Raw genomic sequence first — 144,179 nt, 5'->3', positions numbered from 1 at the left:
TGCTTCATTTTAAAATTGTGGATACAAATTTGAGGTGAATTGCAGTTGTAAGAGGAACACAAAGATGTTCAGTTGAAAAATATGAAACTGCTTTATGGATACTGAAAGTTCTGTTGTGATTATCCCAGATACTATTTCAGTTGGAACACTCTTCAATGATTGGTTTCGGGCTCAAAATCAGGACAAACTAGAAGAATGCCAGCATTACATCTACTCAGGTCATACCAAATACTGTAATGGATGTTGTGATGGAGTCCTTATGTGCAGACTGCATTCTGTGCAGCTGACCTGTTGGGTGCTATGACTTTGGATTCAATATGTGTTTTTTTTTTGAGACAGACTCTGATTTGAAAATGAAACTAAAGACTTCAGGCTCTGGGAGGTCAAAACCAAGTTAACAGAACAAGCAGGTTTTTTACCGGAGACATGTGATTGGAGCTTAGGTTTCAGTTTTACAAGAAGACTCAGTTGGGTGGGGAGAGGGGTGGGGGGGCAGGTGGTTGAAGCCAATTGAAAAGCTCGGGAGTTGTTGTTTAAAGAGCCCAGCTGAGAGCTGCAGATTTTGGGTGTTTCCAGAGAAGCTGCCTGGGGAAGAAGCAGCAGGCTGGAATAGTTGCGTTGACTGCAGGTAGAGAAACCTTGATTGAGAACTGACCCTTGGAAAATACAAGTTGCCACCATTGTTTTCAGTGCTTTAAAGAGTTGCATAAGGAGTGACTCATGCAGCTATACTAGAAGGACAGTTGTGAGAAAATCCACAGAAGTTCTAGAAGCATGTGCAGTTTTGGTAGAGAAGGTATCTGTTGAGTTCAGATTGCAGAAAAAACTGTCATCAAATGGAAACTGGCATTTGCATCTTGGGAGATGGGAGATGGAGATCTACTTGAAAAGTTCGAAGACCTGAAGGAATTTGCGATGGTTCAGCATACTCCTGCTGGTAGGACTGCCAAAGGACTTGTGAGATACATCCTAGTGGCATCTGATAATTAACATGTAACCTTTAAGATAGAGTCATAGAGTTATACAGCACAGAAACAGGCCCTTCGGCCCAACGTGTCTATGCCGACCATCAAGCACCTAACTATTCTAATCCCATTTTCCAGCACTTGGCCCGTAGCCTTGTATGCTATGGCATTTCAAGTGCTCATCTAAATACTTCTTGAATGTTGTGAGGCTTCCTGCCTCTACCACCTCTTCAGGCCACGTGTTCCAGATTCCAATCACCCTCTGAGTGAATTTTATTTCCTCAAATCCCCTCTAAACCTCCTGCCCCTTACCTTAAATCAATGCCCCCTGGTTATTGACCCCTCCGCAAAGGGAAAATGTTTCTTCCTATCTAAACTATCAATGCCCCTCACAATTTTGTATACCTCAATCATGTCCCCCCTCAGCCTTCTCTGCTCTAAGGAAAGCAACCCTAGCTTTTTCAGTCTCTCTTCATAGCTGAAATGCTCCAGCCCAGGCAACATCCTGGTGAATCTCCTCTGCACTGTCTCCAGTGCAATCACATCCTTCCTATAGTGTGGTGCCCAGAACTGTACACAGTACTCCAGCTGTGGCCTAATTAGCATTTTATACAGCTCCATCATAACCTCCCTGCTCTTATATTCTATGCCTCGACTAATAAAGGCAAGTATCCCATATGCCATCCTAACCACCTTATCTACCTGTGCTGCTGCCTTCAGTGATCTATGGACAAGTACACTAAGGTCCCTCTGACCCTCTGTACTTCCTAGGGTCCTACCATCTATTGTATATTCCCTTGCCTTGTTAGTCCTCCCAAAATGCATCACCTCACACTTCTCAGGATTAAATTCCATTTGCCACTGCTCCGTCCATCTTACCAGCCCATCTATATCACCCTGTAATCTAAGGCTTTCCTCCTCACTATTTATGCCACCACCAATTTTCATGTCATCTGCGAACTTACTGATCATATCTCCTATATTCACATCTAAATCATTAATGTACACTACAAGCAGCAAGGGTCCCAGCACCGATCCATGTGGTACACCACTGGTCACAGGCTTCCACTCGCAAAAACAATCCTCGACCATCACCCTCTGCCTCCTGCTACTAAGCCAATTTGCCAAATTGCCCTGGATCCCATGGGCTCTTACCTTCTTAACCAATTTCCCATGCGGGACCTTGTCAAAAGCCTTATTGAAGTCCATGTAGACTACATCAACTGCTTTACCCTCATGTCTCCATCTAGTCACCTCCTTGAAAAATTCAATCAAATTTGTTAGACATGATCTCCTCCTGACAAAGCCATGCTGACTATCCCTGATTAATCCTGTCCCTCAGAATTTTTTCTAATAGTTTCCCAACCACTGATGTTAGACTCACTGGCCTGTAATTACCTGGTTTATCCCTGCTACCCTTCTTGAATAATGGTACCACATTCGCTGAACTCCAATCCATGATATTTCCATCGACCGTGATTTAACTGTTAGCTCATGTTTAATTTATGCTGGTTTTGGTTTGAGTGCTAAAGTAAAATTTATATAAGTGAAATCTTGTCCATTTGATTTTTGTTTCCTAAATTGGGGTCAGTTGGTGGATTTGATTCTTTTGGTTTGTTGGTGGTCTCCATGGGCACCATAACAATGCAAAATAGAAAATATTCCATTCCTCAGCAATGTCACCTCACAATGTTATAAATTCAGCCATGCAATACTGTGCCCACGCTCACACACGAATATACAAACACAGCAACCAAGCTTCATTATTCAAATTAAAATGCCACTAAAAATAGTGTCTTGTAATGCTCTGTCATTTTTCAATGTCATATGAACTCTATCATATTTGAAAACCAATGCTCCTTTCATTAAGCCAAAAAGTAAGCTTGTGAGGTTTAAATCTCTGTGACTAAATGGGTTTTATAGTTGATAAAATTGAATCCAATGCAATGTATTGCAAAAGGTTGCTGGTAATTGTTCTGCATATGGAAAAGTGGGATTATATTACTCAAAATAAAAGGAACTAACAGTTGGTAGAATCATAACTAGAAGTAAAATACACTACTTCAATTATTTTAACTTTCAAATATCTTTGGAAAAAAATCACTAATTCTTAATACTACATTGGAAAGTCTTTGCAAAATAAATAACAATTTGAATTACAGATTAGAGCCGGGAAGTTTGATAAGGCCTGAAAATGGGCATGTACATTGCGATGTCCGATAAACCTGTGCCCGTTGCTTCTGTGGCTGTCTGTCTGCTCATTTACATGATTTCAGCAAGCAGCCAGTGCTAAACGTAATGTTGACTGGCTACATGCCTGAGCAGGTGACACAAGATCATTGACAGGCTAGCATGAGTTAATTTAACCTGCACTACTGAAAGTCAGACTGCAGCTCTTTAAGGGGAACTGCATTTTGACTGGCGCAGATGCTGGAAGTCATACTGGAGTGGGGGCTGACCTGGCAAAGATACCAGAATGGCATAACGTGGCAGAGAGTGGACTCCAAAGTTCTCCGACGTAGCACTGGAGGCCTTGACGCAGGCGGTGGACAAGAGGAGAGAAGTTGTTTACCCACAGGGGACCAACAGGCCCCCAAACCCACACTGTGAAGGCCAAAGGGAGCAGATTGCTGTGGTGGTCACTGTTGCAGGAGTGTAGGCTGAGGACTGGATGCGGTGGTACAAGAAGTTCAATGACCTCGCACGAGTGGCCAAAGTCAGTAAATGTACCATTAGCCTCACACTCTGCTCAATAGCACCCCCATCACCCACCTATCAAAAACAGGGGATTGTCAGCATGGAATTGTTAGAGGTAGGTCATGTCTTACTAACTTAATTGAGTATTTTGAGGAAGTAACAAGGAGGATTGATGAGGGTAGTGCAGTGGATGTGATTTACATGGATTTTAGTAAGGCATTTGACAAGGTCCCACATGGCAGACTGACCACTAAAATGAAAGTCCAGGGGATAAAGGGGAATGTGTCAGCCTGGATCCAGAATTGACTCAGTGACAGGAAACAAAGGGTAGTAGTCGACGGATGTTTTTGTAAATTGAAAGCTGTTTCCAGTGCCGTTCCACAGGGCTCAGTGTTGGGTCCCTTGCTGTTTGTGGTATATATTAATGATTTGGACTTAAATGTGGGAGACATGATTGGGAAATTTACTGATGACACAAAAATTGGTCGCGTAGTTGATAGTGAATAGGATAGCCGTAGACTCCAGAATGATATCAATGGTTTGGTTGAGTGGGCGGAAAAGTGGCAAATGGAATTCAATCCAGAGAGGCGTGAGGTAATTCATTCCTTTATTGGCCGAGGTATAGAATACAAAAGCAGGGATGTAATGCTGGAACTGTATAAAACGCTGGTTAGGCCACAGCTGAAGTATTACGTACCATTCTGGTCACCACATTACAGGAAGGACATAATTGTTCTGGAGAGAGTACAGAGGAGATTTACAAGAGTGTTTCCAGGGCTTGAAAGTTGCAGCTATGAGGAAATATTGGATAAGCTAGGGTTGTTTTCCTTAGGACAGAGGGGTGACTTAATTGACGTGTACAAAATTATGCGGGGCCTAGATAAAGTAGACAGGAAGGGCCTGTTTCCCCTAGCGGAGAGGTCAATTACCAGGGGGCACAGATTTAAGGTGATTAGTAGAAGGATTAGAGGGGACATGAGGAGAAACCTTTTCACCCAGAGAGTGGTGGGTGTGTGGAATTCATTGCCAGGAATGGTGGTGGAGGCAGAAACCCTCAATTCTTTTAAAAGGTACCTGGACCTGCACCTGAAGTGCTGTAACCGGCAAGACTATGGACCAGGTGCTGGAAGGTGGGATTAGATTAGGCAGCTAGTTTTTTCGGCTGGCACGAACACGACAGGCTGAATGGCCTCCTTCTTTGCTGTATTTATTCTATGGTTCTAGTCTCTTTCAATCACAATTCATATTTAAAATTTATATCTTCACCTCACCCTCACGCACTTAACATTGCTGCAGGCCTCATGCCCACATCTCACAGCTTGTATCCACTGCCAGCTATTCAACCATGACAGCCACATCACCTGCTTTTATATTGCTCCAGAGTCACCGACACACTTCCCTCTCTCTTGCGTGACAGGATGTTGTCCAGGTCTTGCTGCATTTCTACACGGACTGCTTCAGTATCTGAGGAGTTGCGAATGGTGCTGAACATTGTGCAAACATCAGTGAACATCCCCACTTCTGACCTTATAATGGAGGGAAGGTCATGGATGAAGCAGCTGAAGATTGTTTGGCCTAGGACACTACCCTGAGGAACTCCTGCAGTGATGTCCTGGAGCTCAGATGACTGACCTCCAACAACGACAATCATCTTCCTTTGTGCTAGGTATGACTCCAACCAGTGGAGAGTTTTCCCCCTGATTCCCATTGACTCCAGTTTTGCTCAGGCTCCTTGATGCTATACTCAGTCAAACACTGCCTTGATATCAAGGGCAGTCTCTCACTTCACCTGTGGAGTTCAACTCTTTTGTCCATGTTTGGATCAAGGCTGTAATGAAGTCAGGAGCTGACTGGCCCTGGCAGAACCTAAACCAAGCGTCAGGGAGCAGGTTATTGCTGAGCAAGTGCCACTTGATAGCACTGCCGACAACACCTTCCATCACTTTGCTGATGATCGAGAGTAGACTGATAAGGTGGTAATTGGCTGGGTTGTATTTGTCCTGCTTTTTCTGTAGAGGACATACCTAGGCAATTTTCCACATTGCTGGTAGCTGCCAGTGTTGTAACTGTACTGGAACAGGTTGGCTAGGGGCATGGCTAGTTCCGGAGCACAAGTCTTCAATACTCTTGCCGGAATGTTTTCAGGACCCATAGCCTTTGCAGTATCCAGTGCCTTCAGCCGTTTCTTGATATCATGTGGAGTGAATTGGATAGGCTGAAGACAGGCATCTGCGATGCTGGAGATCTCAGGTGGAGGCCGAGATGGATCCTTCACTTGTCACTTCTGGCTGAAGATTGTTGCAAATCCTTCAGCCTTGTCTTTTGCACTGATGTGCTGGGCTCCCCCATCATTGAGGATGGGGATATTTGTGGAGTGTCCTCCTCCTATCAGTTGTTTAATTTTCCACCATCATTCACGACTGGATGTGGCAGGACTGCAGAGCTTAGATCTGATCCCTTGGTTGTGGGAGCACCTAGCCCTGTCTATTGCATGCTGCTTCCGCTGTTTGGCATGTAAGTAGTCTCAGCTTCCATTCCAGCACAAGCAGACACCACCCAACATCTGGGTATTGCACTGGAACCTCAGAATGTGGTCATGCAAGCTCAGCTTGCTGCTTTACAGGCTCAGACTGCTGCCACCATGACTGCAGATACCAGTGCTCAAAGGGGCTTGCTGGATCCCACAGCAGTCCAGCAATCTGTCCTCCAACAGATTACTAGCATTGCTGAGGCACTGCCCAAGAGAGTGGAAGTGGTTCTGTAGAGCACAAACCTGTTAACTTGTCTCGGGATAACAGCATTTGTGCTCCCACCCTGCCATTCCGACAGTGCCCTTGCTGTTGCCTGTCAGCCATCAAACCCAGACTACTGATGCCCATTCTGAGATGGGCCTAGAACTGTGTGATGTCGTCCTGCAAGGCCATGTGCAGACTCCTGCACTGTAAATCAGCAGCCTTCCACCAGTCATGCTGCAGCCACTGGGGTAGCACTGTGTGGAAGCAGGAGGACAGGCAAAGGTACACAGACGACAGGCAGCAAGGGAATCCACAAGGGTGATTAAGTTAAATTTATAGGCAATACGTGATTTCATTTATAAATTTGGTTTGGAATGTTTATTTTGTGCTGATGTTTAACTTGTATTATGTTACGATCAGGTGAAGAGGGGTCAAAGGGCTCCCTTCTTTTTCCCTCTCCTTGTATGACCACAATAGGGTTTATCTATTTTTTAATTGCCAATTCAGTGAGTGTTTAACAATTTATGTGCTATGATCAAAGAAGAGCCAATTGGCTTTCTTGAGTTTAACAAAGAAAGAGGTTAGTTTTATTGTACCTAAACTGATCTAAGTAAATTAATAAACTGCACTCCAACTTTCACACACACATATGCACACACACTCAAGGGTCTCATACACGCACACACACACAAATAGTTTACAGAGTTGGGAAGGACAGATTGGTCATTTTAGAGGCCAGAGCCATGAAAAGGGGTATACTGTCTGTGGAGTTTGGTGACTCAGTTGTCTTCCAGATGACCTCGGTGGTTCTGAGGCTTCCAGCTTGTGGATGAGGCCAGCAGATTCGGTGGTCCTCCTGGAAAATGATGTGGATGAGTTCCTTCATGGGATCTCTGTCTGCTGCAGTGATGCTCGGTTGGTTACGGCCAGCAGGCAGGGTTTGAATCTTGCCAGGTAGACTGGGGGAAGAGAGAGAGAGAGAGACCCCCACTTGGGTCTATTCTGATCAGTGTCAGTTGCTTGTCTGCTGCAGAGAGAAAAAAAGCCAACTTAAAACACACAGATGGTTGGCCTGTCACTTGATGGCTCAATGTGTATTTCTTCTTGCAACTAAGCTAGTTCTGGTCCAAGCGATTACCTTTGAGTGGTCCATCTCTACCAATTTAATGTCCCAAGATTGCCTTTAATATCTTGTTAATAGGGACTGGCCTGATGAGGCACTCCAAACTTCTCAAGTCATTGTTCTGGAGGGGACTGGCCAGACAATTCAACTCTATCTCAATGCAGTGGAATGCAAGGGATTTTTATGTAAATTTCAGTGGCCATTTTAGCTGCTAGCAATCACCTTTTTAAAAAATTCAGTTTTCTAGCCAAGGGATTAAAAAAATCAACATTCAGCACAGCACGTGTTCATGACAGAAAAACAAGAAATGCTGGAAATACTCAGCAGGTCTGGCAGCATCTGTGAAGAGAGAAGCAGAGTTAACGTTTCAGGTCAGTGACCCTTCATCAGAATTGGCAAATATTAGAAATGTAAAAGGTTTTAAGCAAGTAAAGCGGGGGTGGGGCAAGAGATAACAAAGGAGAAGGTATTGATAGGACAAGGTCACAGAGAATAACTGTCCAGTAGGTCATGGAGCAAAGGCAAACGGTATGTTAACGGTGTGGTTGAAAGACAAAGCGTTAGCACAGAGTGAGTGTTAATTGACAGAAAAATGAACAACCTTGGCCCCAAGCACAAACATGAAAGAAAAAACTGGATAGGCACAGTAGAAACAAACTAAACATTTCAGAGCATGACGGGCCCCCCTTTTTATTTTTATTTTTAGTGGATAGCACATATAGAGAGGTGGTCACACCGCAGCTGAAGGGACTTGAGGAAGGAAGGGAATGGGTGACCACCAGGCAGTCCAAGAGAAACAGGCAGGTAGTTGAGGAGTGCCCTGGGGTCCCGCTTGCAAATCGGTATTCCATTTTGGAGACTCATGAGGCTGGTTCCTCCAGGGAGTGCGGACAGAGCCAAGCTTCTGGCACCGCAAGCAGCCTGTCTGTACAGGAAGGGGGAAAGAGAGGAAGAGCAATAGTAATAGGGGATTCTATAGTCAGGGGAACAGATAGGCGCTACTGTGGCCATCAACGTGACTCCAGGATGGTTGTTGCCTCCCTGGTGCCAGGGTCTGGGATGTCACTGAACGGCTGCAGGGCATCCTGAAGGGGGAGGGTGAGAAGGCAGAGGGCATGGTACATCTTGGTACCAATGACATAGGTAGAAAGAGGGATGAGGTCTTGCATCAAGAATTCAGGGTGTTAGGCAGTGGACTAAAAAGCAGGACCTCTCTGGTTGTAATCTCTGGATTACTCCCAGTGCCACGTGCTGGCGAGTATAGAAATAGGAGAGTAGCACAGATGAATGCGTGGCTTAAGGGTTAATGCAGGAGGGAGGGTTTTAGATTCCTGGACCACTGGGACCGTTTCTGGGGAAGGTGGGACCTGTACAAGCGGGATGGTCTACATCTGAACCAGAGGGGGACTAACATCCTTGCTGGTGGGTTTGCTAGTGCTGTTGGGAAGAGTTTAAACTAATTTGGCAGGGGGAAGGGATGCAGACTCCTAGCAGAATAGGGACACAGCTAAACTCAGGAAAGCGAACAAGTCAGAGGGAATACAGCGGAAGTAAGTTTCAAGGGAGTAAGACCAGGATGGAAGGCCTCTACTTTAATGCCAGAAGTATTGCAGGTAAAACGGATGAGTTAAGGGCAAGGATTGACACGTGGAATTGTGATATAGTAGCCATCACGGAGACATGGTTGAGGGAGGGGCAGGATTGGCAGCTCAATATCCCGGGATATAGAATCTTCAGGCGAGACAGAGGAGGAGGTAAAAGAGGAGGGGGCATTGCAATATTAGTTAAGAAGTCAGTTACTGCAGTAAGGAAAGATGATATCTTGGAGGGGGCCTCCAATGAAGCTTTATGGGTAGAATTTAGGAATAAAAAAGGGACAGCCACATTGCTAAGTGTTTATTATAGACCCACAGATAGTCAGCAGGAAATTGAGGAGCAAATATGTGCGCAATTTGCAGAGGTGTGTAAAAATAATAGGGTAATTATATTCGGTGATTTCAACTTTCCCAACATTAATTGGGATAGTCATCGTGTTAAGGGCTTAGATGGAGCGGAGTTTTTAAAATGTATACAGGAGAACTTTTTAGCTCAATATGTAGAGGATCCAACAAGGGAGGGTGCAGTGCTGGACCTAATTCTGGGGAATGAAGCCGGCAGGTGGTTGATGTGTTGGTGGGGGAGCATTTTGGTGATAGCGACCACAACATGGTACAATTTAAGCTTGTTATGGAGAAAGAAATAGACAAGTTGCATAAAAAGCTTTTGGATTGGGGAAGAGTGAATTTTAGTAAAATAAGGCAAGGTAGACTGGAAAGAGTTATTTGTGGGGCAATCTACAGAAGAGCAGTGGGGGGTATTCAAAAAGGAAATGGGGAGGGTACAGGCCCAATATGTTCCCTCTAGGGTAATAGGAAGGAGCAACAAGCCCAGAGAAACCTGGATGACCAGAAACATTCAGGGTACGATGAGAAGGAAAAGAGAGGCTTTTAGCAAATACAAGGCTAGCAAATCAACGGAAGCATTAGTGGAGTACAGAAAGTGTAGGATGGAGCTTAAGAAAGCAATTAGGAGAGCAAAGTGGGGATATGAGACAGCTCTGGCTGGTAAAAGTAAGGACAATCCCAAGATATTCTATAAGTATATCAATGGGAAGAGGATAACCAGGGAAAGAGTAGAACCCATTAGGGACCAAGGGGGAAATTTGTGGGTGGAGCCAGAGGACATTGGGAGGGTGTTGAACAAATACTTCACATCTGTCTTCACCCAAGAGAATGACGATGTAGATATGGAACTTAGAGAGAGACTTTGAGGTTCTTGAGCAAATTGTCATAGGGAGTGACAAGGTATTGGAGGTTTTGGAAGGCTTAAAAGTGGACAAATCTCCAGGTCCGGACGATTTGTGTCCCAGGATGCTGTGGGAGGCGAGGGTGGAGATTGCAGGGGCTCTGACCCAAATTTTTAATTCCTCTCTGGCCACGGGGAATGTGCCAGAGGACTGGAGAACAGCTAATGTGGTCCCACTATTTAAGAAAGGTTGTAGAGATAAGCCAGGGAACTACAGACCAGTGAGTCTCACGTCAGTGGTAGGGAAACTATTGGAGAAAATTCTGAAGGAGAGAATCTATCTCCACTTGGAGAGGCAAAATTTGATTAGGAATAGTCAGCATGGCTTTGTCAGAGGGAGGTCATGCCTAACAAATTTGATTGAATTTTTTGAGTATGTGACCAGGTGTGTAGATGAGGGTAGTGCAGCTGATGTAGTTTACATGGATTTCAGCAAAGCCTCTGACAAGGTCCCACATGGGAGACTTATCAAGAAAGCAAATGCACATGGGATACAGGGTAACTTGATAAGTGGCGCAGTGGTTAGCACCGCAGCCTCACAGCTCCAGGGACCCGGGTTCGATTCCGGGTACTGCCTGTGTGGAGTTTGCAAGTTCTCCCTGTGTCTACGTGGGTTTTCTCCGGGTGCTCCGGTTTCCTCCCACAAGCCAAAAGACTTGCAGGTTGATAGGTAAATTGGCCATAATAAATTGTCACTAGTATAGGTAGGTGGTAGGGAAATATAGGGACAGGTGGGGATGTTTGGTCGGAATATGGGATTAGTGTAGGATTAGTATAAATGGGTGGCTAATGTTCGGCACAGACTCGGTGGGCCGAAGGGCCTGTTTCAGTGCTGTATCTCTAATCTAATCTAATCTAAAATTGGCTTAGCTGTAGGAGACAGAGAGTGATGACAGACGGCTGTTTTAGTGACTGGAAGCCAGTGTCCAGTGGCGTACCACATGGATCTGTGCTGGGTCCCCTATGGTTTGTCAATTATATAAACGAGATAGATGACTACGTGGGGGGTAGGATCAGTAAGTTCGCGGATGTCGCAAAGATTGGTTAACAGTGAGGTGAAGTGTCTTAGGGTACAGGAAGATATAGACGGTATGGTCAAATGGGCAGAAAAGTGGCAGATAGAATTTATCACTGAAAAGTGTGAGGTGATACACTTTGGAAGGGGTAATGTGACACAGAAGTATTCAATGAATGGCCTGACACTGGGAATTTCTGAGGAACAAAGGGACCTTGGCGTGTTTGTCCATAGATCTCTGAAGGCAGAAGGGCAGGTTAATAGGGTGGTGAAAAAGGCATATGGGACACTTGCCTTTATCAATCAAGGCATAGATTACAAAAGTAGGGAGGTCATGTTGGAGTTGTACAGAACTTTGGGAAGGCCACAGCTGGAGTACTGTGTGCCATTCTGGTCGCCACATTATAGGAAGGATGTGATTGCACTGGAGGGGGTGCAGAGGCGATTCACCAGGATGTTGGCTGGGATGGAACATTTAAGCTATGAAGAGAGGTTGGATAGGCTTGGGTTGTTTTCGCTGGAGCAGAGAAGACTGAGGGGTGACCTGATCGAGGTGTACAAGATTGAGGGGCATGGACAGGGTGGATAGGGAGCAGCTGTTCCCCTTAGTTGAAGGGTCAGTTACGAGGGGTCACAAGTTTAAGGTGAGGGGCGGGAGGTTTAAGGGGGATTTGAGGAAGAACTTTTTTACCCAGAGGGTGGTGACAGTCTGGAATGTACTGCCTGGGAGGGTGGTAGAGGCGGGTTGCCTCACATCCTTTAAAAAGTACCTGGCTGAGCACTTGGCACGTCATAACATTCAAGGCTATGGGCCAAGTGCTGGCAAATGGGATTAGGTAGACAGGTCAGGTGTCTTTAATGCATCGGTGCAGACTCGATGGGCTGAAGGGCCTCTTCTGCACTGTATTATTCTGTGATTCTATTAAGGTCATTAATATGGGCATTGCTGAAAGCCACAGTACTGCCTGAGTGCAGGCCATTTTTTCTAAATTTCATTAAAAGAATACTGTCCAGATAAATTTGGAATTTAAGGCCAGAATTTTACGTTGGGCGGGAGGTCCCGCCCACCAGCCAAAAAGTCGGGGGCGAACCCGCCTCCGCTGGGCCTGGGGGTCACATTATGATTTTACATGGTCCAGGCCCTTAATTGGTCTCGGGCGGGACTTCCACCCTCTGAGGCAGGAAGTCCTGCCTCTAAGAGCTACTGGCCAATCAGCGGGCCAACAGCTCTCAGTCCCAGCAGCGCCAATGGGAGTGTTGGTCACTGTTGGAACTGCAGCCAGGAAGAGGAGCAAGAGGGACACCGGCCTGGAAAAAAGGTATGTTTGTGGGCCTCACCAGGGACAATTGACCACGCTCTGGCAAAGTAAGGTTGGGGGGGGTGGTCAGTTGGAGCGGGGAGGGGTGGTAATGTATTTCATTGGGGGCAGTTGGGCCATGGGGGTGTCCTGTGTGGGGCACAGGGTGCCCAATCAGGAGGGCCCCCCTCAGCCCACAAGAAGGTCACCAGGTTTTACTGGGCGGTTGCCTGGGGGGCCTGAGCCGCCGTGCCAACTGCTGGCAAAATACCAGCGTCGGCAAGAGGAGGCCCTTAAGTGGAAGTTAATTGGCCACATAAGGGCCTTAATTAGCCTGGGGTGGGTGGGTTGTTTCTCACCATCGCCACCCCTCGTAAAATTGCAGCGGGGGCGAGAAGGCGACAGGATGGCACCCCCCACCTCCCACTGAATTTTATAACCCCTCTACCTCCAGCCCGCTCCTGCGGGTGGAGGGGGGACCGGTGTAAAATTCCAGCCGAAAAGTCTATAATGCATATGTCACTTCAATTATAAAGCTACACTGTTATCCATTTAGATTTCCAGCACCTGCAGGATTTTCCTTTTTGTTTTACACTATTATCTATCTCTTCTAATTTCTTTTACAATCATTGTCTTCCAACTCTGGTATAGAGGAGAGTTCAGACAAAGGCAAGTGCAAAAATCACTGACTAGATTTTACCAGTGAATCAGTGAGGGCCATGTAACAATAGTTAATATAGTCATAGATTATTATCTCTGTGTTCTTCTTATTCTGGCTGCAAAAAGGCTTGGTTAAAGAGGTAGGTTTTAAGGAGCAACTTGAAGGAGAAGGGAGACATGAAGAGGTGGAGAGGCTTAGGAAGGAATTCCAGAGCTTAGGGCCCAGACAGCTGCAGGCACGGCCACCGATGGTGGGGCAATGAAAATAGGGGATGCACAGGGGGCCAGAATTGGAGGAGCGCAGAGATCTGTAGGGCTCGAGGAAGGATTTATTTTATAAAACAAACAAATCAAACAATGTGGATAGGCTCAGGGAAGAATAAGGATTCTTACCGCCCAGGAGCATTATAGTGTTGAAACTTTGGGAAGATTACATCACTCACTGTCTCCATTACTGAATGAAAAGAGTCCCTGGAAATGATTTATTCTTTACAAGTATTGGTATAGACTTTCAGGGAAATGGCAGATTGAAGATCAAAAGGCACAGGAGTGAGGTAAGGAGATGGTGATTCAAAATGACAAGCAGAAATAGTCCTTTAGAGAAAAGAATATAAGTGTCTAGCTGAAATTACCCAGCAGCATAGTTCATTACATTGAAGACAAAGTACAAAAGGGAAGAAAGGCCCACAACTGAGCACTTAAGCTTAATAATCAGTCCAGCAATGGCCAGAGCATTTGTCAAAGAGCTGAATAGAAATCCTAGAAATAAAGCCAAGGAAATTGCCCCAAATTAATAAAAGCAAGATGTCAAAAAACATGCAGAAAGAACAGAATACTCAACAAAAGTAGAGACAATACAATGGCAGAGAGGCAATGATAAAAAGCACAACTGAGGATGATGAATGAAAAAAATGCAGGTATTTATTATCGATCAAAGAGGAGAAATCATCTCAATCCTAAATAAAAACAAGAAATGCTGGAACCACTCAGCAGGTCTGTCAGCATCTGTGGAAAGAGAAGCAGAGGTAACGTTTCGAGTCAGTGACCCTTCATCGGAATTTTTATTTTAATCATCTCAATCCTGTTGGAATTAAATGTTAAATCAATTTTCCCAGTCAGAAAAATTACAGTTACAAATATAACAAAATTTTCATATTTTGATGTAAAAATGCTTAACATTCCAGGAATATACTCTCCTCTATTCACTAACTTATGCAAAAAAAAAGCATATGTGAGCATAGAACATAGAACATAGAACATTACAATGCAGTACAGGCCCTTCGGCCCTCGATGTTGCGCCGACCTGTGAAACCATCTGACCTACACTATTCCATTTTCATCCATATGTCTATCCAATGACCACTTAAATGCCCTTAAAGTTGGCGAGTCTACTACTGTTGCAGGCAGGGCGTTCCACGCCCCTACTACTCTCTGAGTAAAGAAACTATCTCTGACATCTGTCCTATATCTATCACCCCTCAACTTAAAGCTATGTCCCCTCGTGTTTGCCATCACCATCCGAGGAAAAAGACTCTCACTATCCACACTATCTAACCCTCTGATTATCTTATATGTCTCTATTAAGTCACCTCTCCTCCTCCTTCTCTCTAACGAAAACAACCTCAAGTCCCTCAGCCTTTCCTCGTAAGACCTTCCCTCCATACCAGGCAACATCCTAGTAAATCTCCTCTGCACCCTTTCCAAAGCTTCCACATCCTTCCTATAATGCGGTGACCAGAACTGCATGCAATACTCAAGGTGCGGCCTCACCAGAGTTTTGTACAGCTGCATCATGACCTCGTGGCTCCGAAACTCGATCCCCCTACTAATAAAAGCTAACACACCATATGCCTTCTTAACAGCCCTATTAACCTGGGTGGCAACTTTCAGGGATTTATGTACCTGGACACCAAGATCTCTCTGCTCATCTACACTACCAAGAATCTTCCCATTAGCCCAGTACTCTGCATTCCTGTTACTCCTTCCAAAGTGAATCACCTCACACTTTTCCGCATTAAACTCCATTTGCCATCTCTCAGCCCAGCTCTGCAGCCTATCTATGTCCCTCTGTAACCTACAACATCCTTCGGCACTATCCACAACTCCACCGACCTTCGTGTCATCCGCAAATTTACTAACCCACCCTTCTGCACCCTCATCCAGCATAATTGAATCTGCTTCCACCACTTTATCATGCAATGCATTAAAGCCTGGCAACTTGACCCGAACCCGACCAAACCCAACTACATGTGTCGGGGTCGGGTCGGGTCTATATTCTGCGTCCAGCATTCGGGTCGGGTTGGATCGAGTCAGGCTGGACTGTACTATTTTATTTTGTACTGTTTTCCTTTTAATCTATGTTTTGATGCAATTTTTCTCTTTACTAATAACGTGTTTGATATTTTCGGGTTGGGTCGGGCATGAAAAAAAAAATTAAAGGACTCGGGCCCAGGTCGGGTTCAGGTTGGCTGTGGTTGGGTCGGGTTTTAATTTTATACCCGAGCCAGGCTTTACAGTGCATTCCAGATCATAACAACTTGCTGCATGAAACAAATTCTCTTCAACTCTCCCCTGGTTCTTTTGCTAATTATCTTAAATATGGTTACCTAACCCTTCCGCCAACGGTAACAGTTCCTCCTTATCTACTCTATCAAAACTCTTCAGTAATCTCTCCCTGCATTACTCATGTCTGGGGAGGAAAATACATCCATGTGACTGTACTTTCTTTGCCATTATTGCACAGACAGCAATAAACAGTCAGTGAGGGAGTACTGCAAATGTTGGTTTGAGGCCACTTATCAATTTTTAAAATATTATTTCTTAATTTATCACTGACTTATTTAGACATACAGGATACATCTTCCCTCAATTCTGTTGATGTACAGTAGCTGACAGCACCTAAATGTGAGACAACTGATTTAACATGGAGGCTGTTGGCAATACTGAAACATGGGCTTCTGATGTAGCAATGGCAAGTGTGCAATGTGTATCTGATGGAAATGCATAATTGCAGAAATATAATCTGTACAGTTTAACAATCAAATGTGTAGTTTGGGAATATTTCCTGAAGGCTACAATGACGGTGGATCCTTGCCAGATTGAGATTTATGTCAGCCCCTTGCTGGTGTTCTGACTCCAATCCATTTGCTGGAGTCAGGGTCAGGGTCACTGGCATATTGAGGCTGGCACACCTGTCTCAGTGGAGAGATAGGTAATTGCTCTGGCACTTTGCTGCAGTTTAGGCGGAAGATTGAAACAGTGTGAAAGGTTTTTAAAAATTGTTTCTTTGTGTAATGCAACTGTGATCAAAAGACAAGTGACAGTGACTCAAGGATTGAACATTTTTTTCATCATAATGTAACTGGACTTAGTAACACTGGTTGTATTTCCTAATCAGAATACAGGACAGGATCCAATGGGTTATATATTGTAGTAAGTTTTGAAATGAAGCTTGAAATCAGAAGGAAACCAGACGTTTAATTTTGCTCCCCCCCCCTCCCAGCCTATAACAACACTGGATGGGCTCACAGACATCTCTTCAGTCCACTGTTTGCACTGGTGCAAATGATGGGGAATATGCTGTGGTGGCATCGTTCTATTATTTGTCCCCATGACAACACATCCATTTCTGTTTGATGGGATAGTAATACATGCTCGTTGTCACTCCTGGCAGACAGTCCTGGAAGTGGAATGCGGCAGTAAGGAATTAGTAGAATGACTCCCCAACCAATTTCTCTCTCTTGACTATACAAGTTATGTCAGTTTTAGTCCAATGATCTTTTGTAAATGAATAGGATAGATTACTTGATAAAGGAACTGATTATATAGACGAATAGCTGGGAGTGAATTGAAAGCCTAAAATTCAAGTGAGAGATTTTTATGATCTGATAAACTATCAATGAAACCTCCAGACTGACTTATTGAAAAAGAAAAATTTACATTTATAATAGCACTTTTCACAATCCCAGGATGTTCCAAGGCACTTGGTAGCCTTTGAAGCATAGCCATTATTGTCATGTAGGAAACACAGCAGCCAACCTGCACACTGCAAGATCCCAAAATCAACAATAGTAATGACTAGATAATGTGATTTTAGTGATGATAGTTCACAGGTAAAAACTAGCCAGGACACTAGGATAAATACCCAGCTCCTCTTCAAAATGGTGTCATGCGATCTTTTACATCCAACTTAGAGAACCAGGGGTAAATTGGTTTAGTATCTCTTCTCCAACGGTGCAGCACACCCCCATAATTTCAGCCTAGATTTTGTGCTCACGTTTCTGCATGGGGATTTGAACCCACAACCTTTCAAACTCAGAGCTAATAGTGCTACCACTGAGCCACAGCTGAAACCCGGACTAAATAGAGTTGAGCACAATAAAAACAGAAAATGCTGGAAATACTCAGCAGATCTGACATCATTCTGTGGAGAGAGAAACAGAGTGAATGTTTCACCAGGATTTACTTGTATGTCTTTCAATTTAGTATACAGTATTCGCTGCTCACGATGTGGTCTCCTCTACATTGGGGATGCAGATTGGGTGACCGCTTTGTGGAGCACCTTGATTTAGTTCACAAGTGCGACACTGAGCTTCCCATCATCTGTCACATTAATTCTCTGCCCCACTCCCATTCTGACCTTCCTATCTTCGGCCTCGAACACTGTAAGCTCGAGGAACAGCATCGCCTCTTTCGACTTATGACTTTGCAGCCTTCTGGACTCAACATTGATTTTAACAATTTCAGACCATAACATCAGCCCCCATTTTTTCATTGCACAACAGCTGTTGGTGGTAATTTGGCTTTTCACATTAACACCTCTTTAAGACTCGTCCCATGCCCATGTCTTTTTACCTTGCAACATCATCCGTTTTGTCCTTTAATCTCCTGCCTTCCACCCTATCACAGAATTTGCCTTTTGTTCTTTTCACCCCCCCTCCCCTGCCTTAAAACCTGTTACATCTCTAAGTACAGCCAGTTCTGATGAAGGGTCATCAAGCGAAACATTGGGCAGAATTTTAACTGGCAAGGGGAGGTGTGGGGGGTGGGGGGGAGGGGGTGGGTTAAATCTGCCAAAAATGTTGTGTCGGAAACCCAACATGATGCTGCTCACTTCCACCTTTAACTGGCACGTCTTTGGAGATGCGTGGGAAACCCCAGTAGAAATGTTGGATCTGTCATTTAAATATGTGAACAGGCAATTACTTATGAATTCTACCCTGCATTCTGGCTTTAACTGCTAGCACACGGGTTTCCCAAACTGTGCGACGTTCGCCAGGGTCAACAAGGCAAGAGCACAGCAGAATTTATGAAATGGACAGACTGGAAGGCTTTTAAATACCGAAACAGCACAGCTGCTTCCTTGCCGAGGTTAAAAGCTTTTGCTCACAGGATTTGTTCTGAGAGTGTGCTTTCACTGCTCTAGATGTGATTTCCAACATTTTGGAAGTCAGTTCATCTGTATTGGACTTCATTCATCTTGATCTGTAGATCCCAGCTGTCAGCCTTCACTGCAATGTGGCAGCAGCTTATGCAGCTCTACCTTGGGCCTCTGATGAGGAACAGTTACACCAACAACAGCTGGAGCAGCAAAAGCAACACCAACTGCAGCTGCCTTATTCTCAGCGGTGTAACACTCCACAGGGTTGGACACAGAGCTCCATCTCGAAGGTGGTGCCCCCCTATACAGGGAATACAGGCAGAGGATCAGCTTTCTCGATATAACTGGGCAGCAGTGCCTCAGGAGGCTCAGGCTCTCACGTCAGGCCATTGCTGGCATGTGCTAAAGATGTGATTCAGGTGCCTGGACAGATATGAGGGCACCCTTCAGTATGTACCAGCAAGGGTGTTGGGAATGGTAGTGGTCTGCTGTGCCTTACAGCAGAGAGGGCTGGAGCTGCAGGAGGAGGATGGTGATGACTGCTCTGCATCCTCAGAGGAGGGGGAGGAGCAGTACGAGGAGGAGCCTGATGTAGTCAGGGTGCCTGCAGCTGCTCACCCTGCTACCAGGCACGGTTCAGATAACTTGTGTTTGTGAAGCCTCATGGCACAACAATACTGAACCCAACTCCAACTCCATTGCCAACAAAAATCATTCCCACAGTTAAAAACTCCTCCATCTCATTCAATCCTTTTGCTCATCTTCCACTCTCGTGTTACCATTCTCCCCAAGGCTAATGGCTATTTGGAGGCAACAATGGAGACTTCAAATAAAGTTCATAATTCAATAACATTTTCAAATACATTAAGTCAGTGCCATTGTTATAATTGCCCAACTCAATCCCTTGTGCAACTAAAATTCTTTTTCTTCCTTTTACTTCTACGTGGTGCTACCTCTGTAGCTTCAGCAGGGCTGGAGGCAGGCTGCTAGATTCCCTGCTCTAACAGCTGAGTTGCCTGTGACGGACATCCTCTGGGTTTTGGGGATCATGAGGGGCCCACCAAAAACTGCCCCACCTGCACCCGTACAGGGGCAGACTCCATCATCAGGTCATGTGGGACTCTGACAGGGGGAGGAGGAGCAAGAGATGAGACGTGTGAGCACCTTGAGTCCCCACTTCAATGTGCTCTTTCTCCATCTTCCCTCTCATGGCCCAGAGCCGCAGGGCACTTTGCTGCATTTCAATGAGGAGCTGTACAGCCAAGGTGAGGCTTTCCTCCATCTTGGTAAGCTGGAAGAATGAGTGTGCAGGCCATTGGCCAGGCCAGCTTGCACTCGGTTGACTGCCGCTTCTGATTCTCCATGCAGGTGTTCACTCTTTCCATGGAGGTGGACATCTGCGCAAATACCTGAGACATCGTGTCACTCATGGTAGAGATGGATTCCTCCAATTTTCCCTAATGGTGCGCACTGCCTCTGGAAATGCTGACAAAAGCACACACATTTCCCGTTGCTGTTCCAGAGTAGGCCTCTTCATCAACAAGACCCGAAGCTCAGCATCTGTGTCCAGCTGAGCAGAGCTTGGAGAGTTCTGATGAAAGGTCACTGACCTGAAACGCTAACTCTGTTTCTCTCTCCACAGATGCTGCCTGACCTGCTGAATATTTCCAGCACTTTGTTTTTATTTCAGATTTACAGCATCTGCAGTATTTTGCTGTTATTTGAGAGCTTGTCCTCTGACAGAGACTCTCCACAGCTGTCCCTGTCTTCAGCGGCTGTTCTTGCTCGCTTGTGATATACACCTCACCATGTGACAACCTAGCTAACTGCCTTAAAATCCCAACAGAGGTGTGTGTATCTGCGCTGGTGGAGGGAGTGCTGAGTCGTGTGGTGGTGCTTCTTCAGAGGTCTCGCCCTCCTCTGATGACCAATGCTACTCCAATTCCTCAATCATGCTTGAAGGACCTGTTGGAGATGAAAGACATGAATTAGAACCGACATGGGGAAAGGCAAAGACATCATTGTGCAGATGTTCACATTTCAGTTAGTGGTGACAGCAAATCAATATTAGTGATTGCTGTGTGCCAAGTGGCTAGTCTACTATTTAATTCTGTCACCAGGTATCTGGGAGACCCCCATCTCTCCATCAACGGCCATGCACTCAACCACCCTGCCGATCTCCAAGGCCTCTGCCTCTGCTGTGGTCAGTGTGGCTCTGATTGAAGGGCCACCCCCACCCAGTTCACTGTCTCTCTCTGCACTTTCTTCTCCTGCAAGGAGAGAAAGCAGAGAGTTCTGATTGTGGGAAATTAATTACCTGAGGAGCAGGGAATGATCCCAGAGGGTCAGTGTAAAGGATGGGTGTGAAATGCCAATACGATGAGGGTAAATGTTGGCTGTTCAGATAGAGATACAAGGAGGTACCTTGAAAAAGGAATGAGTACGGCTACAAGGTGTGTTGGTCTGTGGAATGCTGTGCAGGAAGGCAGTGTTAGTTGTACATTAATTGGGTGTTTGTATTCAGGTGATGGGCATTTACTGGGGAGTTGTCTGTGCTCGTATATCTAGGAGCAGACTGAAATTGTGGTTGTTGAATTGAAGGTGCATGATATGTAATGTGTTTCTGTAAATAAAAGCTTATAAATGTATTAAGACTCTGTTCCAGTTCTATCCTTCACTGTGTTGCTATCTGAGTTCTAACAGGCAGACTGTGGGGGTTGACACCTGAAAGTTGGATGCCACTCACCTTTCATGCCTTTGTGAGGTCATTGAGCTGCTTGCAGTACTGAATCCAGCTGCGAGGGACCACATCTGCAGCTCACATCCTCAGCCACTTCCTCCCATGCCTGTTTGGTTTGAGAGGCTAGTCTCTTCCTCCCATCTGTGGGGAACAATACTTCTCTGTGGGCCCTTTCAGCCCATAGCCAGACCTCCAGGGAAGAGTCAGAGAATGTGGGGTGGGGGGGGGGGGGGGGGGGGTGAGGGGGGAGGTGCAGCCTTTCCATGTTGAGTTTCCATTCTTGTGGTTGATAACGCCTCAGGAATCAATCTGCAATGGAGCCATTCTGACCCCTATCGGGCCCATTTAAATGGAATCCTCTCATTGACTGGTGTAGATCAACATCCCGCCTATACTCTGTGATTGGTTGGGAAACCCAGAAGCGGGATGCTAATGCCATGGCTGTGAAAGTGTCGGGTTTGTTAAAATTCTGCTGATGAACTGTTTCTCTCTCCACTGATGCTGCCAGACCTGCTGAATCTTTCCAGCATTTTCAGTTTTGATTTCAAATTTGCACCATCTGCAGTATTTTGCTCTTATGTTAGAGTTGATTACAAGCTAATTCCTGTATATAATGAAACTGTTGGTTATTGTTTTTCTCTCCCCTATATTTAAGACAGCGGCAGAAAAATGTGGGTAAAGCTAGCTGCAAACAAATCTGTGCTTCCTCAGGTCAAGAATAAAACAGAATGCCCATCAAGTTTAATCACAGCAAATTGGAAACCACAGTGCATTCAATGAGATAGTAAACAATGAACTGGATCAGCGGGTAGCAATGTACTGGTTACGTGCTGTGCAATATGAGTCATCCTACTCACTTGTGGTGAGGACAGGAATCTGATGCATTCAATTGGCTTGGAAACAATGTTCACATTTTTGGGTTTAACCTACATTACAAAATTCATCTTTCAGGTGGGGAATGATAATTACCACATTTCATTTTGTTAATTATATAGTTAATCAGATGTTTCCACACTGCATATAATTTTAGATCATGAAAACTTACATAAAATAAAATCATTTGCTTTTTTGAGTTTGTCCTGAAATGAAACAAATGTTAGAATTTTATGAAGGAAAAAAGTGACTGATTCAAAGTTGTTTGAGATTACTTACACATGAATAAAATTGTGATGGGTTCCCTGCTCGGCAAACAGAATTGAGGACATTGAAAGCTAAACTGGAAAACAGCAAATGAAAATTTCACAAGATATTCTCCTGGAAATCACTGACAGACAGTAATAACATGGATTTCACAGCAGCACATTCTCAGGTAATAAATTAAACCTCACTGACTTAAATTACTGTGTAGGAAGTTGGCAAGCAACAACATTAATGCTTTGTTACAAAATAAAAGAAAAAATCAATAGTGCATGAAAAATACATTAACATCATGATTAGTCATTTGCATTGGGACCAATGTAAAACATTAGATTCCTGGCAGGATTTTCTACTGAATGTTAATAACTATAATGGTTTCTAATGTCTTTTGGTGCAATACATGGGTCTCAGGGATACTTTCTAAATATTTGTCCATTTGGAAATGACAGCATTGAATAAGGAACGGTACAAAATAAACTGACCAAATTATTGAACTCATTTTATAACTGAGTAGCTGGGAGCCATAATTTCTCATTCATAATCTTTATTGTTCCACTTAAATTGGAATTAAAACTGTTAAGCAGACTTTTGCTTGATTGTCTTCATTTTTGCCCCTTTCCATCTTGGCTGCTCATCTCTGTGCATCTTCCGTCAACTGGGAGAACACCCAAACTCTTTTATTTATTTAGAGATACAGCACTGAAACAGGCCCTTCGGCCCACCGAGTCTGTGCCGACCATCAACCACCCATTTATACTAATCCTACATTAATCCCATGTTCCTACCACATCCCCAACTTCCCTACCACCTACCTATACTAGGGGCAATTTATAATGGCCAATTTACCTATCAACCTGCAAGTCTTTGGCTGTGGGAGGAAACTGGAACACCCGGCGAAAACCCACGCAGACACAGGGAGAACTTGCAAACTCCACACAGGCAGTACCCAGAATTGAACCCGGGTCGCTGGAACTGTGAGGCTGCGGTGCTAACCACTGCGCCACTGTGCCGCCTCTCTTCTCTACTTTTGTCCACTGACATTTAACATGGCCTGATACTTCTACCCATAAATGAGGAGTGCAACAGAATTGTAAGAGTTTGTTATTCCATTGAGTCTATAGGAAATTAGAAGGTCAAAGGGTAATGCAAACAAAATGACAGTTTCCGCAAAGGCAAGACCCATGAGACATCCCCACTAATGGCTCAGCTAGAAACTGACAAAGTATATTAGATACATTTGAGTGTCTGTTATACACAAAAAAGACAAGAAGAAGGCTATCAAAACCCACATTTGATAAGGAAGAGAGGAAGGATTGCAGTTGTTGATGATTACCAAATGTGAAGCTCTGTCATTTTCTTTACCCAGCAAACTAAATCAATTTTTTTTTAAATTGCTCTTGGGATGTTGGCGTTGCTGGCAAGGCCAGCATTTAATGCCCATCCCTAGCTGCCCTCGAAGGTGGTACAGGGCCTTCTTCTTGAACCGCTGCTAAACATTTGGTGAAGCTACTCCCACAATGCTATTAGCTCGGGTGCTCCAGGATTTTGATCCAGGGACAATAAAGGAACTGCAGTGGATGGTGTGTGACTGGAGGGTAAGTTGGGGGTGATGGTATTCCCATGCAGATGTCCTTCAAGATGGTAGAGGTGCTGTCAAAAATTGGATCTTAATTCTGCAATGTCGGGTTTTGATTGAGTTCATGACTAGCCACCCAAAAAATGTCAATAATGCCATTGAGAATATGTCCATAAGCTTATTGCATTAGCTCCAATTTAATCCGAAAGCCATTTCCTATAGTTATTGATAAAGTACTGACTCGGGCATTGTATGTTTTCATACTGCAACTAACATCAAATAATGATTAAGATCCTTTTGTAGTGGATTACAATCCTAGCCTCTTTTTGAAAAAATGTAATTCAATAATAGAAAGGCAAGCCTCACACATTATCATTTCTTCTTTTTTTCTTTTTTTTCTTTTTGGGCCTCCTTATCTCGAGAGACAATGGATACGCGCCTGGAGGTGGTCAGTGGTTTGTGAAGCAGCGCCTAGAGTGGCTATAAAGGCCAATTCTGGAGTGACAGGCTCTTCCACAGGTGCTGCAGAGAAATTTGTTTGTCGGGGCTGTTGCACAGTTGGCTCTCCCCTTGCGCCTCTGTCTTTTTTCCTGCCAACTACTAAGTCTCTTCGACTCGCCACAATTTAGCCCTGTCTTTATGGCTGCCCCCGCCAGCTCTGGTGAATGCTGGCAACTGACTCCCACGACTTGTGATCAATGTCACACGATTTCATGTCGCGTTTGCAGACGTCTTTATAGCGGAGACATGGACGGCCGGTGGGTCTGATACCAGTGGCGAGCTCGCTGTACAATGTGTCTTTGGGGATCCTGCCATCTTCCATGCGGCTCACATGGCCAAGCCATCTCAAGCGCCGCTGACTCAGTAGAGTGTATAAGCTGGGGGTTTTGGCCGCTTCAAGGACTTCTGTGTTGGAGATATAGTCCTGCCACCTGATGCCAAGTATTCTCCGAAGGCAGCGAAGATGGAATGAATTGAGACGTCGCTCTTGGCTGGCATACGTTGTCCAGGCCTCGCTGCCGTAGAGCAAGGTACTGAAGACACAGGCCTGATACACTCGGACTTTTGTGTTCCGTGTCAGTGCGCCATTTTCCCACACTCTCTTGGCCAGTCTGGACATAGCAGTGGAAGCCTTACCCATGCGCTTGTTGATTTCTGCATCTAGAGACAGGTTACTGGTGATAGTTGAGCCTAGGTAGGTGAACTCTTGAACCACTTCCAGAGCGTGGTCGCCAATATTGATGGATGGAGCATTTCTGACGTCCTGCCCCATGATGTTCGTTTTCTTGAGGCTGATGGTTAGGCCAAATTCATTGCAGGCAGCCGCAAACCTGTCGATGAGACTCTGCAGGCACTCTTCAGTGTGAGATGTTAAAGCAGCATCGTCAGCAAAGAGGAGTTCTCTGATGAGGACTTTCCGTACTTTGGACTTCGCTCTTAGACGGGCAAGGTTGAACAACCTGCCCCCTGATCTTGTGTGGAGGAAAATTCCTTCTTCAGAGGATTTGAACGCATGTGAAAGCAGCAGGGAGAAGAAAATCCCAAAAAGTGTGGGTGCGAGAACACAGCCCTGTTTCACACCACTCAGGATAGGAAAGGGCTCTGATGAGGAGCCACCATGTTGAATTGTGCCTTTCATATTGTCATGGAATGAGGTGATGATACTTAGTAGCTTTGGTGGACATCCGATCTTTTCTAGTAGTCTGAAGAGACTACGTCTGCTGACGAGGTCAAAGGCTTTGGTGAGATCAATGAAAGCAATGTAGAGGGGCATCTGTTGTTCACGGCATTTCTCCTGTATCTGACGAAGGGAGAACAGCATGTCAATGGTCGATCTCTCTGCACGAAAGCCACACTGTGCCTCAGGGTAGACGCGCTCGGCCAGCTTCTGGAGCCTGTTCAGAGCGACTCGAGCAAAGACTTTCCCCACTATGCTGAGCAGGGAGATTCCACGGTAGTTGTTGCAGTCACCGCGGTCACCTTTGTTTTTATAGAGGGTGATGATATTGGCATCGCGCATGTCCTGGGGTACTGCTCCCTCGTCCCAGCACAGGCATAGCAGTTCATGTAGTGCTGAGAGTATAGCAGGCTTGGCACTCTTGATTATTTCAGGGGTAATGCTGTCCTTCCCAGGGGCTTTTCCGCTGGCTAGAGAATCAATGGCATCACTGAGTTCCGATTTGGTTGGCTGTATGTCCAGCTCATCCATGACTGGTAGAGGCTGGACTGCATTGAGGGCAGTCTCAGTGACAGCATTCTCCCTGGAGTACAGTTCTAGGTAGTGCTCAACCCAGCGGTCCATCTGTTTGCGTTGGTCAGTGATTATGTCCCCCGATTTAGATTTGAGGGGGGCGATCTTCTTGATGGTTGGCCCAAGAGCTCTCTTCATGCCATCATACATTCCTCTGATGTTTCCGGTGTCTGAGGCCAGCTGAATATGACTGCATAAGTGCTGCCAGTAGTCGTTTGCGCAACGCCTAGCTGTTCTTTGTGCAGTACTTCTGGCTGCTTTAAGTGCTGCGGATGTTAAATCGCTGGGGGCTTTCTTGTAGTTCAACAGTGCAATGCGCTTAGCGGCTATGACAGGTTCCAGCTCTTCATTATGAAATTGAAACCCCCCCTCCCCCCACTTTACCCCCCTTCCACCCCCCCCCCCCGTCCCCTTCCCTGCTCCACCCTCTCAGCTCACCCCCTCACAACCCCGTCCCAGCCCGCCCCCCCCTCGCACCATACTGTCCATCCGACTGCTCACCACCTCTGGTCCAGTACACCTACTCAGCATCTATGCTCCAACACTCTGCTCCCCACCTGAAGCTAAAGACCAGTTCTATGAACAACTCCATAACATCATTAGCAGCATCCCCAACACCGAACACCTATTCCTGCTGGGGGACTTTAATGCCAGGGTTGGGGCCGACCATGACTCATGGCCCTCCTGCCTTGGGCGCTATGGCATTGGAAGGATGAATGAGAACGGGCAGAGACTGCTTGAGTTGTGTACCTATCATAACCTCTGCATCACCAACTCGTTCTTTCACACTAAACCCTGTCACCAGGTTTCATGGAGGCACCCAAGATCGCGTCGTTGGCACCAGCTAGACCTCATTGTCACAAGGCGAGCCGCCTTAAACAGTGTTCAAATCACACGCAGCTTCCACAGTGCGGACTGCGACACCGACCACTCCCTGGTGTGCAGCAAGGTTAGACTCAGACCAAAGAAGTTGCATCATTCCAAGCAGAAGGGCCACCCGCGCATCAACACGAGCAGAATTTCTCACCCACAGCGGTTACAAAAATTTCTAAATTCACTTGTAACAGCCCTTCAAAACACTCCCACAGGGGATGCCGAGACCAAGTGGGCCCACATCAGAGACGCCATCTATGAGTCAGCTTTGACCACCTACGGCAAAAGTGCGAAGAGAAATGCAGACTGGTTTCAATCTCATAATGAAGAGCTGGAACCTGTCATAGCCGCTAAGCACATTGCACTGTTGAACTACAAGAAAGCACCCAGCGATTTAACATCCGCAGCACTTAAAGCAGCCAGAAGTACTGCACAAAGAACAGCTAGGCGTTGCGCAAACGACTACTGGCAACACCTATGCAGTCATTATCACTTCAGTAACACAATAAATTGGCAAGCCAACTGGTTCTAATCCTCTGACTGTAATGAAAAAATATCGATTTTATTTCAAATATATTCCAAATCAAGAAATCTACCTACAACTCCTTAAAAATTGTAATTTTAATTGCTGTTTTCTGTCAGTAGAAATTTTCAACAATATCCTGTTCTAATTGAGACTGACAGTTGGAAGAACTATTAACTTAAGCTAAATAGAAAGCACAGACTTTGCTAGTTTTACAAATACTATAGTTACATTTCAAGTGAGTTACTTATTTGCAAATGTTTATACTTCATTTTGATATCATCACCGTTGCAGGCAAATCAAGCTCAGAGGCTGCTTTAATAACAATTTATGTAGTACTACAGAATGCCCAATTTTGATCTTTCTTGCTATTACAATTTTAAGATATTGTTACGACCAGGTAAGAAAGGGGTCTAGGGTTCCCTCTCAGCCTTCACCTGGTCTTACCGTAACAGGGTTTAATTTTAAACACACCATTTTTCTTTAGCTCCCCCTTAGTGAATCCTTGTTCACCACTTTCCAATTATAAGGCAAAGAAACCAACACAAGCAGGTTTTCTTAGGTTTAAAGAAGAAAGATTGAAATTTATTAAACTTAAACTCTAATTCGGTTAACGCTTATGGATACACGACACACCCATGCTAGCATGCATACGCGATACACACATGCAGATAGAGACAGAAAAGAGCAGAAGAAAATAAAGTGGAAAGGTTTGAGGCAATGTCTGAAGAGGTTTCTTGTTATGGTTCTTCGATCTCACAGTAGAGTCCTTGAATGTAGGTAGATCTTGCTCTTTGTTGGGGCCCAGTATTCTTCTTAAACCTTGTTCACTGTAGGATACCTTTCTCTCTTGGGGTTCGTGTGTCTTCATTGGATTTGGAGTTCCGTGAGAAAGAGAAGAGAGCCAGACAGGAGAGGTCTTCTTCAGTCCAGGAACATACTGCAGTCTCTCAAGCTCTTTGTACAATTCAGAAAAACCAGGTTGCCAAGCAGGCTAGTCATGTGACCAGATGGTCTGACCACGTCTGTTTGTCATCCTGAAATTTGAGCTCCCTCACCTTCAGTGTCTTGTTCTCAAAGTCCATTGTGGATTAAATTGGCTCAGGGAAGTAACCCCTTTGTCTCCACAAGCACTGTCTGGTAATATGCAAATGTATTTCCAGCCAGGGGCCTGGTGATTTCTTTTTTAAACAAGTCTTTTCTTCACTTCAGCAACAGTTTTCAAATCAATGTTCATGACAAAATTAATGTGCCTCATGCTTGGCAGGTGGGGGGTGGGGGTGAAGGTAGAGCAATCTCTGCTGGAAATGTGAACATTATAACGTCCTAAAAACTGTACATACTAAATGGATTAATGAGCAATATATAAGAGATCTGGGGATGACTCAGAACAAGGTCCTTTCAAACTATTTGACAGGTAGTAAAGTTACATCCACCATAAGTAAAGTGAGTACATCATGTGTAGTAATGAATTATAAACCTGTAAAATAATCAATGCTGCCAATATTTTCAACCTTGTAATAATAATTAATGGAAATAAGCTTTGATTGTTTGATTATGAAATGAGGAGAGTTTGTTTGAAAATGCTTTATAATGTCAATCAATTTTGAAGTTTAAGAATTGCTCAATTGTAAAGTTTTCTTAATGCCTTTTTATTATAGAATAAATATAGAACTAATACCAATTAAGTGAAAATATCAGTAAATGTGTAACTGTAAGTGTGAAGTAAAAATATATAATTTAGTGACAGCTTGAAAATGCTGCATTCCAACCGGCTGAATATGATATGTTGACATTCCTTTAAGAAGCCCCCACTGAGATACCTTAATATGTAATTTGAGTCAACTTGATCATCCCCCCCCCCCCCCCCCCCCAGTGCTTATGGAGACTTTCTACTACAATTTCAATACAAGTAGAAATTCTGAAATACTATGCAGGGAATTTTAGCCAAAAAAACAGGCAGGTTTGGGCCAGATGGGGGAGGGTTAAAGTCTTAATCAAATTCCCATTTAACTCTGCCAGGTTTTCCGATCCTACACCCTATCCCACCCCGAGGATTCAGATTTCCACCTCCTCCAAGGCCTCCAATCATGCCCCCAGGCTTCCAATGCCCCCGCACCCCACCAAGGCCTCCAATCTCCCCCTCGCCCCCACAAACACAAGTCTCTGATCCCCACCCCCCCAACATCAACCACCCCGGCCCCTGACCCCTGCCCCTGTCCTCCAATCTCCCTCAGGCCTCCAATTCACAGCCAGGATCAGCAGATCGCCCAGGATTTCTGCCCCCACCCCCCCCCCCAATCGAGCTCCCTTCACTCCGGGACTGTCTTCCCTTCCCTCCACCATGGAATTGCCATCCCTTCCTCCCTGAGATCGATGCCCACCTACCCCCAAGATCTCGCCACCTCCATGTCACTCCATAAGTGCATTTCACACAATAAATGACTTTGAAGTGCCAGGACTGTTATATAGAGAAACGGAGTAGCCAATCTGTATCAGCAGTGTCCCACAAGCTGCATTGAAATGAATGACCAGTTTGTTTGTTGTTTTCTTTTTGGTTTAGTGTCTGAGGGAAGAATGTTATCCAGTGAATCATAAGAATTTCCTGTTCTACAAATAGTGCTGTGCGATTTTAAACTGAAATACTAATGAGTGGTTCAGATTATTATATGTCCTATCTATGAGACATCAGTTCTGACAATACAGCACTTCTGGAGTCTCAGGCTAGATTATGAACTCAAAACTGAGTGTGAGATTGGAATCCTCAACTTTCTGCCCCATAAATAGGAGCATTATCAATGAATTCTATTAAGACAAGTGTAGTAAAGTTTCCGATTCTAACAATTTATAGCTAATGAATCCTCTAACTGTTTATATATGCCACTCTATAAATGGAATGTTCTCTCAGAATTGATCACAAGTCGTGGGAGTCAGTTGCCAGCATTCGCCAGAGCTGGCGGGCAGCCATAAAGTCAGGGCTAAATTGTGGCGAGTCGAAGAGACTTAGTAGTTGGCAGGAAAAAAGACAGAGGCGCAAGGGGAGAGCCAACTGTGCAACAGCCCCGACAAACAAATTTCTCTGCAGCACCTGTGGAAGAGCCTGTCACTCCAGAATTGGCCTTTATAGCCACTCCAGGCGTTGCTTCACAAACCACTGACCACCTCCAGGCGCGTATCCATTGTCTCTCGAGATAAGGAGGCCCAAAAGAATAAATGGAATGTTCTCTCAGAATTTCAGGAGACCATAGCTGAACTAAATGAACTTTTCTGGAATAATCAGTATTGACGATTATTGATTATTCTTAGCTATCATTTCAACATTTAAATAATTTTCATCTAATTGCTAATCTAGGTCACTTAATATCACATTTATTTCAATATCTTGTCAAATTATTATTCAATCACAGCTTTCATCAAAATTGGCATGAATGTGCAAATTAGATTGTAACATAATGGAACAACAAATTCATCAAAAACCACACATTTTATCTCACCTCGCGTAAATAACGATATTGCTATTTTTACATTGTCTCAGTTATTATAACACCCACATCAAATTTTGCAATAATATTATTCTCCATTGCTAATTGTCACATTTTTACAAAACAATATGATAATTTAGTGATCATTTCCCAGTCACGTCCTTGTGCTGCAAATGTTTGGTACTCCCTCAAAAACAATCAGTGTTAATTAAAGACAAATGGGATTGACATACCTGCCATCAAGTTAATACAAAATGGTTCATTGCGAATGGACTTCTGTGGTGAACAGCATGTGATTGGAGCATAAAATATTACATCATTATTTAGCCTTTAATATGTATACATATTAAACTACACTATAATGTTCACTTAGACTTTGAGACAAATTAGATGTACCATGATCTTCGTATAAAATTTGTTTCTCTGAAGTATTTTCTGTTTTTGTGTAAATTGGATTTGCAAATGATTGGTTGAATAAGCTGTCCAAAGATTCAATTGGTCAACACGGTGCACATCTAAAATAAGCAACAGTGATCACACTTCAAAAATAGTTCATTGGCTGAAAAGCATTTTGAAACATCGTGATAACATAAATATGTTATATAAATGCAGAGTCTTTCTTTTCTCTTTGCTGTGACATTTTTTATTTTTTTATGGGATGTGGGTGTCACTGGCTATGCCAGCATTTATTGCCAATCCCTAACTACCCTTGAGAAGGTGGTGGTGAGCTGCCTTCTTGAACCGCTGCAGTCCACGTGGGGTAGGTACACCCACAGTGCTGTTAGGAAGGGAGTTCCAGGATCTTGACCCAGCGACAGTAAAGGAACAGCGATATAGTTCCAAGTCAGGATGACTTGACACAGAATTCCCAAATAAAAACAAGAAATGCTGGAATCACTCAGCAGGTCTGGCAGCATCTGTGGAAAGAGAAGCAGAGTTAACGTTTCGGGTCAGTGACCCTTCTTCGGAACAGAATTCCCAGCCTCTGACCTGCTCTTGTAACCACCGTATTTATATGGCCGGTCAAGTAAAGTTTTTGGTCAATGGTAACCCCCAGGATGTTGATGGTGGGTGGCTCAGTGATGATAATGCTGTCGAATGTCAAGGGGAGATGGTTAGATTCTCTCTTGTTGGAGATGGTCTTTGCCTGGCACTTGTGTGGCGCGAATGTTACTTGCCACTTATCAGCCCAAGCCTGAATGTTGTCCAGGTCTTGCTGCACGCAGGCATGGACTGCTTCAGTATCTGAAGAGTCACAAATGGTGCTGAACATTGTGCATTCATCAGCGAGCATCCCCACTTCTGACCTTATGACGGAGGGAAAGTCATTGATGAAGCAGCTGAAGATGGTTGGGCCTCGGACACTACCCTGAGGAACTCTTGCAGTGATGTCCTGGGACTGATGTTTGGCGTCAAACAATCACAACCATCCTCCTTTGAGATAGGTAAGACTCCAACCAGTGGAGAGTTTCCCCCCGATTCCCATTGACATCAATTTTCCTAGGACTCCTTGATGTCACACCTAGTCAAATAAAAAGAAAAAAAGACTTGCATTTATACAGCATCTTTCACGACCACCAGACATTTCAAAGTGACTTACAGCCAATGAAGTACTTTTGAAGTGTCATCACTGATGTAATGTAGGAAAGGTGACAGCCAGTATGCGCACAGCAAGCTCCCACGAACAGCAATTTGATAATGATCAGATAGTCTGTTCTGGTGATGTTGATTAGAGGATAAATATTGGCCAGGACACAGGGGAACAACTCCACTTCTCTTTTTCAAAATTGTGTCACGGGTTCTTTTACATTCACCCAAGCAGGCAGATGGGGCCTCCAAAAGATGGCACCTCTGACAGTACAGCCCTCCCTCAGTACTGCATTGGAGCGTCAGCCTCGATCTTTGCACTCTAGCTCTGGAGTGGGTCTTGAACCCATAACCTTGTGATTTAGAGGCATGAGCGCTGCCAACTGAGTCACAGCTGACACAAATATTGCCTCTTGAATTCAGTTCTTTTGTCCATATTTGGACCAAGACTGTAATGAGGTCTGGAACCAAATGACCCTTGTGGAACTCAAATGGAACATCGCTAAGCAGGTCATTGCTGTGTAAGTGCCACTTGATAGCACTGTCATTGACACCTTCTATCAATTTGCCGATGATCAAGGGTAGACTGATGGGGCGGTAATTGGCCGGATTGGATTTGTCCTGCTTTTTGTGGACTGGGCATACCTGAGCAATTTTCCACATTGTCAGGTGGATGCCTGTGTTGTAGCTGTACTGGAACAGCTTGGCTAGGGGTTGCAGCTAATTCTGGAGCACAAGTCTTCAGATCTACTGTCGGGATGTTGTCAGGGCCCATAGCCTTTGCTGTATCCGATGCCTTCAGGGGTTTCTTGATATCATGTGGAGTGAATCAAATTGTCTCTAGACTGGCATCTGTGATGCTGGGGACCTCTGGAGGAGGCCAGTACATAGGAAGCTGAATTGTCTCCCAGCACTACGCTCACCTGTGAATAATAACCTGAGGTGACCACATGAAATGAGGCTCCTGCACTCATTTAAGACCCAGACTTCTAAATTTGTTTGCACTAGTCAGAACTTGCCTTGTCTGAGCCTTGAGCAGTCTAACCAGTGGTCCTTTTAGGGACACCTGGATGGCTCTCAAAAAAAGGCTCAGAACGTCCAAAATGTTGTGTTTATGGGAGTTGGAAGGAGCTCGTGTGCACCCTTGGCTCCATAAAACAACTGCGGGTAGCTACCTTCCTGCCATCGCAGACATTCAGATAGGCATAGGCTAATTAATATGCCTTTGGGTTTTGGTTTATGTCAAACCAAGTTGGTTTTAATAAGCTAATGTTGATTGAATACAGAGGCATTGGGTTGTATCTGTTTTACGATATCTCTGATGGTTTGATGGACAAAGTGTTAAGTTCCAATTATCACAAAAATTTCAAACTGTTGGGAAAACAATCTGAGTAATGAGAAAGATTGGTTCATCGGTTAATTTGATTAGGAGGAATGCATTGTTTTGTGAATGAGCTTTGTTTGTGTACACCTTCAAAGGATTCTAATACTTTTGTGGGCGTGTTTACCTCAGAAGTTAGTTTACAATCTGTAGCCAGCGGAGGATCTGGTCTATCAATGCATGGCCATGTCACCATGTAGGAAGTGAACACCCAGTTTTGAGATTCAAAGTATGCATATTGAAAGATAGCTCAAAGGAAGTGTCTTCATTATTTTTATATATGATGAAGGATAGCAAAGTTGATAAATTACTGTAAATAAACTGATTTGCATTGATTTCTGTTGTTATCAGTTCTGTACATTAAGTAACTAGACTGTTGCTTCTGAGCCTCACTCTGATAGCCTGGGTTTCCAATCCACCTTACAAAGAGAGGAAAATCACTTGACAGCATGTGTTATAATCCTGTCAACCAGTGGCAAGGGTTTTGTGTTCAATCTCGAGATATTGAGATAGTTTAACCTGATCTTGAGTCTGGAAATCAGTTTTCCACCCATGTTACAGAACTGAAATGGCCCTAATCAAAGTTACAAATAATACCCCTGTGGCAGTGACCATGGTGCAGTATCCATCTTTGTCCTCCTTGATGGGCAAGGTGGATTCCATTGTGGTTCCTAGTGACCACATCTGTAGCAAGTGTTGGCTGCTCGAGGAACTCCGGCTCAGAGTTGATGAGCTGGAGTCTGAGCTTCGGACACTGCAACACATCAGGGAGAGGGAAAGTTACCTGGATGCTGTGTTTCAGGAGACAGTCACACTCCCTAGATTAACTACCTTGAATTCAGCCAGTGGTCAGGGACAGGAGGGTGTGACTATGAGTGAGGCAGGTAGAGAGATCCAGGAGGTAGTGTTGCAGGAGCCTCAGCCCTTGTCCTTGTCCAACAGGTTCAAGATTCCTGCTCCCTGTGTGGATGAGAGCAGGGACTGTAGGGAGGATGAGCAAACTGACCATAGCACTGTGGTACAGGGTGCCATTCAAGTGGGGGAAGAAAAGAGAAATGTAGTCATAATCAGGGATAGTATAGTTAGGGGTATAGACATTGTTCTCTGTGGCCAGGACTGAGAGTCCCGAAGGCTCTGTCACCTACCTGGTGCCAGTGTTCAGGATATCTCATCTGGGCTGCAGAGGAACGTGGAGCGGGAGGTGAAAGATCCAGTTGTCGTGGTCCACGTAGGTACCAAAGATATAGGTAGAACGAGGATAGAGGTTCTGCTGAGGGAATATGAGCAGCTAGAGGCTAAATTAAAAGCAGAACCAAAAAGGTAATCATTTCTGGATTACTACCTGAGCCATGAGCTAATTGGCACAGGGTCAATAAGATTAAAGAGGTAAATGCGTGGCTCAAAGATTGGTGTGCGAGGAATGGGTTCGAATTCATGGGACATTGGCACCAGTATTGGGAAGGAGGGAGCTGTTCTGATGGGATGGGCTCCACCTGAATCATGCTGGGACCAGAGTCCTGGCGAATCGTATAACGAGGGCTATATATAGGGCTTTAAACTAAATAGTGGGGGGTCAGTTGCATGGAAAATTAGGAAGTCAAAGTTAAAGGAGAAGGTAGGAGTGCAGGTTAGTAATGAGGCTGATTGTTACCAGAAAATAAAAGGTAGGGACAGAACATGTGAACGTCATATTGCACTAAGGAATCGTACAAGAGTAGGGAAACTTGATAATAGAACAAACTTAAAGGCTTTGCATCTGAATGCACGAAGCATTCGGAATAAAATTAATGAGTTAACAGCGCAAATAGAGATGAATGGGTATGATTTAGTGATGATTACTGAGACGTGGTTGCAGGGAAACCAGGTTTGGGAATTGAATATCCAAGGGTACTCAGTATTTCGGAAGGACAGGCAGGAAGGAAAAGGAGGAGGTGTAGCATTGTTAGTGAAGGAAGAGATCAGTGCGGTAGTGAGAAATGATATAGGCACTGGAGATCAAGATGTAGAATCAGTCTGGGTAGAAATAAGAAATAGCAAGGGAAAGAAGACCCTGGTGGGAGTAATCTACAAGTCCCCAAACAGTAGTTCCGCAGGGGGGGCACAATATAAACTAGGAAATACTGGGGGCTTGTAAAAAAGGAATGGCAATAATCATGGGTGATTTTAATATGCATATAGATTGGATTAATCATAGTGGCAAGGGTAGCCTCAAGGGAGAGTTCATTGAATGTATTCGAGATTGTTTTTTGGAGCAATATGTTGTGGAACCAACTAGGGAACAGGCTGCTGTAGATTTGATATTGTGTAATGAGCTGGGATTAATTAATGATCTCATAGTTAAGGAGCCTCTAGGGAAGAATGATTATAGCATGCTAGAATTTCAAATTCAGTTTGAGGGTGAGAAACTGGAACCCCACACTAGCGTTCTGGAGTTAAACAAAGGTAATTACATAGACATGAGGACAGATTTGGCCCTAGTGGACTGGGCAGGAAGACTAAAAGGCAGGACAGTTGATGAGCAGTGGCAGATGTTTAAGGGGAAATTCAATTCCTCCCAACTAAAATATATTCCAGAGAGGAAGAAAGATTGTAAGAGGGAGAAAAAAACATCCATGGCTAAGCAAGGAAGTTAAGGATAACATAAAGACAAAAACTAAGGCATATCATATTGCAAAGGCCAGTGGCAGGCTGGAAGATTGGGAAACTTTTAAAGATCAACAAAGGGTTACCAAAAAAGTAATGAAAAGAGCAAAGGTAAATTGTGAAAGAAAACTAGCGCAAAATATAAAAATGGATAGCAAAAGCTTCTATAAGTAAATAAAAGGGAAGAGAGTAGCTAAAGTGAATGTTGGTCCCTTGGAAGATGAGCCGGAGTTCCTCGAGCAGCCAACACTTGCTACAGACTGGGGAGTTAATAGAGGAGAACACAGAAATGGCAGAGACACTAAATCAGTATTTTGCCTCAGTTTTCACAGTGGAGGACACTAGTACCATCCCAATAGTAACAAGTAATGCAAAGGTTATAGAAAGGGAGGAATTAGAACAATCATCATCACTAGGGAAAAAGTGCCGAGCAAACTATTGGGATTGAAGGCAGACAAGTCCCCAGGGCCTGATGGCCTACATCCTAGGGTCTTAAAGGAAGTGGCAGTGGAGATAGTGAATCCATTGGTTATAATATTCCAAATTTCCCTGGATGCGGGAAAGGTTCCAGTGGGATTGGAAAGATGCTAATATAACACCCTTATTCAACAAAGGAGGGAGGCAGAAAGTAGGAAACTACAGACCAGTTAGTTTAACATCTGTCGTTGGGAAATTGTTAGAATCCATTATTAAGGAAGTAATAGCAGGACATTTAGAAAGTCAAAATGATCCATCAGAGTCAGCATGGTTTTATGAAAGGTAAATCATGTTTGACTAATTTGCTAGAGTTTTGTAGATAATGGGGATCCTGTAGATGTAGTATATCTGGACTTCCAGAAGGCATTTGATAAGGTGCCGCACAAAAGGTTAATACACAAGGTAAGATCACATGGGTTTGGGGCAATTTATTAGCTTGGATAGAGGATTGACTAACCAACAGAAAACAGAGAGTCAGGATGAATGGGTCCTTTTCCGGTTGGTAAGATGTAACTGGTGGGGTACCACAGGGTTTGGTCCTTGGGCCCCAACTATTAACAATCTATATTAATGACTTGGATGCAGGAATAGAAGCTACTATAGCCAAATTTGCAGATGATACTAAAATAGGTGGGATAGTAAGTTACAATAAAGAAATAAGAAATTTACAAATGGATATGGATAGGTTAGGTGAACGGGCCAAAATTTGGCAGATGGAGTTTAACGTGGATAAGTGTGAGGTTATCCATTTTGGTCAGAAGAATAGAAAGGCAAATTATTATCTAAATGGAGGAAACTTCAGAGTGCTTTCGTGCAGAGGGACCTGGGTGTCCTCGTGCACAAATTGCAGAAAACTAGTTTGCAGGTGCAGCAGGTAATAAGGAAGGCAAATGGAATTTTGGCATTTATTGCTAAAGGAATAGAATATAAAAGTAGGGAAGTGTTGCTGAACTGTACAAGGCATTAGTGAAACCGCACCTGGAGTATTGCGTACAGTTCTGGTCCCCTTACTTGAGGAGGGATGTAGTTGCATTGGAGGCAGTTCAGAGGAGGTTCACTAGATTGATTCCAGAGATGAGGAGTTTGTCTTATGAAGAGAGATTGAGCAGTTTAGGCCTTTACTCTCTGGAGTTTATAAGAATGAGAGGAGATCTAATCGAGGTATATAAGATGATTAAGGGGATTGACAAAGTAGACATACAGAGGATGTTTCCTCTGGTGGGGCAATCTAGAACAAGAGGTCATTGCTGTAGGATAAGGGGTAGCAGATTTAAAACAGAGATGAGGAGAAATTACTTTTCTCAAAGGGTCGTGAGTCTGTGGAATTCACCACCCCAGAGTGCGGTGGATGCCGGGACATTGAGTAAATTTAAGGAGGAAATAGACAGATTTTAAATTAGTAATGGGTTGAAGGGTTATGGAGAACGGGCAGGAAAGTGGAGTTGAGGCCGAGATGAGATCACGCATGATCGTATTGAATGGTGGAGCAGGCTCGAGGGGCTGAATTGCCTACTCCTGCTCCTAGTTCTTAGGTTCTTATATAGAGTCAGGCTCCTCATGTATGCTGTCAACCACCAGATCTAACTTGCTGGTTGCAAACGGCCTTGTAAATTTCCAAACACCCATACCTTGTTCCTGAACTCAATATAGTCCAAAGTTACCTGAACCAGTGAACTTGGAGTATGATCTACTTACTAACTGAACCCACATTTGGCCACAATAATAACTTACACTTACTTTAGTGCTTTTAACATCATAAAATGCCCCAAAATGCTTTGCAGAAGTGAAAATAACTAAACATCAATGGAGAGATGTAGCCAGGCTGTCACTTCTCTATACAATTATGATCAGAGAGGTACTTGCTAACATCTAAACCAACCCTTTCCATTAATAGCAGGAATAGAGAAACTATTCTACTGTGTGATGTCCTCGGGACTTGAGTGAGGTTTAGCCAAGTTTGATATTGGATATGAGGCAAAGACAGAGAGACAAAGACTGCAGTAGCTGAACATAAAGGCTTCTCCTTTTATTCTGTTTTAGTGATCTAACTCTTGCTTCCATGGCTTGTTCTCAGCTGTAGCTGTACATATCTCTTTTTTCAAGGTTCGCATAAATCTCTTGACTTCACCATTATCTCTTGGCCAACAGGGTGTGATTTTCCGATGAGTGAACCCTAGGTGATTTGTGAATTTGCTGAACTCATCGCTGTTGAATGGGGGTCCATTGTCACTTCTTACTGTTGGACGAATTCCAAACAAAGCAAAGGTTTGGTCAAGCTTTGGGATGATTGCTTTCGTTCTAGTGCTTTTGAATGAGACTGGCGTTTCAAAAGTTCTGAGGATTTTTCAGCAGTTTCTCACTGTTGTGAGGGAAAATTTTCATATTCCCTGGTTTGCAGAGAATGGGATAATCCTGAAGTTGGTTGAATGGTTTGTCTCCCATGACATTGACAGACGCTCCTGTGTCTGAGAGCATCTACGTCTGAGCAGTCAATGCTCACTGTCACATGTGGCTATTTGCTGTGTCTGAGAGAGCTCAAAAGTATATTTAGGGTCATCTGCCTCTACTTTGACTATATTCAGTCATCTTTTTGCTGTGGAATGCATATGTGACACTGTTTTGTTGATATTGGTCTTAGTAGTTGATTTTAGATGAGTGACAAACACAAGCAACATGGTTGGGTTTTCCACAGACTTTACACTGTTTACCAGTGGCAGGACACTCTGTCTGGTGTAGGTATGCACAGTGGGAACATTCTTTGGATAAGTCGCTGCTCTGTCTGTGAGACGGCTGTTGTTGCTTTGCAGGTGGTTTCCTGGCACATGAGTGATGAACAGTGTTCACAGGAATTGAACTTGGAGTGTGTTAGTTACTATTAGCCTCAACTTCAGTAGCTCCAGACTCTGAGAGTGATAGTGATCTTGCTAACTTCAACAGCTCTGGCAGCTTTCTGTTTTTCTTAAGTGCTTTTCAACATAGTTGACTACATTGTTACTGTTTTGATTTCCTGTTCAACGTGTTCAGCATCACCAAAGTGACATTTGGTCGCAAGTTGCCTCAATCGTGTGCAATATTTAGATTAGATTAGAGATACAGCACTGAAACAGGCCCTTCAGCCCACCAAGTCCGTGCCGACCATCAACCACCCATTTATACTAATCCTACACTAATTCCACATTCCTACCACATCCCCACCTGTCCCCATATTTCCCTACCACCTACCTAAACTAGGGGCAATTTATAATGGCCAATTTACCTACCAACCTGCAAGTCTTTTGGCTTGTGGGAGGAAACCGGAGCACCCGGAGAAAACCCACGCGGTCACAGGGAGAACTTGCAAACTCCACACAGGCAGTACCCAGAATTGAACCTGGGTCGCTGGAGCTGTGAGGCTGCGGTGCTAACCACTGCGCCACTGTGCCGCCCACATCGAGTCTGTGCTGACCAACAAGCACCCATTTATACTAACCCTGCAATAATCCCATAATCCCTACCACCTACCTATACTAGGGGCAATTTACAATGGCCAATTTACCTATCAACCTGTAAGTCTTTTGGCTTGTGGGAGGAAACCGGAGCACCCGGAGAAAACCCACGCGGTCACAGGGAGAACTTGCAAACTCCGCACAGGCAGTACCCAGAATCGAACCTGGGTTCCTGGAGCTGTGAGGCTGCGGTGCTAACCACGGCGCCACTGCGCCACTGTTTTTCTTGGATGTGAAATAGGTTGTCAGTGCGCTTTTTGCTGAGTTGTAGTCATTTTGCTCAGGTGTAGGTGTCTTAATTCCAATTCTTCACTTCCATTGTGTAGATGTAAGGCCTTTATCCTTGTGTCATCTGTATTGCAAAACCTGCCATCGCACCTTTGAAATGTTGCTGCCACTTTTGCCAACGTGGGGATATGGATAATGGCTCTGAATGCACATCAAAATGTGTTAGGTTGGGTATAGACAATGCCATACTGATCAGCAATACAGTGATAAAGGATCAGCGATCTCTCTCCTTTTCAGAGGCAACTTCTCTGCAGTGATCCAAGATTATGCACTGCAACCTCACAGCTCCAGGGACCCGGGTTCGATACTGGGTACTGCTTGTGCAGAGTTTGCAAGTTCTCCCTGTGACCACGTGGGTTTTCGCCGGGTGCTCCAGTTTCCTCCCACAGCCAAAGGCTTGCAGGTTGATAGGTAAATTGGCCATTGTAAATTGCCCCTAGTGTAGGTAGGTGGTAGGGATTATGGGATTACTGCAGGGTTAGTATAAATGGGTGGTTGTTGGTCGGCACAGACTCGGTGGGCCGAAGGGCCTGTTTCAGTGCTGTATCTCTAAATAAATAAAAAATTATAATTTTTTTTTGATTGGCTGGTTATTTTGGAGAGATCAATGTATGACTATACACTGTACTAGCTTCCTGTGTGTTACTCTAGCAGTCTCCACGTTAAAATGCTGTCTGTGAAAGTAGGTAAAAACATTCCAAAATTTTCATACCTGGAAGCAATGTTTCCTTTTTTTTTCACTCTTTTTTTCTGTTTACCATTTTGCCATTGTGATGTCCTCAGGACTTGAATGAGATTTAGCTGAGTTTAGTATAGGATATGAGGCAAAGACAGAGAGACAAAGACTACAGCAGCTGAATATACAGGCTTCTCCTTTTCTTCTTGGTTTCACTTTCACTTTGCTGGCATGTGTGCTCTACTGCAAACTCTAGAGTACACACTGCACAATGCAATTGTAATTTCAGAACATGACAACACCTCATAGTGAACACAAAATCTGCACAGAAAACCAATAACAAAGTTTTGCACTGGTTCTCCTACCTGTGAAACTCAGTGTTGTTGATTGAACCTCTTTGCCAGCAATCTAAATCCAGAGTTAACCATCATTTGAGCCAGGATAGCTGGAGGGCTTGATAGATCATGCGCAATCTATGACTTGCCCTTTAGCATCTTAGTACTAATTCTCAAAACCGACAGTTTCCAACAGGGGTCCCTACCTAACAGTAAGTCTGATCATTTCTTACTGATTTTGAAATGCTTTCTTGGTTGTTTTTTTAATCAGCTTAATGTATGTTTCTGTAACACACAACAGAGTGGAGGAAGGAGAGATTTAGGAGCAGAGGTACATAGGTTTATAAGTGTGGAAATGCAGGTAGCAAAGGACATTAAAAAGGCAAATGGGATTTTGGATTTGTACATGGGACATCAAACAGAAGAGCGAGGTAGTGATGTTAAATTTGTACAAGACATTGGTTAGACCACAGCTTAAGTACAGCATGCAATTCTGGGCCCTCCATTACAGGAAGGATATTAAAGCCATGTAAAGGGTACAGTGAAAATTGACTAGGATGATACTAGGGATGAAAGTTTATGTGAATCAAAGCTCAAAAAAGTAAGCCTTTTGACTAAATCAGGGAACAGGGTTCCGATGAAGGGCCACTGACCCGAAACGTTAACTCTGCTTCTCTTTCCACAGATGCTGCCAGACCTGCTGAGTGGTTCCAGCATTTCTTTTTTTTATTAACTAGGAACAGGGGTAGGTTTTTCAGCCCCTCGAGCCTGTTCCCCCATTCAATATGGACACGTCTGATCTGTATATGATGGAGGTTTTCAAATTTATAACAAGATTTGAGAGGGTAAATAGTGAAAGATTGATTCCACTGGTTAGTTAATTGGTAACTAGGGGACAACTCCGGATTATCTCTAAGTGGAATGTTTTCTAAGAGCCTAGTAAGACAATGAGATTATAACATCATTTAAAAAAGAATTGGATAAGTATATGAAAAGGAATAATATGAAAAGGCTGTGAAGAAAGGACAGAGGATTGGAATTAAAGTAGAAAGTTCCAGTTGAAAGCTGGTAAAATGTGCAGAACCAGCTAACTCTATGCTGTAATTTCTATGATTCTATCAATTCCCATAATGATCATTATGCTAATTTACTTTCAACTGGTTAAGCCTATGATATTTTTTTCTCTGTAACAATATTCTCTGATACTCTTTACATCATTATTATCCAATGGGGCATGAAGAAATTATTAGACATGCTATTCACAAGAGTTGATGTGGAGCTGTCATACTTCACTGACGACAAGCATTGGATGCACACAGTATGTGTTCAATGACTGCAGAGTGCTATTTGCTTTCTTTGATTGCACGCTGATTGGGAAGCATTTTATTTGTTAACCCATCCCCAATGAATTCTGCTGCTTTCTATGCAAACCAACAGCAATACACAATAGGGACAGATATTAGAATAAAATAGTCACTTTTGATTAGTGTGTGTATGGAGCTAAAGTAAAAAGCTCAAAACCAGCCGTTCACAAAGTTCCTGTCCAATGTAAAGTACTCAGTCTCCTGGGTTCTATGATGTAGTCCCTCAACTGGTGATTTGTTTCAATCTACTTCCTTTACACTCTTCCCTTTCAAAAGTGGCAGGTGGAACTTTCCAATCATCCAAATTTGCCTGTGGGAATAATTGATTGGGATTTTTACTGGATAATTGATTGGGTAATAAACTTAAAGAGTACTTTGTATCATTGTTCACTAAGGAAATGGAAGCTGACAAAATATCAGTAGAAGCATAGAGAGTAGAGGCAATGGATCGGATAAAAATTGCGAGGGGGGAGGTACTAAAAAGGCTGACTAGGCTTAGGGTAGATAAGTCACCTGGTCCAGATGGCTTGCATTCCATGTTGCTAAAGGAAGTGGGGATGGAGATAGCAGAAGGGCTTGCCATAATCTTCCAATCTTCCTGGAAATGGGGGAGGTGCCAGAGGATTGGAGAGTGGCAAATGTGACATCCATAGTCAAGAAAGGATAGTCCTAGCAATTACAGGCCAGTTGGTTGAACACCAGTAGTGGACAAGGTTTTAGAAACAATATTCAGGGAAAAATCAACGGACACTTCAAAAAGTTCGAGTTAACTAAGGATAGCCAACATGAATTTGTAAAGGGAAAATCATGCTTAACCAGTCTAACTGAATTTTTTGATGAAGTAACAGAGAAGGTTGATGAAGAGAATGTGGTGGATGTTGTTTATATGGATTTTAAGAAAGTATTTGATAAGGTACCACATAAAAGGCTCATGGAACAGAAGATTCAGTTTCCAATTGGCTTAAGGATAGAAAACAGCGAGTTATAGTAAATGGTTGCTTTTCAGACTGGAGGATGGTTGATGGTGGTGTTTCCCAAGGGTCAGTTCTAGGACCACTGCTTTTTTTGTTATATATAAATGACTTGGATCTTGCAATACAGAGAAGAATCTCAGAATTTGCTGATGACACCAAACTTGGAAGTGCAGCAAACAGTGAGGACGATATGAACTGCCTGCAACAGGACATAGGTAGGCTAGCAGAATGGGCAGAGAGGTTGCAGATGGAATGTAATACTGACAAGTGTGAGGTGTTGCATTTTGGCAGCATGAATAGGAATAAGGAGAGGCAATATATACTTAATGGCACAGTTCTAAAGAGTGTGCAGGAACAGAGGGACCTGGGGGTGCATATGCATAGATCTTTGAATGTGGCAGGACATATTGAGAGCGGTTAGTAAAGCATATGGGATCTTGAGCTTCATAAATGGAGGCATTGAGTACAAAAGCAGGGAGGTTATGCTGAACCTTTATAAAGCTCTGGTTAGGCCCCAACTAGAGTATTGCATCCAATTCTGGTCACAACACTTCAGGAAGGATGCAAGGGTCCTTGAGAGGGTGCAGAGGAGCTTTACCAGATTTTAATTAGAAGGTTAGGTTGGAAAAGCTGGGGTTGTTCTCCTTAGAACAAAGGAGATTGAGGGGAAATTTAGTAGAAGTGTACAAGATTATGACAAGGAAAGTTAGACATGGAAAAACTGTTCCCATTAACAAATAATACTCAGAATAGAGGACCCAGATTGAAAGTTTTGGGCAAGAGATGCAGGGGGAATATGAGGAAGCACTCTTTTATGCAGCTGGTGGTAATGTTCTGGAACTCGCTGCCCACAAGGGTGGTGAAAACAGAGATGATCAATGACTTCAAGAGGAGGTTGGATGGCCACCTGAGAGAAATAGACTTGCAGGGCTATGGGGATTGAGTGGGGGAATGGGACTGACTGCATAGCTCCATGGGGAGCTGGCATGGGCTTGATTGGCCGAATGGCCTCCTTCTGTGCCATAAATGACTCTATGACTCTAATTAACTGAGCTAAAGCCATGACACAGGCACAGCATCTTGCCTCTGAGTCAGAGGTTGTGAGTTTGGTTTGTTTCTATGATTTTTACTTCTGATGCCAAATTTGCCTTGTGATTCATCTGACCTACACCACCTTAGCTCAAAAATATTGACCCTCAGCTTGGTTCTACATTCCAGAAAGCTGATAGACTCTACCATGTTTACTGTCACAACAAAGGGTTGTAAGGCGTGCAACAATAACTTGTTTGGCCAGAGTGGATTCAAACCACAAGCTTTAATGTATATTGAGTTATAACATGATTGTTCTTGCACAACTGTTCTACAGTATTATATAAAATGGCAAGCAAGAAAGTACATGCAAGTAATACAACCAAGTTCTTAGACTCTGGAATGATCAGTATTGTGAACTGTGAGGACGATAGTAATAAACTTCAAGAGGACATAGACAGGCTGGTGGAATGGGCAGACAAGTGGCAATGAATTTTAAGCAGAAAAGTGTGAAGTGATTCATTTCTGTAGGAAGAATGAGGAGAGGCAATATAAATGTATAAACTAAACAGTACAATTCTAAAGGGAGTGCAGGAGCAGAGGGACCTGGGGGTATATGTGGACAAATCATTGAAGCTTGCAGGGCAGGTTGAGAAAATGATTAATAAAGCATATGGAATCTTGGGCTTTCTAAATAGGGACGTTATAAGGAAGTTATAATAAATCTGTATAAAACACTGGTTCGGCCTCAACTGGAGTATTGTGTCCAGTTCTTGGTACCGCATTTTAGGAAGGACTTTAAGGCATTAGAGAGGGTGCAGAAAAGATTCACAAGAATAGTTCCAAGGATGAGTAACTTCAGTTACTTGGATAGTTTGGAGAAGTTGGAGCTGTTCTCCTTGAAGAAAAGATTAAGAGGAGATTTGAGAGGTGTTCAAAATCACGAGGAATCTGGACAGTGTAGATAGAGCGAAATTGTTCCCATTGCTGGAAGGATCCAGGACCAGAGGACACTGATTGAAGATGATTTTGCAAAAGAAGCAACAGCTACCTGAGGAAAAACACTTTTACAGAGAGCAGTTATGATCTGGAATGCACTGCCTGAGAGCGTGGTTGAGGCAGATTCAATCACCTCCTTCAAAAGAGAATTCTGAAGAGAAAGAATTTGCAGGGCTAAGGGGAAAAGGCGGAGGAATGGGAATGGATAAGTCGCTCTTGCAGAGAGCTGGCAGAGATATGACTGGCCAAATGGCCTCCTTCTGTGCTGTAACCAATCTATGTTTCTATGATTCTTTATGCTCTTTGGCTGTGGACTTCTGACCTGTCCTGAGAAAACTCTAACTGGCTCTATCTTTATACTGTTTGACTACCATAGACTACACATGCACATCCCTTTTCTTCTTTTCTATCCGTAAACTGTCCCATCATTCTAACTCTTTAGTTGACTGCTAATGGCGTAGCCCCAACTCTTATCTTGGCTGAAGGCACAGTATTTACCTCTGAGAAATGTGTAAGACTAAATTATCAAAACATTACTTATTTTATGGCTGCCAAATCCTGCAAATGAGCAGTTGTCCATGTTGTGTATGTGTTTCTCCAGGCAACCAGCTTATCCAGGTAAGGGTCACCTCTTGACCCAGGAGTTACAGTTAAGAGAACATCCTCATTCTCTGTGTCTAAGCTTCCTTTGTTCACTACAGCAGCAGGGATACTGATACAGTAACAGTTCTCAATACGATTTCCTGTCAGAATCTAAGGAGAAAAGTTCACTGAGCTCACTTTAGCTGTAAATTCCCATTATGTGGAATGGGGGACATAAAGTCATCCCAGACAAGCTTTTTTGCTCCTGAGTTTCTAGACATCATTACCAGGTGGTTTTGCAATACATTCAACTGCATAAGCATGGGCTGTTTATGAAAAAATATATAGGGGGAAATGTTAACTGTCCTCACACAGTGAGCATGGAACAGATGAACAGTTAAAATGGAGAGGTTCCATTTTTACCCTTTGTTCCTGCCAATCTCCGATTTTGTCAGGGTTGAATTTGGTGGCAGATGAGGCACCTGTCGGACTCCTACCTAAGTGCTAATCAGGGGCCTGTGACATCAATAGGGTCCTGATAGCAATTCAATTGGAGTTTGAGTGGGGAAACAGCCATGGCTTTTCCGCCAGGCTGGAATAGCTTAGCATCTGGTGGGAAGAATAAAGAGGCCCTCTTATCTTTATCAAGCCAGAAGGAGCAGGAGTCCTCCAACAGATCCCATAAGGAAAGTCGTAGCCTCTGCTGCCCACACTTCCCCTTCCCTCCCATGAGATCCCCCCGCCAACCCCCCCCCCCACCTCCCCCCCCCGCTATCTGCCACTTATTTGCAAGCTGACAAGATATCTAAGGGATGCTTGATCTTTCCCTGCTGGCACCTGGTCTGCGCCTTCTTCCTACCCATTCCAGGTGGTAAGTGGATCGACTGCATTTAACTGAGGCCTTGGAGTTAAAATACCCCAGAGTTGCAGTGGATGTGAACATTCACCTCCCTTTTTTGATGTTTCTGAGGCTAACCATAGAGTCTGAGGGTGGATTTAGCAAAGTGACAAAGACATAAAGCTTTAATTATCGAGATTGTTCAAATATAATCACACAGTACAGAAATTTCAAATGAGTCAACTTTGAGATTGATAATTGAGCCTTTACCATTATATTACTTTTTATAAATTCAAAGTTGCAGTCTCGTTATTGAAGCCTCAAAGACAAAAATGTCAAATTAACAACTGCATTTGGAGAATTCACCACATGCCATCATGGGATAACAATCAATGTGTAGGCAAGGGGCACAAAAGCCTTGCAGCAGAATGACAGATTCTGCAGATTAAAGTGAGTGATTATAATAATTGTTCCATTTTCTTTTGCAGAAACATTGACCAGTCTTCAGACCATAAATGATGGCAGATTTCAGAAGTGAGGAGCAGGGTCATGAAATGCTGTCAGCCCCCTCCTGCTCTCCACCAGCACCCAAAGTACAAGAAGAGATGTATGAACAGCACAAGCCAATTGTTCCTCAGGGTAAAGGTATAGTCATCCATTTAACTTCTCCAGCAAAAAGTGGGGACTGGGAGAGTTTAGAAGAAAATGAACTGCCCTTTTCGAAGGCTAAGGAGGATGATGGAATAACTACAACAGTGGATGAAGAAGGGATATCAGGGCAGAACGTTCTGCATTCAGAGGAATACTTAAACTTCCCAGCTTCATCCCTGCCTTCCTCCCCTTCTGTTTCTGGATTTTTAGGTGAATTCTTTTTCCCAACAGTATCCTCTCCTTTACAGTCTTCAGTAAACTCCTCTAGTTCTTCAGAAACTATGCCTTTGATTAGCCTAGTTAAATCTCTATCCTCAGAAATCGAATCCAGAGATACATCTTCCCTGAGACCAAAGCCTTTGCTAAACCTGGTTAAGTCTATCTCCACTGAAATTTCACGCCATGAGCCAGAAGTTACACAGTCAAAATCAGACTCAAAGTTAAACCTGTACCTTTGGCGCCAGTTAACTCAGCCTAAGGGAAGAAATGGAGATTCAAAAACAGCTCCGCCATCGCCACTGCTTTCACCCACCGAAAGCAAAATTAGTTTCTTCAAAGTTCCTGAAGTTGAAGCCAAGCTGGAAGACACGAAAAGAAAGTTCTCAGAGGCTATACAAGAACCACTGAATATGCTAAGCAAGATAATTGGAGATGAAAGTATTGGAAGTCCCAAATCCAGGGCATCGCAATCAAATACATGCAGCACTAATTTCTTCTGTGTCCCTGGGCCTCAAGACTGCAGCAATGATATATGTAGTAAGAACGTAAGGTCTGGGTTTGATAAGTTCAGAATGGAGATACTTAAATCAGAAAAGAGAGCGAGTGATAGACCATCTAATACAGAGACTTCTCCTAGAAAACAGGCAAAAGGAAAGCAGAAGAAACAATGCCTGTCCTTTGCGCAGGGTTATGGGGACAACAACAGCACAAGGTACGAGATCTGCTCAGATGGAGATATGCTACAGATTGTAGAAACAGAGCACAATGAAGACAGCGCATTGTGCAGACAAGAACCAGTGTATTCCTACTCCCATCGAGCCTTGACTCCATTACAACCTTCTCCAAAAGTGCCAACTAAATCTCTAATGTGTTTTGCCACTCTCGCCTACAGCTATTTTGTATTACCGTTGCCATCGTTCTTCTCTGGCCTCTGCCTCGGACTTGCCTGTGGATTTATGGTGGGTCTGCTAATTATCTCGCTGCAGACACCTAGGGTCTCACAACCCATCCATGTAATCCACCTGGGTAATGAAAATCTGCAATCGGATAATATAATTAGGGAACCCAAGGATCCTGAAGTTGTGAAGGTAAAGTGTTGTAGTTCCTCTTATATTACAGACTTCATATTTTGCACATCGTCCTCCAAAGTGTTATGGTAGAATTTTTCTGAACAAATTTTCTCCTTTTTTGGGGAAAACACTATTCGATAACTATACATGATGATTCAATCACAATATCATGAGCATTTCTTTCATTAAATGGCAGGAATGAGAGAATTATTGAAGCATGTTTTTTTCACTGTTGATGCGCTGCAAATAAAATGGAAGCTAAAATAAACTGTCAGGGTAATGCCAAAGGAAAGAAAGTTTCTGTTGTTAATATGTTATTATTGTATAATTTTACATAATAAATAGCCCACATTCTGGCAATTTTATTTATTTCTAGATGTCAGTGGGGCCTGAAATTTTCAAGCTATGAAGAAGATCTCAGTGCCAAACGTTAGTGAGATGCAGTAGGTAGCAATCAAATGCTGTGTCAACTGTTGCATTGCCAGGCTTGAAAGTAAATTCAGACTTTTGTTTTCCCTTATTCTTGCAATTGTAGACCTGAAGCTAAGTGGATTACTCTGGTCCAACTGACTGTATATAGGGTGAGTTTCACCAGTCCTCTTCTGGGTCAGTGAGGAAGTGATTATCCATCTAATACAGCAGCAGATGTTCCTTTCTAATCAAGCAAGTAACACCAAAAGTGATCCCTTGGTTGTTCTTTCAATCTGAATGGAGGGTGCGTATTCTCCCACCGGCAGGACAGAGCAAGCAGAGGTGGCAGCACAGTGGTATACAGTCAGGAGGGAGTTGCCCTGGGAGCCCTCAAGATCGACTCCAGACCCCATGAAGTATCATTGCATCCGGTCAAACATGGGCAAGGAAACCACCTGCTGATTACCACCTACCACCCTCCCTCAGCTGATAAATCAGTACTCCTCCATGTTGAGGGTGGCAAGGGTGCAGAATGTACTCTGGGTGGGGGACTTCAATGTCCATCACCAAGACTGGCTCGGTAGCACCACTACTGACCGAGATGGCCGAATCCTAAAGGACAGAGCTGCTAGACTGGGTCTGTAGCAGGTGGTGAGGGAACCAACAAGAGGGAAAAACATACTTGACCTCGTTCTCACCAATCTGCCTGCTGCAGATGAATCTGTCCATGACAGTAATGCTAGGGGTGACCACCACATAGTCCTCGTGGAGACGAAGTCCCGACTTCACATTGAGGAAATCCTCCATCGGCTTGTGTGGCACCACCACCATGCTAAATGGGATAGATTTCAAACAGATCTAGCAATGCAAAACTGGGCATCCATGAGGCGCTGTGGACCATCAGCAGCAGCAGAATTGTACTCAACCACAATCTGTAACCTCATGGCCTGGCATATCCCTCACTCTACCATTACCATCAAGCCAGGATAACAACCCTGGTTTAATGAAGAGTGCAGGAGGGCATGCCTGGAGCAGCACCAGGCATACCTTAAAATGAGGTATCAACCTGGTGAAGCTACAACCCAAGACTATTTGAGTGCCAAACTGCTTAAGCAGCATGTGATAGAGCTAAGCGATCCCATAACCAACAAATCAGATCTAAGGTTTGCAATCCTGCCACATCCAGTCATGAATGGTAGTGGACAATTAAACAACTAACTGGAGGAGGTGGCTCCACAAATATCCCCATCCTCAATGATGGGGAACCTAGCACATCAGTGCAAAAGATAAGGCTGAAGCATTTGCAACAATCTTCAGCCAGAAGTGCCGAGTTGATGATCCATCTCGGCCTCCTCTTGAAGTCCCCAGCATCACAGATGCCAGTCTTCAGCCAATTCGATTCACTCCGCGTGATATCAAGAAATGACTGAAGGCACTGGATACTGCAAAGGCTATGGGCCCTGACAACATTCCAGCAATAGTACTGAAGACCTGTGCTCCAGAACTTGCCGGGCCTCTAGCCAAGCTGTTCCTGTACAGCTACAACACTGGCATCTACCCAGCAATGTTGAAATTTGCCCAGGTATGTCTTGTACATAAAAAGTAGGACAAGCACAACCTGGCCAATTACTGCCCCATCAGTCTAGTCTCGATCATCAGTAAAGCGATGGAAGATGTCATCGATGGTGCTATCAAGCGGCACTTGCTTAGCAATAACCTGCTCAGTGATGTTCAGTTTGGGTTCCGCCAGGGCCACTCAGCTCCTGACCTCATTACAGCCTTGGTTCAAACATGGAAAAAAGAGCTGAACTCAAAAGGCAAAGTGAAAATGACTGCCCTTGACATCAAGGCATCATTTGACCGAGTATGGCATCAAGGAGCCCTGGCAAAACTGAAGTCAATGGGAATCAGGGATAAATTTCTCTGCTGGTTGGAGTCATACCTTGCGCGAAGGAAGATAGTTGTGGTTGTTGGAGGTCAATCATCTCAGCACCAGGACATCATTGCAGGAGTTCCTCAGGGTAGTGTCCTCGGCCCAACCATCTTCAACTGCTTCAACAATGACCTTCCTTCAATCATAAGGTTAGAAATGGGGATGTTCGCTGAATATTGCACAATGTTCAGTACAATTTGCGACTCCTCAGATACTGAAGTAGTCCGTGTGGAAATGCAGCAAGACCTGGACAACATCCAGGCTTGGGCTGATAAGCGGCAAGTAACATTCGCACCACAGAAGTGCCAGACAATGACCATCTCCAACAAGAGAGAATCTAACCATGTCCCCTTGACATTCAGTGGCATTACCATCGCTGAATCCCCCACGATCAACATCCTAAAGGTTACCATTGACTAGAAACTGAACTGGGGTAGCCACATAAATACTGTGGCTACAAGAATAGGTCAGAGGCTAGGAATCCTGCGGCGAGTAACTCACCTCGTGACTCCCCGAATCCTGTCCACAATCTACAAGGCACAAGTCAGGACTGTGATGGAAATCTCTCCACTTGCCTGGATAGGTGCAGCTCCAACAACACTCAAGAAGCTCGACACCATCCAGGACAAAGCAGCCCGCTTGATTGGCACCCCATCCACAAACATTCACTCCCTCCACTGATGCACAGTGGCAGCAGTGTGTACCATCTACAAGATGCACTGCAGCAACACACCAAGGCTCCTTCGACAGCACCTTCCAAACTTGCGACCTCTACCACCTAGCAGGACAAGGGCAGCAAATGTATGGGAACACCACCACCTGCAAGTTCCCCTCCAAGTCACACACCATCCTGACTTGGAATTATATCGCCGCTCCTTCACTGTTGCTGGGTCAAAATCCTGGACCTCCCTTCCTAGTAGCACTGTGGGTGTACCTAGCACACATGGATTGCAGTGGTTCAAGAAGGCAGCTCACCACCCCACCTTTCTCAAGGGCAATTAGGGATGGGCAATAAATGCTGGCCTGGCCAGCGACGCCCACATCCCATGGATGAATAATAAAAAATTGTGCTTAATGAGAATGACAGAAAAGAATGCAATGGAGGGAAGGGTCACACAGCAACCAAAATAGTTTCTTCTTAATCCAATCCAGTTATTTTACTTTTGAACAAAGCATGGGCTTTTTGCATTAACAAAGACACAATAGCTGCTCAATATACTCTGGATATTCTTCTCACTGTATAATCTGGATGAAAAATAGTTTGAGTATGGAAATGTTCGAAGCATCACTCGAGGTTTACAGCACTGAAGAATGCCATTCAGCCCATCATATTTGTGTTAGGTCTTTGCTAGAACACTCCAGACTAATCCCACTCTCTCCTCATACCTTTCTCTGTTTGAAATATTTATTCAATTTCCCCTTAAACAATGCACTGGTCTCTACCTCAATTAATGTGTGTGAAAAGTATTAATATTAGCAGAGCCTGCTCCTTTCAAACATAGGGTCAGTGAAATCATTGAATCTTCAGCCATAGGCAAACAGGAAATGGCTTCTAGTGTCCGGCATTCAAGTTTATGTCGGAATGTGGGTTTTCGTGGATCCTGCAGGAGTGGGGGTGGGGGAGGCTGGGACAGGGAAGGCCTACATTTTCCTTGTGGGGCCTGAAAGAGCACTGCTGCTTCTCCTGGTCCTACAAAGGAAAGTTAAACATGAAAACTTACTTTGAGGGCCTCTTCAACTTCCCAATTCTTTTCACCTGGCAGGATAGACACATCAGCTTACCTGTGCAGGTCGAGTTAAAATCACTGTTGGGGCCTAGTGACATTATCAGCCTCCGATTAGCATTTGTGAATTAGGACCCCGCTGACTTTAATTGGACAAGCATCTTAGCTTCCTATCTAGAAGCCTCACTTAAAATTAGAAATGGCAATATCCAGGTGACATTCTGGCTGGTAAGAAACCTGGAGCATTTTAACTGCCACCCACATGCCAGGCAGATGGGGTTAAAATCTGTCCTCCTGCTGCTCCTATTCAAATCATCTGGGTACAGCTCCAAACTGTTAAATGTTGAAAATCTTAGCCTTATTGTCAGGTATCTAAATTATCATGATGTAAGCTCTTGTTGCTTCTAGTTCTACATTTCAATTATTAATACTTTAAACTTGAATCTTGTTTTGCTGCGCAGGCCATATTAACTCTTCAATCTAAGCTCTATATCAGTTATGCAATTATAGGATTATGGGAGCATGTGATCAGTGAATTTACCGACATATTTATACATTGGCAGCTATTTGTAGAATATGACAAACCAAATCCGGTTTAAGATGCTTTGCCTTGAGTTTGATTTGTAACCCTGCCTTTGGTTTATATACTGACATCTTGCCAAATGCATTAGAAGCAATGAAAACAAACTAGATTATTAAGGTTTTCTCAGTCAAGTAACTTTAGTTAATTCACTGCGATCATGCAATGTTCTAAGGTGGAAGGCATATATAGTTATCAAGGCACTGATAACTACTGTCTCATGTGGTTTTGTGGCTTTAACCGGAGAACCCACCCAATTCACTTAAGGACACCAATCACTGTACAGTAGCAGAGTAACTGAAGTTGTATTTGCTTTAAATGCCACTGTGGACAAGTGTCAAGTTCAGCTCCCTGCATAGGAAAACCTGCCAACCGAGAAATGTAGGGAAACCTGTGTCTCAAATATCTGCCATGACTGCTCTATTTCAGTCAAACATACTGAGCTTACTATTTACGCAGTTGCAAATGACATACAAAGGGATCTGGTTACTGACTAATTATAGTACTGGATTCCCCCCAGTCCATCGTTCCATTGAATCCCTGAGCTGCCTGCCACTGTTAGGATGAGGTTTATCAGCTCCTGTCTGGGTGAACTAAGTGAACCAGAGTGCAAATGTGTTGCCTCCTTGCTGCTATTCAGCCATGAGTGCCATACAGCCTCCAGTGAACGTCACTCCTGACATGTACCAAGATTATTAACAATGAAGAAATATGAGGAGTGAGATTTGTGATTAGCAAGACTGACAGATTGCAAATTGCCTTGAAAGAAACGTAGCCAGGGATAGTTTGTAAGAATGGCTAACATCAGAGTAAATGAGACCAAAATATGAGTCCTTTTGAACAACTAAGATTGACAGGTCAATCAGCAGCCACATTAGATTTTTAAATATTGGGTTGGTGAAAGATTCCCCTCTGCAGGGAGTGGAATAATCGACTCCAGTGTTGGCAGGAGATTGTTTTAGAAAATTAGTGTTGACAGGTGGCCCAGAACTGTGGCTTTGCACAGTCATGAGATTCACTGTACACTGTGCGGTATAGGACATCACTTTGTAACCAAAATTACCCATCTCAGCTAAGCTATCAGCGGGAGCTTGTGAGCAGAAGTTGAGCACTTTCCAATAGCGAATGTGGGAAAATTGGAAGGAATGTCAACCTTGGCCATCCTTATTTAACTGCAATAATGGAGGGTTGGGCCAAGCCACCTGCACATGTCTGGGCTACATGGTGAAAATGCAGGTGACACAGTTAAAAAAAATTATTCACTTAGAAATCCAGACAGGAGCTGATGAAACTGATCCCAACTGTGGCAGAAAGTCCAGGGATTTGGGGCATGATCAACTGGAAGAATAATATGGGGCCCAGAAGATTTAAAGATGAAGAAAAATAACCAAAGTTTAAAAAAAATTGAAAATAATGAAAAAGAAAATGCAGCTGTGTATAAAGAATTAAAAACATCCATGAAAAAATTTGAGTCTGTCTTCCAAGCATGCTAATTTATTTATATTTTGTAAAAATTTGTCATACAATGTCAGTGAATCATAACTAAAGAGAAGGCAGGCAGCAGCTGTATTGTGAGATTAATTGCAAAGTTTGTAACATCACTGCAAGATTTATTTTCTGAATCCAGTTAATTGGCTCAGTACCTGGAGCTGACCAAATGGCAACTATCAGAAGGAGAAGAGGACTGAAAGCAATCAGAAAAAGAAATGATTACTATCAATTTTCACTATTGTAACTACATCATGAGGTGTCAAATATCTGAAGCAGTTCAGTTGTAGTCTTCCTTATTCGGGGCTTTATTACATGGGTGTTTATGTGTCTATAAATGAGGCTAAACAGTTGAAACATTTTAAATATTAATGCTGCTGCTAATGACTCTATGGCTCTTCACTTTCAATCGCCTGTTGAGTGAAGATTAACTATATAAGCCTTCCTATTGTCCTAATCAAAGAACTGAATATTATTTGACACCCATATATACTTTCGGAAAGTGTACAACTGATCTATATGAAAAGAGCATAATGCCACCAAACATAGGACTGAGAATGTTCATCCATTCACACTGACAACATGGAATCAGATTACGACTGAGGAAGGAGGAGTGCGCTGTTTTCTTGGCAGCAAAACACCAACTGTCTTCAAAACAGTCCACACCCCAACTGAACTTGAAAACAATATTCAAACCCCAAAACAGAAAGTCAACCTCTTGTGTCCATAAACCTTAACATGTGGCTTCTCTGTAAACATCTTCCCCAAGTCACCAAGGTTTCTGTTGTTTACTGAGCCCAAAGCACATGATTTCCAGCAAAGGTTGTTTTCAAACAACATCTCAGTGCCCTTTCAGTGAACTGTTAACAACAAAGCAAAGTCCAACATTTATGAAATATTCAGCCTTCCAATGAATCCATCTCCACAATTTAAATATGAGCCCACAAAAAAGAAATAGAATAATAATTTAGAGAATGTTCCAGTGCAGAAACAGGCCATTTGGCCCATCATATCTATGCTGGTGCTTTTCTGCACATGATGAATCAAAAATTGGTCTACTCCTTACAGTAAATCCTACAACATCCAATTAACATGTCCGCTAAAATGGTGTGTGCTGTGAGGATTAAGTGAGTAGGTCATGGCAACCATTTTAAACCTATCATGCCCTTTTCCCATCAGGCATGGGGGGGAGGTTTAAAATTGCGACTAAAAACAATCAAGGGCAACAGGAGTGTGGAAAAGGTAAGGGTGGTGGTGATGGTTCCGGGGTGGGGGTGGGGAGGGGGAAAGGAGAGGGGGGACTGGGGGGGGGAAAGGAGAGGGGGGAGTTGGGGGGGGGGAAAGGAGAGGGGGGAGTTGGGGGGGGAAGGAGAGGGGGGAGTGGGGGGGGAAAGGAGAGGGGGGAGTGGGGGGGGGGAAAGGAGAGGAGGAGTAGGGGGGAAGGAGAGGGGGGAGTGGGGGGAGGAAGGAGAGGGGGGAGTGGGGGGGGAAGGAGAGGGGGGAGTGGGGGGGGAAGGAGAGGGGGGAGTGGGGGGGAAGGAGAGGGGGGATTGGGGGGGGAAAGGAGAGGGGGAGTGGGGGGGGAAGGAGAGGGGGAGGGGGGGAAGGAGAGGGGGGAGTGGGGGGGAAAGGAGAAGGGGATTGGGGGGGAAAGGAGAGGGGGAGTGGGGGGGAAGGAGAGGGGGGAGTGGGGGGGAAAGGAGAGGGGGGAGTGGGGGGGAAAGGAGAGGGGGGAGTGGGGAGGAAAGGAGAGGGGGAGGGGGGGAAAGGAGAGGGGGGAGTGGGGGGGGGAAAGGAGAGGGGGGAGTGGGGGGGGGAAGGAGAGGGGGGAGTGGGGTGGGTGGGTGGGAAGGAATCATACCTGTCTTTCTCCCACTTGGAATTATATATGTGAATTATACATGAAGGGAATATGTTCTTGCTTTTCTAGTAATTTGCTTTATCGGGGACATTTTCCGTAAATTTATCAATATCAGTTATATACTGATTGGAATAGACTAGAACTACAGACTGGGTAGATTAATAATGATGCAACATTGCAATCCTCAGGGTTCAAAAGGAACAGTAGCAAATCTGGAAAATGCAGTTGAATTCACAAAAAATATCAATAACCCCCAAGGGAGGAGCTGAATCATTGGGAAATGGAGACTGGTTGTAAACAGCCCTGAAAATTCAGATAATGGCTCTTAAAGTAATTTTAGACTCTCTTGGTTGTGCTCACAGATACTGCTAGCTTATCAAAAAATAATAGGTAACGCTATATGAAGACGCTATTAAAATGTGCTCAGTCTTCCCTTTGAGAGCCTGTACATTATGTGTTTAAAATGAGTTGCAAAGAAACAACATTTTTCAGTGAAGCATGATTGCTAAATTGTCTTCTCACCTTCAAAGGCAGCTGAAGGTCTTGACTGTTTTGTCACTAAATTGTTCAAACCTGTAATCAAGGCTATAGACTATTGCTTCAGGAAAGAAGGCCAATTGCTTCATATAATACAGTAAAGTGAATTGTTTGCTCAATAGGCAGATACTTATAATGACAATGTGATAGGAATAAGTATTTTAGGAAAAAGTGCTTTATTGCTAAGTATTTTGTGAATACTGCTGAGTATTTCCAGCATTTTCTGTTAAGATTTCAAATTTCTAGCATCCGTGGTATTCTGCCTTTGAAAGGAATACGTAAATAGTTTTGGAACTACTGACTAGCCGAGTACAGGTTTTAAAGATAGTTTCAATAATCAAATTATAATTATTTTAATTACCAGTGTCAGACCATGTTACGTTTGACTTAAGTGAAGTTAAATTGGGGAACACCTGAAAACGGGTGTAGGGATCGTGGTCAACGATTAATTCACACCCGTCCATTGCAATGCAGGTGGCACAGGTAAATTTGTACTGCCTGCTGTTTTACATGATTGCTGCCTGCAGCACTGTTCATTGGCTGCATGCATTGGCAGGGGGCCTAATACCGCAAGTGGCTAGCTTTACTTAAAGGCAGCCTACACATTTTAAAGGGGAGATGCTTTGTGGCTGCAAAAAGTGGTGGGACTCATTTAAATAGTGAACCTGGGTTGTGATGCTTTGAGGAATGGCTGATCATGCACCTGGCAACACACAGAACATAACATCCTGGCCTGCATTTTCAATTGGTTTCAGGAAGGAATGCAGGCACAATTTGAAAATCACATTCCAAGAGGGTGGCATTGGATTCCAGAATGCAAGGCAACTTTTTTATTATTATTTATTTTTGTGGGATATGGGTGTCACTGGCAAGCCCAGCATCTATTGCCCATCCCTAATCGCCCTTGAACTGAGTGGCTTTCTCAGCCATGTCAGAAGTCAACCACATTGCTGTGGGTCTGGAGTCTCCTATAGGCCAGACTGGATAAGGATGGCAGATTTCCTTCCCTAAAGGACATTAGTGAACGAGATGAGTTTTTTTAAGAATAACTGACAATGATTTCATGATCACCATTAGACTAGCTTTTCATTCTAGATTTATTAATTGAATTTAAATTTCATCAGCTGCCATGGTTCGATTTGAACCCATGTTAGCCTGGGCTCTGCGTTGTTAGTCTAGTGACATTACCACTATGCCACCACCTCCCTTTGAAAGGGGAGCGGGAGCGGGAAATGGGGAACACAACCGCCTCAGTTAACAGCCCATTAAGCTCCTTGAGGAGCTTGTTAATGGACTGGGGAGGGCAAGAGGACAATTTTGAAAGCTGAGATCACCAAAACTGAACAGTCTGGTGCACTTTAGTGCGCAGCTGTCAGGTTCAAAGCAGGCAGAAGTTAAAGTTTTTTTTATTGATGCTGAAACGTTTCAGGAGCTGAGGGGTCTTGTGCTGGATGATGCACCTTTCGTTTCGTTTGGCCATTTGACACTTTTGTGCTCATTGAGGCTGCTGACCCTCTGAGGTACTGCCTGCTCTCTTGTACAGGCAGTGGCATGGCTGCTCCTGCCTCCTCGTGACACATGGTGTGACTAATTGGGCACTGAGTTCGCCTCCAGTCCAATTAGGGCATTTACATTTAAAGATAGCGTCGCAGGAGCAATGTTGCTGCAGTGTGAGTTCAGAACCCGAAAACTATCTGGCATCAGGTTCCCAGCTCCAGTTTGAAAATCCAGCCCCTTGTATCCACAGAGGAGAAGGGGGCCCCCAGATCCTGAGGAGGCAATGGGAAGAATTAAAGGCAGAAGTCACTGCCAGGAATATAGCTTCTAGACAATGGATGTAGTGCAGGAAGAAATTTAGCGATATGATATGAGTTGTCAAGGTGTGTGAGTTCAATATTCAAATATCATGCCCTACCAACTGCATCACTAACCTCACCCACTGCTCAATTCATCACACCCTTATTAACCATCTACTAACAATTTCTAGCAATCAATACTCAACACTTCAGTTACAACTCGTTTAACTAAAACAATTCCTATATGCTTTACCTCACCCTCACACACTGAACACTCTTTCAAGCCTCACACCCACAACTCACATACACTGGCAGCTACTCAACTATGACTGCACCATTACCCAAACGTACTACAAGACAGTCACTGACACGCTTACCTCTTTCTTGCAGGACAAGGTGGCACATAACTGAAGGCAGCAGAAAAGAAGTGGAGGAGGACAAGAGCGCCTACATGTTATATTCCCTGGCCATGGCCACTGGTGGGGCCGGAGGAATTGTTGAGGGTGTCTGCAAACCTAACCTCCTTCTCCCTCATCCCACATTCTCTTCTGACTCACAAGCTGCAGATGGTATAAACACACACTCCTTACTTTCTCCTCTCCCCTCACCACAACCCAACCCTTCTCCCTTCTTCATTTCAGATACCCAAGAACTGGAATCTTCCTAGGTGGAGGAGGAAGAGGAAGAAGACAGTGAAGATGAAGAGACACAGTCATTCGATCTTACACTCGGAGTCAGCATACACCTACTGACACTACGTGTATTTTAGAGACTAGGATAGGAGAAGTATCTGCCCATGATGAGACACCGTGCACCAGTGTGCTGTAGCCAGGGGAGGGGGAGAAAGGATAGTGCTGATACCAGCTTGCTGAAGGGTCAGGTTACACCCAAGAGCTGCTGCAGAGGAGTTAGATGATGACTTTGATGGGCCAGACTACAGAACAAGCATGATGGGTTTACACTGCTAGAAAGCTGCTCTCAATGTCTAGGAACATGGAGGCATCCAGCTCCAATTCGGCACAGGCTTTGTGCAAATCGTGGAGCCCATCCTTTCCTGCATGGAATAGGTGGTCACCTCCATCAGCACACCATGATGCAGCATCTGACAGCCAATGTCTCAGCTTTCATTGCAGCACAAATAGCTTCTATCTGAGTGTTGCCAGGATATTTCAGCCTGCTGCTTTGGTGGCTCTGGATACCACTATTCAAAGGGGATTGAAGATATCATAGCAGTCCATCAATCTATTTGCCAACAGATTGCCAGGATTGCTGAGGTGCTGCCTGAGAGATTGGTAGTGGCTCATGGTCCAGAAACATGCTGTTCTCTCTCAGGATAATAACATTACTGCACTCACCCCAGCCACTCCAGCAGTGTCTTTGCTTTGCCTGTCAGTCAGCCTAGAGAGCTGCAGCCCAAGCCGACTGAGATGGTGCAGTCGGAGGCCGGGCCTTCTAGGCCCAGAGCTGCTTGAGGTCGCCCTCCAAGGCCATCTGTAGTCTCAATTGAGGGTGAGCAGCCTTCCACCAGTCATGCTGCAGCCACTGAGCCAGTTAAGAGCCAGTGTCACCTTGACAGTCATGGGCAATGTTGTCCTTGCTCTACCCAGAGGTTGCAGTTGTGGCTGCAGCAGTTGACAGATTTTAGTCTCGATCTCTTTTGAGAAGCATCTCAAGCATTGGTCCTTTCTGAAGTTGAGGTAAGAGTATTGCTCCCTGAAGACCCTAGGCGGATATGGCCTCCTGCTGAGAGCCCTTCTCCCCCTTCTCACCAACATCCTCCAGCAGCTTGTCCTGCTCTGCGTGGCCTCTCTTCATTTGTCCACTCATGTTCAATACCCAGAGGAACCCCTACCAGACCACTCATGCTTTGTTTCAGCATGGGATTTTAAATTATGACCCAGAAACTACCTCAAGACCATCCAGACCACAACCTGTTGTGTATTCAAACTTTAGTCAATTATAAGAAAGATCCCTTTAAATAGTTGGACAGGGTAGGGGTGGGGGGGTGGGTAGCGTAGGGGGGCCTTTCATTCCATTTAATGTCGAGCTCAAGACAGGGCATTGGCTGGAATGTGCAGTTTGAAAATAGCAGTGCTGGTGTCAGCTCATCATTGCACACTGATTGATGTCATAACCTGCCTGCTCTGGATGCTGCCAGCAGTCGTTAGGTGCTTGTGCGCAAACCGCTTTACCAAGATGACATCCACACACTTCCTGTCAGAAGTTTGTGCTTGCATCTCAGGCCCCATTTTTGATCATTAAGTAGCCACATAGCACCTAAAACATGGCCCAACAGAGCACTCAATATTTCCATGACGTAAGGCAAGGGCAGTGTATCACTAAAGGTGTTTTCAAACTTGTTTTTGGCAAGTGCTCACTGACATCCTTCAGGGAAGTGAAGCTGCCTCCTCTACTTGTTCTGAACTGCATTTACTCCACTCTCATGCTATGTGATTGGGAATAACCTTCAAACTCATACCCTGGCAGAGCAAATGCCCATTCTAGAGACAACATGGTTTTTACTCCATTGAAATCGGCAGATCTATACTTGGTAAGGGGAAATCAGCTCCACCACGTTACTGTCTGGGCAATGCTAAAAATGGCCCCCATAGTCACGAAAGCCACTCTGAAGTCACCTGGCAAGCTATCTGTAAACAGAATCCTTGATTGTAAAATATATTTTTGCCTCCTAGTTACTTGTAACAGTGATCTATCTTGCAGAATCTATCATTAATGTAGTGCACTAGGGGCTGTCACTCTTCAAGTATTAAATGACAAACACCTCAACAGATGGTCATTCTCCATGATCCAGACTTGACTGACTGGCTAACTCCAACAACAATGTCTGCAGTCAGCCACAAAGAACCTCACAAACAGTTCCTTCTGGCTTCAAAGCAAACATTAGCATCCTTTCCCCTTCAGCGTCAAAAAACTACTCAACTCAAGCACAATTAATTCAGAATTTTTATTTAATGGTTTACAGTGTATAAAACAGCAAAATGTTTCCTGCTGTAGGAATCTCACAGTTGTAATTTGTAAATCTTCTACCTGGGTTATATGTGTCACAGGTTAGCATAGCACTCTCCAGGTGCTGTTATTTCACATGAAAGTTACCACTCCCTTTATGCATCCCTCACATTGAACAGAATCTGTTTACAGTTGTTGAGAGTCTGCAGTAGGGCCTAGGTGAAATTTCTGAATCAAGTCTTAGGCCCCAGAAAGCCAGGCCAATAACGCAGGGTGATTTATTTCAGGTGTTTCTCTTATTTAAAGATCAATTGTAAGTGTAAGTTTAGTGATTTTTTTTGTCAGAATTGTGTAATTTTATTGGGTCATAAATGTTATTCTTAGCTGTAATCTGAATGAAGAAGGAAAATGGCAGCCAAACAAAATACAAAGCACCTCAGGAGCAAACGGTTTTGGGTTCCAGTCTCACTCTAGAGACCTAGGGCTGGAATTTACTGGGCCCCCGATGTTGAGCTCCATGGCAGGAGGGGCCCGGAAATGGTTCTGGCAGAGGCCCGACACGGAGCCTGACGCTGGGAGGGCGGGGCCCAATCCTCCCATTGGTGGCAAGGCTCCGTGGTGGAACCCCATTGGTCGACGATGGGACCTGAATTTAAATATTTAAATCAATAAAATGAGTACATTTAAATAAACTTACTTTCCATCTTATGGGCCCGCCGCGAGCTTTAGTGGGGCGGCCGGCACTTCCGCGCCTTCACTTCCCCGTCTTGGGAAAGCAGGTATGACACTGGTAGGAAGGTGCAGGAGTAAAGATTTTTAGTGCGGGAGTGTGGGGAATGGGGTCAAATAATCATAATGACTGTAGGGAATGGTGGAAAGGGGTGAACCTTAAACTTTGTACAGTCTGAGGGGGGAAGGTCAGATTTCAAAGGTTATGTGTTTTTTTGGGGGGGGAAGGGCAAATACTTAATGTCATTGGTATTGGGGGGTGCTAAAGGTGTGTAGAATTTTAGTACAACAGTTGGGGTGGGGGGTGGTACGTCTTTTAAAATTTAAATTTACCGGCAGGGCTAGCTGCTCTTTAAAAATGGCCCCAGCACCTGCGCACAGGCAGCTGACACCATTGCTAGACCGCGGTGGCTCTGTCCACCATTTTTTCTGAATCTAGCCCCAAGCACAAAAATCCGTCCTGACACTCCAGTACTATACTGAGGGAGTGCTGCACTGTCAGAGGTGCCATTTTCAGGTTAGATGTTAAACCAAGATTGTGTTTGCTCTCTCAGGTGGTTGCAAGAGATCCTATGACACTACTTTAAAGAAGAGCAGGGGAGTTATTCCCAATGTCCTGGCTAATATTTATCCCTCAGTTAACACCACTAGAAACAGATTATCTGGTCATTATCACAACACTGTTTGTGAAAGCTTGCTGTGCAGAAATTGGATGTTGTATTTCCTACATTACAGCAGTGACTGCAATTCAGTTTTATTTCATTGGCTGTAAAGGACTTTAGGAAGTCCTGAGGTTAAGAAAGGCACTATATAAATGCTTATATTGCCCACTGGAAGCTGTGTTATCTACCTCGAGAAGGGAACTGGTTTTTGATAGTTCTGCATTTAGTCACTGGCATATGTAAGCCTACCATGGTGGTTGACCTAACAGATAGTGGTCATGGAGGTGCTTTGTATTTTGTTTGGCTGCCATTTTCCTCCTTCACTCAGATTACAGCTAAGAATAAGATTTATGACACAAAAAAATTACACAATTCTGACAAAAAAAATCACTAAACCTACACTTACAATTGATCTTTAAGTAAGAAAAATGCCTGAAATAAATCACCCTGCGTTATTTTTCTGCCTACTGAGATCTGGTGTTTTTGAGGTGTGGCACCTTTAAAAACTATGGACATGAGCTAGATGCTAGATTTTCTTTTGGTACGAATTATGAAGTGAAGCTAATACACAACAATCAGGCCTTAGACATAAAACATGAGGACACCGTGAAAGGAAGAAAGAACTTGTATTTATAAAGCAACAAGCGCAGCCTCAGGATGTCTCAAGGTGCTTTGAAAACACTGAAATACGTTTGATGGGCAGCCACACATGTAGAACATGGAAGCCCATTTGCAACCTCCCAGTTAATCTATTTTTAGTGGTGTCAGATGAGAGAAGAATTTTCACCAAGGCACTGGGCGAGTTAGGTCACAGGGAGAATGCTTTGCTGTTCTTCAAATAGCATCATACTATCTTTCACATCCATCAGAGCAGGCAACGAGGCCTCAGTTTAATACCGCATTTTTAAATATATTTTATTTATTCACAGGATGTGGCTATCGCTGGCAAGGCCAGCATTTTATTGCCCTTGAGAAAGTTGTGGTGAGCTGCCTTCTTGAACTCCTGCAGTCCATGTTGTGTAGGTACACCCACAGTAACATTATGGAGGGAGTTCCAGGATTTTGAACCAGCAACAGTGAAGGAATGGCAATATAGTTCCAAGTCGGGATCGTCTGTGATTTAGATGGGAATTTGCAGGTGGTGGTGTTCCCATGCGCCTGCTTCCTTTACTCTTCTAGGTGTTAGAGTTCATGGGTTTGGAAGGTGCTGCTGAAGAAGCTTTGATGAGCTGTGCAATGAAAAATTTTTTATGTTGTCTGATGCAACATAAATGAGATGTATGGAGTTCAGTTAATTGAAGATCTCAAACAGGTTTATTAACAGCTAACAAGTATATACAGTACAGAGCTAACTATTTACATGACTTGCCTCTTACAGTAGCAGAGTGAGTCTAGTTCTGAGTCATATGACTGTGATCTGATACTTGACTCATTAGCATACTAAGATCTTAAAGGGACATCACTCTTAAAGGCAATCACACAACATCCCCTTTCTTTCCAAAGATAAGTCTCAGATGCTAAGAGTAAAATACATGAAATTAGATAACATCAAAATTATTTTACATAGGTATCGAGATTATGAACATTTACATTGTGTGTCCTTTGTTTCTCCTTATCCTCCATGTCTGAAGGTTTGGGGCTCAAGGTCGAGGATTTGTTGGGGAAAGAGTACTTGGTCTCATGGAGATACCTGTTGTGATGCTGGCTGTTCTCGAGAGAGCAGAACTGAAGGCACGGCATAGTTGTGCTGTTGCTAGGTTTCCAGACTGCACCGTTTGATGCTGGTTAGAGTCTGCGAGCGGGTTCCGGTCCTTGGAGATTTCCCCTTGGTCTCGTCTGCTGTAATGAGTACCTTGGTGACTTCGTGGATGGTTATGATGCTGAGGTCCTTACACACTGGTAGTCCTGCCACTGCTGGTCCACGCATATCTACTAGGGAGAACGATTGTGGTTTCCATGCTGACTTGCCATAGCTGCATTGCATTGTTAATGTGCCATTTCCAGGGATGGGTGACCCATTGTATGCAGATAACTAAGCATTTGTCAGTTATATCATAGACTTCCAGCGACTCTGGTACATATCCTTGAGGATTTGGACTGGTAGGATGTTTACACTAGCGCTGGTGTCAGTTTTGACCTTGTGTGTATGTTTGCCAGCTTTCTTTGGGCACATGATGTTAATAGTGGTGAAAGCTTCCATTTGTTTGATTTTATCAACATGATGTGTCAGATTCACAATGTGGAACTTCTGTTCGTTGTCTGGCTGAGAACTGCTTCGCTCTGTGTCTTGTCTCAGGTCTGTTTTGCTGTTGACCTCATGTATCGGCTTGTGTTTGTGCAGGTCTCTGGTGCTTTCCTTGCTGCTGGTGCCGTGTTGCTGCGCCTATTTTCTACTGGCTTGTGTCCTCCCGTGGCTTCTGGCTAGACAGGCCCAGTGTCTTTTGCATTGCACACCTTTCACAGGTTTCAGAATGCAGGGCAATTTCACCATGTGTGGGACAGACGGCACTTACCACACAGCTTGCTTGCTCTTTTCGACCTGGTTATCGTGCCAATACTGTTGGCTGCACCTAGTACTTGCAGATGCTGTCATCCAGTTACAAAGGCTTCATATTTCCTGCTATCTTCTATCAGTGCGTCGATGCTGTGACCTTTCTTTTTCCATAAGAGGTCTTTCTGAAATGCTTCAGTGGGTATCGATACAATCACTAGCTCCATTAATTGCTCTGACATTTGTTTCTGAGAAATCACATCTTACTATGGCATCTGCTGATGAACATGTCTATTGATTCCTGTGGCTGGACATCAATTCCAGGTAGTGAATTCTGATATTCTCTCATAATCAGAGCTGATCTTCCAGCACTTTCCATATCTTTGCGGGATCTTTCTGGCCCTGTTCAGATATGCCTGAGGTATTGATTCTGTGTAATCCCTCATTTCCAATCACTATCATTATTTTTACAGCCTGTTTTTCTGGTTCTACAATGACTTGGTCTGTATAGCACAATTGCATTCTCTGTTACAACAGTTTGAACTCAGATAAGATATCAAGGCTTTCTAGTTCATGCTGGGAAAATTGGTATCCATGTTCCTGCTGTTCTTATGCTTTAACCTTACTTTAAGAACCTGCTTCTGTGACTCTGTACTGCTTCCCTTTAAAAAAAAACTCTGTTCTTTTTACTGGCTGCTTTGATTGACAGAAGCAGGTGTTTAGCAGTGTTGGTCTATTTAACTAGCTTCCAGCACTCTAGTCTGTTTGTCTATACAGCTAAGCAATAGGCATTTCAAGTGCTCTTTTTAACTGGGGTTTGTTTATGCAGCCATTCAAGAGGCAGTTCTTCACGGTTGAGTGGTTTTATGAGATTTTTCTTGAACTCTGGCTGAGTGAGTGAAAGCTCTTCAGTGTTCGAGTGATTTATAGCTTCAGCTGCGAGCTGCGTGAATGGAGGATTCCAGTGCCTTTTGCTGTCAGGCACCTCCTGTAATGGCGCGGATCTGATCATCTTGGGGGATCCTTTGAAAAGATTCCATCAGCCTGAGATAGGGGTTGGGTTTTCCCTGTTTTTTTCTTTTACTGAGCCTTTAAAAAAAACGACTTTGCAAGCACCTCAAAGCTTTTTTTTTAACTGGGGTTCCTGTACCGATGGCACACTGACTCACCCGCTTACAGAGAGTGATTTGCAGCCTGTTGTTCAGCTCAGTCTTCTACCGCTGAGGGTGAGTTCTTTTTTTCTTACTGTTTGAGCCAGTATTTGTTTTAAACTTTCTTTCTTTTAGTTGTTGGTAGTTTTTAAAGTTGTTTTCCTGCAGTCTTCAATCTTGGATTCTGTCTTCTCACCAGCTGCCACCATGTAATGGGAAGCTTTTTACGTTGTCTGATGCAACATAAATGAGATGCGTGAGTTCAGTTGATTGAAGATCTCAAACATGTTTATTAACGGCTAACAAGTATATACAGTACGAAGCTAACTACTTACATGACTTGCCACTTAATGTTACAGTAGCAGAGTGAGTCTGGCTCTAAGTCACATGACAGAATTCTGGTACTTGGCTCATTAGCAAACTAAGATCTTAAAGAGACATCACTCTTAAATCACACCACAAGCTGCTGCAGTGCATCTTGTATGTGATACACAGTGCTGCCTCTGTGCACCAGTGGTGGAGGAGGTGATTGTTTAAGTGGGTGCCGATCAAGCTGGCTGCTTTGTCTTGGATGGTGTCAAGCTTCTTGAGTTTTATTGGAGCTGCATTCATCCAGGCAAGTGGAGAGTATTCCATCACAGTCTTGGCACTTGCCTTGTAGTTGATGGACAGGCTTTGCAGAGTTAGGCGGTGGGTTACTCGTCGGAGAACTCCCAGCCTCTGGCCTGTTACTGTAGCCACCGTATTTATATGGTTGGTCCAGTTAGATTTTTGTTCAATGTTGACCCCTAATGCCTAGCAATATCAATGCAACACCATCTCAGTACAGCACTGACATTTCAGCCTAGATTTCAAGTCTTGCAACAGAGAGTGAATTCACAATTTTCTGACTTGGAGGTGAGAATGCTATCAATTGAGCCAAGCTGACAGAATTTTTGCTGTTGAAAAGCAGCCAATCCGATCTGTTAATTACGGTATGAATCAATCTGTGTGCATGTATACTTCATATATAGGTACACAGCATGGATCAGATCCATACATTTGGCCCATCACATCCATGCCAACTCTCTGCAACAGCACTTCAGCTAGTCCCACTCTCCCATCCTTTCTCTGTAGCCCTGCAAATTATTTCTCTTCAGCTGCTTATCCAATTTTCTTTTGAAAGCCACGATTGAATTTGCCTCCACCACACTCTCAGGCAGTGCATTCCAGATCTTAACCACTCCATAAAAGTGTTTTTTCTCATGTCACCATTGGTTCTTTTGCCAATTACCTTAAATTGGTGTCCTCTGGTTCTCAATCCTTCCACCAATGGGAACAGTTACTCTTTATCTACTCTGTCTTGACCCCTCATGATTTTGAACACCTCTATCAAATCTTCTCTCAATCTTCTCATCTCTGAGAACAACCCCGGCTTCTCCAATCTATCCACGTAACTGAAGTTACTGATCCCTAGAACTATTCTTGTAAATCTTTTCAGCCCCTCTCTAAATCCTTCATATCCTTCCTAAACTGCAAGTGCCCAGAATTGGACACAATACTCCAGTTGAGGCCAAACCAATGTTTAATAAAGATTCATCATAACTTCTTTGCCTTTGTACTCTATGTCTCTATTTATAAAGCCCAGGATCCAGGATGCCTTTTTAACTGCAATCTCAACCGGCCCTGCCACCTTCAATGATTTGTGCACATATAGCCCCGCTCTTTCTGTTCCTGCACCCCCTTTAGAATTGTATCCTTTGTTTTATATTGTTTCTCCTCATTCTTCTGACCAAAATGTATCACTTCACGCTTCTCTGCATTAAATTTCATCTGCCATGTATCTGCCCATTCCACCAGCCTGTCTATGTCCTCTTGAAGTCTATCACTATTCCAAGTTTTGCATCATCTGCAAATTTTGAAATTGTGCCCTCTACACCCAAGTCTAGGTCATTAATATACATCAAGAAAAGCTGTGGTGTTAATACTGACCCCTGGGGAACCCCACTGTATATCTTCCTCCAGTCTGCAAAACAACCATTCACCACTACTCTGTTTCCTGTCCCTCAGCTAACTTCATACACATGCTGCCACTGTCCCTTTTGTTCCATGGACTTCAACTTTGCTGGTAAGTCTATTATGTGGCACTTTATCAAATGCCTTTTAGAAATCCGTATAGACCACATCAACCACATTACCAACATCAACCCTCTGTTGCCTCATCAAACACTCAATCAGGTTAGTTAAAAATAATTTGCCCTTAACGGATCTGTGCTGGCTTTCCTTAATTAATCCTCACTTGTCCAAGTGAGTGTTAATTTTGTTCCAGATTAACATTTCTAAAAGCTTTCTGACCACCAAGGTGGTCTGACCACTGACTGGCCTATAGTTGCTGGGTTTATCCTTACATCCATCTTTGAACAGGGTGTAACATTTGCAATTCTCCAGGTCCAGTTTGTTGAGGAACACTGTGTGGCAACGGTACTGATTAGCACTATTTTCTGAACAATTCAATAATATTTTTACGTATGATACCAAAACATTCCATGATGGTAACCAAAGGTTTGAATATAAAGGCTGTGAGATTCTTTTCACAATCATCAAGTTCCATTTAGTGCAGCCTTTCCTAGCTCATAGATCACTTCAGCTGTAATCATTCACTCCAGTGTCATATTGCGTCTGATAATGCTGCAAATTAATCTCCTGGTGAATCTGAAGCAGATCTCAAACAGCAATCAGTTCCGCAGCATGGTTTTAATCCAAGTCTCTCCCTCAAGACACTCAAGTTAGCAGATTCTGAGAGAAATGACTGCTTTGGCAGGCAATGTGAAAGGAGAATGCAATTACTTGAAAGGAGGCTTAAGAATGATAAGCCATAGATAACTTCAATGAGTCAAGCATTCCAACTTCCAATGTTTTATCTTTTTTTCCTTTAAAGAGAAGTTTGTACAATGGAAAGTGTTTATTCATGAGTACAAATTTCAACCATTGCACATCCACTGTCAGCTGTTCCACTGGGAAAATTTTTAATTGGTGACATTGCCATTTGTAGAGGCAGCAGGACACTGGAATAGCTCCTCATTGGTGAAAAAAAAGAGGGAGCAAAATGTCCTTGTTCTTTATGGCACAATGACACCATAATTCCAATCAGAGTGCGGCGTAAGTGCCCGAAATAGACCAGGACTCAGATTTGCTGGTTCCCAGTCTTAAGATGAAGATTCTTGTGGCCTTTGTTTATGCCCACACATTCAGTAGCTGGCAGAAGAAGAAGAAGGAGGAGAACTGGTTGTTGCTGTGGGCCCCATCTTGAGTGCCCAGTCCAGCAGCCGTGACCTGGACTCCAGAAGAGGACTGGTCATTTTGTTTTGTTAATTGTTACTTGCAGTTCCAGTACCAAGCGGATCATCAGAAGCACATTGCACATCCTTCACGGAGCTGGACCTGGCACATGGCTCAGCCTGGGCATCGAGGCCACAGTTTTCAGTCTCTTATGCCAGGTCTTGTGCCTGAGGTGCACCTTCGGAGTCACAAGCACCCGCCACTAGTCTTTAAATTGGGACACCTCCTCTTAACCCCACGTTCTCTAGCAGCTGAGGTTACCAATGGGAAGGATCCTAGCATAACTGCTGTGATTGTTGGGCCACATATGTTTGAGGCTGGGTTCTCCCCAATGGCTCAGTTGGTTAATGCAATACCCAATGTGAAATTGCATCATACACATCAGGTCGGACCTGGGCTCGCTCGCAAGTCACAATGCAAAGCAAATTGATCTCAACTGGGGCAGCATTATGGAATGTTGTAATTGGCTTCAGAATCCACGAATTAGCCATGGTTGCAAATCATGATCAAATGATTCCTGATGGAAAATTTTTATGTGTGAATGCTGAGTGAAGGCTGCAGTTGTCATATTCACTTGGCTCAAGAGCCTATTAACATTTAGGGATGAATCTTGTGCTCCACTAAAGCCCAAAAGCAAGTGTCATGCAGGCCCCCACCTGCCAAGACTGAGGCACACATTATTTCGCCACATGAACATTAAAACTTAAAATTGCTGTTGGGAAGAAAAGAGGGCTGATCACAAGGAATTGCCAAGCCCCGGATTGGAAAGACATTTGCATTGTAACAGACAGTACTTGGAACGGACAAAGGAGCCACTCCCTGCTCCAATTTAATCCACAATGGAGCTTTGTATACCAGACGGTGAAGGTGGAGAGGCTAGCATTCCAGGTTAACTGTTAAGATGGCCGAATACACAAACAGATGTGGTCAGACCAGTTTAGTCACATGACTGACTGATTGTTGGAGTTTTTTTTAATTTGAACTGGCCACAGAGCTTTGGACTGATCAGAAAGTTGTTTGCTCCTGGACTGAGAACATCTCTCTCCTGAGTGCTCCCTCTCTTTCTCACGGAATTGAAGACCCAGTGAAGACAAGTGAACTCAAAGAGAGAAAGGTCTCCTACATGAACAAGGTTTAAGAAGAATACCGGGCCCCAATGAAAAGTAAGAGCTGTCTACAATCAAAGACTCTACAGCGAGCTGGAAACACAGCAACAGTAACAAGAAACCCCCTTCAGAGACTGCCTCAAACCTCTCTACTTTATTTTCCTTCTGCTCTTTTCTGTCCCTGTGTGCATGTGTGTATCATGTGTGTATGCTAGTGTGGGCATATATATCTGTAGGCATTAACCAAATTAGAGTTTAAGTTTAAATGTTAATAAATTTCACTTTTCATCTTTAAACCTTTGAGCCTGTTTATGCTCATTTCTTTGCCTTATAATTGGAAAGTGGTGAACAAGGATTCACCAAGGGGGAGCTCAAAACACAGTGTGTTTAAAAATTAAACCCTGTTACAATAAGACCAGGTGAAGACAGTAAAAGACCCTAGACACCTTTCTCACCTGGCCGTAACACAAGCAATAGCAGAGCAATCGAAGAAGGAAGACATAAAAACTTGCATTTATATAGCACTTTTCACGACCACAGGATATCCCAAAGCACTTTACAGCTAATGGTATTTTTGACACAAGGTCACTGTTGTAATGCAGGAAATGTGGCAGCCAATTTTCACACAGAAAGATCCCAAAAACAGCAATGAGATAATGACCAGATAACCTGCTGTATTAATGTTGGTTGCTGGATAAATATTCACCAGGCCACCAGCAAAACCTCCCCTGTTCTTCTTGATATAATGCTGTGGTATCTTTTATGTCCATCTGAGAACACAGATGGTGCTCTGGTTTAATATCCTATCCAAAAGATGGCACACCTGACAGTGCAGCACACTGTCAATACTGCACAGGAGTGTCAGCCTAGATTTTGTGCTGAAGGGGGGAATTTTAACTTACTGACCCACCGGGAGTAGGGGTGTGATAGAGCATGGGGATGTAGGAAGTCAGGGGTACCACAGCATGCATGTGACATCACCGATAGGTTCAAAGACTCTGATTGGTAGCTGTGGCTTCCAGTCAGGTGGGGAGCAGTGTGAAGGAAGCCACAGGATTAGGTAGGTCTGTACCCTGACCAGGCAATCACAGGAGAGTAGTAGGGGGATCAATCCCGAAGTGTGAAGAGGCTATCCCTGGTTCCATCCCGGGACGGGGGGAGGATCCAGTCCCGGGCGGGGGGTGTCTATCCAATACCAGGTCCAAGGGGAGAGTCAGGTGCGAAGCAGTCTGGAGGAGGTCGCAGGACCAGGTAGGTGGGCATCCCAACTGGAGCATCTTGGGGGGTGGTGGGGGGTGGGGATGGATATTGTCCTGGGGCGGTGAGGTTCAATCCTGGGGTATGGCAGCGATCCAGGAATCCCAGGGGAGTCCAATCACCTCAGTGGCAGGGCACAGGCCTGGGTGGTGGTCAGAGGCCTCAGGAGAAGATTGGAGGCCTCATGAGGAAGATTGGGACAGTCAGGAAGTTATCCAGCTGTGAGGCATTAGCCAGGCGGGCTTGCTGGATCCAGCAGGTAGGGGGAAAGGCACTGACCTCTGATATAGCACTCCCTCACCTTGGTTTAGCTGACAGGTTTCCCATCCTGCCTCTGTGAAAGGCAGAAGTGGGCAGGATGGAGTGGAGATTCAGAATTCTAACACTTTAACCTCCCAGCCAACCCAAACCTCCACGCCCACCCCCCCCCCCACCCCACTCTTACAGGTTAAATTCCCCCATATGTCTCTGGAGTGGAACTGAACACAGAACATCCAGCTCAGAGGCAAGTATTCTAACACTGAGCTAAAGCTGACATAAGAAATAGTGCTAACTCACATTGTCAATGTTCAGTATGTTGCTAATATTAGTGTAACAAAGTCATTACATTCTGCTTATCTCTTCAATTGATAATCCTCGTGTTTCATTTAAATACAAACATGTTCTGCCATGAGTTCAGAGAAGCAGAAACTAAAGGTTGCCACTTCCATCTCCTGCGTAGTTTCCTAATTAACAACTTAGCAAGTAGCAAACAGAAATATTACAGCTTTGAGCCTTCATGACTGTATTTGTGATGATACCATTTGTACTTCACTCTGACCCTGCAATACAGTGACACAAATCTGAGTAATGCCAATCCTATCGGCTTTAATCAGGGTAAATGGATGCCGCAATATCGATTTCAGCCAAATGGGTCCAAAAAACTGGACTACAAGAGCTTTTAGCTCATTAAGAGCAAAGCATGCATCTTACAAACAAAACATGTAAGAATGACTTTTCACATAGGAATTGATTTGATTATGTTTATAGGGCACATATACCTATTGTTAGAGTGGAATTGACTAAAATGAACCACTAGATGCTCAGGTCTGTTCCAATTGTCAAAAGGTTTATTTTACACTGGTGGGGAGTAAGACGCTGGGCTTACCATGCACTTTTCCACTGAACGAAGGAAAATCCACAATGGATATACAGTTACTCAGCCTATCCCGGCTGGACACAATCTAATCGTAACGGTTATTGATTTCATACATTACATTCATTATCAATAAAATTACTAATTAGGTATCATGTGCTTGTGGGGATAGCTCATGGTACGCCCCTGACCATCTCAGAATGTTTACCAGGCCCCCTTATCAAATATCCTTGAGTCTTCACAATGAATCTTTTTACCTCTGTCAGGCTTGCTTTCCTAGCTGCCATGTGCAGTCTGCAATTAGACAAAGCAGCTGTCTTATGCACTGATATGAGGGGCCCTCTTTGGTCAGCCTAATTGCCTGTGCTAAGCTGCACCATGCTCAAGGCTGCAAGCTAACTAACTTGTCCCACAATGCCTTGGGTAAATACTCCATTTTGTAACAACATGTGGCTACACCTTCATCTTATATATATGTGTATATTTATTTAGCTGCATCAGCCACAATTTTCCCCCTACACCTATAAAGAGTTGCCTTGCTTCATCTGACTCAGGAAGCCAGTTTTGTGCCGCAGAGGATTGGACAACTTCTTGCAGATTTCAGACTATATATGGGTTTTGCCTGCTGCAATAACGAATGAGTCAAGTGTTACATTTTCCCATCTGTTTCTCTTCTGTATTACAGGGCTGGATGAATGAAAGCTATAACTATGATCCTGAGACCTACCATCCATCACTCACCTTTTCAGTCTATGTGACACTAGAGGGTACTGCACTGAAACTCTCATACCCAAGAAGCAATATCTCTCGACGTGCAACCTTTGATGAAGGCAAACATGACGTGGCATTCATCAGCCATCGATCCTGTGACCTAGCTGACAGCAAGGTAGGTGAGAATTTTCTTTGAAAAGCTCTGACCATTCCTTGATCTCATCCCATCAGAATGAGAGCCTCCATATTCCTAAAAGCCTGGTATATTCAATATTTTTCTTTGCACTTGTAGTCTATAATCCATTAGCTGAATGACACGAAATACCTTATAATTTGCATTTATAAAAGCTAGAGTTGAAAGTGTTACATTGAATTAGGTAGAACTGAAACAGTCAGTTTGACCTAACTGGTCCATGCCACTGTTTATGCTTTACACGAGCCACTTCCCCCACCTCTTATTCTAACTCTACTGGCAAAACTTTCTATTCCTTTCTCCCTCATGCATTTATCTAGCTTCCCCTTAAATGCATCCTCAACTGCTCCTTGCTTTAGAACATTTCACATCCTAACCATTCTCTGGTTAAATCCATTTCTCCTGAATTTCCTTCTGGATGTATTGTATTTATGGCCCTTTGTTTTGGACTCTCCCACAAATGGAAACATCTTTATGTCTCCCCTATCAAACCCTTTAATGGTAAGACCCCTACCCTTTAACCTCTGTTTTCCAAGGAAAAGAGCACCAGCCTGCTCAATCTTTCCTGATAGTTTCCTCTAAGTTCTGGTGCCACCCTTGTAAGTCTTGTTTGTGCCCTCTCCACTGCCTCTATATCCTTTTATAATATGGAGACCAGAACTGTGCACAGTACGATGGTTCAGAGTTTCTGAGTGTGCAATTCAGGTAATTTGCCAGATCAATGGAGTAGGCATTGCATTTAGACCATGGTTTCTTACATTTCAACAGTGATTACACTTCAAAAATACTTCATTGGCCGTAAAGTGCTTTGGAATATCCTGAGGCTATGAAAGGCGCTATATAAATGCAAGTCTTTTTTCTTTTCACTCAACTCCGGACCAATATGCTTACTGGCCTCAAAGGTGACAAAAATCTCTCCAGACGGTTACCCAAGTCCTTAATTCTGTGCAATAAGTTGAAATCTGTTCGATATTGGCACACAACAGTGCAGTGGAGAGTCCCAGAGCAGTGGAAGAGGCTGCATAGAATCTCCAGATGTGTCTGATGCTTTGCTCGCGTCCTTCTTTTCACAACGGGAACCCTGTGTTCGTCATCTAGCTGTTCTGTAGCCAGGGGCTGACTTGGTGTACACCTCTGTCCAACCACATGGGGCTCCACTTCCACATCTGCCTCTTCTGGTTTCCTTGTCTCACCATGTGTCAGTACCAATCTTACACTAACTGTGCCACTGGGAGAATAACAGCGTAGTATGTGCCTGCCTGTATTCCCAGAGGTAGTGGGGGACTGCGGTGTCTTGTTCTGCAGCCATCGTCTCCGCTGTGTCCTGGAAGGAATGAAACAGTTAACCTTGGTGGCCTTGAACAGTATTCTGTCTATATCAGCAACTTAGTGGGAGTCTAATGAGGAAACTGGTAACTGGTGAAGAACACATAGAAACATTAAACAAGAAAAGGTTTATGTTCTCATGAACCTACTGAAGGCACAGAGGCTCACAAATTTCTAACACCAGCTGCCAGGCTAGAGGTGTTGCTAATTCTTCCTTTACCTCTTCTTCATATTGTGTCAAGCATTGGACATTTGCACCTCCTCCCCGACTGGTCTTTGATTCCCTAGCATTGTGCGATGTCTACTTCTGCACGTGCAATCCGTATCATTGATTGGTTGCTACAGTCTGCAGCTTTTGCAACCACAATCACTTTGGATTCGATGAATGGATGGTAGTAATGGTAGGTGCAAAGGAGCAAGGTCCCAGGATGGGAGACTTCAATGTCCCATGTGCATTACAGGTTGCATGAGTAATGCCAAGTGACTTTGCTTCTAGGACAAGGGACACAGTTCTCTCTGACACCCCAAAGGACACTGTTTGCCCATTGTTCCAGGGACTACTCACGTGCTTCACTGTAATTTAGTTATCCATTCTGTTATTCATCTGAAAACATTCTCACCTTTGCAGGCCTGATGATGCTATCAACTTCTTTTGGGACTGCAATGGGGTCCTTGGGGTTCTGGAGGTTCCACTCACAGCCACAGACAACTCCTTCCCCATGGCCAGTGCTGCTGCCTGTGATGGCTTCTTCACTGGTACTCCAACTATTGCATCCCTGCTTTCTTGAATTTGGAACAGCAGCACTTCCACATCAGCCTCAGAGATGTTAGAGGTTACACCAGCCATTTCAGCGCCTATTCCAAGAACTTTCTCAGCCTTTGAACCACATCCAATCCTTTAAATACAGAAATTGTGCCTTATTCTATCCACTTCCTGAAATTTCCACCACTCCCTCCTCTCTACCCCCACCCTCAACCCTACTCCATGGAATATCTGGTCCCTGCCGGCAGGAATTTCATTTTTGTTCCACTAGTGTTATTTAAATTAGTTGACCCCAGGATTTCTGATAGGGTCAGCATCCTTAGATAGTGATAGGCAATAGACTCACCTTGCTGCATTTACACAATTGCACTGGAGAACTGCAGCCGTGTATATAAGCTGTCCAATCCCATACCAGTATACTAGTCTCCTGTAACCGATGGCAACGTTGAAGCAAACTTGCCAGATTCGCTTAAAAGACCCAGCAAAAAACAATCCTCTGAGAATGTGATAAGTTAACTTTGGAGCTGCCACTGACATTGTGTGAACTGTGTGTGAGGAGCTGGCACACTACCAATAACATTAAGTAACTTAGATAACATGAGCACAAATGTTACCTCTTTTCTTTCTCAGTGTGATTGATATGTGGAACCGATGTCCGCTGCCCACTCCCAGTAAAACCAGTTAGTGCCATGTTAATCAATGCCTGTAACAAACGCTGGAATTTTACGGCCCCCCCCCGAGTGGGTTGGTGGCGGAAGGGGCGTAAAATTTAGTGGGAGGCGGTGGGCGGCCGTTCCCGACGCCTTCCTGCCCCCACTGCAATTTTATGTGGGTTGGTGGCGGTGAGAAACAGCCTGCCTGCCCCAGGCCAATCAAGACCCTTAAGTGGCCAATTAATTGCTACTTAAGGGCCTCCTCCCATCTCCGCTGGTATTTTACCCACAGCAGGGGGGAGGAAAGGTCCCAAGAAGGCCGTCAGGCAAAACGAGGCAGCCTTCTAGTGGGGGGGGGGGGGGGGGCGGGGCGGTGGGTGCCTCCTGATCAGGCCCTGTGCCCCACAGAGAGCTGCCCCCAAAGCCCCACACACCCCCGCTGCACAACACTCCTCCCACCCTCCCCCCCAACTGATTCCCCTTGCCTCGCTAGGGCACGGCCGATTGTCCCCAGCGAGGCCCCAAAAACTTACCTGTCTTCCGAGGCCGTCCTTCACCTTGCTTGCGATGACTGGGTGTAGTCCCAGTAGTGGCCACCGCTGCCAGTGGCGCTGCTGGGACTAATAGCTGCTGGCCCGCTGATTGGCTGGCAGCTCCATTAGGTGGGACTTCCTGCCTCAAGGTGGAGGAATTCCTGCCCAAGTCCGATTAAGTGGAGGTGGGCTCGCCACAGAATTTTTAGCTGGTGGGCAGGGCCTCCCACCCAATGTAAAATTCTGACCAAAGAGCTGACTAAATATATGTTTAGAAAGAGCATTGAGAGATATACAAATAAATGTAGACAGAGTTAGAGAACAAATGCTCTGTGGAATAGTACTGATGTCTTCAAAGGAAAACTAGATAAGTACATGCACAACAAAAACAGCAACAGCATCTTATATTTATATAGTGTCTTTAACATAATAAAATGTTGCAAGGCGCTTCGCATTATAAAACAAAATATGGCACTGAGCCACATGAAGAGATATTAGTTCAGATGACCAAAAGCTTGATCAAAGAGGTAGGTTTAATGAGTGTCGTAAGGAGGAAAACGAGGTAGAGGCAGAGAGGTATAGGAGGAACCTCCAGAGCTTAAGGCCATGGCAACTGAAGGCACGAGAACACAGATATCTTGGAGGGTTGTAGGGCTGGAGGCGATTACAGAGATAGGGAGGGCTGAGGCCAAGGAGGAACTTGAAAACAAGGATGAGAATGTTAAAATCAAGACATTGCCTGACTGGGAGCCAATGTAGGTCAGCGAGCACATGAGGGAAAAAGGAATAGATGAAGTAGGGTGGGAGGAGGCTTGTGCGGAGCATTAACACCAGCATAGTGTCTGGCAAAGCCCCATCTGCCAAGAATGAGGAAAGTGAATTTCACCTTTCTCACCTGGTCGTAACAATAGACTAGTTGGGCCAATTGACTTGTTTCTGTGCTGTGAATTCTATGTAATATGATGGTGCTGGAATAATTGGCGATATAATAATGATTGGATTCTGATGTTTTGTTTGATTTACCTTGAAGGGTAGAGAGAAAGTTGGCAAAATGTTACTTCAGGAAATGAAATGATTTGAGCAGAGTCCATGAAAGAACAGGTTGTACGTGTATTACAGAAAGAACGGACTTGATGGATTAAATGGCCTTTTGTCTTTCCGTGTACTTTTCTAAAAGTTCTTAATTTTCCTACAGATTTTTCTCGTCCCACCTGGCCTTGCAAAGAAAAGAATGTGGAATAAGAAGTATCCCATCTGTATTTTCTTCAGAGAGTCTGAGGCCTACAAATTCAAATGCTCTGGGGACAGAGAGTTGAAGACAGACTTGGATACTGAAGAGCAAAGGGAGAAGCCAGAAATCACAAGACAAGCACCAACACCAGAGGTCCTCCTGAGACACCCTCCAGAAGGCGGGGAAAATACACTCTTCCTTTTTGGAAGAACAGGAAGGGAAAAAGAAGAATGGTTTAGATACTTCCTGCTGGCTTCCAAAATGCAATCAGAGGACAGGCAGAACTTCAGCAGAGGTGGTGGAAAACCTGGTAATAAAATTGGCATTGATGATGATTTGAGCAGTAGTAGGAACTCCTGGTTAGACAACAACTGGAGTACTGTGATCAGTTCTGGGCATCACACCTTTGGAAGGATATATTTGCATTGCAGAGAGTGCATCACTGATTTACCAGAACGATACTTGCACGCCAAGGATTAATCTACGAGGAGAGATTAAACAAACTAGGATTGTATTCCCTGGAGATTAGAGGGTTAAGGAGTGATTTTATCAAAATTTTCAATATATTAAGGGGAACAGATAGGGTAGATTGGGAGAAACTATTTCTGCATGTTGGGGAGTTTAGGACTAGGGGGCATGGTCAAAACATTAGAACCAGGCCTTTCAGGAGTGAAATTAAGAAACACCTCTTCACACACAGAGCAGTAGAGGTTTGGAACTTTCTTTTGCAAATGGCAATTGATGCTGGATCAATTGTTAATTTTAAAACTGAGATGGATAGATTTTTGTTAACCAAAGGTTTTAAGGGATGTGGGACAAAGGAAGGTATATGGATCGCATTCAATGGCAGAACAGGCTTGAGGGGCTAAATGGCCTCCTCCCGTTTCTATGTTCCTATCTTAATGTATAAGTACAGAATACACAGTAGTTAAGGCAGTGTCTCATTCTCTATCTTGTTTTTACTCAGGTCTTCAACATTATAGAACTCCCTACTTACCTGATTCTTCCATATCTACAATATACAGACTTTTAAAACACAACCCAACCATTAATCCATCTTGTCTTTTCTATTCTTCTCAATTTTTATGATGTCCTCACAATGTGCAATGGTCCTTCCTTGGGACTGAAGGCATCCACGTGACTAATCTCTCGTTATAGCCTAGACTTCCAAAGCCTAATAATCCCATCTGTTTAGTAAAATATTGGGTGGGTTCTAGAAGTGCTAAACTATTCATACTGTAGCTGTTCAAACATTTTCAAAAATGTCTATTTGATATTTTCAACAAGCTTATCATCCCTTTGCTTCTATAGTGCTCCATCTAGATTTTTTTGCTAATATTCCAAATATTTGAAGTACTTAATTTTAATTTAACCAGTATTATAATTATGATAAAGTTCAGTGTATACGTTGCACTCATACAAATATCGTAATTTAATGCTTGCTCATCTGTAAAGATTTATCGCATCTCTATGTTTAGCTGATAGACAAACAATCACAGAACTGTGGCTTGATTACTGGGTTTTCCAGTACTAAAAACTGCTTTACAGTTAAATGCCTGGTGCATTTTGATCATCTGACATAGTGTAAAAAATTCTGAGGTTAAAAACATCATTGAGGTTCTGTACTGTGTCAGCCTTGTGTTGGGCAATCCCTGCAGAAGGGCTGGTGTTTGGAGGTAGGGCAACAGCCTATGGCCTAGTGGGGGATAAAAGCTCCTATCTGAAGCAGCAAGGTAAAAACTAGTCAAACTGAGAGGAAGAGGGGAACAGGAAGATATTGTCTAAATTCCTAAAGACTTAAAAATTTACATTTTGTGAGGACAGTTGTTAGGCATAATTACTAGAGAAAGATGTTTCCAATATCTTGCACAATTATATTTCTTGCTTAAATAAAAGCAAAATACTGCGGATGCTGGAAATCTGAAATAAAAACAAGAAATGCTGGAACCAATCAGCAGGCCCGGCAGCATCCGTGAAAAGAGAAGCAGAGTCAACGCCTCGGCTCAGCGACCCTTCCGAGGACCCGAGGCGTTGATTCTGCTTCTCTTTTCACGGATGCTGCCGGGCCTGCTGGGTGGTTCCAGCATTTCTTGTTTTTATTCTATATTTATTGCTTGGTTGTTAATGTAGCTCCAAATATTTTATTTATCATAAGGAAAGTATGAGGTTATAAGCAGTCAGCACATCCAGAGGAGACCTTCCCTTTTTGCACTCCTGATGCACACCAGGCAGGCAATTTTGACTTTAGACAATGCTCCATTGACTACAGTAAAAATGAACATCAGGCGAGGTGGTCAGGCCAATAACACACATTTTACACCTTTGTCCAAAGTCAAAATTACCCCACAAGAGTGCAATTTGGGAAACTGAGCAACCTGAGGCTTATGGCTTTATTCCCACTTAGACCATTCAATTTACCTTACAGATCTTACACAGAATCACAGCTCCAGCCCATTGGGGAGAGTGGCATATAGCAACAGCAGTAGCAGAGGCAGCACAGAAGATCTCCCTTCCCTTTTCAAAACCAAGGACTTGGCTGGAAACATCAGGCGAAAGATTCAGCTGGACTATAGCACATACATGTCGAAGTTGACTGTGTCCGACAGCTCCAGCCCTTTGGTAAGCCCAGAGCAGAGCACCACCAGCAGCCCCACCAAGAACCAGGTAAGGTAAAGGGAAATTAAGCTATTGGACACAAGGGCTCATGAAGATAAGTGATCGTGTTAATAACATGTCCACAGCTGACCCATTAAACACTGTGGGGCCAGAGGCAATGGGGGATGTATTATGTTCTCTCCTGCAGCAGGTTTGGAGATGGGGAGAGCATAAAATCGGGTGCGATGTTGGGAGGGGGGGGGGGGGGGGGGGAATTCCCCACCACCTTCCCACCTCTGCCAAAATTAAGTCTGGGACGAAGGCCTGTAAAGTCAATTAATGCCCAATTAAGTGCCTCATCCCGTTGCTGCTGCAATTAGCTGTGCAGGGGACAGCCCTATTACCGCACGGGAAGCACGGCACGAAAAACCACGTAAGCTGCTTCCCGGTTCTGGGATGGGATCCCTCAAAAAAAGGCATTTAGTGCCTGAACGAGGGACCTGGCATTGGGAAAAGGGGCACCTGCTGAGAGCCAACCCCCTGCCCTTGCTAACGACCCCCCCTACACCCCGCTCCCCCACGACCCCCTCCCTGTGAGACCCTTCCCGCCCTGACTTACCTGTGGCCTGGTTCCAGTGATGCTCCTGGGCCTTGGGTGGGTGCTCCACCAGCAGCAGCCACCGGCTCCACAGTGGCATTGCTGAGTTGAAGAGCTGCCGGCCTTTGATTGGCTGGCAGCTCTCTAAGGGCAGGACTTCCATCGTCGGGGCCCTTAATCCCATGGAAGGCCTGCTGCTAGCCACTTAAGTGCCCAATTGCCATTAGATTTGGAGGGCCTTCCGCAGAAGAGGTGACGCGGGGTTCTCAGTGTCACTTTTACCGAACATCAAGACTCTTGTCATCAGCATAAAATCCCGGTCAACGTAAAGCACCTTTTAACCTCACTGCTATGCCAGCGCGACATTTCCGATCCTCTGTCACAATTGCCTTTGTCAGAAAGTTTGCCAAATTGTTGTCAAATGCAAGTTTACAAAACGAATCTGCATGTTGATTATAAATGTCACTCGCTGCCATTTGGAGGAAATTGAAACAAGCACCTGGAGTGTCAGTTTAAAATCTTTTCAAACGTATTCTGTCCACAAGCCCCAGGAATTTAATGGGCTGCTGATTTAGCTGAAAACAAAACGGCCTTAATTTTGTTGTAAATAAACCTTAAAAGAAAAATTGTATTTCTTCCTGTTACTGGATTTGAAGTAATGACTAATTACAGAGAATGTACAGCACAGAAATAGGCCGGTTGGCTCACCAGGTCTATACTGGTGTTTATGTTCCACATGAGCCTCCTCCACCCTACTTCATCTAATCTAATCTGCTTAACTTTCTAAGCTTTTCTCATGTATTCCTCTAGTTTCCCCGGTTTCCCTTAAATCTCCTGATTAAAGCAGCTGGAGTACTGGCTTGCAGGCTGTGGATAAAACAGTTATTTAATAAATTATAAACTCCAAAGTTAGATTCACTTGTTTAAAATATTTGTAAGAGATAGATACACATGCACTCACACTCTTTTGTGAGGGTATGTACCTATTCATGCTTTCATGTTATTTCCCCCTTCCTCTTACACATATTTTCTCAGGTTTTCTATCAACTGCAGGAGCGAATGCAGTAAACGGGAAACCTGCTTCTGGCTCTCCACTAATCCTCTTCTTCACCCAGCCACTAGAAGATGTGTGCAGATGTTAACCCACTATTTTCCCTTTCCCTATTGAAAAATTCCCTGTTTCCATGCAGACCCACCCAAAACAATGGGCTGAATTTCAACCCCCAAAAACTGGTGGGTTGGGGTAGGTTGAGATGGTCAAAGTTTAAAAATCTCACACCTGGCCCCAACCCGCCCACTTCTGGTGGTCAAGGGGTGGGCAGCCAACCCGCTCCCAGGAGGCATGTTGGCTGATTAAATATTTTAATAACGTTGGCAGCCTCAGGTTTAACCTGGTTTAGAGGTTTAATCCTGGCTGGCCAGGTTTCCCAGGTCTCGGGAAACCCAGTAGCAGACAGGAGGTGAGGACAGCTTTGGGGAGAAGGTAAGTGCCTTTACAGCACTGCTTGTGGGCCAGGAGGAGCAGGAATACTTCCCCCAGCCGCACAAGTTTAACTTCTTTCCTTAGACCCCTTCATCAGAGCTCAACCTCCACCCCCTCTAAACAAAGACCTTCCCAATCAGGGATCACTGTCTAGGCTCTAATCTCTGGAATTCCATCCCTAAACCTCTCCCCCTCTCCACCTCTCTCCCCTCCTTTGAGGTTTCTTAAAATTGACCAAGCTTTTGGTCACTATTTCTAATATCTCCTTCTTTGGTTTGATGTCAACTTTTTTGTCAGATTATGCTCCTATGAAGCAGCTTGGGATGCCTTTGTTAAACTCGCTATAAATGCAAGTTGTTATTGTTATTATAGCAGGACTCAGGCTGATTAACAGTCTGACAGGTCGCAATATGAATTCTCCTTCCATGGCCTTTTACCATCTTTATACAAGCCAATGGATGGTTAGTCTTTATGGCAAGGGGGCGAGTGGGATATTATGGGTTACCACAACCTATACAATGAGAAGAGGCTATTTCAACCCAATGGTCGTGAGTATCCCATTGGATGTCAACCCAGGAGGCAGAGCTGGAGCTCCATTCTCCAATTACTGGGACTGTCTGGAGCGGGATCAAAACCTGAACCTTCTTCTCACCAAGAAAGAATAATTGCGTTCAAACATCAACACTCAATGTTGTTTGACATTGGACCCTCTGTGCAGGAGTCTGACACCTTAATGTTAGAGGTAACAGACCAGGAAAGCTAATTATGACATTATTAGTCCCTTTTTTCTGAGACTATGCAGGTTGCTAGGTTATGGGGCTATTGCCTAGCAACCACTAGAAAATTCTAATAAATCACTCTGAAGCAAGCTCAAGTGTAACAATTGTAGCAAACCAGTGATGAGCAGTATATTTAGCCTGAGGCAAAGAATCTACTATACTCCAAACATAGTTCCTTTTTGAAACAGACCTTTTAATATTGTGCACATCTAGGAATGTCGGAACATAAGAACAGAAGTCAGTCATTTAGCCCCTCGATATATCTGCCTTCTGCCCATATTCCATAATACCTTTGGTTAACAGAAATCCAAAATCTCAGATTTAAAGTTAACAATTAAACCAGCATCAGCTGCTGTTCGAGGAAGAGAGTTTCAATAATTCTATGCCAAGTTCCCCAGTTCTAGATTCCCCAACCAGCAGAAATAGTTTTTCTTTATCTACCCAGCAGTCCTCCATAATATCTTAAAAACTTCAACCAAATCACCCCTTAATCTTCTAAATTCCAGCGAATAGAACTATAGTTTGTGTAACTGCGTATTATAATTTTCCCCTTGCAGTCAGGTATCATTCTGGTAAACCTACACTGCACTCCCTCCAAGGAGAATATATCTTTCCTAAGGTGTGGTGCCCAGAACTGAACAAAGTACTTCAGGTGTGATCTAACCAGGGATTTGTAAAGATAGATGTAGTATGACTTTTACCCCCTTGTATTCTAATTGTTTAAATATAAAGGCCAGCATTCCATTAGCCTATTTATTATTTCCTGTACCTGTCCATGACATTTTAATGATCTATCTATGTGGACACTTAAGTCTCTTTGGACCTCCATTATTTCTAACTTTTCACTGTTTAAAAAGTATCCTGTTCTATCCCTTTTAGGTCCAAAGTGGTGACTCCCCTCCCCCCACTGCCCTGCACCCACCCCCCGCCACTTGCTTTGATTGAAATCCACTTGCCACAGTTTTTCTTAACCTTTCAACATCTTGTAATTTTATGCTTCCATCTAAACTGCTTGCAATACGGCCTTTCATTGTATCATCAGCAGATTTAGATATGTGTCTCTCTATCCCATCATCTAAGTCATTAATAAATACAGTGAATAGTTGAGGCCCCAGCACAAATCATTGTGGAATACCACTAGTCACATCCTGCCAATTAGAGTATCTATCCATTATCCCTACTCTCTGTTTCCTGTTGCTCAGCCAATGTCCTAACCAGGTCAATAATTTGCCTTCAATTCCAGGAGTTTCAACTTTAGCTAACAGCCTCTTATGAGGGACTTTATCAAATGCCTTCTGGAAGTCCATATAAATAACATCCATAAACCTGTCCAAGAATTTAGTCACCTCATCAAAAAATTCAATCAGATTCATCAGGCATAACCCACCCTTTACAACTCCATGCTGGCTCTCTCTGATTCGCTGAAAATGCTCCTTAATTCTAGTAATTTCTCCACAACAGATATTAGGCTAATTGATCTATAATTCCCTGGTTTCTATCTCTCAACTTTTTTAAATAGCAGAATGACAACTGTAAGTTTTCAATGGAAAAGAATGATTCCTGGATGTATCGAGCCTCTCTGGGACTTCTCTTTTAACTCTAAAGTTGTACTTACTCTATAACTGAAATGTTCTAGTTTGGCTCATACAGTTCTTCATTATTCAAATCCAGTGGCATAGGTATGAAGGAGAGATACCAAAGGGCAGTGATTAAGGTCACTATGCGAGGATCTTTAGTGGCCTGGAGATGGATGAGGACAACAAAAGAAGCCATTCTGGCACTATATCAGGCCAGCATTCACACGGGTACGCTGTCAACTGTGAAACAATAAATAATACAAAAGGGCAGGTGGAGTACATACAACATTTAGTATATAAAACAGCAAAAAGAAAGTTTTGACCAAGAAAGGGCAATTCAAACACTGAATCAATTCAATGGACTGGACCAACTTACGATCATAGGATTCCTACAAATTATTTAATCTGCCTGTGGAGGTATCAGGTATCCTATTTAAAACTTGGAGAAAAACAATGAACTTGTTGAAAGACAGGAAGGGAAATGATGCCAGGCCAAGAGCAGTACTGAGTGGACTGTCCCAGGGATTGGTGCTGTTTCTAATCCATAAGTGCAACTTGGCTTCAGAAATGCAGTGCAAGTTGATCAAACTGGCAGATCGGGAAAGGGGTGTGACCAAATCTGATGAAGCAGCCAAGGAATTACAGAGGAAGCTAAGCAGAACTATGACAGATAAGGGATTCAATACAAGTTGATACAAGTGCAAGATAGAATAAGAAATGCAGACATACTTCCTCAGTAACGTTGGGCCAATTAGGGAAGGGACTGAAAGAGTTACATATGAACATATGAATTAGGAGCAGGAGTAGGCCACTCGGCCCCTCGAGCCTGCTCCATCATTCAATAAGATCATGGTTGATCTGACTGTAACCTCGACTTCACATTCCCGCCTACCCCTGATAACCTTTCACCCCCTTGCTTATCAAGAATTAATCTACCTCTGCCTTAAAAATATTCAAAGGCTCTGCCTCCACTGCCTTTTGAGGAAGAGAGTTTCAAAGACTTACGACCCTCAGAGAGAAAAAATTGTCTCCTCATCTCTGTCTTAAATGGGCCCCTTATTTTTAAACAGTGACCCCTAGTTCTTGACTCTCTCACAAGGGGAAATATCCTTTCCACATTCACCCTGTCAAGACCTCTCAGAATCTTATGTTTCAGTCAAGTTGCCTCTTACTCTTCTAAACTTCAACGGATAAAAACCTAGCCTGTCCAACCTTTCCTCATAAGACAACCTGCCCATTCCAGGTATTAGTCTAGTAAACCTCTTCTGAACTGCTTCCAATGCATTTACATCCTTCCTTAAATAAGGAGACCAATACTATACACAGTAGTCCAGATGTAGTCTCACCAATGTCCTGTATAACTGAAGCATAACTTTCCTACTTTTGTAATGAATTCTCCTCATAATAAATGATAACATTCTATTAGCTTTCCTAATTACTTGCTGTATCTGCATACCAACCTTTCTCGATCTAGGGACTTTGGTTCTACAATAACCAACCAAACAAACAGAATGTTGAACTGTACAGTATAAGACTGAGGCTGTGATGCTCTGATCAGGTCTCGCCTTAAGTATCGTGTTCAGTTCCATTCAATAACAACAACTTGCGTTTATATAGTGCCTTTAAGTAGTAATATGACCCGAAATGTTTCACAGGAGAGTAATCAGGCAAAATTTGACACCAAACTGCATAAGGAGATGTTAGGTCAGGCAGCCAAAAGCTTGGTCAAAGAGCTAGGTTTTAAGGAGCATGTTAAAGGAGGAAAGTGAGGTAGAGAAGCAGATAGGTTGAGTGAATTTCACATCTAACTCTGACCTAACTAATCGTTTGCTCATGGCAGATGAGATGGAGCTGGTTCTCAGGCTGACGGTCAGAGTTCTCTCCCTGTGGTTATGGACAGCCATCTCTACTAACAACAGAGAAAACATACAGGAATAGATTCTCCTTCTTGGGGTGGAGTGCTAACAGGGCGAGACTTTCACCCACCCCTCTGATTCCACCCTAAACCCCCACCCTGGGGCAGGGGTCATTGAAGATGCCCACAACCATGTCACACCCCAGTAATGCTGCCGGAGGTTGTTGGGGGTGGGGCTCCAACAGTAGAGGTGGTCAGCCATTTAAAGGGGCAGATGTATCGCGAATCAATTACCAAGTTGAAAAAAATGCATTTTTATCTCTCTAGGATTAATTATCTTAGTGTTCACTGTTCTGAAGCCTTTCCATGTGCTTCACTAGAACTTATACTAAATCCAGTTGATGAGAGTTTCATCAGGCCATAGAAGGGCATAAAGTGCAGCCTGAGAACTCTTCCAAATACACCACCTCAAGGTAGGGGACAAATGGAAGGCTCACTCACTTCTCCTCCCCGTTTTAGAATTTCTTGGACAGGTTGCACGGGGGCGAATCCCTGCTCTCCACACTCTCTGGTCACTGGAATTTCAGGCCCATAGAGTACAGTGCACACGGCACATACATTGTGATAATGGGTGAGCCTTTACTGGGGCAGCTGGGGTTGTGAACTGTACTGGGACTGATTTCAGGTAGTGACTATAATGACTATGTGTCCTGCTGAACTCACCCACTGTGCAAGTGTTCAGTGGGTTTTGGATACCATAAAATCTTAGCCACTTATTCTATTTGGGCAGGGAGGACAGTATCCAGGCACTCATTGTGTCATGTATATGGGGACTGCTGTTGATGTGCAGTCTAATCGCTGACAATTAGGCTGGAACAGGAAATTTAAACATTTTCTCCTGGTTTAACTCAGGGAGTAAATGATTTCCTCAGACTGAGCTATTCTCTGATGTGCCTCAACCCACCTAGTGGGGTGAAGGCCTATGGTTATCATCTCAATGAGTTGCACCAATGTACTGCAGTTAAGTGGAAGGCAAAAAACCTGCCTGTGTTAGGATCTAGGGCAATCAGAATGGCAAGGCCCACTACGCAGCAGATAGCTCGAGCTGATGGATGATTTTCTTGATGTCAAACAATACCTGGATCTTTGGAAATGACCACAAAATGTGGAGAATTGTGCTTTCCCCGTACAAATCCCCCAACAAGCCGTCACGGCTCCAGTGTTCCACATGCTCAGGTGACCATGGATGTGGTTTGCCCTGAGATATGTTTCTAATTTATTCCTCTTTAGTGCCGGAACAACAGCAGCAACCTAGCACACCGGGGGAACTGTGTTATCAGCTCATAGTGTACCCACCCCTTACTTCACGATCTTCTACCTTCTGATGTGCTTACACTTTGTTGTTACGCTTTATGTTTCTTCATACTCTGTCTAAGCCTTGTTGCTTTTTACATACATACAATGGCCTGAAGTCCTGGCCAATATTTATCCCACAATCAACACCAAAAGGAGATGATTGTTAACACAATGATTGCAGGACCTTACTGTGCTCAAATCGGTTGCTATGTTTCCCACATTACAACAGTGACCATGCTTCAAAAGAATTTGATTATCTGTAAAACACTTTATGATGTCCTGAGATAGAGAATGGCGCTATATAAAATGGCGCCTTTATATATACCACACACATTCTTCACCAATTTATGCCATGATAACAGCAAATGCTACCCAGCCTCTCTTTTCCCATTTTCTTTTCTATCAATTATGTCATGCTAGGCCCCCACCTGCCAAGAATGGGACATATTAATTTTGTCATGAACATTGATTTTAATCTGTTACTGGAGTGAAGAAAGGACTGGAAAAGACATTTGCATATTAACAGACAGTGTTTGGAAGGACGAAGGACCATTCCCTGACACATTCAACCCACAATGGACTTTTGATCACCAGACATCGAAGGGGGAGCTTGCATTCCAGGTTGCCTGCTAAGATGGCCGAATACACAAATGGACATGGTCAAACCTGCTAGTCACATGACTAACCTGCTGGGCAGCCTGAGTTTTTGAATTTGTACAAACAGTTTGAGCAGTGTATCTGTTTGCTCCTGGACTGACAAGATCTCTCTCCTGTCTGCTCCCATCTCTTTCTCACAAGCCCCTGAATCCACTGAAGACACATGAGCCCCAAGAGGGAAAAGTCTCCTACAGTGAACAAGGTTTAAGAAGAATACAAGGCTCCAATGAAAAGCAAGATCTGCCAACAACCAAGGACTCTACAGTGAGCTCAAAGAACCGTAACAACAATTCTTCAGATATTGCCTCAAACCTTTCCACTTTATTTTTCTTCTGCTCTTTTCTGTTTCTATTTTCCTGTGTGTATCACATATGCATGCTAGCATGGGGCGCAGCATGTATCCGTAGGCGTTAACCAAATTAGAGTTTAAGTTTACGTTTACTAAATTTCAACTTTTCTTCTTTAAACCTAAGAAAGCCTGTTTCTGCTGGTTTCTTTGCCTTATAATTGGAAAGCAGTTAACAAGGATTCACCAAAGGGGGAGTTAAAAAAAACAGTGTGTTTAAAAATAAAACCCTGTTACAGTAAGACCGGTTGAAGGCTGAAAGGAAACCCTGGACCTCTTTCTCACCTGGTCATAACAATCAATGTAGCTATATTCTGTCTAGGGAAGGTACTGTAGATCAGGTTGTATGCCAGAAGATAGCTAGTCACATATTACAGTATGAAGCAGTTTAATAAATTTGCATCTCACAGCACTTCAGAATCTTTGATGTTCCTTAGTTTGAAAGCCGTGTGAGTGAGAATTTTGACTTCATTTATTTTGATTGGACCAGCATATTAATTTAAAAATTCTGTGAACATATTACAGCTTTAACTACAACCCCCCTCAGAATTCAGAGACATCAGCCAAAGATGAGAGATTATAGGCAAGTTACTGAAATGCTGATCGGTGCTGCCTTCATCTCAAAATGACGGATAATTTTACTGTTGAAGTTTATTTGCCTCACGATGTAAATGTGTGTTTCCAATGTGCCAAACTATGTCCCAATCACTCGCATTCTACAGAATTCCTGATAACATTTATAATGAAATATAAATTGTTCTCATTCAAATTGAAATATTAAGCACATTATATTTAGTCAAACTGTTGCCAAACTATCTAGGGATATTAGCACATTTTACAAGTATAGTTAATTTTATGTCAAATACACTTTATGGGAAGTGTGATTTTTTTTTAAATTCATGTTGAAATACTGAATGAATGATTAAAGAGGTATTGGCAGAAAGATTTTGCAATTACCCATTTTCAACTAGTGTGGATAGAAATCCTGATCCCAACATACATTTTCTTGTCAACTTATGAACGAGGATTCAGCTGTGCTTTCATTTTTTTTTCTCCCCATCTGGGAATTTGCTACTGCTGCAATCGTACAGGAGAAAATCCTCTCCTGGAGCAAAGGAAACTGAGAGCAGGTGCACAGCAAAGATTTGAGGACTAACCTGCAAATAGAGAAATACAGGGCAAGAGAGATTGCAGCTAACTGGAGTGATAATAAAAGCAAGAGGTCTAGGTAGAAAGACTAATTTTATCAAATATATATATTAAAATTCTGTGTAGGCTTACAATTTTAATCCAAATTAAATTTATAACAAAAGCATTGTACTAAATGTGTAGAAATCAAAGTGACCATTTTTACCTGGAATTAAGCTTTAAATCCAAAACACAGTTCTCTTTACCATAAAAGGAATAGCATGATAAATTGGCAGAGTTTGGTAAACTCTGATAAAGCTTGAAGTTGAGGTAGATGGAAAAAGGAATCACAAATAAAGCTAATGGAGATTGTCTCTCATTCTGCAATTTATCAATGTATTGTGCAGGTAACCAATGTCTTTTGTTTAAGGTGAATAACTTCATTAGTTTCCCTATGGAAAACAGGCAGCAGCCTGAAGAAGCCCTGCACTTGTACTGCCTGGCTAGAATTGCAAAGTGTAGGGCATAATTGATTGCACTCATATAGCCATATAGCACCTAAACCCAGAGGGTGCCTCTTTATGAATAGAAAAGCTTTCCATTATACCAGTGTACAGTCAGTATGTAACCACAGGAAGAAAACCATGCACTTTAATGCTTGCCACCTGCCACAGTTCATTTGTTTTACAGGAATCAGTGGTGCCCATTGAGGTGGTAGGAAGACGGATGGATGCTTGTTAGTAGAACAAGGCTAATGACCTCCTTAGGCCAAACCTGAAGAAAGCTGCTTGAATCTTGATAGAGGATATTGTTTGGATACTTAAGCAATGATTCTAGTTTACTGACAAATCTGGCAGAATCCTCATACAGACTGGCCAAGATCTCCAAGGTTACTACGATCTGCTACATCTTACAGAATTTTGCCCGGCACAAGGGCATTTCCATAAATAGCAGAACTAAGCTGGGTGGATTGGGGAAAAGGAGAAGCAGAAGAATTTACGCCATACGAGATCAATAAGTACTTACCCATATGAGGCAACCCGTTTATACTGGCCAAAGATGAGCTATTTGACTGCATCTCAGGAGATGTGCACGTTGAAGGTGACAGTCTTACCTATTTATTTAGCCTGAATATGGTGCTAGCAGGTCAAAATCAACTTTTTAAACTTTTGTGTTGATTTTGCGTCTGAGGCCCATCTGATGTGATTTTTGAGCAGACCTCAATTTAGGCGGCCAGTGCATCTGCCCGAAGTAGCAGAAGCGTCATTAAAATATTTAAACCAGAGTCCTACCATTCTTTAAGACCCCTGCTGCAATTTTAGTCTTCCAATGGTTATTGAGTGGCCATACTGGCAGCCACCTGCCTATTGCCCATCCAATTTACTGCTCTTTGAAAATGATTTTATCTGATTCCCAAGGGAGTGCTTGACAGAACTGTGCTGTCTCCTGCAGGCAGACATGGAACCAACTTCCATGATGACACAATGAGTGTTTGTTCAGATGACACCTGTTTTGAAATTTTTTTGCCATTAAGTCTTTTCAATTAAGAGTGGGAGATGTGCATCAAATCTCTTAATCTACAATTTACTGATGAATCATGCAGAACTACCCACACAACCTGCAAGAGGCGTAAAACATGCTCTCATTCAAGACACCTTCACTGTATATCTCTAATAGCCCATACAGAAGTCAACTGCACAAAACCCTTGCAAAAGTTTCCCTTCTTTGCCTTCAGCACTAATGTGCTTCGCTACTACACAAATGTTCATTATTCCCAAAGGAACTTTCATAGCACCTTACAGTTCTAATTAACCAAAATTTATGAACTTTTACAGTGTGTGGAGCAGTGTGCTCATTCTTAATTAGCCTTCCACTTACTTCCATTTCTGATAATGTATGGTTCATGCTTTCTACTTCCTATTCATGTGCTCCATCTAAATGCTTCCCCGTGGGAGGAAAAAGTAAGGAGGAGGGCAATGTCCTGGGAATGTTGGGGCCGTTAATGGCCCTGCAAGTATAGACATTATGCATACTGTGTGCTGTCAAATGTAATTGCAGTCATTTAAGTGTGGTGGCAGATGTTGCAGCACAGTTATCAATGTTATCTTAGGATTCAAGGGAAGCGACAGGTGCAGCTGGTATTGCCAGTGCATTACCACTGATATTACAGCTGATCCTGACATTAAGGGGTTGATTTTAGCTCTCTTGTAGCAACATGGGCTAGCAAGCTGTCAGCCAGTCCCAGAGCGATAGTGGGAAGGTGATTTTAATGGCCAAGCTTCATTATTATTCTGTACAATGGACTCCCGCCTGCAGCTGGTGCCAATAATGAGGAGGTCAGCGGGCAGGAGCGGGATCTCGGGTAGCAGACACCCAAGCTAGCGGTCCTCGGGATGAGTAAAGTGGTCTGGAGGTGGGTATCCAGAGGCAATTCAAGTCAGAGGAGGGAGGCCTGGGCAGGAGTGGCACAAGATTTCCTTATGGGGCCCAAAGGAGCTTCGCCTGTCCCACAAGGAAACTACAAATTGAACAAATCTACCTTGCTGGGCTCCTTCTTGTGCCGGCTCCTGTTCCTGACAGGCAAAGAATACATGAAGGCTTCCCCACACAGGCCTGTTGTTAATATTGCAGTCCAGTCCCAATTACATCATTGGGACCTGATCTACATATATAAACAAGGACCCTGCTAGCTTTGGGCGGGTGTCCTTGCTGCACGCAATTTAAAATGGTAGTTAGCAGGATCAGGACATGAGGTAAGAGGCGAAGTCTCCCCCTCCATTTTATCCAAACCCTCTGCCCAGTTTCTGCTGGGACGGTGAGTTAAAATTCCCCCATCAATTTTAAGTTACTCTATATCAATGGTTCCTTGTATGATAAAACTGGCAGCTGTGTGTAATGGACAAGTCACTCACAAACAAACCAGTCCATTGTCAGCAGCTTGCGATGTCCTCAATAAACCTCTGCTTTTTTGATCTTATAAAAAATTTTATTTGACAAGCTCCTGTTTGATGTTAGTGCTTTTTCTATGTCCCTCAGATGCCTGGTGATGTCCGAATCAGTGCCCAACCCCAAGTGTCCTGGATAAATGCAGTGATTGGACGGATCTTCTGGGACTTTTTACGGGAAAAGTTCTGGGCAGATCAAGTTGCTTGCAAAATTCAGAAGAAGCTGAGCAAAATCAGGGTGAGCTGAATGAATGTTCAGAATGGCTGTGGTCTATAGTGGAAATGGCTGCACTGTTCAGTGAGCCTCTTGGCATGGAGGATATGGGCACCAACAAGCTTTCTCCAATTAAACACAGTGTTATGTTTGATGTGCAACTAAATCCTGCTTTCATGCATCAGTAGAATCTTCAAAACTACAGCACAAAGCGAACTTACTTGGCCCAGCACTTTAGGCTGGATTTGGCTGAGATTTAGCAATCCCAATGTCGGCCCCAATTCCGGGTTGGGAACCTGGGCGTCACTCACGATCTTTCTGCAGACGGCCAATTAAGAAGCTGCCTCTGGGAGCTCTGTTCAAATAAGGACAGCATGGGGACCAGTGAAGTGGAAGGCCCAATGGGAGGGCTCGCAGCCATGTCCGGCCAGCAGCCCCACTGGGAGAGGTGGGCACTGCTGAGGCAGGGAGGAGACCGTGAGGGTGCCTCAAAATGGAGACAGTCTCTGCAGAATTAAAGTTCGAAATCCCTCATGGCCACAACAGTCAGGCCATCATTATGTAGGTGGAGCCCATCCTCAGGGTGGTTTGCAGCCATGGCTTGCCTGTCACATCCCAGCTGGTCTGTGCTGGTGTGATGGAGAAGAGATGTCGATGGACACCTCCCCATCACCCCGGCCTGCTGTTGGGAGGCTGCTTCAAACGGGGAGCCTGGCCGCCATCAGTAAGATCCCAGTGGCTCCATCTGTCCCCCAATTTGCCTAATAATGTATCTATTTGGCTACCCACTGCTACTGGGCGGGTAACCTCTGCCGTGCTCACCCTGCCTCCAGCAAGGTAGCGCAGAGGCAGAAATGTGTCAGGTAGACAACCTGGCGCGCTCTTTTCCGATTTTTCTCCTCGTTCTGCTTCCTACCCCACCTCCGCGGGACTGGGAAAATTCAGCCCTTCAAGTGGAAGTATTCTTATAATAACTAAGAAGAAGAAAATCAAGATTTATATTCTAAAATCATGAAGCCTGAAGCAAACTGTCTCATTCTACTCACTGTACTCATGGTGTCAGCTGTGGCTCGCTGATAACAGGCTCGCCTCTGAGACTTGAGCACAAGATCAACAATGACACTCCGATGTAGGGAGTGCTGCACTGTCGGAGGTGCCATCTTTCAGATGAGACATTAAATCGAGGCCGTCTTTGCCCTTTTAGGTGGTTATAAAAGATCCCATTGCCACTATTTTGAAGAAAAGTAGTGGAGTTCTCCCCAGTGTCTGGCCAATATTTATCCCTCAAGTAACACCCAGAACAGATTGTCTGATCATGAACTCATTGCTGTCTGTGGGAGCTTGCTGTCTACCCATCCAAAGACTTGATTGGCTATAAAATGCTTTGGGACATCCTGAGGTCATGTAAGGTGCTATATGAATGCAGAGCCTTTTTTATATCGAGAATTTGTGATTAATTTGGAGCAGCCTAAGATATTACCAGTGAGAGTACCTTTGACATCATTGATAGCAGAGATAATATAAGAAGTCATCAATTTAACTCTCCGCAACAGACGTAGGAGCTGGGACTTTCACAGAGTCTGCTATTGGCTCGTAACACGCAGTAAAATAAATTCAGCACTGCTGCAGCCCAAATCATGTGGTTCAATATTACTACAGTCCTATCATGCGATTGATAGCGAGAAGCTAATGCCTGTTGCTGAGACCCAGCCCTGCCCTCATTTCTCAAAAATATCCCGACAGTAATTGGAATAAGTTCAACCCTTTATATTCTGAGGAAATACAGCAAATTTATCCAATGAGAAAACTTCCCATTCTGTGGCTACCACCATTAGCTTCGGTACCTGCGGTTTATGGAGGTGAAAATTGGCCAGGGTTACAAACAAACGGATGATGGCGGACAGGAAAAGGCCCACTAGTCCATCCAGTCTGTTCCACACAACTGTGATGCCTTGTGCATCACAATATATAAACTTTCACCGCAGCCAAAAACCATCTCCTGGGAGAGGCAAAAACAGATAAAAACCCAGGACAATTGCTGGGGGTAGGGGGGGAATGGAGAAAAGTGGAAAGTTCCTCTCCCATCCACCTTAGCCAATGGAAGCTAGTTCAGAAGACCACTGTAGCTCTGATCAATGTCATACAATTTCCCTATCCTGATTGCTGTCCAGCAACTCCACAGAATGGGCAATAGTGGATGTAGAGGTGATGCTACTCATGGCCAAATAGTTTACCAGTGCTCTCTGTCAAGGTTCATACATGACTAGTGGTGTAATGCTCTCTGAGAGCATGTGACACCTATGGAAAAATAGCGAGTAAGGATTAAACGTCTTCAGGAAAAGAAAGAGTTAAGGAAAACATGAGTATAATCTGAAACACTTGGATTTGGGATTTGATATGTGATCAGGACCTCTGAATGCAATACTGCTTTGTAAGTCAAGGTCAATGTACACAGTATATTATTTCCCAGAGTATCACTCAATAAACTTTTCTCTCACAATTATTAATCCATTGTTGAATATATTGTCCTGCTTCATCCATGTTAAGTGCAATGGTTTCTGTCTACTGTGGCACCTGTCACTCTCTCGAAGATTGATTATGTATAAATAGTAGACACATGGGAGTGATTGCAAAGGTGTAATTTTGTTTGAGGTTCAAATTAAAGTTAAAAACTGCTGAAGTCTCACTCTGAAGCTTATTGCTTCATCTGCACTCTTCGATCAGACTGCTGTCTTGTAATTCAGTGTTCTGCATGTAGTCCCGTCATTACCCCCAGCCTGGCCACGCAGATAAGCTGTAGTAAGTTATCTTCCAGTGACAATATATCCATTCAACTGAGCATGTTCAAAGGCCCTGCTGCCCAAGACTAACCTGTTTCTATCACTCTAGTATGCACACTGAGGAAGGGTGATAGTCATTGTCTGTTGCCAATGAATCATATTTTGATAAAGTGGTGCATATGGCTGTAATTGTCATTTCTGTTCCTGTGCTCATTGATTTACACTGGCTGTTGGGCCAGCAATGATCCTCCAGTTCTGGCCTCTTGTGCATCCTCCACTCCCTTCATCCCACTATTGACACTGTGCCTAAAAGCTGTCAAGGTCCTCAGCTCTGGACATCCCTCCCTAAAACTCTCCACCTCACTCTCCTCCTTTAAGACACTCCTATAAACCCATTTCTTTGACCAAGTTTTGGTCACCTGTCCTAATACCTTCTGATGCGGCTCAGTGTCAACTTTTGTCTGATAACGCTCCTGTGAAGCAGCTTGGAGCATTTTACTACATGAAAGTCGCTATAAAAATGCAAGTTGTTGTTGATGATAAATTAAAAATTCGGATGATCACGGACTAGTATATCAGTTATGTCTAATGTTACTTGAAGAAGGCACACAAGTTAATAAGCGGTTTTATTCAACTTTATGTCTTATATTAGCTGCCATACTTTATGAACGAGCTTACTCTCACAGAGTTGGACATGGGGACATTGCTACCTGCAGTCATCCGAGCTTCCAGCCCATCTGTCAATCAAAAAGGTGAGTGGGTTCAAGCTATTCAGAATTTCCTGGCAGACAACAAAGCTGTTTATCATCATCTCAGAACTCCTTGGTCATATGAAGTAACCTTGAATAACTAGAGCACTGAATACTTCAGTATTCTTAAACAGCAAAGTGTTGCTTATAAATAAAATCAAATACTTAACTCATTTCCTCTAAGTTGAAGCCAGTTGCCTAAAATCAATTGTAGTTTATCCTTATGAAAGGATAGAAACCTGAAGCTTGCAAGAATAAAATGCTTGTCATTCCATGGACTTGATTCTCAAACTTTGTGTCTGTATGAATATTTAATGTTTTCCTAGGTTTTTGGCTGCTGTTTATGATTGTGAAGGATTTAATGCATATGCTTAACGAATAGCTGGGGAATTTGCATTAGCAATGCAAAGTTTGCAGCAAACCAAGGAGAAGTATGACTGGCCTGTCCTAATACACACACAAACGCACACACGCGCAAGCACACACACACACACAAGCACACACACAACCCTGCTAAATGAACCATGTCAACCTCCAGCTGTTGCTCAGCTTGTAGATATATTAAGCCATACCAGGAATGTCACGACTTCGATCCAAACACGGCTCCTATTAAGCTGATCTCAGCCAAGACACTGATAGTACGACTTAAATTAGCCTCTGTACCATTGGGATAGGGAAGGGGAAAAGATCAGCTCAGATTTCCAATTCCAGGTTGAAAGCAGGAAAGTGTACTATTGTAGAGGGGTAAGTGCAGAATCAGATTGAACTGTTTTAGCTTCCACGATGAAAAGGTCTGTTGAAAGTCACTGTTTACATGAAGAATGGCCACCTGCGCAAAATAGAAAAGAGCCGCTTCACATGCCATAGAAATAATTGGCGAGGAGCAGAGAAAGCAAAGAACTTTAATTGTGAAACTTGTTTGCCCAATAAAATTTAAATGCCATACAGAGGTTTTAAGGGTAGCAAAAGTCCTCCTCCTGATTGTTCTGGTCGCCACATTACCAAAAGGATGTAAATGCTTTGGAGAGGGTGCAGAGGAGGTTCACCAGGATGTTGCCTGGTATGGAGGGCGCTAGCTATGAAGAGAGGTTGAGTAGATTAGGATTATTTTCATTAGAAAGACGGAGGTTGAGGGGGGACCTGATTGAGGTGTACAAAATCATGAGAGGTATAGACAGGGTGGATAGCAAGAAGCTTTTTCCCAGAGTGGGGGATTCAATTACTAGGGGTCACGAGTTCAAAGTGAGAGGGGAAAAGTTTAGGGGGGATATGCGTGGAAAGTTCTTTACGCAGAGGGTGGTGGGTGCCTGGAACGCGTTGCCAGCGGAGGTGGTAGACGCGGGCACGATAGCGTCTTTTAAGATGTATCTAGACAGATACATGAATGGGCAGGAAGCAAAGAGATACAGACCCTTAGAAAATAGGCGACATGTTTAGATAGAGGATCTGGATCGGCGCAGGCTTGGAGGGCCGGAGGGCCTGTTCCTGTGCTGTAATTTTCTTTGTTCTTTGTTCTTTTTCTTTGTTCCCTAATTGTTCTCCCATTTACCATTAAAAAATATTCCATCCTTAGATAGCTCCTGTAATTTGGTAAATTTACTAAAACCTCATTTCCATCAGTTAAGCAATCATATGAATTAGACTCAAACAATCCATGCAAATCAATCACCTGTAACTGAGCTGTGTTATTGGAGCAGAGAGTGAGAGATGAATCACGTATTTCTGAGGATATTGTTTATCTCTTAGTGCTTAAAGAATGCGACACAGACTGAATCTTGGGAACACAAATCAATGCAAAATGTGCAGGTTTGCTTAATGTGCAGTTCATGGCTTTCAAGATCTTTAAAACTAGGATATTTATGAGGAAGATAGTCCATTTATATATTCAGGCCGTAGATATCCACCTCAGCATGCCAAGCTCCCACTCTCTCCTATGAGATTCAGAATTTGGTCAATGTGAGATGAGTGGCGTGAATAATGGCAGGGTCGGCATTAATTGTTCCCGCCAAGCGTGAAACCTGTGGCTGACCTGTTGTATCCTGATTCCCGCTGGGTAGGAACAGTTAAAATCAACTCCAGTATTTTGTAGCAAGGTTGTATATAGTTTGGACAATGTGGGCCCTGGCCTTTCACCTTGGTCTCTCATTAGAAAATATTAAATGAATATTTTTCTGATGCTTTTCCACATCCACATGATCTTACACAGAAAATGATAATGTCGTGCTTTCTCTTTTCTTCTGTCTTAGTATTTGAATGTGTATGATGCAGGCCAATTCAGCTAACTAGTTTGTATACTAAAAAGTCAACATTGCCAGCTACAATATATTAGCAAATTCTTACCTCTCTGCAAATTTCCTGTCAACTGTTTTATGATAAAATTCCTATATGCACATTTATTATAGAATCTGCCCATGTAAACTTGCCATGCTGTAATCACACCTTCTGCCCAGTAGTGGTGCTGTAGTGCTACCACTGGAGAAGGGTGTGATAATCCACCCATTCTAAAAGAGCATCCATCTGCAGATTATTTTCATTGAGGTGATTTTGGTTTTATTCTGTGGTGAAAATGGGCTGATTTCATCTGCCGTTCCCACATATGTGTTTAGTTGCACTTATCTGGATTAGACAAAAGATTCATCTGCCTCTACAGCTCAGCCATGGGTTCCTTCCATCTGTGGTCCAGTTACAATGAAAAGAAACTCAAATTTCCCAGTTTTGACTCAGTTTCCTTCGCTGTATGTTGAATGACAGAGGAGAATGGAGAGGGGGAAATGAAGCCGCAAAGTGATGTTTATGTTCTGAACTTGGTCAGGAGGGGGTGTGGCTTGTGCCATTGGCAAAAACTACTTGACTTGCTGGATAAACTATTGTTTGTGATATTCCACTTATACCACTGCCAGCCCATGATTCCTCTATCATTTAAAATGAATTGGCATGGGAGGGTGGGTGGAGGGCAAATCACAGGCTGGGGAGTGATAATTCCCGGTCACAATGTCTGAGCTCAATGTTTGGATGCTCAAGGCCATTCTCTTTCACGTAAACCACGGTTACTGCAAAGTTAGTGGTACAACATGGTGATGACACCAAGCACCATTAGAAGTTGGCAGAATGAGAGTTTGGTCTAACCCATGTACTACAGCAACACTCTAGGCACAGGAAGGTCTAAAACAAATAAAAGAAACATTACATTCACATGGGCAATAATCTGGCAGATTGCTTCACCTACTTGTTATCAAACCCATATGATTTTCATTTCATCAAAATCAATGGCTTACAAATTGTCAGTAATTTATAACAGGCAGATGAAAATCTCACCAAACACAACAAACATGCTAAAGTGTCCATCAGCCCAGTAGTGAAAAAGATCAGCAATGCGGTTAAGACAAGAATTTAACATAGAGACATAGAAACAGAGAAAATAGGAGCAGGAGTAGGCCATTCGGCCCTTCGAGCCTGCTCCGCCATTCATTATGATCATGGCTGATCATCCAACTCAGTAACCCGTTCCCGCTTCCGCCCTAAACCCTTTGATTCCTTTAGACCCAAGAGCTATATCTAACTCCTACTTGAAAACGTACAATGTTTTGGCCTCAACTGCTTTCTATGGCAGTGAATTCCACAGGCTCACCACTCTCTGGGTGAAGAAATTTCTCCTCATCTCAGTCCTGAAAGGTTTACCCCGTATCCTTAGACCCCTGGTTCTGGACTCCCCCACCATTGGGAACATCCTTCCTGAATCTACCCTGTCAAGTCCTGTTAGAATTTTATAGGTTTCTATGAGATTCACCCTCACTCTTCTGAACTCCAGCGAATATAAGCCCAACCGACTCAATCTCTCCTCATGCGTCAGACCCGCCATCCCAGGAATCAGTCTGGTAAACCTTCGCTGCACTCCCTCTATAGCAAGAACATCCTTCCTCAGATAAGGAGACCAAAACTGCACACAATATTCCAGGTGTGGTCTCACCAAGGCCCTGTATAATTGCAACAAGATATCCCTGCTTCTGTACTCGAATCCTCTCACTATGAAGGCCAACATACCATTTGCCTTTTTTACCGCCTGTTGCACCTGCATGCTTACCTTCAGTGAATGGTGTACGAGAACACCCAGGTCTCACTGCATATTCCCCTCTCTGTTTATAGCCGTTCAGATAATAGTCTGCCTTCCTGTTTTTGCTACCTTAATTTACCTTACTGTGTCTAATTATTCACTGAAAAAAGGAGATGGAATAGCAGAAACAATGGAAACATCAGCAGGCTATGTAATGAGATAACATCTCACACGGCAATTCTGGCTAGGGTTACCAACTCTCCTGAATTGTCCGGGAGGCTCCAGGAATTAAAGATTAATCTCCAGGATTCTGCTGTGAGCAATTCTGGGAGAAAAATCATCGGGGCTTTAAAAAAGAAACTTTTTTTTCATTTTGTTTGAATACTTTTGTTTGCTTGTTATTAAAATTTTGGAGCTGGGAAGAAGGCTGATAGTCAAAAATCCTCCAATCAAGTAATGAAGAGCCTGCTCACTTTCCAATGAATGTAGGAAGGTGGTGTCCAGTGGGTGACGATGGGCTTATCAGGCAACCAATTGTGGGGAACGAAGCCATTGGAGGAGGGAGGTCATGTGATGAAACCTCCAGGAGTAACAACCAGAGTTGGCAACCCTAATTCTGGCAGATACTTGAAGAACACATAATGGAGGTTCTGCCATAACAGGAGAAACTCAGGAGTAAGGGTTCCTTTTGAAAGGAATGATTGTGTGTCATGGGCTCTGTCCTTTCACAGGGCTGTGGGTGGATTTGGAAATTGCGTACAATGGGGCATTGCAGATGACACTGGAAACCAAAATGAACCTGTGCAAGTTGGGCAAAGAGTCGGTACCAGAAGGGGTCGGACTGGCTGACACAAGAATGGAAGGGTAAGCAGACTGTACTTTATACCTGATGTTTTCCTGACTAGAAAACCCAAAGACTTGAAAATTGTCATTTGGTAGTACAGAACTTGAGTACCGCTGAAAAGAGACATTTGGTTGAAGCTCTTCATCTTGCACTCATCAGGACAATTCGCAAGAATATCAATGCAAGGGAAGCAACAAATTTATACTATATGAGAAGAGGTTGGCAAGTGGAGTCTGATTGGTAGAGGTGTTGCCATGGAAAATGCACCAGTTTATGGTGACTGACAGTTAACTGCCAAGCTTTGTTTGAAATTTAAACCAGGCAGCTTGACTCTGATTGGTCAAGGCATTGCCCCAAGGAATGAACCAGCGAATGGCTGTCATAACTTGCCATTGAGTCCAAAACATGTAGATTGTGGTCCTTCATACAATTTCCCCCTATGTGGCATGAAGCAGCTCCCCCTCCAAGTGTACTCCATCCAGCAGTCCTGAATGATATAAAACTTCGAGTATTTTTGTGTGCTTCATTCTTTCGGTAGGAAGAATGTTTGTGTCACCAGGCCATTTTGAAAGTTAGACAGCTGCAGGCAGGAGAAGACCTTCAGTCCATCTAGCCAGTGTTTCTAATAACCCTGAATCCCATTTGTTGGCAGGAATCTGCCAGGTTCCTTTCTGAAACCCATTAAGATTTCTTGTTCCTCCACCTGTTTTAGAAACCTGTTCCATGTATGTCTTTTGCTGTGCTTAGTTTGTAAATATGGTCCCTCATACTTAAATTCTGTACACAGCAGAAAAGCTTACTTGGATCCAATTTGTCCAAACATTTCATAATCTTGAATACCTGTATCACATCGCCTCTCAGTCTTCTCTTTTCAAGGGAGAAAAGACCCAGGGTAATCAAACTTTTCTCATACATTGTTCCCTTAAGTTCTGGAATCAACTACGCAGCCCTCCTTTGTATCTCCTCCAGTAACTGAGTATCCTTTCTGACATAGGGAGACTAAAACTGCACACAGTACTCCAGATGTGGACTCATCAGGACCATGTACAGTTTTAAAATGGCCTCTCTAGATTTATATGTTCTACCCCATGCTATGCATTTCAACATTTGTTTTACATTATTTTCATTTATTACACAAATAGAATATTATTTCAAGGATTTTTTGTGAGTGAAACAAAAGATCAGCTCTCATCGTGTCATTGGTCAGAAATGATGTGCTTTAGATAATGACAGAGGAAATATCCATGTGAAACTCGATGTAATTTTGTTCACCTTTCTTCCCCGGTAGCATTTTGGGAGGATCCAAATCTGAAAATAGTTTTAAATGCAAGTGTGCAGTTGGAAAAGAACTTCCTGTTACTATTAAGGAACTGCAACACAATGATCAAAGACTGCAGAAAATGGACAAGACCATGATGAACCATCAGGAAACTCGGATGAGACAAACTGCCCTTGACCAAAAAACTGTTGGACATTTCTGGTCCTGGTTTCTGTACATGCTCAATTCATTCCTTGTGCACACACAATCCTGCCATTTACATCCAAACAAAATTATCTTCTCTGTCTCACAGACATGCACGGGTGTGTCCACCAACATGGACACACATGTACGTTGTAGGACAGCTTGCCCCTAGATGGTGACCATTGAATTTTCACACAGTTCTCAGACTGTCCTCATAAGGCTTACCTTAGAAAGCTGGTACTGTCTCACTGTTGAAGAGTCAGACAGAAAGGTGAGAATGCCCAGACGAGTGCAGAAGCAGGCTTGGGGCAAAGCCCCCCCCCCCCCCCCCCCCACAGTTGTACAGCTGGTTGACTTGCCCAAAGATCCACAGCTCTTCCAGCATACTCCTGATGGAACTTCAGTAGGAGTGCACCAAGACGGCCACATGTTAGGATGGGGCCAGGATGAGCCGGGTACCACCTTAAGTTGGAAATTCCCAATTGGCCTGCTGGGAGCAGAGGTTCCACTATCCATGTGAAAAGGGAGGGGCAGGGACTCCCACATCAGAAGTTCCTGCATTCCAGGTCCATTCCCGGTGAGACCAAACATAGGTCCAGCGGTGACAGAACATGCTGCCAAATGGCAGATGCGGGACCATGAGGTAGCAGAGCTGGAGGGACAGCTACCAATTCTTTCTGAACAGGATGAAACTTGGCAACCACCTGGCACTGGCAGCCTATGCCAAGATTTCCAGCCATGATGGACATCGTATTTACATTCCTGGTGGTGCGAGGCATGTGTCATTGGTAGGATAATGGAGGAACTTCCCTCATGTCCCTGGAAGCCCAACAAGACCCTGTGGCACAGGTTCCCCACTGGCCGCGTCTCAACCCTTACAATGGAATCCACCCTTGTGTGGATTTTCAGGACCAAGAGCTTTGTGGTATTTCAGTCCAAATTGAAAGTTATCATCTCTTGTCCCGAGTATGCACCCAGAAGTATAGAAAATCCTACAAAAGCATATACAGACTGTTTAATCTGCATTGCTATGTCTAACTAATACATCATTACAAAATAATTTCTCCTGAAAAGGGAAGATCCTTGTCTTCTTACACTGCATGTTCAAACAGTTCTTTCTATCTTTAAAAGTAAGGAAATGGTTGTGTCTGGCAAGAGAATATTTCTCATTGGTATATTATTTTGTTTCAGCCAGTTTAACTCTGGCAGTGTAGAAGCTTTTCCCTATCTTATCCATTATATCCAATGCAATCCATTTGTTTCATCCAGATGTTACGCTGTGGTAATACTGTGGCATGATTAAAACTCTACAGATTAAGATAGGAGACCTCACTCTGAATCACTGTCCATTGCTTTATTCAGGTCATGCTATAAGCTGGATGTCACTGAGTCTCTTCTCCAATCCCCCTTTATTACTGTGACAGTGCAATTCAGAAAGTCTGCCCAGCTGACTTGACAGCCCTTGTGACATTTGTGAAAAATTCTAAATTAGTAAAAGGACTGTCCGTGTCTTTAACTTTCCAGTAGGTTAGGTTGATGGGTATTACCTTTTTCATTGCTGTGGCAGCTCTTTCATTCTCCAAATGCATCATCGTTATAAAGTTTTATGAAGGGATTGATGGGAATCAAAGAGATTTCTTTTCCAAAAATTGTGTATTTTAAAATGCGAAATCAGGTCAGATAAAGGCGCTGATGTGAATCAATCATCAGCTTATTCTAGTCTCACAAATCAGTCCACACTATTTTGCAAAGTAATCTTAGATCTTCTACTCCCCACTACCTTCTCCAATTGCTACCAATCACTATCCTCCCTCCCAATCACTACTCACCCTCCCAATCACTACCCTCCCTCCCAATCACTACTCACCCTTCCAATCACTACCCTCCCTCCCAGTCACTACCCTCCCTCCCAGTCACTACTCACCCACCCTCCCTCCCAATCACTACTCACCCTCCCAATCACTACCCTCCCTCCCAATCACTACTCACCCTCCCTCCCAATCACTATTCACCCTCCCTCCCAATCACTACTCACCCTCTCAATCACTACCCTCCCTCCCAATCACTACTCACCCTCTCAATCACTACCCTCCCTCCCAATCACTACTCACCCTCCCTCCCAATCACTACCCTCCATCCCAATCACTACTCACCCTCTCAATCACTACCCACCCTCCCAATCACTACCCACCCTCCCAATCACTACTCACCCTCCCTCCCAATCATTACCCTCCCTCCTAATCACTACCGTCACTCCCAATCACTACTCACCCTCCCAATCACTACTCACCCTCCCTCCCAATCACTATTCACCCTCCCTCCCAATCACTACTCACCCTCTCAATCACTACCCACCCTCCCAATCACTACCCACCCTCCCTTCCAATCAGTACCCTCCCTCCCAATCACTATGCACCCTCCCAATCACTACCCACCCTCCCAATCACTACTCACCCTCCCTCCCAATCATTACCCTCCCTCCTAATCACTACCGTCACTCCCAATCACTACTCACCCTCCCAATCACTACTCACCCTCCCTCCCAATCACTATTCACCCTCCCTCCCAATCACTACTCACCCTCTCAATCACTACCCACCCTCCCAATCACTACCCACCCTCCCTTCCAATCAGTACCCTCCCTCCCAATCACTATGCACCCTCCCAATCACTACCCACCCTCCCAATCACTACTCACCCTCCCTCCCAATCATTACCCTCCCTCCTAATCACTACCGTCACTCCCAATCACTACTCACCCTCCCTCCCAATCACTACGCTCCCTCCCAATCACTACCCTCCCTCCCAATCACTACTCACCATTCCGATCACCACCACCCTTGCTCCAGTCACTACCTATTCTAGTTGCCCTTTTCCTTGTCCCATTTAAGAATTTAGGTGAGGCCCGCTGATGGTGTCCTGGAGGCCTGAGCACTGAGTCCTCTTCTTCCGCAAGCTGCCTGGGACTGCCCATTAATTGTCCTCAGCTCAATGATAATGAGGCCCAAGGCCCAACATTACGTGCACCTCAGGCCTATCCATTCAGGCTCAGGGATTAATCCTGCACTCCCCACACACCCATTTGCAGGCATGCTCAAATTTCTAAGGCAAGGAGCCTTTTCTTTTTCCATGTTTTCTATTGAATAGAAGTAGGCATCAAAGACCTACAGGGGCCTTTATAACTTCCTCTTATGAACACCAGTTTTCCAAGTTTACTCTACTAGTGGGAAGACTCATGCAGTGTCCCTGCATAGTCATCAAAATGAATGGATAAAAAGACATAGGGATCATGCCTCTAGTTTCCAGATATGCATGGCCTATGGCCAAGGCTCCATTAGGCAATATGAGCTCAGAAAACGGTTTTATGACACAATAAAGAGACTAAGAAGGAAAAGTTGGATAAGGTTGGTAATCAGGCATGAGGATCACAATGTGTAACTAACCTGCACTGGTTCGTAGCAATGCAAGCAGAACGCAAACTTCAGCCTCCCTGCTAATTGAAATGATAGTGGTGTGCAGCCCAGTGGTAAGTTCACTGCTGAGTGGCTGCACACCTCATCAGATAACCCAAGTTCATGCGAGGCCAGCACCACTTCAAGCCAGTCTGTGCTAATCAAAACTAGCCTGCTTCTCTTAAAGATGAGATGCATTCTGGCTGCAGCAGGTTCTGGAAGTGACTGGGGAGGAGTTTATGAGCAGAAAGAAGAGTGGAAATGGTGCAACAGGCATGACAGTGTGCCCCACGGTTCTCCGATGCGGCCATGGAGGCATTGGTGCAGGAGGAGAGCAGTCCTTTTCTCTCCAAAGGCCAGGAGGCCCTATAGACACTACAGAGATAGTGGGATCAGATACTGTCACGGTCAATGCCAGCAGTCTAATTCCATGGAGCCGGATGCAGTTCGAAAAAAAGTTGAATGACTTCAGTCGAGTGGTCATGGTCAGTGAATGCATATCCTTACAAATAAACCACTAGCCTCACACACTGTTCCATTCACCACATCTCACTTTACTCATCTACTGACAATCTCTATCAAGCATGACATATAGCCAACATTCACAGCCTCAGCACACCCTCAGACACTTAGCACTGCTGCAAGCCTCACACGCACATCTCACAGCTTGCACATTCCCAGCCATTCAATAATGACAGGCCCATCACCCAAACAGATTGCACCACACTCACTGACACATTTCCCTCTCTCTTGCAGGACAAGGTGGCCCATAACTGGAGGCAGCAACACCTAGTCAGGAGGGTACAAGCATGGCTGCATGTTTACGCCTTGATGGAGGAGACAGTGCTCACTGTCACTGAAGTGACCATGCCTGGAACTGTGGCCAGTGGCAGGGCTGAAACCGGAGGATGACTATGTTCTGACCTAATCCAACATCTCACATCTCATTTTCCCCCTCATCCCACAATCTATTCTGATTTACAAGCTGCAGATAGTGTAAGCATGGACATCTTGCTTTCCCCCCACTTTCCCTCAACACAACCCTGCCCTTGCAGATTAGAGCATAGCTACCCGACGGGACCTGACGACATGGGTCGGGCCGCTCTTCTGGGTCCGGCATTCGGGCTCGGGTCGGATCGGGCCGAGTCGGACACAGTGACAGCCAGGACGTCAAGGCGGGAAACACTCCACACTAATCTGCAGTGAGCGATTCCGTCCAAGGTAGAGTACAACCTCTTCAATAAAGTTAATTATATTCCGGTGGTCGGGTCGGGTTGGGTTGAGTCGGGAGCGGGAAAAAATGAAAGGACTCGGGCCGGGTCAGGCTTGAGTTGGATGTGGTTCTGTTGGGCTTGGGTCGGGTTTCATTTGCAGACCCGAGCAGGCTTTTATTGCACATACCCAAGAACAGCTGCCTGACCAAGAGCTTGTGCGGGAGCCTGATGCCCAAGAGGAACAGGAGACTGATGAAGAAGAAACACCATCACTCGAAATGATACTTGCAGCCACCAGCTCAGACACTGGCACTGTGGACACTTCAGAGGGTAGCATCAAGGTGGGATCTGTAGATAGTGGGCTGAATTTTATGCAGGTGGTGGGGGTCCCGACGCTGGGCCAGAAAGGCAAGGGGTGTCCTGCCTTGGCCATTTAGGGTCCCCCCACCTGCATTTCACAACACTCGGGCAGTTAACTGCCTGGCGCTAGGGTCCTCGTACCTGTAAGGATGGCGATCCTGCCGCCAAGAACTGCCAGCCCATCAGAGGGCCAGCAGTTTAGTACTCCTAGCAGTGTCACCGGGACCGGGGCTCCCACCAGCCGCTGGTACATACCAGTGGCAGTGGGAAGAGGCCTTTAAGTGACCATTAATTGGCAAGTTAAGGGCCTCAATTGGCCTCTGACAAAATTCAATGCCATTGGGAAGGTGACGGGCATCCACCCTCCGCTTTCCTTCGCCATTTTGTGGGCATTCCCACCTCCCTGCCAGTACCTAGAGGGCTGGTAAAATTCAGCCCTGTGAGTCACCAGCCAACTGTGGGCTGCAATCAGGGCAAGGATTGTACGTGCCAGCACCCCAGATGGTGAGGTTACCTGTGGGTTCTGCTGCAGAGGCCTGACTCAGAAGAGCACTTCAATGAGGAGGCATACAGAGAAAAGCTGATGAGTATGCACGCAGAGATGCTTGGAGCATCGGCAGGTCAGCCAGAAAGAGTGCTGTCACTGTCAAGGCACATGGAGGAGTCTGGCTCCAACTTGGCACAGGGTTTCTCTCAGAGCATGGAGCCCATTCTTTCAGCATGGAAGTAGTGGCAACCTCCATGAGAACACTCGCGAACCCAACCATGATGCAGCATCTGATGGCCGATGTCTCAGCTGCCATTGCAGCACAAGCAGAAGCCATACAACATCTAAGTACTGCAGTGGAAGCTCAGACTGAGGACACGCAATCTCAGCTTACTGCCATGTAGACTCAGACTGCTGCCATCATGGCTATAGATGCCAGTGCTCAAAGGGGCTCTCAAGCTCACACAGCAGTCTGTCCTCCAGCAGATTATTAGGATTAATGAGGGCTGCCCCCCCCCCCACCCCGGGGAGCAGCAATGGCTCTGTGGATTCTGTTGTCTCTCTCTAGATGGCATCATTTGTCCTCCCACCCCTGCCACTCTACAGTCCCCTTGATATTGCCTCTCAGCCCGCCAGATCAGACTGCCGCTCTTCCTGCCTATCTGGTGCAGTCCGAAGCCGGGCCTTCTAGGCCCAGAGCTGCTCGAGGGTGTCCTGCAAGACCATCTGCAGTCTGCTCCACTGAAAGTCAGGAGCCTTCCAGCAGCCATGGTGCAACTACTGGGGTAGTACTGCGTAGGAGCAATAGTCAGGCAAAGGCAGCCACAAGGCATGGAGTAAGGGAATGCACGAGGGTGATTAGTTGAGTTTTGTACGCAATATTGGATGGTTTGTTGGATAAAATTAGTTTGGATTGTTTCTTTTGTAGTGGCTTTTATTTCAGCATCGTGGCCAAGAGGACACTGTGATGGTCAGTTTGGTAAGGTGTGTGACTGGTGTACAATGGAGATTTGGGGTTGTGGTCAGTGGAACCATGGTCAAATGAGTTGATCGCAGACAGCCCAGCTGGAAAAGTGATATGCTGGTTTCTTCCTCCCTTCCTCCTGCTCGTCTTCTTCCTCCTGTTCTTGCTCCTGAGCTGCTCACCATATCCCTAGTGGCAAGGACTGTGCCCTCATGATTGCCAGGCTGTGGAGGCTACAGCAGACCACCATGAATTGGGACACATGCTCCAGCGAGTACTGGAGGGTTTCTCCTGAGAGGTCCTGGAAGCAGACCCATTGCTTCAGCATCCCAATGGTCTGCTCAATGATGTTTCATGTGGCAACATGGCTGTCTTTGTACACATGCTGACTATGTGTGGTTGGGTTGAGGAATGAAGTCATATACAGGTATAAAGCGGATGGCCCTTATGGCTCTGCAGCCCATCTGGATTGAGGTGTTGGCTCAAATACTGAGGCAACAGCAAACTGGCAGAGAATGAAAGCATCATGGCTGCTGTCAGGATAGTGGGCATTCAATAGCACGATGTACTGAGCATGGTCACACACCAACCGCACATTCAGGGAGTGGGAACGTTTGCAGTTGTGGTATGTCTCAGAATTGAGATGTGGCGCCCAAAAAGCCAGCTGTGTGTGCAGTTGATGGCACCCTGTACCATGGGGAAGCCCGCTATCCTGGCAAAGCCACATATGCTCTCCACCTGCTTCTTTCTGGTCAGAGAGAACACAATGAACTCCCCTCTCCTGGCAGAAGGGGCGTCGGTCACCTCTCTGATGCAGCAGTGGCAGGCGAACTGGGAGATGTTATAGATGTCGCCTGTTTCAGACTGGGAAGATCCCAACACAGAGAAATTCAGGGTCACGGTCACTTTCACAGCCACTGGCAGCACCGTCCCAGCCTTGTTCTAAGCCTGCAGGTCTGATTGCAAGAAATGGCACAGTTCTGTGAACATCCCCTTCGTAAAGCACAGATGATGCACACACTGCTCCTGACTTAGGTGGAGGTAAGAGAAGTGCTCCCCGAAGATCCTATATGGATTAGGCCTCCTACCAAGAGCCCTTCTCCCCCTCCTCCTCCCTCTGCGAGCAGCTTGTCCTCTTTTTTTTTTGCTGCTGCTGCTTCATCTCCCGCTCATGCTGCAGCCCAAGGGGAATTGCAACTGTTGCCCCCATGTCTCTGGGCACAAGTGATTTGACCAGAACCCTTGAAATCACAACCAAGGCCTTCTCCACATGCAGCCGCACTCCCTGCAGACTTCGCCAACTGTAATGTCATGCTCACGTGAAGTGCAGCAATTAGAAATACAGAATCCAAACTGAAGAGGTATAAAAATTGACTTTTCCTTTAACAAAAAGTGGACAATGTGCTGCAAAATGGGCAAAATTCTGGCAGATGGAGTATAATGTGGGAAAATGTGAAGTTGTTCGCTTTGGCAGGAAGAATAAAAAAGCAAAGTATTACTTAAACAGAGAACGACTGCAGAATTCCAAGGTGTAGCGGGATCTAGGTGTTCTAGTGCAGGAGTCACAAAAAGTTAGTAAGCAGGTACAGAAAGTAATAAAGAAGGTTAATGGAATGCCATCCTTTATTACGAGAGGAATTAAAAATAAAAGTAAGGATGTTATGCTTCAGTTATACAGGGCATCGGTGAGACCACATCTCGAATACTGTGGGCAGTTTTGGTCTCATTATTTAAGGAAGGATGTGAATGCATTGAAGGAGGTTCAGTGGAGGTTTACTAGATTGATACCTGGAATGAACAGGTTGTCTTATGAGGAAAGGTTGGACAGACTGGGCTTGTTTTCACTGGAGTTTGGAAGAGTGAGGGGAGACTTGATTGAGGTTTATAAAATCCTGAACGGTCTTGACAGGGTGGATGTGGAAAGGATGTTTCCTCTTGTGGGGGAGTCCAGAACTAGGGGGCACTGTTTTAAAATTAGGGGTCACCCTTTTAGGACAGAGATAAGGAGAATTTTTTTCTGTCAGAGGGTTGTGCGACTTTGGAACTCTGCCTCAGGTGATGGCGGAGGCGGGGTCATTAAATAATTTTAAGGGGGGGTAGATAGATTCTTGTTAGGAAAGGGAATCAAAGGTTATTGGGGTAGATGGGAGTGTGGAATTCGTGACACAAACAGATCAGCCATGATCTTATTGAATGGCAGAGCAGGCTTGAGGGGCCAAAATGGTCTACTTCTGCTCCTAATTCGTATGTTCGAAAAAATGGCCGCCAAAGGTCAAACGACCTGGCCCTAAAGTCATAGAGACATAGAGTTATACAGCACAGAAACAGGCCATTTGGCCCATCGTGTCTGTGCCGGCAATCAAGCACCTATTCTAGTCCCATTTTCCATCACTTGGCTCGGAGCCTTGTATGCTATGGCGTTTCAAGTGCTCATCTAAATACTTCTTAAATGTTGTGAGGGTTCCTACCTCTGCCACCTCTTCAGGCAGTGTGTTCCAGATTCCAACCAAAACAATTTTTCCTCAAATCCCCTCTAAACCTCCTGCACCTTACCTTAAATTTATGTCCCCTGGTTATTGATCCCTCCACAAAAGGAAAAAATTTCTTCCTATCTAACCTATCAATGCCCCTCATAATTTTGTATATCTCAATCATATCCCCCCTCAACCTTCTCTGCTCTAAGGAAAAGAACCCTAGCCTTTTCAGTCACTCTGTATATTCAAACTGTCTTACGGTCTGTTAAGGACAAAAGGATACTTTCCAAGCTAAGAGGTGTCACTTGCAGCCATCCTGAACCCATCAAGAGACATTTTTGAATTGAATGGGTTCTTCTGAAACAAAGAAGGTGTGAAGTAGCCACGTGCTGGTCCATTGTTGGTCACCACAGGGATGGGCTCTGCATCTCCCAACAGACGCCACATGTGAGATATTTTTGACCTGATAAAGTAGCTCTCTGGAGAGACAGGAAAAGATCAGAACAAACATCACAAAAGCCTGTCCAGCCAAGAGCTGTAAGAGACCCATAAAAAGCCAAAGAAGGAGCTCTGCTGTAAATTCTACACTTCAACTTGTTGCAGCAGAGACCAAAATGTGATCACCACCTCCAGTCTGAAGTCTCAATCACCAGAAAAATCTACAAACAACCCAGGCCTGCAACTTTAAAAGAGAAATTGACCTCCGAGAAAATTCAACAGGTTGAATACCGTGAACCACTGAAGGCACTGAATACTGCAAAGGCTATGGGTCCTGACAACATTCTGGCAATAGTACTGAAGACTTTTTTTGTTTTTATTTATTCATTCATGGGATGTGGGCATCACTGGCCAGGCCAGCATTTATTGCCCATCCCTAATTGCCCTTGAGAAGGTGGTGGTGAGCTGCCTTCTTGAACCACTGCAGTCCATTTGGGGTAGGTATACCCACAGTGCTGTTAGGAAGGGAGTTCCAGGATTTTGACCCAGCGACAGTGAAGGAACGGCAATATAGTTCCAAGTCAGGATGGTGTGTGACTTGGAGGGGAACTTGCAGGTGGTGGTGTTCCCATGTTTTTGCTGCCCTTGCCCTTGTGCTCCAGAACTAGCCACACCCCCAGCCAAGCTGTTCCAGTACAGCTACAACACTGCTATCTGCTCAGCAATGTGGAAAATTGCCCAAGTATGTCCTGTACACAAAAAGCAGGACAAGTCCAGCCCAGTCAAATACCACTCCATCAGTCTACTCTCAATCATCAGCAAAGTGATGGAAGGTGTTGTTGACAGTACTATCAAGCGGAACTTGCTCAGCAATAACCTGCTCACTGACGCTCAGTTTGGTTTCTGCCAGGGCCACTCAGCTCCTGACTTCATTACTACCTTTGTCCACACATGGACAAAAGAGCTGAACTCCAGAGGTGAGTTGAGAGTGATTGTCCTTGACATCAAGGCAGCATTTGACCGAGTATGGCATCATGGAGCCCTAGCAAAACTGGAGTCAAAGGGACTCGGGGGGAAACTCTCCGCTGGTTGGAGTCATGCCTAGCACAAAGGAAGATGGTTGTGGTTGGTGGAGGCCAATCATCTCAATCCCAGGACATCACTGCAGGAGTTCCTCAGGGTAGTGTCCTCAGCCCAACCATCTTCAGCTGCTTCATCAATGGCCTTCCCTCCATCACAAGGTCATAAGTGTGGATGTTCGCTGATGATTGCACAATGTCAGCACCATTCACTCCTCAAATAATGAAGCAGACTGTGTCCAGATGCAGCAAGACCTGGACAACACCCAGGCTTGGGCTGATAAGTGGCAAGTAACATTCATGCCACACAAGTACCAGACAATGACCATCTAAAACGACTGAGAATCTAACCATCTCCCCTTAATGTTCAATGGTATTACCATCGCTGAATCCCCTACTATCAAGATCCTGGGGCTTACCATTGACCAGAAACTGAACTGGAGTAGCCACATAAATACATTCACTCTCTTCACCACTGACGCACAGTGGCAGCAGTGTGTACCATCTACAAAATGCACTGCAGCAACGCAGCAAGGCTCCTTAGACAGCACCTTCCAAACCACGACTTCTACCACCTAGAAGGACAAGGGCAGTAGATACATGGGAACACCACCGCCTGCAAGTTCCCCTCCAAGTCACACAACATCCTGACTTGGAACTATATCATCGTTCTTTCACTGTCGCTGGGCCAAAATCCTGGAACTCCCTTCCGAACAGCACTGTGGGTGTACCCACAACCCAGGAACTGCAGTGGAGATGAAGATCATGAAGATAGCTCACCACCACCTTCTCAAGGGCAATTAGGGATGGGCAATAAATGCTGGCCTGGCCAGCGATGCCCACATCCCATGAATGATTAAAAAAAACCCTGAACACCTACCTCACTTCAAACCACTTACCTTTTTCCTCTCTATCGCTCACTTCGTGTGTGTGTGTGTGTGCGGTTGTGACCATTTCGGGAATGAATATTGTTCAATAAATAGTTAACCTTCTGGTTTAAACCTACAAGAAAACCTGCCGCTGTCTGTTTATTTGACAGAGAAAACAGAAGGGGTTAAAACTCTAGTAACAAAAACGCTTGCTGCGGTCAGTTGGGAGATGAACAGTGGGAACCACCCACACCCTTCACCACCTGGCTTTAACGGTAACCAACTCTGTAAACCACAGAGCACTTCTGCTAACTCAAAGAGTGTCAGTAGAGATTAATCAACTAACCTGCCAGTTTTGATGATCCTTTAAATAGCGCTGGTGGGCAGGTCCTTCCTGCTGCTGAACGCAGGTTCAGCTGTGTAAGGTTAATAGAGGCCATTAGCTGGAGCAGTGACGTCAAAAAAGATAGTGCGGCATCAAATCGGCGTTACACACTGATTGACGTCATGATCGTCACCTCAGAGCTAACGCCCTCACCAAAGTAGCGCGTGGCAGGTCGCACTGGAAGTGTGCCTGCGACATGGTCATCATTTTGATACTAAAACGGCACTCAACTCAAAAACTAGGGGTGCGATGGAGCCCAATTTTTTGGCAAGGATAAATAAGGGAAACAACTATTTTATAACAACTATTTATACCCACACACTTTCGTTTCATTCTTTTCTCTCAGACACATGCATAGATTTTTTAATCTATGCATTATAGATTAATCTGGGCATTATATTAATGTCGGGTTAAAGCAAAGGCAATGGAATAATCATGCAGAGTCAAAAATCATAGAGTCACATATTTATCAATGATCTAATAAATTAGCTGAGACAGTGCTTCACATGACTATAAGTCATATTTTAAGAAAAAAGAGAAGACAGAATGATTAGTGAGTAGCTTTTAAATCTATTCACAATCTATTTAAAGTGGGCCCTTGTCATATTTCTTATTTTGCAAATAGCTGTACTGTATTTTTTTTAAATTTCATTCACATCCACTTTCTCCCTGCATGCATCTTGCTGGGTTACATTCTTAAACAGCTCACAATGGGAGGCAGGCAGCTTGTCATGGGCATCTGACAGAAGGCACGCAATGTGTTTTCCCTTCCCGGTGGGGAGATACTACACAATGAGAATTCCAATGTTGGAAATTAAGCAGCGTTGGAGAGAAATTTCACCTTTGTTCTTCCTGCCCGTGGTCCTACAAAGGAGCTCGTTGCGAACAGCCACATTCTTGAAGCTCAGACCTTCCGACCATTGTTCCTCATGTCTTTGGAATTGCAAGAAGCTCCTCCTTCTCAGCCATCAATGCAGGAAAGAGCTGTAAGATGTGATTGGCATATTTAGGGCAGCTGAAGGCTCTGGGGAGTCACTTAATGAGAACAACTGGCACAGTCAGAGCTCATTATTACAATCTCTGGCAGTCATCCTGTCACTGATTGAGTTTATTTGATGACTGAAATGATGCTTCCAGCAAGAACCAAGGGAAGAAATTGGGGTGTGAGAAAAGCTAATAAATATTGTGCTGATGAATTTAATCACTCTGGGTGCGAAGTTTACCTTTTTGTTGAAGTGCTGACGTGCTAATGCTTACCTCTTCCTTCCTGCAGGTGTAAGCCCCGGTTATTGGTGCTGGCAGACAGCGATGAGGAATCTTCAAGTGCTGGATCTTCAGATGAAGAGGAAATGCCTTCAGCAGAGCCACAAGGAACTATTGGAGACAAACTCGGTCCACCTGGTGCAGAGGGGTAAATTGGCATTTTCTTCATTATCTGGTATTCTGTGCAGGACCAGTGTCAATGTATCACATGGAGCTGGCAGGTAGTCTTCACCCAGCGTATTTCACATTTTTGTGCAATTTTTTTCAAAAAAAGACATCAATTATAACTTTAAAAAGCTAGAGTGGTTTCGTTCTAACATAGCTATTTTCTAGCGACTCAGACCTGTCTAAAGACCATTACAACCACAACCCATTTATGGTAGATTTTATTTAGATTTTCAAATTCTGTTATAATCACGGACACTTAAAGCATTACATGTTATGCAGCAGTGGGGAAAAGATCAGCTAACCTAATAACAGCAGTAATAGCCTGTAAAGCCTTAAAAATAACAAATAAAAGGACATGCATTATTGACTGTGTATATTGTTAATGAGAACATATTCAAGACATAATACACCCTTGTGGTTAAAATGATTATGTAAGAAGTTTCAGCCTCACCCTTGTGAACCTCTCAACTGTGTTATAACTTGCTGATCTTTTCTTCCACCTGTCCAGTGTTCCCGATTTTCACCAGTATGAAATACAGCTGTGAGCGTACAGAGCACTCCACTTTATATAGGCACCGTGTTAGCTAGAATATCTAATTCATTCTTTTGACTTTGCAGTTGAATAGAACGGCTTGATAATGGGAACAATTTGCTTATCATGAGGCTTCTCATTGAATAGCTAATGGCAGCCAGACAGCAAGATCTCATTCTGTTTTCATTCATTCGACGTGCATTATTGTTGCTGGGAAGGGATGTCACACAGAGCAGGCCACAGCTTGATTTGACCTGAAGGAGGATTAATGTTGTTGGGGGAGGTTTGGGGGAGCAGCCCACGAGAGACTAAAAGAGACCCCCAGAAAAACCTCACGTCACTTGTAAAACAAAACTTCCTTTTTCTTTCAGGTTTGCTGCAGGAAGCAGCACCAGCAGAAAGATTCTTAGATTTGTGGATAAGATTGCCAAATCAAAATACTTTCAAAAAGCCACAGAGAATGAGTTCATCAAGAAGAAAATAGAGGAAGTGTCGAACACTCCACTACTGCTGACAGTAGAGGTTCAGGAGCTAGTGGGAGTGCTGGCTGTCAACATTCCACCGCCTCCTACTGACCGAATATGGTATGTCCCATACTGTTGCTTCAAAGTGAACTGTTCCAATGCGCACTGGTCCATGGAAGGGAGCAGAGTCTTTGTTCAACAAAATGATAACTCACGCACAGTGGCACATTGGTTAGCACCACAGCCTCACAGCTCCAGTGACCTGGGTTCAGTTCTGGGTACTGCCTGTGAGGAGTTTGCAAGTTCTCCCTGTGACTGTGTGGGTTTCCACTGGGTGCTCCGGTTTCCTCCCACAGCCAAAGACTTACAGGTTGGTAGGTAAATTGCTCCTCGTGTCAGTAGGTGGTAGGAGAATTGAGGGAAGGTGGGGATGTGAGAGGGAAATGGGATTAATGAAGGGTTAGTATAAATGGTTGGTTGATGGTCGACACAGACTCGGTGGGCCGAAGGGCCTGTTTCAGTGCTGTATCTCTCTATGAATAACAGTCAGTTATACTTGGCAACTGGCTTAGCTTACTAGAATTAATACAAAGACATTTGCTGATTGCTTTAGATGTAAAGATATGGGCTAGTACTAGGTCAGGATGGAGATGACACTGGCTGGAGCATGTACATATATCAAAATCAGCAGTGTGAGCTAGTTGGGTTGATGGCATTTTCTCATTCTTTTATTTAGAGGTACAGCACTGAAACAGGCCCTTCAGCCCACTGAGTCTGTGCCAACCATCAACCACCTATTTAAACTAATCCTACATTAATCCCTTTACCCTCTCATGTCCCACCTTTCCTCAATTCTCCTACCACCTACCTATACTAGGGGCAATTTATAATGGCCAATTTACCTATCAACCTGCAAGTCTTTGGCTGTGGGAGGAAACCGGAGCACCCGGTGAAAACCCACACGGTCACAGGGAGAACTTGCAAACTCCACACAGGCAGTACCCAGAACCGAACCCGGGTCGCTGGAGCTGTGAGGCTGTGGTGCTAACCACTGCGCCGCCCTTATCTTCTATGATAAACGTGATGTAAGAATTATTTTTGTGCTGAAGCAATTATTTGATGCTGTTCTCAGTACACCACCTAACAGGAATAAATATTCCACCATGTTATTTTTATGTGGAACTTGTGAAGCGGGTCATCTAGTCAGATGACAAGATAATTAACTCATGAGTTACAGGGCTTTCAGCATCATGAAAGAGCACCAACCCTCTGGCCAGTTCATGGTTTAAATCTTCAAAACGCCAAACCTCTGATCTTTTTCAGCCATAATGGTGACATTTTAATCCTTTTCGGTCCTGCATACATCACACATCATTCAGATCTCATTGCTTCCTGTTAGTCTCCTGTCTTTACTATTGAGGTCTGATTTTTGCATGTACTTTGATAAAATTTCATGAATCTCCTTTCTCATGTCTTCTTGCCCTACGAACAATTTTCAGCTTTTCTCTCCTATTGATTACACGAGGCCTGTGCATCCATGTTGTTCTCTTTGTTCAAGAAGGTGAAATGGTAAAATTATAAGCATTTTCATGGGAGTCTTCATTGTCACTCCTTTCCTGACTGTTTGATTGGGTTTGTGAGGAGCCACACATGAACTAGTTTTCTCCTCCCCTAAAAATAATGGACTCAGCAATTAGAGGAAGCCTTGAGTCAATCATGTCTAGAATTTATACCTCTGACTCCCAGTCTAAGGCCAACAGCTAAAGGCTTGAAGCCAATAAGCCCACTCTTCTCAATCTCCTTGATTTGCAGATGTTTTCAAAATTTGCTTTCACCTTTAGCATGGATGCACAACGTGTCTTTTGAATTCAAAATAGTGCAAACACAATTTGTACCATTCAATATGTATGAGGCAGAAACAAACCAAAAATATATTTTATTCACAATTTATTATATATTTAAGGAAAAGCCAAATCAATTCTCAAACATTATGCTGTTCTGTTGTAGCAGAGATGTATAAACTGACAGTAGAGTGATGCTTTAAAATTAATTTGCTGACTGACATCAAGAAACCCTCTTGAAGAGCGATTGGTGCAAAATTCGATAACTCGAAAACAAGTGTGGGGATCAAAATGAGCAAATTAATCCACGCTTGTTGCTTCTGATTGCAGGCAGCAAGTAAACTTCTTGTTGCCTGCTGATTTAAATGATTGCTGCATGCAGCCAGAGCTAAGTGCACTGCTGAGTGGCTACATGCCTCAGCAGGGGGAGCAAAATAATGAGAGGCTAGCAGCACGTAAAGTGAGCCTGCACTACTTAAAGCAAGGCTGCACCAGTTAAAGCAAGCCTGCACTACTTAAAGCAAGCCTGCACCAGTTAAAGCGAGCCTGCACTACTTAAAGCAAGGCTGCACCAGTTAAAGCAAGCCTGCACTACTTAAAACGAGCCTGCACCAGTTAAAGTTAGTCTGCACTTCCTAAAGACGAGGTGCATTCAGGCTGCAGCAGGTAGTGGAACTGATTGCAGAAGAGAGCATGAGCTGGAAGAGCATTGAATGATGGAACAACATGGCAAAGGGCAGGCTCCAAGATTTTTCAATGCTGCACTGGAGGCTTGGGTCGAGGAGCTGCAGAGGAGGAGAAATGTCATCTATCTGCAGGGAACCAGGAGGCCCCTCAGATACACTGTTAGAAGGCAATGGGAGCAGTGAGTTGTGTCAGTCAATGCCAGGAGTCTAGCTGTGAGGGCCTGAATGCAGTGATATCACATGAGTGGTCAAAGTCAGTAAATGCATCTTTAAATGCCATATCCCATCAATTATCCCACTAGCCTCACACACTGCTCAATGCACCACACCTCCACCACTCACCTACCAACAAGCTTTATCATTCACAACTCAAACCTGACATTCATAGTCTCACCACACCCTCACGCACTTAGCACTGCTGCTAGCCTCATCCTCATATCTCACAGCTTGCACACACTGTCAGCTATTCGACCACATCACCCAACCATATTATACCACACTCACTGACACATAAAAGAAAATCTGTTCCCATTAGTTGATGGTACAAGGATTAGGGGAGCAGGTGTAAGCTTTTGGGCAAGAGATGCAGGGGAGAGGTGAGGAAGAACTTTTTTCCACAGTGAGTGGTAATGACCTGGAACTCACTGCCTATGAGGATGGTGGAAGCGGAGATAATGAATGATTTCAAAAGGAAATTGGACGGGTACTTGAGTGAAATAAACTTACAGGGCTATGGGATATAGCCGGGGAATGGGACTGCTTGGATTGTTCTGCAGAGGGCCGAATGGCCTCCTTCTGTGCTGTTATAACTCTATGACTTCCCTCACTCTTGCAGGACGTGGTGGCACACAACCAGTAGCAGCAGTTAACTAGAGAGGGACAGGCTTGCCTGCATGTTCTCGTCCCCATGGAGGAGACAGTGCTCACAATTATTGGAGCGGCAATGACCAAGACTGTGGCCACCGGCAGCGCTGGAACGATTGAAGATGAAAGTGTGCCAATACCTAATCCTCCTTCTCACATCCATCTTCCCCCTCATCTCACAACCTCTGCTGATTTACAAGCTGCACATGATATGAGCATGGATCTTTTGCTTTTCTTTCACTTACCCTTGTGACTTTCTCCTTTCAGATCCCAAGAACTGCAACCTGGCCAGGAAGTGGAGGAAGAGATGGGGGTGGAAGAGCAGGAAAGCAGTGATGAGAAGGAAGCACCATCACTCACTCTTACACTCATAGTTACCAGCTCAGATACTGACACTTGGTACTTTAGAGTGTAGCCTAGAGGTGGGCTCTGCATGTGGTGAGATACTGGGTACGAATAGTAGCAGCCAGGGCAGGGTACAAGGGTAGCACAGGTGTCAGCTCGCCCAAGGATCCAACCATGATGCAGCGTCTGATGGCTGTTGTCTCAGCTTCCGTTGCAGCACCAACAGAACCCACACAATGGCTGGCTGCTGCAGAGGAAGCTAAGACTGAAGTCATGCAAGCTCAGCTTGCTTCCATCATAGTTGTGGATACCGGGGTTCAAAGAGACTTGCAGAGTGAGCCTGCAGTCCAGCAATTTTCCTCCAACACATTGCTAGGGTCGCTGAGGGACCACCCCAGGGGACTGGCAGCAGCTCCGTGCAACTCAAACCTGCTGTCCTCTCTCTGGATGACAACATTCCTCCACCCACCACTGTGACTCCGCCAGTGTCCTTGCTATTGCCTGTCAGTCAGTCAGCCCAGACTGCTACCAAACATGTCAAGGTGGTGCAGTCTGAAGCGGGGCGTTCAGGGCCAGCGCTGCTCAAGGATGTCCTGAAAGGCCATGTGCAGATCCCCCCACTGAAAGTCAGCAGCCTTCCACCAGCTGTAACCACTGGGATAGTACTGCATAAGGGCACTAGGACAGGCAAAGGTACATGAAGACATGAATTAGGGGAATGTACAAGGGTGATTAGTTGAAGGGTGATTTGTATGGAATATTGGATGGTTTGATTTATAAAATTCGTTTTGTGGTGGCTTTTATTTCACCATTGTGGTTAAGAGGATGTTGCGTTTGTCAGTGACAGAGGGAAGGTAAAATGTGATGCTGCTGGTGAATGGGGAATTGAGGTTGTGTTCACTGGTACCGCAGTCAGATGAGCCGATCGTGGGCAGCCCGACCAGAAAGAGGATATATTGATTGCTTCCTCTTGCTCCTCCTTCCCTTCCTGTGCCTCCTCCTCCTCTGCCTCCTTCTCCTCAACTGCTCGCTGTACAGCTGGTGGCAAGAGCTGTACCCTCACGATGGCGAGGTTGTGCGGGATGCAGCAAACCATGATGCATCATGACACGCGTTTTAGAGAGTACCGCAGGGCTTCTCCAGAGTGGTGCAGGCTGCAGAAACATTGCTTAAGCATCTTAATGGTCTGCTCAACGACATTAAGTGTGACAGCATGGCTTTCATTATATGCATTCTGCCCATGAGTGCATGAAGCATGCGCCAGAGTCGTGAGCCATGCATGTCATCAGCAGACAGCTCTTGTCACCCAGTAGCTCCCCTTTGGTTTGCCGTGGTGGCTCAAATGCAGCTGGCACAGTGGACTGTCACAGAATGAAGGTATCATGCCTGCTGCTAGGACATTAAACATTGACCTGCTGAGCATGGTCATACACCAGCTGGACACTGAGGGAGTGGAATCCCTTCCGGTTGCGATACATCTTAGAAATTATCCGTGGTGCCCCCAAGCGACCTGTATGCAGTCAATGCTGCCCTGTACCATGGGGAAGCCTCCCTTATTGTGACCTTATACAAAAATGGATGGCAAACTGCAAGATGTTGCAAATATTGCCTGCTCCTGTCTTGTAGGAACCCGCACATAAAAGCTCATATCCCCAGTCACCTTCACAGCCACTGACAATCTGTCCTCACCCTGCTCTGAGGGTACAGTTTGGTTTGCAACAAGTGACTGATTTCAATGAGCAACTCCTTGCTGAAGCGGAGGTGTCAAACACACTGTTCCTCGCCAAAGTTGAGATAGGAGAATTGCTCCCTGAAGACCCTAGTTGGATATGGCCACCTGCTAAGAACCCTTTACCACCCCGCCCCACCTCCTCCCCGTTCAAGCAACTTGTCCTCCTCTGTGTCACCTCTGCTCATTCTCCCTATCATGCTGTAGGGCAAGGGAGATAGAAATGACTTGGAGCAAGTGGGCTAAGCAGTACCTTTGCAGTAAGAAAGAAGTCCTTCTGCACCTGCCACACCACTCCCTGTAGACTTCAGCAACTTTAAATAGCAGTAGAAACCACCAAGCTCTTCTACCCATTCAGCAACAGCCAGTAGATAATCAATCGGCAACTAACCTGAAAGTAGTTGATTATCCCTTTAAATAGCATTGATAGTGGGTCGTCCTTCCTGCTGCTGAATGCATGTTCAGCTGTGTGAGGTTAAGAGAGGGCGTTAACTGGAGCTTTTAGGTCAAAAATAGCACTGCTAGAGTCAAATCAGTGTTACATGCTGATTAGTGTCATGATCTACTCACTCTGCATACTTCCGGAGCATGCACTATCATCCTACCCGGAATGGCATCCAGCATGCCCAATACCGGAATGGGACCTGAAATGTCACCTGTAATGCTGAACATGCGGATGGTGCACAACTGAATTTTGCAGCCGTTGGCTGCAGTGTACACAAAGCAAGCCTCTTACACTGCAGAACTCCATATGATATTTCTGTCTTTAATATTAACTGACTTGCCAGCAGAATTCAATCCATCCTTAACTGTCCAAATTGGAACTTTTTATTACCATTCACATTCCAATCCACTCCCTTTACCACTGACCTCTCTATTAATACTGAAATATCCCAGCCTTGTCATACAGCCTTGTTTCATATCAGTGATTGTTCAAGTGAGTTCCAGCACCTTGTTTTTTTTTTGGTGAGCTAGGAATCTGACATACACAGAAAGCCACGTTTCAGAGTATGCAAGTCAAGCTGCTGGGAAATCTATGCATGCAGATTTTCTTTACTCAGTATGGAATACGTCCACTTTCACCATAGGGGCATGCTGGATTTACCTTAATCTGGAGAGCTCAGGCACAGTTTGGCAAAACCAAGGTTTTGGGACCCCAGGATGTGCGCAGGGGTATTGGTTGGGTTTTATCAGCCGAAACCAGCCAGCTAATCAGTTCAGAGTATTGGTAAGCTCCCCATTGAATAACCAGCTAGAATAACCCCACCCATTTAAGCTTTGGCTTGTAGGGTTATCTGGATATCTGAACCAAATGGGAAGAACCCCAGCTCAAGTGTCAGGTCTACCATTCCGCCACCCCCCCCACCCAGATTCTAGTTATGTTCTAGGCTGGCTGGCTAATCACCAACAATCCCCTGGTGTACTATAGACACCAGTAATGGATTATCATGTGCACCACTGAAGGATAACTTGGTTCTATTGCCAGGAGGTGTCATCTTGGATCCACCTCAACCCCCAGCACACCCACTTATTTTCCCTTTGAGTAGTCCCACGTTAAGGGAGTAAACCCATCAGAAAATCCAGAGCGGAACCCCGAAGGCGGCCATGTGTCACCTTTGGCATGTTTCCGGCAGTTCCTGCAGCCATACCGGTGCCAAACGTCGTACTCTGCACTCCTTTAGACCCCACCAGGAAGGCCGAGAGAGGGGTTTTGATGCTTGGGCAACTCACAACCTCCATACATCCGCCCAGGCATGCGCCATGGAGAGGTCACTTCATAGTCGCCTCACAGCGACCAAATCAACACGGAAGGCAGCTCAATTGCCGTAGAGATTGGGCGCCACGGGTTGCCTTTGTCGGTGGGCGAGGTCATCGCATCTCACTGGACAGATACCGCCGGCCTCAAACCAGGCAGCCCCCGGTCACTAAGGTTCTGTCCCGCCACAGTCCTCCTGCTTCAATGGGTGCTTGGAGCTCAGGATCATTGCTCGACAAGTGGATTGTAACACCGCACCAAACAGCATGAAAAAAAAGGGAAAGAAGGTACCAGCCCTTCACTTTGCAAGCTGGAACGTCAGAACTATGTGTCCTGGCCTGTCGCAAGACTTTACACAAATCAACGATTCTCGGAAGACTGCCATCATTAACAACGAGCTCAGTAGACTCAATGTGGACATTGCAGCACTTCAGGAGACACGCCTCCCTGCAAACAGATCTCTAAGAGAGCAAGACTACACCTTCTTCTGGCAGGTTAGGGATCCTGAAGAACCAAGACAGCATGGAGTGGGCTTCGCCATTAGAAACTCTTTGCTCAGCATGATAGAGCCACCTTCAAATGGCTCAGAACACATAATGTCCATCCGACTGTTCACCGCCTCTGGTCCAGTACACCTACTCAGCATCTATGCTCCAACAATCTGCTCCCTACCTGAAGCTAAAGACCAGTTCTACGAGGAACTCCATAATATCATTAGTAGCATCCCCAATACCAAACACCTGTTCCTGCTGGGGGACTTTAATGCCAGGGTTGGGGCCGACCATGACTCATGGCCCTCCTGCCTTGGGCGCTATGGCATTGGAAGGATGAATGAGAATGGACAGAGACTGCTGGAGTTGTGTACCTATCATAACCTCTGCATCACCAATTCATTCTTTCATACTAAACCCTGTCACCAGGTTTCTTGGAGGCACCCAAGATCACATCGTTGGCACCAGCTGGACCTCATCGTCACAAGGCAAGCCTCTTTAAACAGCGTTCAAATCACACGCAGCTTCCACAGTGCGGACTGCGACACCGACCACTCCCTGGTGTGCAGCAAAGTTAGACTCAAACCAAAGAATCACTCCAAGCAGAAGGGCCACCCATCAACACTAACAGAATTTCTCATCCACAGCTGTTACATAAGTTTCTAAATTCACTTGAAAAAGCCCTTCAAAACACTCCTACAGGGGATGCAGAGACCATGGGCCCAAATCAGAGACACCATCTATAACTCAGCAATGACCACCTATGGCAAACGTGTGAAGCAGAATGCAGACTGGTTTCAATCTCACTTTGAAGAACTGGAACCTGTCATAGCCGCTAAGCGCATTGCACTGCTGAACTACAAGAAAGCCCCCAGCGAGGTAACATCCGTAGTACTTAAAGCAGCCAGAAGCGCTGCACAAAGAACAGCCAGGCGCTGCGCAAATGACTACTGGCAACACCTATGCAGTCGTATTCAGCTGGCCACTGACACCAGAAACATCAGAGGAATGTATGATGGCATTAAGAGAGCTTTTGGGCCAACCATCAAGAAGATAGTCCCCCTCAAATCTAAATCAGGGACACAATCACTGACCAACGCAAGCAAATGGACCGCTGGGTGGAGCACGGACTAGAACTGTACTCCAGGGAAAATGTTGTCACCGAGACCGCCCTCAATGCAGCCCAGTCTCTGCCAGTCATGGATGAGCTGGACGTACAGCCAACAAAATCGGAACTCAGGGATGCCATTGATTCTCTAGCCAGCAGAAAAGCCCCTGGGAAGGACGGCATTACCCCTGAAATAATCAAAAGTGCCAAGCCTGCTATACTTTCAGCACTGTACAAACTGCTTTGCCCGTGCTGGGACGAGGGAGCAGTACCACAGGACATGCGCGATGCCAATATCATCACCCTCTATAAGAACAAGGGTGACCGCGGTGACTGCAACAACTACCGTGGAATCTCCCTGCTCAGCATAGTGGGGAAAGTCTTCCCTCGAGTTGCATTAAACAGGCTCCAGAAGCTGGCTGAGCATGTCTACCCTGAGGCACAATGTGGCTTTCAAGTAGAGAGATCCATCATTGATGTGTTGTTCTCCCTTCGCCAGATGCAGGAGAAATGCCGTGAACAACAGATGCCCCTCTACGTTGCTTTCATTGATCTCACCAAAACCTTTGACCTCATCAGCAGACGTGGTCTCTTCAGACTACTAGAAAAGATTGGATGTCCACCAAAGCCACTAAGTATCATCGCCTCATTCCAGGACAATATGAATGGCACAATTCAGCATAGCAGCGCCTCATCAGACCCCTTTCCTATCCTGAGTAGCGTGAAACAGAACTGTGTTCTCACACCTACACTGTTTGGGATCTTCTTCTCCCTGCTGCTCTCACATGCATTCAAGTCTTCAGAAGAAGAAATTTTCCTCCACACAAGATCAGGTGGCAGGTTGTTCAACCTTGCCCATCTAAGAGCGAAGACCAAAGTATGGAAAGTCCTCATCAGGGAACTCCTCGTTGCTGACAATGCTGCATTAACATTTTACACTGAAGAATGTCTGCAGAGACTCATCAACAGGATTGTTGCTGCCTGCAACGAATTTGGCCTAACCACCATGCTCTGGAAGTGGTTCAAGAGTTCACCTACCTCGGCTCAACTATCACCAGTAACCTGTCTCTCGATGCAGAAATCAACAAGCGCATGGGAAAGGCCTCCACTGCTATGTCCAGACTGGCCAAGAGAGTGTGGGAAAATGGTGCACTGACACGGAACACAAAAGTCCGAGTGTATCAAGCCTGTGTCCTCAGTACCTTACTCTATGGCAGCGAGGCCTGGACAACATATGTCAGCCAAGAGCGACATCTCAATTCATTCCATCCTCGCTGCCTCCGGAGAATCCTTGGCATCAGGTGGCAGGACCGTATCTCCAACACAGAAATCCTCGAGGCGGCCAACATCCCCAGCTTGTACACACTACTAAGCCAGCGGATCTTGAGATGGCTTGGCCATGTGAGCCGCATGGAAGATGGCAGGATCCCCAAAGACACATTGTACAGCGAGCTCATCACTGGTATCTGACCCATCGGCCGTCCATGTCTCTGCTTTAAAGACGTCTGCAAATGTGACATGAAGTCCTGTGACATTGACCACAAGTTGTGGGAGTCAGTTGCCAGCGATCGCCAGAGCTGGCGGGCAGCCATAAAGGCGGGGCTAAAGCGTGGCGAGTCGAAGAGACTTAGCAGTTGGCAGGAAAAAAGACAGAAGCGCAAGGGGAGAGCCAACTGTGTAACAGCCCCGACAACCAATTTTATCTGTAGCACCTGTGGAAGAGTCTGACACTCTAGAATTGGCCTTTATAGCCACTCCAGGCACTGCTTCACAAACCACTGACCCCCTCCAGGCACTTACCCATTGTCTCTCGAGATAAGGAGGCCAAAGAAGAATCATCCAGAAGGAGCACTGGAAGGTTCTGCAGGTCACAACTCCCCAGTTAATTAGAAAACCATCCCCACATCCCAGTTGTGTTTTAAATCCTCAATCTTGCTGGGCCTGGGGAGGTCAGTAAATCACTAAGTACCTGAAATAGAAAGTGAATGTGACTGGGTACCAGCCGCAGTTCACTCCTACTAGCAGTCTATATGCCTACAGCTATTGTGTGCTGTCTAATGGAATGGGTGAAATAAATTGAAATGTACTGACCTTGCAAATGAAAAGGCACCATAGAGATTTCAAACTGTAGTGCCCACATTTATTAAGTCAAAGATATGTCTTAAAAAGCAACCAGCAGTCTTATGTCTGGAGATAAGGTCATTTTCAAAATGAAAATGATTCCTAAAAAGAAATGAGCATGGTCATTAAAATTGGAGTGATTGCACTGAGAAATACATGGAGCTTTGATTTATTTTCAAGTTATTTTGAATTTGTAAAACGTCTGACCAGTTCTCCTTAGTATCTTTTGAACATGAATACATGATGGCAAGATTTACAGGAGAAACACCTTCACTGAATTCCTATCAACTTCCAACTCATCCGGTAGCACGCCAAAAAAGGGAAGCTGAAGTACAGGAGGCAATGTTTTTCACTTTGTTTTGAAGAAGGAAGTTTTTTTAAATGCCTTCCCAATTAATCAAAACTGAGCTACTTAAATTACTTCCTGCAGAGTCAGACTGGAGCCAAAAGGGAGTGCACCAGTATTCAGTTTTGTTAAATAAGATTTGTCACGACTAAATTCAGGTTCTCGGCAGTTTATTTGTCTAACTACCTCTTATTACTCAGAAATTAATCACATCTTTTTAACAATGCAGCTAACAGGGCCAATTTATATTTATCATTGATATGCAATGCTCCCAGACAAAAATGTGCATTATGCTTTGCCTGCTGGCTGTCAAGTTAAAACATGCGACTCCACCATAACGGCCATCACAGTCAACCTGTCATCATTCATATGCACATTATCAATGAGTTATGTAACAGGATGCTGAGGCTAATTGGAGTACCCATACTAGCATCCCACAAAAAGGGGGAACAAAACTAAGTGACCTGGTCTGTTGGCAAAGTGCCACATGTGGCAGTTCTTCACTAACTAAGCTATTTGAGAGCCAGGTGCTGGAGCACTTGATGCTCTCCAATTCTAAAGGAGTGACTAATGACTAACTGGTTGACACAGTGAAAATCGCTACAACACTGAAGCTTATCTTGATGTTAATGCCTGCTACATTGACATATGAAGACAGGGATGATCTATGAACTGTATTTGTCTATTTAGCACACAAATCTAAATGTTAGAGCTATGTGTACATTTACTGCTGTTTCCTAATCATTCCTTATATTTGGTCCATGAAGGCTATCACTTCTGTGATGTAAATATAGCAGAATATAATGGAGTAGTCAGTTTGGGACAATAAACTTTGGACAATGGACAATAGGGTCAGTGAACTATATATTGCATTCTCTGTACTCATGCTCAAATTGAGCCAGAGCTCCTCCTCCATTAATGACAATTTTGCACATTTTGATTGCGAGTTTAGATGTGAGGTTCTAAGGTCATTCTTACGACAAATGAATCTGCTTTTTTAAGAAGTGAAATCGTATTAGTCAAGGGATTGAACAGTGATGTTACTGAGACAGGGCAGCCCAGTCATATCATTTGTTTTGCTGCAGAGGATGGAAGCTCCACTACCACAAGTAGAGTAAGAGTTGTGTTTTATTGAAAAAAGGACACAAGCTTGTAAAATGTAAACTTCTACCCCTCAACAGGTTACTCTACAGTTCAAATAAGAGAATTATGAGAATAATGAGACAACACCCAAGCCCAAATCAAACACTAATGTCTTTACTAGGTTTGGTAGGAATACCAGTTAACAATACCAAGCACATTAGCTATTCACCTGTTAACAATACACCCGTTAGTCACACAATACATTACAAGGAGGTATACATATGATCACCCAGCGAGGGTTCACCTCCTGTTGATCGTACACTTCAGCAACTGACCAAGTTGCTTGGCTTAAGCACTGAATCACTCTTTGCAATCATTTGTACACCTTTCTTTACAAGATGGGCAGGATGTTTCATTGACAAGATCGTATAGATATATATAGAATAGAACATTACAGCGCAGTACAGGCCCTTCGGCCCTCGATGTTGCGCCGACCTGTGAAACCATCTGACCTAAACTATTCCATTTTCATCCATATGTCTATCCAATGACCACTTAAATGCCCTTAAAGTTGGCGAGTCTACTACTGTTGCAGGCAGGGCGTTCCACGCCCCTACTACTCTCTGAGTAAAGAAACTACCTCTAACATCTGTCCTATATCTATCACCCCTCAACTTAAAGCTATGTCCCCTCATGTTTGCCATCACCATCCGAGGAAAAAGACTCTCACTATCCACCCTATCTAACCCTCTGATTATCGTATATGTCTCTATTAAGTCACCTCTCCTCCTCCTTCTCTCTAATGAAAACAACCTCAAGTCCCTCAGCCTTTCCCCGTAAGACCTTCCCTCCATACCAGGCAACATCCTAGTAAATCTCCTCTGCACCCTTTCCAAAGCTTCCACATCCTTCCTATAATGCGGTGACCAGAACTGCACGCAATACTCCAGGTGCGACCGCACCAGAGTTTTGTACAGCTGCAGCATGACCTCGTGGCTCCGAAACTCGATCCCCCTACTAATAAAAGCTAACATACCATATGCCTTCTTAACAGCCCTATTAACCTGGGTGGCAACTTTCAGGGATTTATGTACCTGGACACCAAGATCTCTCTGCTCATCTACACTACCAAGAATCTTCCCATTAGCCCAGTACTCTGCATTCCTGTTACTCCTTCCAAAGTGAATCACCTCACACTTTTCCGCATTAAACTCCATTTGCCATCTCTCAGCCCAGCTCTGCAGCCTATCTATGTCCCTCTGTAACCTACAACATCCTTCGGCACTATCCACAACTCCACCGACCTTCGTGTCATCCGCAAATTTACTAACCCACCCTTCTACACCCTCATCCAGGTCATTTATAAAAATGACAAACAGCAGTGGCCCCAAAACAGATCCTTGCGGTACACCACTAGTAACTAAACTCCAGGATGAACATTTGCCATCAACCACCACCCTCTGTCTTCTTTCAGCTAGCCAATTTCTGATCCAAAGCACTAAATCACCTTCAATCCCATACTTCCGTATTTTCTGCAATAGCCTACCGTGGGGAATCTTATCAAACGCCTTACTGAAATCCATATACACCACATCCACGGCTTTACCCTCATCCATCTGTTTGGTCACCTTCTCAAAAAACTCAATAAGGTTTGTGAGGCACGACCTACCCTTCACAAAACCGTGCTGACTATCGCTAATGAACTTATTCTTTTCAAGATGATTATAAATCCTATCTCTTATAACCTTTTCCAACATTTTACCCACAACCGAAGTAAGGCTCACAGGTCTATAATTACCAGGGCTGTCTCTACTCCCCTTCTTGAACAAGGGGACAACATTTGCTATCCTCCAGTCTTCCGGCACTATTCCTGTCGACAATGACGACATAAAGATCAAGGACAAAGGCTCTGCAATCTCCTCCCTGGCTTCCCAGAGAATCCTAGGATAAATCCCATCTGGCCCAGGGGACTTATCTATTTTCACACTTTCCAAAATTGCTAACAGCTCCTCCTTGTGAACCTCAATCCCATCTAGCCTAGTAGTCTGTATCTCAGTATTCTCCTCGCAACATTTTCTTTCTCTACTGTAAATACTGACGAAAAATATTCATTTAACGCTTGTCCTAACATACTGTCCTATCAAAATCCACCTTAAGCTACAATTGTCCAATGAGGTATCTAATTCATTGTTCAAACTACGATATCAGAGACTGCCTTGACAGTGAGTATATGTTTACATTTCCTTCAGTAAGATCTTCACCATGTTACAGATGCCTTCAAGATCTTTATCAGTAAATATAACAGCAGCTTCCTTTCCCTGGTCACGCACACATTTTAAAATCACAGGACAATTAAACAATCCATTAATTGTTAATTAAACAATTAAATTTCTGACTTCTTTCAAGCTGTTACTTGGAGAATTTCTAGTTTCTCTGCATTTCAAAAGAAGGCAAACTCTGATATCACAAATTAATGTCAGTTTGTGTCACCCTCTCACAGCTGTTTAAAACACTTTGAACCACTTAGGCCAGCTAAATTAATATTTTTAAAACATGTTCAGTCGCTTATCTTCATGTTTTCAGGCACCATGGCTCCATGTTTTTGTGTATGTGAAGATTTTCCAAAGTTCTAATTTGGCATCAAAGCGAAACATAGCTTTGAAGTATGTTTGTTTATTGGTTTCCACTCGGTTTTTACGACTTCTCTGCTTTTTGCTAAACATTCAATAGCCTTAAAGTGTTTTTTTCACCAGTGACTGTTTATCTGTAATGAAAATAGCTTGCAGCTGTTAATGGGTTACTTTAGCTCGAAAAGTCCTTTTGGCCTTCAGATTCAGATTCAGTCAGTCTTTCGAACACCTGTATACAGCATAGCTTCCTGTATTTCATTTAAACTATCGATGCACCTCGGTTGGATAGCCTCCTAAGTCTCAACCACAAATTTCACTTAAATGTAATAATACTGTTTCTTACAAGCTGGACTAAGGGGTAATGCTACAGCAAAATGCAAGCATTTGAGAATTAGCTGCTTATCTGTTTGCAAGTTATGAGGGACTCCTCACTATTGTAGAACAAATATGTTTTCATATCTCTTATTAGTAATGAACTTACAAAAATCATAGGAGATGAACATGACTGTCTTTGCATAGACAGTATAACTGCATCCTAAAACAAGAACGTCAGAACAGGTTGAGAAACCTAATCAGGAAAAAGAATGTGAATACTATATGTGTTTCATGTAATTAGGTACAGCTTCCGGACTCCTCCCCGACTGGAATTTAAGGTGCGGCCCAAGCTGGGCGAACGGGAGGTAACCTTCACGCATGTGACTGAGTGGATTGAGAAGAAATTGCAGCATGAGTTTCAGGTAGGCAGGAATCACAAAGTATTTCTACCTGTTAAAAGGAAAATGAAATTTTAACCACCCTGAGGACTCAAATAACATTTAAAATTACATAATCATTGGAATTTTGCAGCAAGAAAGTAGCCACTCAGCCCATTGCATCAATGCTAGCTCTCTGAAAGAGTCATCTACTTAGTTCTATTTCTCTCTGCTTTCTCCAAATTCGTTTAATTTCTTTTGCTTTTTCAAATTATTAGCTACTTTCCTTTCAAAGCCATTATTGATCCTGCTTCCACTACTGTTTGGTAGTTTTGAATTCCCAGTGCTCATAACCTCTGAGAAAAAAATATTTTCCTAACTGCTTAACTTTGTTCTTTTGGTGATGATCTTAAAGTTATGCTCTTTGTATTGGTTCATAAATAATCCTGACTATATGGAAAGTGCACAGCGCAAACTGAGACATCTTTGACACTTTGCATAGAACTTACAACATGAAAACATTCACCCCAAACAGTCAATATCGGTGTTTACGCTCCAGGTGAACAAACAGACCTCATTTACCAACCCTGTTCTCATATTCCTTTATCCCTTTTTCTTTCACCCACTCATCCAATCTAATCTTGAATGTTAACATAGTTTCTGCATCAGCCATTAACCCTGGAATTGACTTGCACAGACTCACAACTCTCTGTAAATAAGTTTCTCTTTCGTGTTTGTCAGCGATTAGCACAATTATGATTTGATTTTATTGACCACCTCCTCCTTACTTCTTCCCCTGTTTCCTGACTGCAAATCTATTCCCATTGGTCAGGGTGCTTCCATAGATCTGCCCACACTGCCACTTGGTCACTGGGATATGGATGAATGTAATTTGCAATGACTGTTAAGATGATTTTGTTCCTTCCTGTGAATTTGTCGCAAACTTCCATGAATCATCTGCACCCACAGCACAGCCAGGTACTATCACTCAGTGGTATAATATACTGGAACATACTGAACCAACATACCACCTGATGTTGATTTTTCACATCACAGCCCACTTAGCATCGCTTCATCACTTCTTAGAGTGATCAACTTAATCTCAAACCTAATTGTGCCAATGTAGGAAATAGCTTGGATACTTGTAGGCAGTTTTTGGCAAATTTCTAGAATATAGTCATAAATCGAAGTGTTTCTCATCTGCCACAAGTAGAGAGAAAATTTTATGCTGTGCCACAGGTTAAATCAGTCCTTTTCAAAGTTTTGCAGCCTATAAGATCCTGTTTGCATTACATTTATTTACCCACAGCTTGGGTCAAAATTGCAGAAACAAATTCTAAGTCTGAATAGAATGGCAACTGAGAGCAGTGAGCAACCGTCAATGTACCAGTCCCACTGAGAGCCTCAGTAACACCAACACTTCAAAAAGAGTGCAAGGTTTTTGGGGAAAAGAAAAAAGCTTCAGCTTAACTGACAATGCAGTAATTCCTCAGTCTAAATCATTCAAACCACATTTAAACCGCTTGACAGGTCTTTTACTGATACTTGTCATGACATCGGAAAGGACACATGCTTATTAAGTTGTGAAAATGATGTATAAAGGTAGTTACATAAGAGAAACGGGATAACTGAAAGGTAGGTTGTGATGGACCACAGGCCTGCACCTAGTTGAGCTACATTACTATGGTATTATGTAGTAATAGACATGTGCCATGAATTAAAGTTTGTTTTCTGTAATCCTAATTCAGTGAATATTTTTAATTACAGAAAGTTTTTGTGATGCCAAACATGGATGATATCTATATTCCTATTATGCACTCTGGCCTTGATAAACCAGACCAGTCCAAGCCATCTCCAGGGGAAGTCACCAGAGAAGCCTCCTATGACTCTACAGACAGATTCTAAGAACTGATTCTTGGAAATGACAGAAATGTTTGGGGGACAGGTGATTTATTATTTCTACTGAAGTCTGCCAAGAAAACTAGATTTATTTCCCTGCTCCCCAGAATACTCCCAAGTGCAAATGGAGGACCAAATCTGATTGAATAAGCTCCTTTTTGAACTAGTGCATATTCTCTTATAACAGTTGAGCTCTGTATGCGTGGCACAAAATATAGAATTAACACTTGCAGGTCCGTGTTTATTCTAGAGGACTTCCACTGTGTGTTTCCCTACCTGGAATGTCTCCCTTTGCCTCCCTTTGCTCCTGACAGTGGTGATTCATTCTGGGAATCCAGTCCCACAGGTACCAAAAATCCTTCAGTACTTATCTCAGGTGTCCGTTGATCACATGTCACAGTAAGCAGTAAGTATTGATAATTCATTCACAAATTGGCTGTCACATTTGCTACATTAAACAGTGATGACACTTCAGAGGTACTTCATTGGTTATAAAGCATTCTGGGACATCCTGAGGGTGTGAAAGGCCCGATATAATTGTAAGTATTTCTTTTTAATTCAACAATGGACAGCTTCGTAGCTTCTGTCTTTACCCAAACGCACATACACTTTCCAGCAGAAGTCACTGGATGGCAACCAAGGGTGGGAACCCTCAATTGTTTATCTCTCCTTAGCTAGCAGGTTATTTAATCACCATTCAGCAATTGGTGCCAATAGGTGCTATTTTTATTGATTTGGTTTGCACAGTCTCAACTTATTTGCCCTCCTATGGATTTCTTTAAATAAGTTTTTAAACAAGGAAAATGGACAGAATTATTATTTAAAATATATCAACTTAATTGCAAATATTAATGAATATTGTGAAATTTATAGATTTCAGAGGAGTTTTTATTCAATGCAATGACCATCCTTCTCCAGAACAAAATTAGACAAGAAAACCTTCCCTCCTGTTCCTTACACAAAGACCAACACTGTAACTTCCCCTTTCCACTTCCACTTTCTGTTGGGTGGGTGAATTACCTGTTTCATCCCCCAATTTTTTGATTTTGAAATGCATTGTTTTTCAGCTGTATAAAGCACTTGCACAAGTCAGGTTAGAGCCACAAGTATTTAAGCAAATCAGGGTCCTAGTACATCAATGGACCCTGATGCCATCTTAACCAGGAAGTCAGCAGGTGCGCCAACAGCCAAAAAGCCAGTCAGACGATCAAAGAGGCTAAATAAGCTAAATTTTGAACTTTCCTTTGTGGGGCCCAGAGGATTATGACTACCCGTCTGGATCCCGCAATGGAAATGTAGGCCTCAGAAACCTCAGCCCCTCCCCGTTGGCCCCCACTTCCCAAACCACTGACTGCTCAGAACCCCCATCCTCCCCATTCCCACTCTTATTTCAGGCCCAGCAGTTTACCCCTGAGCAAATCGACTTTTCACCACTTCCCTCCCAATTTCCCTGCTGTTGGCCATTGAAATCAGCTGGGCCACCCATGCCCCTCCCAGACAGTCCGACCAGATACGAGTACACTTTCCCACCCAGGAGTTGAAATTTCCACCCAAACTCCAACCTCATTTTCCTAGCAGTGGCGTTTATACTGCAAAACAGATTATCATTTTTAGTTTGAACAGCAGGGTGTCCAAGATGCATGGAAACCCATTAAGATGCTTTAGAAAAACAGAAACAATCCACTGAGCAATCAACAGGCTGAATATAGAGGGAACTCTGGGCAGAAAGGCAGGGAGGCAGACAAAACATCAGGGGGTGCCAGATGGCCCTCCTACCCCAGGCCAATTTAGGCCCTAAAGGGGCCAATTAATGGCCATTTAAGGGCCTCTTTCCAGCTCCACCTCAATATTATTATAAGTGTAGAGGCCCCGCGCTGCAGTAAGAAGCTGCCAGGTAAAGCCTGGCAGCCTTCTGGCAGGTTCGGGGGGCTCCCTCCTATGGGGGCAATCCAGGGCCCTGGGAGGGCCCCACAACAGCGATTGCCACCCCCCAGGAAGGCCTCCCAACCTCACCAACTCCCCCACCCTCCCCATTGCCAGGGCCTGCCTGAATGGCCCCAGTGACCCCAACCCCACTTACCTCTCCCAGAATCTTCTCTCTCCTCGGTGCTGCAGGATCTCCTGCAGTATTGGCAGTTGCCACTGCTCCCGATTGGCCCACAGCTCTGGAGGCGGGAGCTCGTCCCTCAAAGGGATTGCCTGCCTCTAGGGGTCTGACAGAGGGCTGAGGCAGGTTCTCCACCCACCTTCCAGCCTGCCGCCGAGACCCCCATCACTAGAATAGAACGCAGTCCTCTCTCTCTCTCCAAACATACATACTCTACTTACTGAAGCTCAGAGAATATAATTGCAAGTTGATAAGAGGTAAGTATTTGAATGATTCTGATGGAGCTTAAACAACCAAAATCCGACAGCTTACCCCCAATACAAAAAATTACCTTACAGCATTATCTGCAGCCAAGTAAGAAAAATCCTCTCACCAGGGCCTATGGGTTTTTGGCTGGGCATGGAAGAGTCTGTCTCCCATCAAATCTTAGTCAAATTCAGATGAAAAGTTGTCCTGTCTCCACCCTGCAGACTGCTTGGCTGCACAGATTTCTATTTCACCGCAGAAATAAAAAGACACTGACAGCATGAATTTACCAGAATGCAGACTTGGTAAAGCAGTTTTGCTTTGTTCAATTGGAATAACTCAAGTTCAGATAAGTTTAGATTTGATGGTGGGATTTGTGCTCATTCTAAACCATTGTGTATATTCATCAAGAACGCCTACATAAAAAGTGACCTGCCAGAGAGTCAGTGTGCGGGAGCTATTTTTAAAATGATTGTCTACCCTAAATATTCATGTAACTATTTCTAATACTTTACTGGACAGCTTCTTCTGTTACAAAGGATAGAAAAGTGATATTGTAAACCCTTTGCATTTTTCGTACAAACTGAAAGCACTTTCCCTCTTTTATTAATGCATGTTACAGTACTGGTACAAAGAAGTGTGTTGCCTATTTATCATGTCTTGTTTATTGAGATTTGAGAATAACAAACAGCAGTGTTAAGTGCAATAATCCTGATTAATGTCAATAGTACAGTAATAATGTTTTTTTAACAATTCTCTTTGTATTAGTAGTCTATCAGCAGAAGATATTTGTGTAAAGAAAGATGGCTGACAGGTGTGCATGTGGTATTTTTAAATAAAACAAGTTAAAATAAAACATAAAATAAAACTGTTATCCGTGCAGACTGTGCATTTCAAAAGGTTCATTGTGTGATACTAGTGGGAACTTATTTACTGGTGTTACTGATGCCTAGGAGATTTTTCAGTTTTGTACAGTCTCTCGCTAAATGAATCTGTCAATATTACAAACAACACATGACAACTGGCAACGGTTCATTATGGCAGTACTTTTATAGGTAGAAAACACCTATATCAAATGTACACAGCAAGTATTAATGAGTTACAGTGGAATTTGTTGCAAATACTTAATTAAACAGATACATTTCAGAGGAGCATAGGAATTGCTAGACAGAAAAAAAGAGAAGGCTCATTTTGGTCGCCTTCTACAATTTCGGTAGTCGCATGATACAATAAATGAGTTGTTGGCCAATTATGGTAATCAATCTCTATCAATTAGTCTACAACAGACCCAAGCATAACACAAGGGATCTCCCACTAATGGAGAGCTTTGGGAACCATAGTTCCAAAGTCACTTGTTACTCCTAAGAATGTTACACGTACCACATATCATGTCTCAAATTACTCATGTACAGTATCCCTAAATGTTCGTAGAGGTGAGGTTGCTCACTAACCATGATCGTTTATAGAGCCATTTCACTTAAATTGAGCAAATATGTGGAAGCTTAACTTTCAGAGTTTTGAGGTTCTCTCGAGCTATAGTACAGACAGGAAAAGAAACGGAACAGCCCTCCTCATACACTGCAGCCTGGGGTTCAGTGAAGCTTGGTGCTATCTGTGGACTGGAGTGTGTACCAACGTTTGCCTGGGGTGAGGACTGTCTTAAGGGCAATTAGGGATGGGCAACAAATGTTGGCCCACATCCCATGAACGATTACAAAATTGTGACTGTCTACTGTCCACCTGGGTCTTTGCTGCCTTGGGAGCTATTCAGGAAGCCTAATAAATTTGGAAGCAGTTAGCTATTCCTGGGAAGCTTTGATGCAAAACCAGTGCTGAAAGGCAGTGGGACCTTTCCTTCAAAAATGTTAAAAGAAAACAAAATCCCAAATAATTCTGGTATTGTTTAAATGCAAGGTTATGTTGTTGTACAAACTCACAAAGAAACAGCTCAGAGCATGAAATAAAAGCACAGTGAAGCAACATACCCGGGGTTACAGGAGAAAGATAGAATTGGAGAAACCTGAGTTTCACACCAACCAGGTCACAAGGAATTTTATAGTAGCTGGAAAAAAGAAGAGGATCATCACAGTCTAATGCTAGTCTAATGGTGACCATGAAACCATTGTCGATTGTTGTAAAAAAACATCTGGTTCACTAATGTCCTTTAGGGAAGGAAATCTGCCATCCTTACCTGGTCTGGCCTACATGTGACTCCAGACCCACAGCAATGTGGTTGACTCTTAAATGCCCTCTGAAATGACCTAACAAGCCACTCAGTTCAAGGGCAATTAGGGATGAGCAATAAATGCTGGTCTAGCCAGCGACGCCCACATCCCACAAACGAATAATTTTAAAAATCCATATACCCAGCAGGCTCGCAATTGGCCCAGCCTGGCTGATGCCCCGAAAGTGTCATCCATATGCCATGCCCAAGCCATATTCCTCCACAAGATTATTCCTAGGACATTTTGCTCTTTGCTGGTCTGGATCAGCTTTGACACCAGCTACAATTTTCTTGTGTTTCTTTTATGATTCTTTATATACCAGAAAGAGTGAAAATGGACAGGCATTACAGGAGGCACCATATTGACAAAGGTAGCTTTGTAAGTGGTTGTTTAAAACAGCTGTTAGGCCCCTTATTGTATATAAATAAGGGGTCTCATGTCTGTTTTAAGATCCCTTGCAAAAATTGGTTTTGATTGAGCCAAGCAAGAGCTGGGGCCTGCTGTGCTCAGGATTCTTTAGTGGTCGCTGTGGATTGAGCAGTGAATGCCACCAAAAGATACATTGTTTAAACCTTTTAAACATGGTCCTGTCAATTCAAGAGGAGCAGGGTGCTCCCTTGATTCTCCTTATGATCACCCGTGCCCCCTTTGTTGCTGCTCCAAACTCCATCCTGGGCATTATCATCAGGCTCTGTTGATGAGGCAAACAGCCCGATATTATACTTAATGAAATGCACCAGCTACCTGTGCAGGCAGGCATGACACACAATACATGTTAATGAGGCCCAAGGATCAATCAAGGGATGGCCTTGGGCCTCCCAGTTGCGTCACGCCCAATGGTTGTGGACTGAAAAATGGGCCATACACAATTACCATCTCTCTCTCTCTCTCCACGCATTATCAGCTGTCTATATTGAGCTATCCATATCTGTAAATCTCAGTAGCTCAGCAGACTCAATGTGGACATTGTAGCACTTCAGGAGACACGCCTCCCTGCGAGTGGATCTCTAAGAGATCAAGACTACACCTTCGACTGGCAGGGTAGGGATCCTGAAGAACCAAGACAGTATGGAGTGGGCTTCGCCATCAGAAATTCTTTGCTCAGCGTGATAGAGCCACCCTCAAATGGCTCGGAACGCATACTGTCCATCCGACTGCTCACCGCCTCTGGCCCAGTACACCTACTCAACATCTATGCTCCAACACTCTACTCCTCACATGAAGTTAAAGACCAGCTCTACGAGGAACTCCATAATATCATTAGTAGCATTCCTAATACCAAACATTTGTTCCTGCTGGGGGACTTTAACACCAGGGTGGGTCCAACCATGACTTATGGCCCTCCTGCCTTGGGCGCTATGGCATTGGAAGGATGAATGAGAATGGACAGAGACTGCTGGAGTTCTGAACCTATGACAACCTCTGCATCACCAACTCGTTCTTTCATACTAAACCCTGTCACCAGGTTTCATGGAAACACACAAGATCATGTTGTTGGCACCAGCTGGACCTCATCGTCACAAGGTGAGCCTCCTTAAACAGCGTTCAAATCACACGCAGCTTCCACAGTGCGGACTGTGACACCAACCACTCTCTGGTGTGCAGCAAAGTTAGACTCAAACCAAAGAAGCTGCATCACTCCAAGCAGAAGGGCCGCCCGCGCATCAACACTAACAGAATTTCTTATCCACAGCTGTTACATAAGTTTCTAAATTCACTTGAAAAAGTCATTCAAAACACTCCTACAGGGGATGCAGAGACCAAGTGGGCCCACATCAGAGACACCATCTATGACTCAGCAATGACCACCTTTGGCAAACATGAAAAGCAGAATGCAGACTGGTTTCAATCTCACTTTGAAGAACTGGAACCTATCATAGCTGCTAAGCGCACTGCAGTGTTGAACTACAACAAAGCCCCCAGCGAGTTAACATCCGTAGCACTTAAAGCAGCCAGAAGCACTGCACAAAGAATAGCCAGGCGCTGTGC

The 144,179-nt window shown here is 44.2% G+C and overlaps 1 protein-coding gene across 1 annotated transcript; it reads left to right on the top strand.

Moving 5' to 3' along the window:
- The first annotated feature begins 48,475 nt into the window (after positions 1-48,475).
- tex2l (testis expressed 2, like) lies at positions 48,476-137,618 on the top strand. The gene is made up of 11 exons (XM_068056809.1): positions 48,476-49,915; positions 75,729-75,929; positions 80,418-80,763; positions 82,879-83,117; positions 95,864-96,010; positions 99,419-99,518; positions 104,298-104,430; positions 118,868-119,005; positions 119,929-120,141; positions 135,638-135,758; positions 137,481-137,618. The coding sequence occupies exons 1-11, from the start codon at positions 48,476-48,478 to the stop codon at positions 137,616-137,618; spliced, it is 3,216 nt and encodes a 1,071-aa protein (XP_067912910.1).
- The last annotated feature ends 6,561 nt before the right edge of the window (positions 137,619-144,179 follow it).

This window comes from Heterodontus francisci, chromosome 24 (genome assembly GCF_036365525.1).
Source record: "Heterodontus francisci isolate sHetFra1 chromosome 24, sHetFra1.hap1, whole genome shotgun sequence".
Lineage (NCBI taxonomy): Eukaryota > Metazoa > Chordata > Chondrichthyes > Heterodontiformes > Heterodontidae > Heterodontus > Heterodontus francisci.
Note: the sequence above shows the minus strand (reverse complement) of the source record. Positions and strands in the feature narration are given on the sequence as shown.

Coding starts and splice junctions, on each gene's coding strand:
- tex2l (XM_068056809.1), top strand. CDS start 48,476: ATGGCAGATTTCAGAAGTGAGGAGCAGGGTCATGAAATGCTGTCAGCC. Junction 96,011..99,418: donor AGAAGCTGAGCAAAATCAGG/GTGAGCTGAATG, acceptor GTCTTATATTAG/CTGCCATACTTTATGAACGA. Junction 135,759..137,480: donor AATTGCAGCATGAGTTTCAG/GTAGGCAGGAAT, acceptor TTTTAATTACAG/AAAGTTTTTGTGATGCCAAA.